The 131,070-nt window shown below is 32.1% G+C and overlaps 5 protein-coding genes across 13 annotated transcripts; 3 read left to right on the top strand and 2 right to left on the bottom strand.

Annotated features, from left to right (window-relative positions):
- Positions 1-13,810: 13,810 nt before the first annotated feature.
- Positions 13,811-32,476, top strand: LOC143052804 (AP-3 complex subunit sigma-2-like). 4 transcript variants are annotated; one of them, XM_076225903.1, is made up of 7 exons: positions 13,811-13,969; positions 17,733-17,824; positions 22,061-22,172; positions 23,723-23,794; positions 24,720-24,827; positions 25,940-25,963; positions 31,662-32,476. In XM_076225903.1, the coding sequence occupies exons 1-7, from the start codon at positions 13,901-13,903 to the stop codon at positions 31,773-31,775; spliced, it is 591 nt and encodes a 196-aa protein (XP_076082018.1). In that variant the 5' UTR covers positions 13,811-13,900; the 3' UTR covers positions 31,776-32,476. The 4 variants fall into 4 exon arrangements, with proteins under 4 accessions (XP_076082018.1, XP_076082021.1, XP_076082019.1 ...); XM_076225906.1 differs by lacking the exon at positions 25,940-25,963 and adding an exon at positions 27,936-27,976; XM_076225904.1 differs by lacking the exon at positions 25,940-25,963 and adding an exon at positions 27,936-27,947.
- A 1,842-nt stretch (positions 32,477-34,318) lies between these two features.
- On the bottom strand, positions 34,319-51,518 carry LOC143052803 (cysteine dioxygenase type 1-like). Of its 2 annotated transcripts, none has more exons than XM_076225901.1 (5): positions 51,406-51,518; positions 43,832-44,207; positions 40,077-40,312; positions 39,338-39,507; positions 34,319-37,130 (listed from the first exon to the last, which is right to left on the bottom strand). In XM_076225901.1, exons 2-5 carry the CDS (start codon positions 44,074-44,076, stop codon positions 37,104-37,106), a joined length of 678 nt encoding a protein of 225 aa, XP_076082016.1. In that variant the 5' UTR covers positions 44,077-44,207; positions 51,406-51,518; the 3' UTR covers positions 34,319-37,103. The 2 variants fall into 2 exon arrangements, with proteins under 2 accessions (XP_076082016.1, XP_076082017.1); XM_076225902.1 differs by having other exon boundaries at positions 51,479-51,502.
- Positions 51,519-58,807: 7,289 nt separating this feature from the next.
- Positions 58,808-97,473, top strand: LOC143052805 (uncharacterized). 2 transcript variants are annotated; one of them, XM_076225907.1, is made up of 9 exons: positions 58,808-59,120; positions 64,406-64,519; positions 75,269-79,385; positions 80,449-80,565; positions 81,055-81,131; positions 86,979-87,156; positions 88,675-88,780; positions 90,510-92,222; positions 96,580-97,473. In XM_076225907.1, exons 2-9 carry the CDS (start codon positions 64,466-64,468, stop codon positions 96,785-96,787), a joined length of 6,570 nt encoding a protein of 2,189 aa, XP_076082022.1. In that variant the 5' UTR covers positions 58,808-59,120; positions 64,406-64,465; the 3' UTR covers positions 96,788-97,473. The 2 variants fall into 2 exon arrangements, with proteins under 2 accessions (XP_076082022.1, XP_076082023.1); XM_076225908.1 differs by lacking the exons at positions 58,808-59,120; positions 64,406-64,519 and adding an exon at positions 71,690-72,370.
- A 5,805-nt stretch (positions 97,474-103,278) lies between these two features.
- On the bottom strand, positions 103,279-109,864 carry LOC143052808 (uncharacterized). Of its 4 annotated transcripts, none has more exons than XM_076225914.1 (3): positions 109,783-109,864; positions 104,357-104,595; positions 103,279-103,742 (listed from the first exon to the last, which is right to left on the bottom strand). In XM_076225914.1, exons 2-3 carry the CDS (start codon positions 104,551-104,553, stop codon positions 103,436-103,438), a joined length of 504 nt encoding a protein of 167 aa, XP_076082029.1. In that variant the 5' UTR covers positions 104,554-104,595; positions 109,783-109,864; the 3' UTR covers positions 103,279-103,435. The 4 variants fall into 4 exon arrangements, with proteins under 4 accessions (XP_076082029.1, XP_076082028.1, XP_076082025.1 ...); XM_076225913.1 differs by having other exon boundaries at positions 103,279-103,745; XM_076225910.1 differs by having other exon boundaries at positions 103,279-103,748.
- A 4-nt stretch (positions 109,865-109,868) lies between these two features.
- On the top strand, positions 109,869-129,777 carry LOC143052807 (interleukin enhancer-binding factor 2 homolog). Its single transcript, XM_076225909.1, has 13 exons — positions 109,869-109,974; positions 111,746-111,811; positions 112,561-112,603; positions 114,664-114,720; positions 117,654-117,782; positions 118,518-118,620; positions 120,586-120,651; positions 122,253-122,369; positions 123,927-124,005; positions 124,629-124,716; positions 125,256-125,317; positions 125,830-126,032; positions 129,374-129,777. The coding sequence occupies exons 1-13, from the start codon at positions 109,970-109,972 to the stop codon at positions 129,508-129,510; spliced, it is 1,155 nt and encodes a 384-aa protein (XP_076082024.1). The 5' UTR covers positions 109,869-109,969; the 3' UTR covers positions 129,511-129,777.
- Positions 129,778-131,070: the final 1,293 nt, after the last annotated feature.

Raw genomic sequence — 131,070 nt, forward strand, 5'->3', positions numbered from 1 at the left:
CTTCGGACAGTGTCTTGTGTGTGATGGTATTGTATGAAGCCATTCGTACGTTTCAAAGTACTTAGTCCATAGCAGTATAACTTTATTTGTTTTATCGGGTCCGAACTGTCGATCTGGAAATATTTTTACATACGGGTGATATGTGTTGGATATTAGTCCATGGTGAGGAATAGGCCATAGAGATTTGTCGTTATCCCTATAGTACATTGTCACTAGAATTGTCATGGTAAACGATAATATAATGTAATACACATACTTCCACCTTGTTTTGTATCTTCTCTTTAAAAGAGGACATGGCATTCTGTAACAGAAAAAAAGACATCACTGTGACCTACTTTCATTTGTGCTCTTTTTTACTATTCATTGTGTTTTCTCTCATATTTCTCCAATTTTCATTTACACTATATAATGAAAAACCTAAGCATAAACTTGATGTCTCTTGTAAAAGTATCTATATATTTTATATGTATATTTATTAAAAACAAATAATTAGTTAATATACCCAACGAGATTAAAGTGAACTAAAAAGGGAAAGTTATTTTTGAAAATAAAAAATGGCTATGGTCGATTTTCACTTAGTTTGTATACATTATTTTCCTCTTAACTTACTTTATCAAAACAGTGTTAATAAAAAAAAAAAGTAAGTACATGCTAGATGTTGCTTTTGTACAGTATTTATGGTTCAGTGGTTACAGAAAGGTTTTTGTGTTTTCAACGGTTTTTCTTATACTGTATGTAATAGGTCTACTAAACTTGGTGTATGGGAATATTTTATGATGTACATGACTGTCTCGCAGCTTTTATTAAATTTGACCTTGACCCATTTTCACTGTTCATTGCTCAGTGTTAAGTTTGTGTGTTTTGATCTGTTTTTCTTAAACTATAAGCAATAGGTCAACTATTTTTGTTGTATTGAAGGATTGTAAGCTGTACAAGTTGTCTGGTATGGTTCTTACCTCATTTGCATGGTTCATTGGTCAATGTTTAGGTGGGTTTTTTTGTTAAGTTTGTTTCTTAGAAACTATAAGGTCAACTATATTTAGTGTATCAAATGATTGTAAAGTGTACATGTATTTCTCGTTTGGTTTATATGACCTTGACCTCATTTTTTTGGATCATGTTAAGTTTATGCAATAGTAAAGATATTATGTTAATAGTCCTTATTACAAAGCTTTACTATTGCATAAACTTAACATGATCCAAAAAAATGGATAAAACAAGAATAGGTTCATATCATTTATTTTTCAGATGCAGTCACACTTTCAAGCTGATTTTACAGGTGTGAATTTGGAATGAAATCTTAGTAAAGTTAAGTTCGTGTAGCTTTCTGTCAATTAATAGATACCTCATCACTACTTATCAAGACGAGAGGGAAAATTTCACATAATGACATTGTTAATATTATACCATGTTTTTGTAATTTAGATAATTTTGATAAATTTGAATATTTCATGAACTGTTCGGAGACTGATATTCTCACCAGATTTCTTATATATATATATACCCAAATGTATTTTGAATAGACATTCATCAGTGGGAATAATTGCATAATATTGAAGTGGGAGTTTTGTCTATTGCTTTTTATAAGTGTCACAATTGTTGTCTGTTATGTTTTATTTTTGTTTTGTCTTGTATATGTTTTTTTATATGTGTTCATGTGTTTCGGCGATGATCCTTTTGTACTGAATTTTATACTGAATAAAATCAAAAGTTAGTTAGTTAGTTTATATATGTCGTTTCCGGTTTATTTGTCAAAATCTGTCTTATAAATGATAACACTTCTACTTAAATACGTAAATTATTTGAATAGCTAGAAATCAAGCTGATGGGTTTATATCAAGTGTAAACTATATTTCTTGGTAGGTGTATGTATAAGATACACATAGAGTGTGTTAGGCTTAATGGGTGTATCCAATTTACATTAAAACACGGGTTAATCCAGACGCCCCCCCCCCCCTTTTCGTGGGAGAAATTTGGCTTGATTATATGTGGAATCACTGAAGCTTGACTGTAGCGTTCCTTAACTGACAATGGGTACCCCACACTATTATAAAAAAAAATCTGGATCCGCCAAGTGCTGCACTTTATTATTTTCAAAGCAGAATGGTAGTTTTTTAAATAATTCATGACGGGGGTCGTAATATTTCATCGATTTAATCATATGTCAGTAAAAAAGCATGATATATGTAGCGTATCCAATTTCATTGGTGTAAATCAATAATTGTTTCTTTATCAGTTTCTGTTTCGTTCATAGAACATGAACAATGCAAAACCAATAGTGATTTATAAACAATTAGTTATCATACCTGATTTATTAATTCACAGCTTATATTCCATTTGTTTCATCTGACAGCTAAGCACTATCATTCATATTATAAATCCAACTTTTTCAATTTGTTTTGTATCTAATCTGATATCCAATATTTTCATATTTAATAATTTACACTATTTCAATTTGAATCGATTTGAGAAATTTAAATCGTCCTCCATAAAGTTTAAAATCCACTTTAGAGATAACAGAAGTCAAGGTTATCCGTTATGGTCATAAATTTCTAATTTTAGATAAAAATAAATCTCCAAAGGAAGAAAAAGAAATAGCCACACCTATAAATTAGAAATATTTTACCATAATAATATCAATAATCATGTTTAAGGGTATATGCTTGGTCAGTTTTCTTACAAATAATGGTTTGGTTGATGTTTGCCTAACGTCTAGTGGCAAATATTTCATGCATAAACATGATGATTCTCACAATTTTGATAGCAGTTAATAATCATATTTTACAAGCATATTCTAATTTTAAATCATACTAATTTTAAAAGATCTTATATATTATTTATGGGTTATTATGTTAACATGGTGCTCTGACTTATGGGTCAATATGATTCAATAATTACCTTAGTAAATTTAGATATTTATTTATAAATTTGAGGAATTTATGAGTTCCGATATACTCTTTTTTTTATTACTGTCTAAAATATACAAACCATATGACGTTTAACATGTTTAATGCTTATATATCCCCCACCCCGTGTTATATGATCAAAATAGCATTTACAGTATTTATAAGACAAGTACTTACCTATCTAGTACCAGATCTTTGTTTTATAGATATTTCCTCATATTTACAAGTTTATCAGTATTGATTTTCTCCGTCACGGGTCAAAGCATAGATGCATGGGTTATACATCTATGATCAAAGTAAACATTTCTATCTCGCTGATAACGTCTTATGTATACATAAAATAGGTGGGAAACATTTATTTAAAACCGCGAACTTGATATAAAATTGTGTGAAAATTATAGATCGATGAATTTCTTTTTAAAAATACAAATGAAAGAATGATATTATCATGATTAATCAATATCGTATTACGAAATATACCATTCCTCTGTTGTAATAATGGGTAGAGGGGTACCTGTTTGTTTACTCGAACGCTATTTTCTTCTCGATAACATGATGTTATGCTATTGTTTCAGAAAAAGGTAGACGGTTTGAATCCATTAAAACGTTTAATCCAGCTGCAAATGTTTGCAGCACCTCATGTCCTGTCCTAAGTCAGGAATCTGATGTACAGTACATGCAGTAGTTGTCGTTTGTTTATGTAATTTATACGTGTTTCTCGTTTCTCGTTTTTTTTTTTTATAGCTTGTTGTTCGGTGTGAGCCAAGACTCCGTGTTGAAGGCCGTACATTGACTTATAATGGTTTACTTTTTTTAAAATTGTTATTTGGTTGGAGAGTTGGCATTCACACCACATCTTCCTATATCTATGTCTGATTATGAGACCTGATATACTGAACTCTTTAATCTTAAGCTTATTTTCCTCTTTTCTCTAACCCTTTGTATCTTTTTTCTTATATCTTAGGACCTCGTTGCCCTCTCTCTCTAACCCTTCTCGCGTAACTTTTCCTTATATTCAAGCACCTCGTTGCTCTCTTTATTCTTTACTTGCCTTTTTCCCTATTTTTGTTTATCCATTATTTTGTATTCTGTATAAATCCAACCCAGATCAGGAGGTGTAGCCCCTCATTGTAAGACCCGGAGGTGTAGCCCCTCATAGTAAGACCCGGAGGTGTAGCCCCTCATTGTAAGACCCGGAGGTGTAGCCCCTCATAGTAAGACCCGGAGGTGTAGCCCCTCATAGTAAGACCCGGAGGTGTAGCTCCTCATTGTAAGACCCGGAGGTGTAGCCCCTCATTGTAAGACCCGGAGGTGTAGCCCCTTCATAGCATTGACATTGAGGTCCAATAGTATGTGTATGGTCTAAGTCTATAGGATATAAAATTGGGAATAGAAATGGGGAATACTGATGTCAAAGAGTCAATAACCCGAACAAAGAGCAGACAACAGGCCAAGACAAAAAATGGGTCTTCAACGCAGCGAGAAAATCCCACACCCGGAGGTGATCCTCAGCTGGCCCCTATATTATATTGTGTACTAGTTTAAAGAAAATGTTTACTTGCCTAAACTTTCTTTATATTTCAATAGTTAATTGTTTTCCAATACGTCCAGTATCATATATCTCAAGAACTTTTATACGAGATGCTAGATGTAATAAGATATTTATAATTGTTGCATTGCGTTCACTAACAAATATTACATGCACTTTAGGAGAATACATCGGACATATAAACACATCCGGGGACTTCCTATAATCAAGCTTATTAATATCTATAGATATTGACTATTAGGAAGAACAACAATTATGTATTGTTCATAGATTTTCCTTTGTAACTATAATAAGTTGAAAACACAATATATATAAACCTGATACATATTTATCCGACTGACTTGTTAGAATCGGATACTATATCAACTCATAGATTTATATCCGGAATCAATATAAATTTGCCTTTGAGCTTTGGACGCTGAAATATAGATTATTATTTGTTTTGAGGTATTTTAATTAATATTAAGTTTCCGGTTGATCTATACTAGTATATTGATACAGCTATTTAAAAAACTGAGTCTCATCAAGTTTGTAGACGAAACACGCGTCTAGCGCGTAAATACTAAATTTAATCCTTATATCTATGATGAGTTTATTTACAACCACTGTTGTCGATGCCTCTGCTGGTGGAGTTGATAAGTTTTAATCCGAAGGATTCAGACATCCAGTAGCTCAATGTCTCTAGTAGCTTTTTTAGATTCGAGCGTCACTGATGAGTCTTTTGTAGACGAAACACGCGTCCAGCGTAAATACTATATTTAATCCTGGTATCTATGATGAGTTTATTTACAACCACTGGGTCGATGCCACTGCTGGTGGAGTTTTAATTCCTTAAGGGTATCACCAGCCCAGTAGTCAGCACTTGACTGACATGAATTAACATTGATATAGTCATATTTATAAATTAACTGTTTACAAAACTTTTGAATTTTTGAAATACTAAGGCGTTTCTACCCCAGGAATAGATTACCGTAGCTGTATTTTGCAAAATTTTTAGGTATTTTGGTGCTAGTTTAATAGTTTAATAATTGACAACACTATATTTGGGACTCAGTGTGTTGATATGGTTTCTATGGACATCAACAGGTATCATTTAATTTTTTTTATTCTTCATAAATTCGACAATAGTACTAAGATAACTCAAACAGTAAGTACTATTGAATGACTATGGGTTTGCAAACTTTTTAGCATTATATGACCTTCAATTCAACCCAAGTTCAACGGTCATTAATGGCCTAAACCGTGCTTTTGCGAATATAAATTTTATTTTGTAAGAAAATATGTAAAAAGAAGCTACCAATACGTGAGAAAAATGTGCAGGATGAATAGAGCAATAATAGTAGTAATAAATGAAAAGCGGATTAATGATAAATCCAAGTGGTCTATTTGAGACCCAGTACAACAAATCGGGAAGTTTTTAACGACCTTGACTTGCTATACAGCCTTTGCACGGTCGGCCCTGGCTTGTGCCTTTTTGGGCATTAAATAATTTAATTTTTGGAAAAATGACGCTTTCAGCGGCATGATTCCGATACCATTGACCTGAACTTCAATTACATTTCTCTGCCTTCCGCGCTTGTTTCGTATTTACTTTCCATTACATTTCTCCGCCTACCGCGCTTTGTTTCGTATTTACTATTTTACATACAAACTGGATTCGTCTTGTGTTATCATTATTACAGTCTTCCAACTAAGCCCTTCAGAGTGAAATTTTCATATCTTCTCTCAATTATAAAATGGTTAAGTAGAGGTATAAATATGTCATCCACTACTGATTAGGGGACAGATGATATTACATAAAACAGATGTTTAAAACTAAAAACTGAGTGTGTAAATTTTTGATAAACCCTCAAGTAAAGAAATTACAAAGTAAAAAGTAAATATTCTGATTTAGTTTTACATCTACACATTACCTCATCAGATATTAAAAAGAAGAAGCATGAGTTTTGAATAATGTATTATTTTTCATAGTTTTATATGTTATATTTAAGCTTTGAATCTTTAATATGGTAAATTTCAGTAAATTTAAACAGCTTAATTAAGTTTCATTAACATATACATTAATTTGTTGTTACTAAAATACTATGAGAGCTCAGCCACACCCTCTTATTGCATGTATTGATAGATTGTCAAAAGATGTCTAAAAGAAGAAAAAAAAAGAATATAAGAAGAACAATTAGGTCTTTTCTCATCTATGAGATATATTTATAGATCCCATAGATACTAAATGATACCTCAATATTTTTATGGTAGGGGTGTGCCATTCTGGCCTAAAAAATGTATCAATTTTAATACATGTAACATAACGTTCAGCACCTATAGTCAGGAGCAGATCCAGAACTTTTTGTAAAATGGGGGGGGGGAGCTCTGACTGACCTAATAGGAGGCCACTCTAGTCATCAGTGATTCCCTAAATAATGAACCAAATTTTTCCCACGAAAAAAGGGGGGGGGGGGGGAATTTTGAACTTATTCTGAAGGTGAACATATTAATTCATATATTAGTTTAATTTAGTATATTATAATTTTAAGATTCTGAATAGCATATTCTTATATGAAATAAAGATCATACATACCCCAAATCAATATATAGTTATCAAACGTAATTGCATTTTTATATAGTATGTTATAAAAAGGAGGGTCATTTTTATATAAAACCTCTCAAAAAAGGGGGAGGCAGTGTCGTGTATTTTTACTTTTAATCCATTTACTAGTATGCAACAATTACCACTTGTGGATCAGGATAAAATAACATGTGCTTCCTGTCATCTAACAAATTTTAATTGGAGTGACAGTTTAATTTGAAATTATGGTGTTTTTCTAAGTTGTGCAGATAATAAGCCCAACATCATTTTGATGTGATTTCTCGGGCTTAGTTGTAAGACTGATTATGTAGTAATCAACAGGGAAACAGCTTACATAATTTATTTACAGAATAAAACATTTTGACCTGTTCATATGTTTATTGCTACCACAATGGTATTTTCCCTTTGTTATATTTTTCATAAGCTTTCCGTTTTGACATGGTTCTGGACTTTTCACACACCAATGATCAGCAATCGTTAGACAAAAAAGTTCTCCTAAATAATGTCAGCCTTTCTTACCATTTTAACTTAACAACCATTAAAAAGTACTAATCGGAATCACCTTGACATCCATTGGATAGATACTGGTCTTTACCCAGATTTACGAAGTTTTGAATAATCGGAAATTAATACAAATGCGTATGAATCGTCTGATTATACATGGTCTCCGTACCTTCTTATTACCAAAAAGATCGAAGTGTACGAACACGATGTTGTTAAGAAACTCATAAATCTAACTTTATTGATTATTTGAAATAAAACTAAAACATTGTTAAAACATTAAAGATATATAATTAATCGGGGGAAAACTTGATAGTCTTTTCGTTTTACAAACAACTGCCTTTATTATAAGAAAATATAATGTGTCCGTGTTGGTCCACTTTCTACTGGTTATAAGACAGATCGAAGTACCGAAAATATTAATTGCGATTGGTTTACGTTTCTGTTTCATTTTTAAGGATAAATGTATAAATATCGATCTCGATAGTTTAGACTTTGTTACGTCCGTACACATTTTTTTGACGATCTTTTCTGCATTACTTGTCAATCTAAACTTCAAATATGTTCGAATAACATAGAAAGGACGTTATATTTCTTACTAGTCCGGTCGGGCTAGCGATAATTAAAATTTACTAGTCCGAGCTGAAAATTTAATACTAGCCTAGTCTGGGGCATCGGGCTAGTGGTTAACGACGCAGACTCGTTACTGGGCCGGTCCGACTCAATCTTTGTCTACAAAGTTACAGCAGCAGAGTCTGCAACAGAACGTATCTGTATGACATGTGAATAAATTGTCAGGCGATGTTGATGCTGGCTTTAATACAACGGTTTGAGAGATCGCCGCCGATTTATTGGCGGGGTGTGAGAACAGATTTGAAGCTCTCTTCGTTTGATGCGTGCACAACAGTGTCGTCTAGATGATTCGACGCGATCACTGTCTTACAAATACAAATTAATATTGTACGGTGTTTTACTTGGTGGAATGTCAATACACTCACAGTTAGAGTTATTCTTCAGTTGCTTTTCCACAATAATTGTTGCGTGGTATTCTTTGAATTTCTCAGAGTTATATGGTTCTCTTCGGACATGCTAGTTTAGGAATTCGTCTGGTTCAATAGCGTGAACAGCTCCTCAACTACTTTTTACATAAATAATATTGGCTGCAACGCTTTGTTCGTCCTGGTCTGTAGATCTTGTAGTAAGTTCCAGTTTGGCAAGCATTTTGGAGACATATTCTCTTGACTTGTAATCTCTGGTGATAAATTTTGCCGCTTGACATGTATCTTTCAAGCTTGTTTATTTTTGTTACCAGACAGGGGGCGTATACTATGGCTCAGCCTCCATATTAAATTTTGAGATCAATTCCAAAAGGTCTAGTTCATCGTTCTAATCTGACACAATTTTCAATAACTGGAATGCCACCCAAGTTGAATATATGGTGACCCATTATAACAGCATAATTACTTGAAATTGTGTTTAATATCATGATGGTTCAATGCAATGGCTGGCATAAACTTAAATGGAAACAGAAATTTGACATGAAAGATGGTGGGTTAGTGCAACATAAAAAAAAACTAGCTAACTATGATATATGGTTAAAGAATGAATATCAATTATATGAGTTATGGGCAGAGTTGTTATGATATATCAATATGGCAGAGAAGTGACCTGACTGACATGAAATAGAAAATCAAAGGAGTATCCCTATTTGTCTAATCTTCAAGGTGAAATAAAACTAGTATAACAATATTATGCTATTGTGTAAATCTACAGAAATCGAATTTACTTTAAGTAAAAGAATAACTATGTCAATAGTAACTTATGTAATGAGTATGTGGGTAATTAGTCCTATAACATATGACCTCGGGAGCATTATTTACTATTTCTATTTACTGTTCTGATAAAAAAAATACTATCATTATAAACACGTTAAAATTGTACAAAAGAACAGCCAGTAGTCATTGGATATTGTAGATCATTTAAATAGTATTGATCTATTTATTAGTACAAAAACAGCTAGTAGTCATTGGATATTGTAGATCATGCAAGTATTCTTGACCTATTTATTTGTACAAAAAAAAACAGATCTTGCGAAGTACCATTTTTAAGTCTTAGATTTGACTTGCGGCTTAATGACATGAACAAAATTAAATAAGGACCAAAAGTAGAAACAAAAATGATTTGGGTGCCGCGAATTTGGAAAATAAAAAGCCAAAGGTTATTGTGAGTTCTTGTTTAGTTAGCATACTTTCAATAGTTTAATTACCTTATTCCTACATATATTTGTAGGACTCGGAACCGCGATGGTACTCCGAACCGCGATGGTCACGTTGAAGTGCGATGGTGTACGCTGAAATGCGTTGGTTAACACGCTGAAGTGCGATGGTAACATTGTGACGTTTTAAAACTTGTTGATATCTACGCTGAAGTGCGATGGTGGTTACGCTGAAGTGCGATGGCGGCTCTGTCAGAGATGGTCTAACTATAAAGTTGACTTTAATGAAACTGTGTGATGGTTTATTTCAGCTAAATGCGATAGTCTGAAGTAAGAACTCTATTGAATGAGGTGTGGTGTAGTATAGTTAGCGTTCTAGCTTCACATTTGGGAGATCGGTTTCAATTTTTAGTCAGGTCTAATAAAAAATACATACAATTCTAATTTGCTAATCATCCGCTTAGCACGGAGAAGTATGGAGTCAGAAAAAATGGGCTAGATGGCATTAATTTAATATACGCGATTCGAGTTGGAGGAAATGTCAAGTGCGCCAAAAAAAAAAAAGGTTCAGCGTGTCGGTCTATATAGTGCTACGCAGGGTCCATATCATTTTATCAAATATAACTTGTTCTCGTCATATCATAGCCGAGAAATTGCTCATAAGACACTCATTCATCCATTTATATAATATCGTAACAGTTTTTAACAAATAAAAGACATCAAGTACATGTATATATGCTTGACTTATATAGCGAAACGTGACACGAGTTCTGTGAAAACTTTAGAATAAGCTGATTTTCCACTATTCCGCAGACTAAAATTGAGAATGGAAATGGGGAATGTGCCAACGAGACAGCAACCCGACCAGAGAGCAGACAACAGCAGAAGGTCACCAACAGGTCTTCAATGCAACGAGAAATTCTCGCACCCGGAGGCGTCCCTCAGCTGGCCCCTAAACAAAAATATACTGGTTCAGTGATAATGAACACCATACTAAACTCCAAATTGTACACAAGAAACTAAAAGTTAAAATTATACAAGACTAACAAAGGCCAGAGGCTCCTGACTTGGGACAGGCGCAAAAATGCGGCGGGGTTAAACATGTTTGTGAGATCTCAACCCTCCCCCTGTACCTCTAGCCGATGCAGAAAAGTAAACGCATAACAATACGCACATTAAAATTCAGTTCAATAGAAGTCCGAGTCTGATGTCAGAAGATGTAACGAAAGAAAATAAACAAAATGACAATAATACATAAATAACATCAGACTACTAGCAGTTAACTGACATACCAGCTCCGGACTTCAATTAAACTGATTGAAAAATTATGTCTTCATCATATGAATATCAGGCACAATCCTTCCCGTGAGGGGTTTAGTATCATACCATCATAACATATATGAGAAGAACATAACCCGTGTCATGCCAACAACTGGTTTATTAATAATAAATATGTTTTGTTCCGATGCAAAGACCCTATAAGTGAATCAATATTAACGCCAAAATATGCAATCTTTAATGACCTGACAACAGTATCGTAACTATATCCCTTCGAAATAAGTCTATTTAAAGGTTTTGTTAGCTTCTGGGGTGAATACTGACATTTTTGTGCTTTATAAAGAATATTTCCATAAAATATTGGATGTGAAATACCTGAACGTATAAGAAGTCTGCATGTTGAGCTATATTTACGAATGATGTCCTTATGCCGATGATAAAATTTAGTAAATGTTTTGACTAGTTTGTGATATCGAAAACCCTGGTGTAATAATTTTTCAGTAATACATAAATTTCTCTCGTTAAAATCTAAAACATTGTTACATACACGAGCGAATCGTACAAGTTGAGATATATAAACACCATAAGATGGTGACAAGGGAACGTCACTATCTAAAAATGGATAATTAACTATAGGAAATGAGAAATCATCTCTTTTATCATAAATTTTAGTATTAAGCTTTCCGTTAATGAAATATATATCAAGATCGAGGAAAGGGTAGTGGTCATTGTTAGTATTAGCTTTATTTAAAGTAAGTTCAACAGGATAAATTTCTTTAGTATACATACTGAAGTCGTCATTATTGAGAGCTAAAATATCATCCAAATATCTAAAAGTATTATTAAACTTGTGTATCAGATGTTGTTTCGATGGGTCTTTGCTGATTTTTATCATAAATTGTAACTCATAGCAATACAAAAACAGGTCCGCAATAAGTGGTGCACAGTTAGTCCCCATTGGAATTCCGATAACCTGACGATATACGGAATCTAACCTGTTGCAGAAGATTTATACTGTAAGAACAATAAAATTAGATTTATATGTAGTGTGAGTTTTCTTACAAAGCAGAATTTATCTCAATAGTAAAGCAAAATTATATCGACTCGATAAATATGATTGCTTTTAATAAATTTTATTTTATTTTTAAAAAAATCACATATAATTTAGTGAAACATACTTGAAGCAAAGACCCAGACATTTTATTGGTCGTACAAAATGTTTGCGGCATAACACCGAACGCTAGATAACCAATCTGCAGACTAAGATCATCTTTTAGCTTATGATTTGTAGCATGACTTAGTTATAAATTATTTTGTAACCTCAACCTCTAATGCTCAAAACTGTTCTGGACTTGAATTGTTCGTTCTTTTTTTTTCAGCGTCCCCATCGCACCTCCGAGTCCTACATATTTTAATTTGTCTTAAAGACCTAGCTGAACTGCCGGTTACGGCCTGACTCCAATTCTGAGTTACTGACCGGGATAACTCTTGCAGTATTTGAATTTGTTGATCTTCTAAACGATGTTTCCAAGTGTTGAGCCGTCTTGAAGAGCCTTCTGTTATGCCGGTTATGGCATGACACCATTTCTGAGTCACTGACCCCGGATAACTCTTGCAGTGTAGTTGGTCTTCTTAACGATCTTTTCTTTAGTACGTACTGTTTTTGTAGTAAAAATTTTATTTTTACTGCCGGTTACGGCCTGACTCCAATTCTGAGTCACTGACCCGGATAACTCTTGTAGTGTGTTTTTTCTATTTAATGATGTATTGTTAAGTCGTCTTGAAGAGCCTTCTGTACTGCCGGTTATGGCCTGACTCCATTTCTGAGTCTCTGACCCCGGATAACTCTTGCAGTGTAGTTGGTCTTCTTAACGATCTTTTCTTTGGTACGTACTGTTTTTGTAGCAGAAATTGAATTATAACTGCCGGTTACGGCCTGACTCCAATTCTGAGTCACTGACCCGGATAACTCTTGCAGTGTATTTTAATTATTTTATTTCTATTATTGTTTTATTTGTATACATACTTATATAAATTTCTGATAATCAATTTCTGTTAAATATTGTACCAAACACGACCAGACATATTGTTGTTTATCTTTAGGAGGATCAAGTAATATTTTGGTATAAATATTTTGAATTTGAACATTATCCAAGTTTGATTAATACAGTTTACTATTACGTGTTCTATATCCTCTTTAATGCCGCATGTATTGCATATTGGAGAGACATTGCGTATGTGCTGGCCTAGTTGCCTAGGTAATAAAGTAGTGCCCAACCTAAGTCTAGTTATTAATTTTGCATGATATCGATCACCTTGATAAAAATTTGTTTTTTTATTTACTGTGTATTATTTACCAGTACCAAATGTTTCTTTAATAAGTCTATACTTTTCACAGGTCCATTTAAGAAGGTATAATTCCTCCATGAGAATGGCAAAATCTTCTCTTAAATATCCAGTAAGTTGGACGAAACGTCTACCAAATCATTACCATATAATTTATCTAAATATACACTTTGTTATTCCTTTCAGTCTGACAGTGAAATAGTTCATTTTGCGGTCATTCCGTGTTTAGCAAAGGGAGATCATAACACAGCTGCGCATCTCCGTTATAATCGAATATACAGTATTGATTATTAATTAATCAAATAATCATATTTAATATAGTAATCAAATAATCACTTGAAAATCTCCAAGTAATCACATAATCAAAACCCCATATGATATGCGTGCCGGAAATTCACAACAGAACGGAACCAAGGACAGGGTGTTAGAATATCTAAGTGACTTCCGCTTCGTCGACAACTCCTCCTCCTCACTCTCCTCACAAATGTGATTTTTACTGAAGAATCCCTGTTATTTATACAATGATTAAAGCCATTCTAGTATTTAATAATCATGGGAAACCAAGAATGTCCAAATTCTACCAGTTTTATGTAAGTCAAAGCGAAATTGAACCGGCGTCATAGGCGAAATTCCAACAACTTATCTTCCGTCATCGTCACTTACATTTACATTTTGCCCTTTTGTCTAACTGTCTAATATAACTTGATACTCGAAAATACTAGGAAATGACATCATGTATCATTCCATCCTGACTTCATCAGCTTGCCATAGGCATAGTGCTAGTAGGGTACATGGTATCATGTCTGTTCGCTCTGAGTTCGTTCACCCATAGAGTTCATAAGACATAATAAGACATTAAGCTTTATTTAGAGTCGGTATAAGCAAACAATTACAAACATAAGCTCTGAAGAGCTTTTAAAACCGACATAACAACAAGTAAAACAAAACATACATATCGAGTCATGCACACAACTTCGTTTGTCCCGGTCTCAATAATTAGCGACAAGAAGAATAATATTAGCGACAAGAAGCGACAAGAAACTATTTAGCGGCAAGAAAACATTTTTTTTTATATTAAAATTACTTATTCCAAATGAATATTAAAAGAATATGCAAAAGAAAACAATTTAACGACAGGAAAGTTAATATTGATAAAAAAAAAATGAAACTTAGATCTAATTCAGTCGCTACATTTATTTACATGATATTTTATTATGTATAACAGCGGGTATTACGTTTACCCTGTCGTATTATGGTGTAACAGTAGGGTCGGGTGGCTATACGTCACCGTTTCCTCTTGTCGATAAATGGTTCGTTCTGCTTTGACTGAGCTCTGGCAAATGAGACCAAATACAGATGTTCAGATACTTTATTATAGTATTCCACATAATTTACATGTGAACAGTGAAACCGAAACATGAATTTGGTAAAGTAAAGCAAAAATTCATTGGTCGGATTAATGATAAATCCATGTAGTGATAAATGTAAGGCGGATTAATGATAAATCCAAGTGGTCTATTTGAGACCCAGTACAAAATATTACTTTAATGTTGACTGTTTTTTTACTGTATATGTTGACAATAAAGCATAAGTTGTTGTTTTGATTATTTATTCTATAAAATTTGCATTAAATTAATAGATGTAAATATGGAATTATCATTTCAAGCTGACTAATTATCAAAACAAAACGTTATTTATATTATTTATCCAACAAAGACAAGTATTAAAAACAAGCAGTGCCAGTGAGAATTATTATTATATCATTAAACCATTAATGCTCCAAAATTAAGCCATCAACTTTTGAATATTTCCATGTTTTTTACATGAATGTCAAGAATTTATACCATACAAATATCTGAATAAGGCCAACCTTAAAAATATGTTTGTTTGCAGTTTTCCGACTGTACCTTCAGACTGAAGGATCGGTAGGTAGGAAAAATATTTTATTTTATCAGCCAAAATACAGTTTAAACAAGCAGTTACACTAAACCAAGTTTCTTGTGAAGAAAAAAAAAACATTTTAAAACAACAAACACTGGACATGCTGAAAACCAACATCAAATGAACAGGCATTTTCAGATAAAAAACTTTTTAACCAAACCTGAAACTTTAACATAGTGTCATTATCCAATTTATGACATAAAATATGGTATAATTATTAAACACTGGCACTGGAACACTTATAAACAAGGAATGTCATTATGACTAGAACTGTTTTAAAGAAATATATTCAGACATGTATGCTTTTTGACTAGAATGTTTTCATGAGTAGAGTATTTTCATCAAAAAAATATAGATATTAAAGATTTATAAGACAATGTATTAAAGAGTGTATTTTTAATAAAAAAAAAAAATAACCATTGAATCTTCCTCAATTGAAAAAAAGGCAACTTGAAAAAAAGTATTAAGACATTCGACTGTTTTCATATGTCTAACAATATTTAATTATATGTGATAAGGTTATATTTTTGCCAGGCTTTAATGAAAACCAAAGAAATCTAAAGTTTGGGGTGAAATTCATAGCACCCCATTAAAAGTAAATGGTCTGTACTGAAATGTTTTTAATGCATAAAAAAAATTGGCAGCATAGCTCCTAAGGACATGTTTTAATTGAATTCACACAGGCCACACAGTTTGGGTATATTTAATATTGTAAGAAAGAGAATTATTGCAATGAGTGGGGCAGCCCCCTTATCCTAAAGGAGCATACTCATTGCAATCGAAGATAGATTTAATATAGAGAGAGTATATTTATTTTTCGAGCTAACCATTCATTTTCTCTACATCTTTGTGTAGTTAGGGTTGCTTCTTATTGATTTGGCATGATCTATATCCATTAACATTTCAAATGAGCCCTTCCTCCGTACAGGCGTGTTTACAGATATCCATGAAGATTTAAGTCACGGAGGAGTGGTTTCATCTTTGTCGTCTTCACAACGATTTGTAGAAAATATGCCATACTTCAAGCTGCTGTCGAATTATTTAACCACTGAAATTGGTTCCATAAAGTCAGGCTCCACAGATTCTGTACCCGATTTGTTTGAGACAGAATGGTTATCGTGTCAGTTAGGAATATCCACTGCATCATCGTCAATAATATCATCACACATCATTACATGTGCCTGAATCTGTATAAACAGTTTACTAATAAACTTTTTTGTTTGTTATTTGTCTTAAAATTGACACGAGACGACAGCGTAAAGTACTCCCCCGTGACTTCATGGATACCTGTAAACAATTTCCATGTGCTTTATCATTAAATGGCCACATGAACGCTTGACGGGAAGCTAAGAAAAACCGAACTTGAAATGCATAATTGACCCAGACTTTAAATCATTTCCGGAAAGGACCCAAAGTTCCGGATTGCGTCAATAGAAGTATTAAAAAAAAATTCTTCAAATTTAAAGCAATAAAATTTTCACAGTCGTGAGGATTTTCAAGGGTCGGTCTGTAAACTGCAAACAAACAATATTTTAATTTAAGCCTAAGTTTTATTAAACTTTTATGCAAAGGGAGATCATAACACAGCTGCGCAACTCCTCTTTGTACAATATATAATAAACTTGCAAAATGCATTATTTGTGCATCATTGTCCAGAAAATACATACACAAATTGTGAAATCAAACAAGAGGACAACATAATTAAAATGTGAATAGTTTTCATTATTTTATTTAGTGTATTGCCTTGAGCATTTAACGATATTTATCATGTTTATGCACATTGATTGGAGATTAAAGGAAATTAATGACAATCTTGAGTTTTCAACAGGTGTTCACTATTTACAATGAATACATGTATATATTCTGGCGCTTGTAATTGTATAGTCTGACACGTGTACAAAGTTGAAGGTGTTAATTGGGTGTTATTGTAGCAATAAAACAAGGGACACACGCCTCGTTAATCTCATTTGATGTTCTATCATTGTGTATTACCTTAGGGTGAAACCAAAGCTAACGTTGGTCCTATCAGCAATGATCAGGAAAAATCAATTGTATCGCTAGAAAGGAAATAATATTTCATGTTTGTGTATTTTTTTGTTTATCGGTAAGCTTGAAAATCATCCAGAGCAGAAATCAACACAAATTGGTATCCAACAAATAAAAATGAATCCTCAGTATGCTAGTATTTACTATAGTATCCTGTACTTTTTATGGTGTCTACTGAAGTAAAAGTACTCTAAAGTTTGTTTTGATAAGGAATATTATATTATTAACAAAAACTCATATAAAGTTTTTTTTTAAAGAATTGCTGGTCATTCATGTCATTGCAAGTGTCTAACTAACCAACAAAGTAATTAACAAAATTGTAGTTCTAATTTTTGTACTTATTTTTTTTCCAACATTGTCCAACAGCCAGAAGATTTACAACAACAGATAATTCGTGAAACATTCCATCTGGTATCTAAAAGAGACGATAATGTGTGTAACTTTCTAGAAGGTGGAACGTAAGTATTTAATATGAAAATAAGATGTGGTATGATTCCCAGTGAGACAGCTCTCAACCAAACGTTTCATCTGGTACAAATGTATCTAAAAGAGATCATAACGTGTGTAACTTTCTAGAAGGTGCAACGTGAGTAATAAATATCAAAATAAGATGTGGAATGGATTCCTAATGAGGCCAGTTCTAGTTACGGTACATTTTTTAAAAAGTTGGGGTCGGTTGGGTAGGGTTTTTTTTTTTTTTTTGACATTGAGTCTTTGGGAGCAACATTCTGACTTTAACAGTGCTTAATGAAAAATGCCAAAAACACTTTAGGGTTGGCTATTATTAAGACTAAAAAGTAGGGTAGGTAGGGTAACTGGAACCACACATATATTTTTTTATTTGGCCTGAGACAGCTCTCCATATTAGACCAAATTACATAGAAGTTAACTCTATATACAGATATATGCCATTGTAGTAGTACTGTTTTCAACATTATATTTAAGCAAAACCCATATTATAAACAATAAAAGGTCAAGAAATGATAAACATAAAACAATTCAAACAGTAAGAGCTTGATTTATTCACAAAACAATAAACGAAAAACAAACATAATATACAGCAACAAAGAACAACCACTGCATTACAGGCTACTGACATTGAACATGATTGATAGACCAGTCTACATGTACAAGTTAATACTGTCAATTCAGAAGTTTTCTATTAATGTTACTACTTGAGTATTTCCATTATAAGAACTCACATTATAATATCAAATACATTATCTGTGTGTAGCTTTTCTTAAAACTGTAATAATTAAACTCTACGTTTTGTTCATTGAAAAAAAAATCACAATTTTAAATGAATGCAATATTTTTTGTTGGTTTAATTTGTGCATTATAAAGTATTCAGACATTTTGCATGCTATATTTTATTTTCATTCCAGGTTAATCATGTTAATTGGAGGGTCAGACTATAAATTAATATACAGACATTATGCTACGTTATATTTTAATTGCAGGTTAATTGGAGGGTCAGACTATAAATTAATAAACAGACATTATGCTACCTTATATTTTAATTGCAGGTTGATTGGAGGGTCAGACTATAAATTGATGTACAGACATTATGCTACGTTATATTTTAATTGCAGGTTAATTGGAGGGTCAGACTATAAATTGATGTACAGACATTATGCTACGTTATATTTTAATTGCAGGTTAATTGGAGGGTCAGACTATAAATTGATGTACAGACATTATGCTACGTTATATTTTAATTGCAGGTTAATTGGAGGGTCAGACTATAAATTGATGTACAGACATTATGCTACGTTATATTTTAATTGCAGGTTAATTGGAGGGTCAGACTATAAATTAATATACAGACATTATGCTACGTTATATTTTAATTGCAGGTTAATTGGAGGGTCAGACTATAAATTAATATACAGACATTATGCTACGTTATATTTTAATTGCAGGTTAATTGGAGGGTCAGACTATAAATTAATATACAGACATTATGCTACGTTATATTTTAATTGCAGGTTAATTGGAGGGTCAGACTATAAATTGATGTACAGACATTATGCTACGTTATATTTTAATTGCAGGTTAATTGGAGGGTCAGACTATAAATTAATATACAGACATTATGCTACGTTATATTTTAATTGCAGGTTAATTGGAGGGTCAGACTATAAATTAATATACAGACATTATGCTACGTTATATTTTAATTGCAGGTTAATTGGAGGGTCAGCCTATAAATTGATGTACAGACATTATGCTACGTTATATTTTAATTGCAGGTTAATTGGAGGGTCAGACTATAAATTAATATACAGACATTATGCTACGTTATATTTTAATTGCAGGTTAATTGGAGGGTCAGACTATAAATTGATGTACAGACATTATGCTACGTTATATTTTAATTGCAGGTTAATTGGAGGGTCAGACTATAAATTGATGTACAGACATTATGCTACGTTATATTTTAATTGCAGGTTAATTGGAGGGTCAGACTATAAATTAATATACAGACATTATGCTACGTTATATTTTAATTGCAGGTTAATTGGAGGGTCAGACTATAAATTAATATACAGACATTATGCTACGTTATATTTTAATTGCAGGTTAATTGGAGGGTCAGACTATAAATTAATATACAGACATTATGCTACGTTATATTTTAATTGCAGGTTAATTGGAGGGTCAGACTATAAATTAATATACAGACATTATGCTACGTTATATTTTAATTGCAGGTTAATTGGAGGGTCAGACTATAAATTGATGTACAGACATTATGCTACGTTATATTTTAATTGCAGGTTAATTGGAGGGTCAGACTATAAATTGATGTACAGACATTATGCTACGTTATATTTTAATTGCAGGTTAATTGGAGGGTCAGACTATAAATTGATGTACAGACATTATGCTACATTATATTTTAATTGCAGGTTAATTGGAGGGTCAGACTATAAATTAATATACAGACATTATGCTACGTTATATTTTAATTGCAGGTTAATTGGAGGGTCAGACTATAAATTAATATACAGACATTATGCTACGTTATATTTTAATTGCAGGTTAATTGGAGGGTCAGACTATAAATTAATATACAGACATTATGCTACGTTATATTTTAATTGCAGGTTAATTGGAGGGTCAGACTATAAATTAATATACAGACATTATGCTACGTTATATTTTAATTGCAGGTTAATTGGAGGGTCAGACTATAAATTAATATACAGACATTATGCTACGTTATATTTTAATTGCAGGTTAATTGGAGGGTCAGACTATAAATTGATGTACAGACATTATGCTACGTTATATTTTAATTGCAGGTTAATTGGAGGGTCAGACTATAAATTGATGTACAGACATTATGCTACATTATATTTTAATTGCAGGTTAATTGGAGGGTCAGACTATAAATTAATATACAGACATTATGCTACGTTATATTTTAATTGCAGGTTAATTGGAGGGTCAGACTATAAATTAATATACAGACATTATGCTACGTTATATTTTAATTGCAGGTTAATTGGAGGGTCAGACTATAAATTGATGTACAGACATTATGCTACGTTATATTTTAATTGCAGGTTAATTGGAGGGTCAGACTATAAATTAATATACAGACATTATGCTACGTTATATTTTAATTGCAGGTTAATTGGAGGGTCAGACTATAAATTAATATACAGACATTATGCTACGTTATATTTTAATTGCAGGTTAATTGGAGGGTCAGACTATAAATTAATATACAGACATTATGCTACGTTATATTTTAATTGCAGGTTAATTGGAGGGTCAGACTATAAATTGATGTACAGACATTATGCTACGTTATATTTTAATTGCAGGTTAATTGGAGGGTCAGCCTATAAATTAATATACAGACATTATGCTACGTTATATTTTAATTGCAGGTTAATTGGAGGGTCAGACTATAAATTAATATACAGACATTATGCTACGTTATATTTTAATTGCAGGTTAATTGGAGGGTCAGACTATAAATTGATGTACAGACATTATGCTACGTTATATTTTAATTGCAGGTTAATTGGAGGGTCAGACTATAAATTGATGTACAGACATTATGCTACGTTATATTTTAATTGCAGGTTAATTGGAGGGTCAGACTATAAATTGATGTACAGACATTATGCTACGTTATATTTTAATTGCAGGTTAATTGGAGGGTCAGACTATAAATTGATGTACAGACATTATGCTACATTATATTTTAATTGCAGGTTAATTGGAGGGTCAGACTATAAATTGATGTACAGACATTATGCTAAGTTATATTTTAATTGCAGGTTAATTGGAGGGTCAGACTATAAATTAATATACAGACATTATGCTACGTTATATTTTAATTGCAGGTTAATTGGAGGGTCAGACTATAAATTGATGTACAGACATTATGCTACGTTATATTTTAATTGCAGGTTAATTGGAGGGTCAGACTATAAATTGATGTACAGACATTATGCTATATTTTATTTTCATTCCAGGTTAATTGGAGGGTCAGACTATAAATTAATATACAGACATTATGCTATATTTTATTTTCATTCCAGGTTAATTGGAGGGTCAGACTATAAATTAATATACAGACATTATGCTATATTTTATTTTCATTCCAGGTTAATTGGAGGGTCAGACTATAAATTGATGTACAGACATTATGCTATATTTTATTTTCATTCCAGGTTAATTGGAGGGTCAGACTATAAATTGATATACAGACATTATGCTACATTATATTTCGTTTTCTGTGTTGACTCATCAGAAAGTGAGCTTGGTATCTTAGATTTGATACAGGTTGGTTGATTTTCTAAATAGTTAACTTTAAGCATTGAATAACAATTGATTGTATTTCAATAAAAATTTGAAGATGTGGTATGATCATGGTGATTGCTAATGAGACAAGTCTCCAAAAGAGACCAGGTGGCATACAAATGGACCACTAACGGTCACTGTATGGCCTTTAACAATGAGCAAAGCCCATACAGCATTGTTAGCTATAAAAGGTCCAGATACATGTATGACTAATCAAAGGAGAAAACTAACAGCTTAATTTATGTACGAAAAAATATAAACAGAAAACAAATATGTTTTACTGGATCACAGGCACCTGACTTGGGACAGGTAAATACAACATACAGAACTTTTACTGGATCTTTGGCACCTGACTTGGGACAGGTAAATACAACATACAGAACTTTTCTGCTGATACTTGGCAATTATAGAAACTACATGTAGCTATTGACCCACACCTTTATTTTTCATAATATTGGTTTAATAGGTACGCATGTCATGCATGTACACAAACAAGACATAAAAATAATACCAATGATTTAAGAGAGAAAATATGAACATGATGAGTAGGTTTTCTAATATATTTATAGTACTACCATGATTATTGCTGTTTTCCATATACCTTTATATATACCTGCTATTTTTGGAAAGAAATACAACTTTGTGACTATATTTCAGAGTAAAATTTGTATTAATTGTGCAAAACTTTGGTGATCTTTAAAAAAGAAAATTGCAGGAATTTGCAGTTTTGCGGTGACATGTCAACTACTGCTAGGGGGAGATAACTAGAGATACATTAATACATCTGCTTGAATTATGACCTTCATCTGACTTCTAATAGGTTGTCATGTAACAGGTCATTGACAAGACCATCTTTTAAGAAGAAAATATGTGCATTTGAAACAAAGTTAATATGTTACACATTAGGATATATTTGTTGAAGAAAGTATTATATAGGAAATGATAAAAACAACAATGGTAGCATGTCATTTATTAAGTTTTCATAGGTACAATGTACGTTAGAAAATTATTCTTTGTAAATATTGCTTAACAGCTGAAATTATATGAACCCTTCAACTGAAGATCAAACTATAAACATTAAAGCAAATAACATTAAAAAAAACCAATGCAACAGATGCATATTTTATTCAAAGTAAAAAAAAATGATATTTTTGCCTCGCCTACGATAGTAGAGGGGCATTATATTTTCTGGTCTGGAGGTCCGTTCATCCGTCCATTTGTCTGTCCCTTTTGTCCTGCTTCAAGTTACAGTTTTGGTTAAAGTTTTTGGTCAAGGTAGTTCTTGATGAAGTTGAAGTCCAATCAACTTGAAACTTAGTACGCATGTTCCCTATGATATGATCTTTCTAATTTTAATGTAAAATTAAGAGTTCTGACCCCATTTTCATGGTCCACTCGACATAGAAAATGATAGTGTGAGTGGGGCATCCGTGTACTGGGGAAACGTTCTTGTTTCACTACAGTTTGATTTGTATAATTATATTTGCATAGCAAACAATATGAAATCTGTTTATATTGATCTCTTTATACAGGTGTTTGTAGAAACATTAGATAAATGCTTTGAAAATGTATGTGAGCTGGACCTTATATTTCATGTTGATAAGGTAAGCATGTTGTAGGTATAACAAAAAAACAGTTTATCAGGAGCATATCTAAAGACCATTGTGTGATCTTTGCTAGATAAACTGGATGTCGTTGTCCTAATTGAAGGTCTTCTTGTCATGTACTCTACTTTGTAAAATGTTATACAGATAATTTAAAAAAAAAAACTTTAATTGCTAAGAATGGCTATACACACACTTGCCAATCTAAAATCAAAAGAGCAGTTCATGTATTGCTATTCTTCATTTCAAGGTCCAAATGAAGCCTTTCATATGACACGAAAGCACACTGCATTACAATAGGATTCGTCTGTAAGATGTCAAAACTTTCCATTTTCTGAACTATCATGACTATTATTGACTGTATTCCATATCACTTAAAAAAACTGAATAAGAGTGAAAATATACAACATATGTTCAAAAAATGAAAAGCTTGTCTAAATATATATTCACCTGACTTTTTTTTAAGATACTATTTTGCTTTATGACATATCTTACAGTTAATTGTGTTGGGTTGCTGTTTTCAATCAGGTATATCCCACATCAATTTTTGTTCATATTAATGTTTTTAAGTTCATACATCAAATATCAAATTGCCTATTTAAGCTGATAGATATAAGAAGATGTGATATGAGTGCCAATGAGACAACTCCCCATTCAAGTCACGATTAGTAGAAAAGTAAACCAAATTAAGGTCTTCAACACGAAGCCTTGGCTCACCCTGAACAGCAAGCTATAAAAAAGGGCCCAAAATATGACAAGTGTAAAACAATTCAACTGGGTAAACCAACGGTCTAATTTACATAAAAAAAAGAAACAAGAAACACTTTTGAACCACATCATATACAACAACTACTGAACATCAGATTCCTGACTTAAGCAGGTGACCTCATCTAAATGAAAAAAGTTTCTTTTTTCCTGGTTTTAGGTTCATTACATTCTTGGAGAGCTTGTAATGGGAGGAATGGTTCTTGAAACAAATATGACAGAAATTATGACCAGAATAGAGGAACAAAATAAGTTGGAAAAATCAGAGGTACGATCAAGTCTTATCTTCTTATTTATACATTACCACCTTTGTTTAAATACTGTACATGTGTTATACCAGGCCTGGTTTTGCTTAAGTGAAAATAAAGTTGAAATTGCACTTCTATTTAGATACCATTTAATAAAGAAACACAGCTGAAGAGTCCAAACTGAAAATTGAAAATGTTAAATTTCTCTGAAAGCAATCAGGTCTGGTAAAACAGTTTTAGACTTTTAAAGGCAGTTCTAATTTACTATGTTTGGGAATAGTCTATTACTGAGGTAGTTCTAGTCAACTCAAGCCAAACAAAAAATATTTCTGTGTAAGTTTTCCTCATTTAAATAAGTAGGGTAAGGTATGTAGAATTTAGGTTAGGTATATTGGAACAATTTAAAAGTTGTCTGGGGTCAAAACGTTGGGTTTTTTTTTATCGAATTTTGTACCATAACATAAAGTAACAATTGATAGTGTATTAAATTAAATTGATAATGGAAAAAAAGTGTTTAAAATTTTTCTGAAATTTTTGTACCCTCGAGTCTCCTTAAGGTTTTTAAGCACAATTTAACAAATCTTTTGGTGGAATTCAAATTTGAACTTTCAGAAATGGAAGTAGGGTTCAAGTCTTTAGGTGGTAAGGTAAGGTCTTGTTTTGGTTGTTTCGCTTCTTCCCACAGTGTGTATTGCTTTCTGATTGGAATTGAATATTTTTAGACACAAAACTAACATGATGCATACAATATTTAAATGACCTTAGTATTAATACTATTTCAAGTTTTATATTTTAGCATGAATTGAATGAAATGTTCTATGCTGTGTCTAGGAAATTAGGATTATTATATGATAAAGGGGCTTATCTGGACCAAATAATCTCCTTATTAGCAAATATTTCTTTGTGAAGAATTTTTCTGGTCATTCCTTTTTGGTAGTGTGAATAGAAAAACAAGAGGCTCTTTTTAAAATGGGAAGTTATACTCAAGTGATCATGCCTTATACAAATTTTGTTTCTCTAATCCTTTTTGGGGAAATTTGTCACTGTATTATTATACTCATAAATATTATGATGACTACTGTTTGAATAATTTGTAGGTGCACACATTGTATAAAGTTTACACTATTTTTAGGTTACGTTCCAAAAGGCTGCATTGGTAGGTTTTTATTTTTGGCTTTTTTCAGATCTAAGCCTATGGGAAGACAAATTACAAGATTTATATACATGTAATTTTATATGTGTTCGTGGAAACTGAAGTCCTAAGTGTAGTTAGTTATTCTGATCCCAACTGTTTCACAGATACATATTGCATATATGTAATCTTTAATTTTAAGTTTATGAGTGGGGTTTTTTAAAGTTTGAAATAAATTTTATAACTGTTTTCCTGCACTTGACCTAAAGCAAGTTTGCTTAATTATAGATTTTATGCTCCCGCTGTAGTGAAGGGGGCATTAAGTTTTAATCTTGTCGGTCTGTCCAAAAATGGTTCCAATCTTATGAAATTTTGGGTAGCATCACTTTTACCGTTCTAGAGCTATTCCCATTTACAAATGGAAAAATTGCCAGGAATTTTTGTTTCTGGTCTATAACTTTAGTTTGCCTCAAACAAACATTATGAAACTTGCAGATGGAGATTTAAGTTATTGATTCATCCCTCTGTCATTTAAAAAAAATATCAGTTCTCTAGACTTTTCCTCTTTTACTTGCAATATTTAATTGACTTCTATCATATAAAATTACTACTTTAAATATAAATGACTGTTATCTTGTCTTCCCATACGTATATGATTCTGGATATTGCTATAGCATGCAGCCTTTTTATTATTTATAGTTAATATTGTATGTCATTAGCACTTTTTACTTAATTTTGTTCCCCTTATATCATACTGTTTTTAACTAGCTAGGAGGGTTCATTTGTATAACAATCTGTATGAGGGACAGAATTTTTACATCAAACCAGAAATATATATTAAAGGGGGGATGGATTGTTTGGTCTCAAAAATGGTAATTATTTGCTGAAAAAGATGAATTTTTTTTGGAAAATTAGGAATTGGAATTATTAAAAAATGTTTTATGTTAAAGCTTTTGGGATATCACAGATTTCTGAAAATTAATGAAAATATGATTTAAAAAATCTTCATTGAATTTTGAATTTTTATTTATTTTTGAATAAAGCATGCTAGAAACTTATATTTGGCCATCACTGCCATGACTGCACAGCATGCACGCAGATAGTGGAGATGTAATGGAACAAAACAATTTACTCAGATGGAACATATTGCTTATTTTTTAGTATTAATTTATATACATATTTGCATGTAAATCAGGTATAGAGAAATTCCTGCAACAGAGATTTGCATGTATATTTAAATAGGTGTAGAGAAATTCCTATAACATACATGTACATTTGCATGCCTTATTGTTAGTTTTATACTGTTATATATTCATGTGTCTATCCACAGTCAGAAACTTTGTCAGTGACTGTCTGTCTGTCTGTTATATGTTATTGTTTTTGTTGTTTAACTAATTTTATTTTTAATAGCAGGTCTTGGCAGTTTCTGTTTGATATATTCACATTTTTTTAGGATTTAAGAGCTGGACATATTGGTATAGACACCTATCTATTAGTCTTGACCAGTTGATGTCAATTGTTTGGTTTGTGTTGTTGGGTTGCTGGAGTCTCTTGATCCACATTTATATAGATATAAACCATATTTGGTCGTGTATAGTCCCCACTTTTTAACCAAAATAATGTTGTTGGAATTTTAAAAAATTGCAAAGCTTGATATTTGTTTCCACAGACACATTCTTTTTTTTTAAATAGGGCAATAAGTTATTTACTTAGTTATAGTTATGCCTTGTTATTACTAATTTCAATTTTTTTTAATTCCTGTCCACTCTTAATTAAAGATTTCCCCGCCACAAGTTTATGAAACTTCAACACAATACTACAAACCAAAACTTGTAGACTGAGCTTGAACCTGGACAATGACTGGCATACCCTTTTAGACTTAAGCTCCTTTATAACTTGAAAAATAGCAAGCTTAAATGGTGGCATTTGTGTCCTCAGAGAGATTCTTCTTTTTATCAATATCTCTCAATAAATATATATACCTTATATATTGTAGGGTAGAATGGGTGTAAGTTCAAACTTTTTAATTTAGAAGAAGTTAGTATTATCAACATGAACTAACAGTGGTTGCTACTGCCTGTACTAAAACTTTGTGAAATTTCTGTTATGCAGAATTTTTTGATATCATGCGGATATCTTGTCTTGTATATAATTATTGTGAGCATTAAACATAGATTGCTTAGAAATGTGCAGTACTGTTAATGTACAAAATCATAAAAGTTTTGAATCCAAAAAACAATTGAAAAACTTCATACAGAACTTTAATACCATCAATGTTTTATATGTAAACACTAATCATCTGATATCACAAAGAATTCTGAATTAACAGTATTTAATTTGCATTTGAAATTAAAATTGGCATAGTGTGTCTTTTTTTATGCCCCATTTATGGGCATTGTGTTTTCTGGACTGTGTGTTCATCTGTTTGACTCTCCATCTGTCAGGCTTCAGGTTAAAATTTTTGGTCAAGGTAGTTTTAATGAAGTTGATGTCCAATCAACTTGAAACTTAGTAAACATGTTGCCTATGATATGATCTTTCTTATTTTTATGCCAAATTAGAGATTTTATCCCATTTTCACAGTCCACTGATCATAAAAAATTATAGTGCAGATGGGGCATCCATGTACAGGGGAATCATACTTGTTTCTCTATGTTTACTATATAGTTCTAAGTTTTTCATAAGCCAAACATGTTTTTCATCTGATGCAGGACAATTACTTTTAAAAAAGAGTATCTATAGTTAAAAGCTTCCAAAAAAGTTATAACTAAAATTTCAATATTAGACCTTTATTTTGGCTAGAATTCTGAATTGGGCTTTTATTTTCACAATTATATAGGATTATTTAGGATTTACCCTTATTGGGACTTGGGATTAATATTTGATGATCTGATCTTTATCTTTAAAGGAAATCAGGATGACAGCCCTCCTACAATGTAGTACTTAAGTTTTACTGTGTATACTGGTATAATTTAAAACATGAATTAAAAGAGAATTCATATCAATATTAATGACACAGCAACTCATCAATGCAATCAAACAAATCATTGAGACTCCCATATCTCATCAACGCAAAAAAACAAATCATTGAGACTTCCATATCTCATCAACGCAATAAAACAAATCATTGAGACTCCCATATCTCATCAACGCAATAAAACAAATCATTGAGACTCCCATATCTCATCAACGCAATAAAACAAATCATTGAGACTCCCATATCTCATCAACGCAATAAAACAAATCATTGAGACTCCCATATCTCATCAACGCAATAAAACAAATCATTGAGACTCCCATATCTCATCAACGCAATAAAACAAACCATTGAGACTCCCATATCTCATCAATGCAATAAAACAAATCATTGAGACCCCCATATCTCATCAACGCAATAAAACAAATCATTGAGACCCCCATATCTCATCAACGCAATAAAACAAATCATTGAGACCCCCATATCTCATCAACGCAATAAAACAAATCATTGAGACTCCCATATCTCATCAACACAATAAAACAAATCATTGAGACTCCCATATCTCATCAAATCATTAAAACAAATCATTGAGACCCCCATATCTCATCAAATCATTAAAACAAATCATTGAGACTCCCATATCTCACCAACGCAATAAAACAAATCATTGAGACTCCCATATCTCATCAACACAATAAAACAAATCATTGAGACTCCCATATCTCATCAACACAATAAAACAAATCATTGAGACTCCAATATCTCATCAACGCAATAAAACAAATCATTGAGACCCCCATATCTCATCAACACAATAAAACAAATCATTGAGACCCCCATATCTCATCAACCCAATAAAACACATCATTGAGACTCCCATATCTCATCAACGCAATAAAACACATCATTGAGACTCCCATATCTCATCAACACAATAAAACACATCATTGAGACTCCCATATATCATCAACGCAACAAAACAAATCATTGAGACTCCCATATCTCATCAACGCAATAAAACAAATCATTGAGACTCCCATATCTCATCAACGCAATAAAACAAGTCATTGAGACCCCCATATCTCTTTAACACAATAAAACAAATCATTCAGACTCCAATATCTCATCAACGCAAAAAAACAAATCATTCAGACTCCCATATCTCTTTAACACAATAAAACAAATCATTCAGACTCCCATATCTCATCAACACAATAAAACAAATCATTGAGACCCCCATATCTCATCAAAGCAATAAAACAAGTCATTGAGACTCCCATATCTCATCAACCCAATAAAACAAATCATTGAGACCCCCATATCTCAGCTTATATATATATAACAGTTCTCAGAATCCACTTTCAACCAGGACCATTGTTTTCCTCTCTACTCTTGGTCATAAGTTCAGTTTTGGGAAATTACGTTTAAGACAGCTTATAAAACTAAAACTTGTATGAAAATTCATTTTCGCTGGACTGGTGTATATTTGTTTGGGGGCCAGCTGAGGGACGCCTCCGGGTGCGGGAATTGCTCGCTACATTGAAGACCTGTTGGTGACCCTCTGCTGTTGTTTTTTATTTGGTCGAGTTGTTGTCTCTTGGACACATTCCCCATTTCCATTCTCAATTTTATGAACACAAAAAATAAAAAGATTCTAGGAAGTATTTCCAACTAAGTAGATTTTTAAAGTTCTGTCCTCAGTTATTAGATAAATATTGATACAACAACAATATAGAGTTGTCAGATACTATGCAACCACATGGTTGTGTTTCTATTCCTGGAGTTACTAGAAGTCACAAATATGGTGTTTGCACCTGTCCTAAGTCAGGAATCTGATGTAAAGTAGTTGTCATTTGTTTATGTTATTTATACGTGTTTCTCGTTTGTTTATATAGATTAGACCGTTGGTTTACCCGTTTGAATGGTTTTACACTAGTTATTTTGGGGCCCTTTATAGCTTGTTGTTCGCTGTGAGCCAAGGCTTCGTGTTGAAGGCAGTACATTGACCTATAATGGTTTACTTTTATAAATTGTTATTTGGATGGAGAGTTGCCTCATTGGCACTCACACCACATCTTCCTATATCTATTTGATTAATTAGAATAATCATCAATGTTTAGCTAGAAGCTGTTGTTCTTTGATTTATTAAGATTTTACGCATGACTTGGATTGATACCTGCTTGTGATAGTTGTGTATTTTATTATATACTTACATATTATAACTAGTCATATTTTTTGTATTTATAAAAAAAGCCAAGGAAAGTCTGCCTGTAAAGTGTTTGTTTGCTGTGAATAAGTATTGTCACACTTCATTTTTTTTTAGCGAATGTGTAAAAAAATAATTTGATCCTGAATTTCATGAAATTCAGTTTATCTGTATATTCAAAAATGATTTGTTTTAATATTGTATAAAAGAAAAAAATGTATTATTTTCCTAATACATTATTCACATATTCATTCTTTACTTTTCATTCACCTTATTGAAAGTTTACTTCTTCTTTCTATTGCTGCATAATGCTATAGGACACATTGCAGCTTTTGTGATCCTTTAAGGATTTCTTTCTATCTTATAAAAACATTAAATCAATAATTAATTTTACTGCTTTTCTTGCAGAATATTTTTCATTTTGTGCTCAGTATTCACTTATTTCACTCATGGCTATCATTCATTGGTTAAAATTTTATAATTATTTTTTTTGAATGTTCATCAGTTCAACTTTTCATGAATATTTATGATTTCAGGCTGGTATATCTGCTGCTCCTGCTAGAGCTGTTAGTGCTGTCAAGGATATGAATATTCCACAGAAGTTCAAAGACATGAAGTTACCTGACCTTCCTAATTTCAAACTGTCATGAATATTCAACATTCAGCTCATGAATATTTAAAAAAATCATGTTGTCATTTTCATATCACATCTTATATTGTTTAAATATTTTATCTTTATTGTGTGAAAATTGTACTAATTCTCAGTTACATGAACATATATAGGAAAAGTTGACATTTGCTACTACATTCTTTAAATTAATTCGGGAATTTATTTTTTATTTTCAAAACTAAAGCTGCCAAGTGATACAGTTGTATTTTAATTAAGAGTGGACAGGAATTAAAAAAATTAGAAATTACACTTTCACTACAAACCTAAATTTAAAATTGACACACAATTACATTATCTTTTTTTTTAAATTGCATAAATATTGTGAAAAGATAACATATTTTTTCTATGAATTGTTGTTTTTGGCATGTACAAGAGCATACAATATTAAGCTATTTGGTAGATGTGCAGAAAATCCTTCTTTATATCAATAAATAAATATTAAAAAGTACTAAGTAAAAGTTGGACTGTTGGCAAAAATTCTATTATCAAAAGATTAATAAAGATATTATAATATAGAGTTATCTCCCTTTACAAGACAAATATAAAACCATGATATGATCATTTGGTTACTTTTAGGGTATACAGGCAATATATATATGTAGAGGTTTAGAAAATGTATGTTATTTATGATTGTTGTTGTTGAGATGAAAATACACTAATGAATAAATGACCTTAAATGTTGTGTTTTTTTCTGTTTTGCTTATTGGAACATATGGTTTATTGGATCCTTGCAAGGTCTACATGAAAGAAAAAAACAGATACTAGATAGCCATCCATGACACAAAACCATTTCATGCACAGCAATAACGATACAAAGAAAAGTCTGTCAGGCAGGGTTCACCCAACCTCTCCCTTATTCCATTGATCAGTGATCAAGGTTAAATTCAAGTGGTCAAGTCGATACCTCAAATCTTAGCAGGAGGTCATTAAGAAGCCACCCACACCATCTTAGATAATATGATCCAAGTACAGAATTAGTATCCATTGATTTTCATTGTCCACAAATATACTGTAAACCAACTTATTTTCGCGGATACCTTATTTCGTGTTTAGCCCTGACTGACTATTTCGCGGCGATTTATTTTCGCGATTCTCATCTTTGTTCGATGTAGTTAAATGAAAATAGATCCAAGTTTTACATATTCGCGACAATTTATATTTGCGATATATTTCTACCCGCGAAAGTCGCGAAAATAAGTTGGTTTACAGTGTGTTACTAGCCAATTTTTTTAGTACCCCTTCCAGATGTATTTCTTCATGTTTTATGCCTCAATAGCAAGGAGGGGGATGAAATTACACTTCAAAACATTTGGGTCATGAATTTAAGTGAAGCTGAGATGGGTAAAAAATTAGCACCCGGAAGCTGTCAAAAGATTTCAAGACCCCCATAACATTGATTTGTCCATATTTTGAGTTAGAGCGGATGAAGCTTTCTATAGTTTTGATATAACTTGTCCCAAAAGTAGAACAACAGACTGTAAGAATAATATTGAGAAAGCGCAGGTGTGATTTTTTTTCTTTTTATTTATTGTCTAAAACAAATGCACTATGAAATAACTGTGTACATGGACCTAAGCCATAGCTGAACTATATTTGATGTATGGAATGCTCTCAAGACATTATATATGTCAATCTGAAGGGGTACATCTGATCTTTTCCTTATTTTGAATTATAAAAAGTTTTTTAAGCAGTTAAAATTTGTTGTAAACAACAGATGCCCATATGCATTCTCTGACCAGATATTTTAATCTATCAATCATTCTCAGGTTCATCAATGTTTGACTGACTGGTGAGATCTAGGTCATGGCTTTTGATACCATATACACCCAGTGAGATCTAGGTCATGGCTTTAGATACCATGTACACCCGTTATGGTAAATTGTTGTTGAAACTAGTTTTAGTTTTTTAGCCTGAAAACATGTTCAACCTGATTTTATTCTGTATGTACCATCCATATATAATTCAGTGATTGTTGCTGCATATCATATTTGTTTTAAGTTTGTTTTGTACACAAGTAGGCTCTTGGTTCTGTAATGTTTTATGCAGTTTACTTTGCAGTATGTGTTTTGCTCATAGTTGTCAGCTGTACCATGACATTGTTGTCAGCTGTACCATGACATTGTTGTCAGCTGTACCATGACATTGTTGCTTACTTCTACATTATTAGCTCTAGTTGATATTTGTCTCATTAGCAATCATACCATATCTCCCTATTCTATAATAGTTATTAGACTCTGGGTAATCTAAAGCTTGAAATACTGTAAATTCAGAATTTATTGCAAGGTTTTTATTATTGCGAAAAATGCAACAGAGTTGAAAACGCAATATTTTAAACTCGCATATTTGAATAATCAATTAAACAGGATTTTTTCTCAAAATTGTAAAAATTAAAATCGCATTTAAGTCTAAAATGACAATATTGCAGTAATAAATGCACGCAAGAATTTCTGAATTTACAGTATTTGAAATAAATATGTTTCAAACTAAACTAAACTTTTAAATAAAGTTAAAGAAGATAATGCATTAAAGATATATATATGTTTTAATATTTAACTGACATTAACAAAATAAACAGTATACATGAAATCTTGAATATTTTATTGTTATATATTAAGTTTCCCTGTTGTTTCCTATTTGCATATCCACTAAATTATGGTAAAAATGTATAACCAAACACTGTTAGAGTTCAGGATAGGTGTTTAGATCCCTGCTCTATAAGTTACATGCTAGTGTAGGTGTTCATTGAAGGAACAAAATCACTTGTCAAGTGAAACTTGAATCATATTTGTGATCCAATATCATCCCCATGTTTGAAATTGCATTGTGGGATTGCAGTAGATCATTGTTTGCATATATCATCATAACTGAAGAAAGTCAAGAGTACATAGCCAGGATCTGCTATAAATTGCAAGGCTCTCAACAACAAAAAAGGATGGTAAAGAGCAACAAAATAAAAGCAGTACTTCAGAGATAAACACAACCAAAGTTTCAATTTTTCAGAGGTAAGGAGGTTTAGCAAACAGGGAAATCATTTGGAGCTGTAAAACCCTCTACATGTTATATTTATATTTATAACAACAATGCATTAACAATAAATGTAAACATATAAAACATAATTTGCACCAATCTGCCCTAATATATTGTGAAAAGCAACAATTTAAAAGACTTAACTTCAACTGTGTGCTCCATTTTATGCCAGCTGGCTAAATGGTCTTTGACAAATGGTCACTTTTTGGTCTATAATGTCAATTGTTACCAGTTGTGAGACTGAATACTAGTAATTACATCAAAATGTTGCATTTCATTCAATGTTCAACAATTTGAAAGTATAAATTTGTTAATAGATTAATAGATGTAAAAGAGGCTAAGACTAAAAATTGAGCATAGTAATGTTTACAAAACCAACAACTATAATTGAGCATGCACATAAAATAGTTGAAAACAAATAACAAATAAAAATTCATAACTCTATACACTTACAAGGCAAGATACTAAATCTTAAAATAGAGACAAGTTTGTGTTAAAATTTTATTAGAAGTTCACAATGTTTTATTTTCTAGAAGAGTGCACCAGGTGAGTGGAATCGGTGGGCGTACAAATTAGAGATTAATAGGCATCAACTACCGTAAAAAAAGTAAAAAATAAGCCAAATATAAGAAATAATAGAAATAAGGGGGTGCTAAACTAATGAATTATGATCTAGTATAGTAAATAAAGAATAGAGTATAATTGGTCTAAAAAAAATAAAGATTAAAGAAATGGATGACCCATTTCCTCTTCCAGACCGTCATAACTCAATATATAGACAAGGCAAGATACTGAATTTGAAATAGAGACAAAATAAATCCATAATTGCTGGTGAGAGCATATCCATTAAAATGCATGTCAGAAGACAGGGAGGGCAGTTTTATTTTTAAACATGGGATGTGGTTCATTTATAGTTGTAAAACTACATGATAGCAGACAAGACAACCACCAATGAAAAGAACAAATGATGTAATTGAATAGGTCTAGGCATCTAAGTATATATACATCAACTTTTAAGGTGGTAGACCTAGGTTAAGGGAAATAACTCTTAAAATCATCAGTACGTTTGTGTCAACCATTTTCAAAAACATATTCTAAGCTTCTAGGTTACATAGATTATTTTCAATCTGTTTCAGGTAAATGCTTAAAATACATTGGTGAACTTGACTTTTACAAACGCTTGACTGATTTAAAGAGTTATCTCCCTTAACTTAGGTCTACCTCCTTAAAACAATGAAGCAAAGGGGAGGGGGAAGCAGAGAGAGGTTTATATGTTAACAGTTGACACCTATCATTTTCTGAGATTTGATATATCTGTAATACATTACCACAACCATATATAAGACATGTTTACAAACTTGTATGCATTTCAAATATAAAATATGGTCAATTAAAATACAACTCATAATTAGAATCTGGAACTTTTATATGCATAACAAAATATGGGCATCATCATACCAAAAAGGTGGTCAAATTTTCTTTTGGAATGACAAAAGGGTGGTCAATAATATCTTTAAGCTACTATATCACTGCACGATAAATTCCCAATAAAAAAGCAAATATCTCCAAAAATAATCCCCCTCTAAATAAATAATTATAACCAGACAGGCAAAAGTTTTGTAATGAAATATCACATTTCATGGAAGAACATATAATATTCTAGTTTAAAATGAGGACAAATGGGTGAACTTAAATATTTTAAATAAGTTGTCATTAATAACATATGGTACACTTTTTTTATAATATTAATTTTCATTGTGTCTTTAAAAAATGCAAATATTTAACAGTAATGAATATTCACAATAACAAAATATAAATCTCTATACATATAATCTATACTGTGGATCCTTTTGTCGAGGGTACCAATTTTGGGGATTTGGAAAAACTGTATTTTTATGGATATTTGATATCATGACTTTACGAAAGTCTGCATAAAACCCTACAGTAAATATATACTTCTATGATTATTGAAACTCTTGGTTCCCCTTCACCTAAGAAAATTGGTATCCCACAAATAGTAATGAATCCGCAGTATAAATGAAGAAAATACTAAAAACATATTTTTTTATAATTCATCACAACTTTCTTATAATATCCCATAAGTGTTAGGTCAGGTTATTATCCTCCCAGTCAATCAGATGATTTAAATACAGGAGAATTTTCAGTTATCTACCAAGCATGTTATCGATGTAGAGATTCTTTAAGTAGTTCGTGCTCTCCAATGGATGATTAGTTCGTGGTCTCCAATAGATGATTAGTTCCTGCTCTCCAATGGACCATTTTACTTCTTTTTACTTTGTTCTTTCCCCTGAAAAATAATAGAAAATATCATCACCACAATTAAAAGATCAGATCTGTATTTCATAAAATTTAGAATGGAAATGGGGAATGTGTCAAAGAGACAACAACCCGACAAAAAAGCTGAAAACAGCTAAAGACTACACTTTAATACAGCAAGAATTAAAAAACAACATAATTAACTGTTTGAAAATTGAGTTGATATGAGAAACCTACAAACCGACAAAAATTCATCATGTTGATATTTTTATTTAATTTTTGAATGTTACCATGGTTACAAAATTAATCAAAGTCTGATGCAGCTACATGTATATGTGCACTTGCATAAGGTTTATTTAAATCTGATGCAGCTCATGTATTAACTATTATTAATTGTAGTCCAGTCAAACTAAGTTTGAACATCAAACTAATTGCAACAGAAAATGTTTTTGTTCTAATCTAAAGCATTAAGCCCCAAATATACACAAAAAAGTCCAATAAAATCTAACTTGAGGAAAACTCAACATCAGCATTTTTAATTTGTTATGGAAATTAACATTGGAAAGGGAGATAACTCCGCAACAATGAGTCTTTTTTTGCACAGTTTTTGGTTGATTTTCTTAAAACTCATGTAAAGTATGATACTTTGATGGGTTTATAAGTTCGATTTGACAATATTATATAATCTTCTGCTCACAAAATGTACAAAACCAAAGTGTTATAGGTATTTTTAATTATTTTTGCATATTTTTTATTAAAAGTATTGCAAATTTATGGCTTTGTGACCATTTTGAAAAAATAATGTGAATATTGGTATTGTTTATATCTGTAATTTATATTTGTTCAGCATCTACCGTGCTTAAAGAAACTTTAAACCAAAAAAAAATAGAATAAATTATGCTTTTCGTTTTATTCTATTTGAGATTCTTGACATGATGAAAAATCTAATAAATGGTCAACTAATGAATTATGAAAATCTAGATTGTAGCTTGATAAAAGATATGGAAACATCTTTAGAGTTGTTTGTTATACTCCAAAGACAGCTAAAATATCAAGAATAAATACACTCTGTTGAATAGAAGCAGATAAGTTATAATTTTGTATCAATTTTTATAGATATTTCTGCCTTTTTTTGCAGAGTTATCTCCCATATCAATGCAAAACTCCATAGGAATTTTAAAACCATGATTTTTAAGTTTTCCTCAAGTTAGATTTTATGGGACTTTTTTCTGTGTATATTTGAGGTATGGTTCTAAAGATTAAAACTTAAAAATCTTCTGTTGAAATTACTTCAAGGTTCAAATTTATGCTAGATTAACTGCACTATTGATACATGTATATACCTAAATTCAGAAATTATTGAGAAAATTTTATTAATGAGAAAAATGGGACAGTTTCAGATGGACAGTTTCACAGTTGCAATAATAAACACTCCTGTTCATAATTTCAGTAAGGATATTTTCCTTCCGAAATTTTTTGCAATTGCATGATTTTTTAAAATTAAAAATACTAAACAACAGAAAAATGTTAACTATGAATATCTTGGTTAAGGTGAATTATCTATTTAGTATCACAAATGTATCTGTCTTACTTGAAAATTAAAGTGCAATAATCAGTTATTACCTCCCTTGTCCTATATATTTGGCCTTGATTAATTTAACCTTAACGTACTAATATAGAATTGGATCAAATATCTGAGATCTAACGATGTTTTATCTTTATAAGCTATTTTTAGACATTTAATCTAATTCAGTAATTTTTTTTTTGGACATAATATAGAACTTAACTTACTTTAAATAATATCTTTGCTTCAAATCTTTTATCTAAATACATTTCTAACCTATATCTATTTTCACACAGCCTACCATATTTACAGAACTATGCTCTTAGTAAAGGGGTCATACTGATCCATATATATATAACATCCCAGTATTTTAGAAGCAGTATACAATCCTGACCTCAGTTACCCCCTGAATTGATGAATTTATTTTTACATGTATATGGAAAATGTATGAAAAATTATGAAAGTCCAGATCTACATGTACCATTATAGACAACAAGAGATATGTATGATAAAATATTTTAAAATGAGTAAGGTCCAGTCTCTACCCCCCCCCCCCCCCCCCAAAAAAAAAACCCAACAACAAACAAAGAAAAACAACCCTACAGTAGGGGACAGGCTGTATATGCTAATGCTGTAATACAATTCATTCATGTAAGTTTAAATAAAACACATACAAAGGGCGTCCTTTTTCCAAACTTGCTCCAAAAGGTGACTTCAGCACTTCTTTTATGACCTGTAAACTGGTCAAATGTTTGGCACTCGTCGAATGGTGGACAATAGAGATGTAAAGACACAGCATTATCTGTATGGCTTGGGTTCTCTATACGATGTATACCTAATTCATCTGAAAAGAAATCATACCATCAAATATAATTGCACTGTTGCATACATAAAATCATGAGAGTCATGAATTGTAAAACATTATCATATATCTTCTTATACATGTAATAACATATCAGTTACATTTCATAACATCTTGAAATCCTCTGGCTAATTTACTTAGAAAATGGTATATATAGATATACATGTAGTTCACAGCTAATGTCAAAACAAATAAAGTTTTTGAGGTTTAATATCATAATCATTTTTGCTCTTATGTCAAATTGTTGACATAATTTATTCTTATAGCATGTATAAAGGTGATTTTAAGAATATATAATAAATTCATTAAAAATCGCTTTGTGAGATTTTTGTCTTATTGTCTGATGGGATTGTCCACCAGTAAATGTGGCCTCCATAGTTTAGTCAGTGATTCAATCAATCAAGACATTGACAAACAGAAATGTCATGGATGTGTGATCTAATCACCATAATCACAAACTTAAATATTTGTTGAAACCTTCTGAAGCCAGGAAAGTATGTCCAAGTCTCTCTCCCTCAATCCTCTCTCAAGGGTGAGACAATAAAACCTACCAGACATATATCCTACTTCATTCAGATCTAGTCTGGACTTCTTAATAGGTTCCATTTGGTGTATTTCTTCATTTTCTGGCCAATCAAATAACTCTTCGTTCAAATGTCCCTCAATGACCTTCAGGAAGCAGTGAGAATTAGCATGGTCATGTATACTGCTGGCTTGAGCTGTATTCCAACATAATATCATCAGATTAAACTTTCCATTACCTTCATCAACCAAATTTCTTGTATATCTGTGTGAAAAAGAAAACAAATTTAAATTCAATTATACAAGTCTGCAACCTTTAACCACTAGTCTGATGTCTAAGAAAAGTTCATTTTATTTTTCTGACTAGTTATATATATGAGAGCCCAGGTGGTCGTGTGGTCTAGCGGGACGGCTGCAGTGCAGGCGATTTGGTGTCACGATATCACAGTAGCATGGGTTCGAATCCCGGCGAGGGAAGAACCAAAAATTTGCGAAAGCAAATTTACAGATCTAACATTGTTGGGTTGATGTTTAGACGAGTTGTATATATATATATATGATGGTGAATAAGTTATACAATTGATTTTTCCATACACATACATTATGTGTCTAATTTCTTAAACTTTCCATTTCAAACTCATATTTATTTCAGCTTATATTTCATATGTAAACAAACTATACCAGGGGTTAAAAAATTTTGTTACAGCTAACTAGCCCAGGACTTATTGGCAGCAGGATTTTACTAGCCCTGTTGGAAGAACTGCTAGTCCATCAAAACTGACCTGCTAGCCCTAGTATGCCGTAACAATCAAGAGTTTGCTGCATAATACAAAGTGGATGTCCTTTGTTTTGAAGGAGACATTATACACTGTATTTAATATTTTTTGTTGTTCTGTTATTTATTCTTTTGGTGCTTAACACAACTTAGTTGTTCCCACATTCAAAGCAGACTTTTTATTGGCGTGCTTTGGGCAAATAACGGCAATATTCACAGAGCATTGTCTGGTTTTTTTTTCATCAGCAACAGCCAACCTTGCCAGGGGAATCATTGTGTCCCAGTTCTGCCAACTTTTCAGGAAGTGAATTCGTGATTTTTTGGCACAATTGTAAAGATCAAAGAGAAAAAAACAATAGATTAAAGGAAAATGCCGCCAAATAAGCATGAACATGTGTGAGTCTCGCGCTAAAGACTTGACAGCCCTGCTGTCCTGGACACTATTATTTTTTTTTCCGCGGCTTTTCAGTGTTGACTCGTATTTAGTATTTTGGGGGGATGAATTTTCAGCCTCGTTACTCCCTTCATCTACCGTTTTTCGTTTTGAAACTGACTAAGTTCCTGGGGTTCCCTTACTAAAATATTGAAGAAATATTTTGTTGCATGGTTTCGTGCTCAAGAGCTGTGCAACAAGACAGGTCAATACCAATCAATACAGTGTACATCATACCCCCAAATACCGTTTATTGAAAATCTCGGCACGATAAGCAATGTACAATACCCCAATCCATGGTATGAGAATTGCAATCAACACATGATACCAGGCCACCCAGACATGCCAGAGTTATTTGTTCTATTTTTAAAATATATATATATATATATATATGAACAACAGGACCTGTACAAACCAATTCAAATTATTGGAATCCCGGATGACTTAATTGAATCGAAATGGCTAACATAGAATAGTGATGAAGGGATTTTTCACTTTCTATTTTGGAAACGTCAAGAATTTTTTGTTACTAGTCCGTCGGGCATATCGGATTACACATTTTAATTGCCCGAGGCGTAAATGATCTAGTCCCGGGCGTCGGGCTAGTGGATTTTTTAACCCCTGTATACATGTACATGTATTATTGATCATTATGATACGAAAAATCTTTTTAAATTGTAAATGAAAGGGAAATGATAAGTAACTTATACTAAGAAACTTCTTAAATTTGCTTAAATATGACAAAATCTAATTTGATCCAATATTGCAATAGCAATAAAAATGTTAAGCTAATGAAATAGACTATAAAGGTGTGTAGGCATAGACCATTCTGATTGGCTAAGAGAAAAACCGCAATACAACTAAATGTCAAGGTTAGATTAGCTGAATGTGTTGTCAACAATACTTCAACACTTGGATGTATAACTTTGCCAATTTATTGAATTACGTTTTTTTCCTGAATGAATTAACATTGTTAGGATTAGGATTTGTATAATCATGATCATGATGATCAGATAATACAAATGTACATATAAACAATAACATTTCTACATCACAATCATAATAAATTTTATACAAGAATATTTTGGTTTGAAATGCAATAAACCATCAATCACATCTCCAGAGGCAGATTTAGAGCCTTAATTGAGGAATTTAAAAAAAAATAAACATATTATGGAGATTCACTTGAGCATGACTGGAGCAGGCCCCTCTTAGGTAAAATGGGGGTCCAAACTTTTGAAAATTTCTAGATCCGCCACTGATCTCCTTATTTTAATAAACATGATAAAGTATTTAATTTTCAGCTCTTGGCACAGAAGTATATTGTCATGAATGTACATGTAAACAAACATAATGTTTTACATGACATTAATCTGGTAATTGATATGTAAGTAAAACGTAATTGTTCAGACTGCAATGTCATGGACAAAATAGTATTGATCAACATAACTTACAGACTTATTTATATACAGTATGTGTAAGATGTACATGTACATGTAGGCTTCTCATCTAACTGAGGAACTTACTACATTTTTCTTATGTTATCAAAAATAGGTGACTGCATCTTACCTATGTTATCAAATCTAGGTTACTGCATCTTACCTATGTTATCAAAACTAGGTTACTGCATCTTACCTATGTAATCTAAACTAGGTTACTGCATCTTACCTATGTTCTCTGAACTAGGTTACTGCATCTTACCTATGTTATCTGAACTAGGTTACTGCATCTTACCTATGTTATCTAAACTAGGTTACTGCATCTTACCTATGTTCTCTAAACTAGCCTTACTAGGTTACAGCATCTTACCTATGTTATCTATACTAGGTTACTGCATCTTACCTATGTTCTATGAACTAGGTTACTGCATCTTACCTATGTTATCTATACTAGGTTACTGCATCTTACCTATGTTCTCTGAACTAGGTTACTGCATCTTACCTATGTTCTCTGAACTAGGTCACTGCATCTTACCTATGTTATCTAAACTAGGTTACTGCATCTTACCTATGTTATCTAAACTAGGTTACTGCATCTTACCTATGTTATCTAAACTAGGTTACTGCATCTTACCTATGTTGTCTAAACAAGGTTACTGCATCTTACCTATGTTATCAAAAATAGGTTACTGCATCCATATCTTACCTAAGTAAAGTTATAACAAAACCAGGTTACTGCATCTTACCTACACAACAGCCCATGTGGATTTTGCTTTTTTCCTACTTCCCTGTGGGCAGCCCACCCCATGCCCACTCTACATGTAGCTACATGTATTATCTCTCTTTTTTTTAATATTGAATACATATGCTTATCACTTTTTTTCAATTGATTGTACTTGCAAGTCTTTTGATTCATCAAAAGAAAATGCATGCCCACTCCTATGGGTGGGCAGAGTGGACAAGCTAGGAATTTTGACCATCAGGTGCTACTCCAACTGTGGGCAAGTGGACAAAGCAAAGTCCACCCGAGCTGTAGTGAATGTTAAGTTATAACAAAAGAAGGTTACTGTATCTTACATGTATCTACATCATATATGAATATTTTTTTTTGTAAAAAAACTGGTATCTGCATCTTACCTATGAGGATCAAACTTGGCAAACTTTTTCCAATCTTTAGGATTACTTTTGTACATATTCATTAATGCGCTCACATATTCTATATTCACTTTGTCTGATGCAAACACCTTGTGTAATTCCTTAATTAAATCATCCAATGTTTTTGGCGGTACAATTTTATCAGTGTCATGGTATTCCTCCATCTCAGTCTCGTTACAATCGGAAATCTTCACATCTTCATTTTGTACACAAGTATCAACTTCCATTTTGAGATTTTTTTTCAAAACTTTACAGTAAGTCCGTTTTCTAACAAATTAAAATAGTCCTCTATTCTTGTCAGTCGCAATGTGCCTTTCCTTTTTATGATGTCACTATATAATTATCTGTCCTTGATATTCTGAAAAAGAAAAGAAATTTTAACTTCAACTAAAATGAATAATTTTTCAATAGCTTCTCTTCCAATTCTCAAGGTTTGAATCTTTGCATGGTAAAAATTGATAACTTGAACAGTGGACACAAACAGCTTACGCTTACTACCACTTTAACAGCATTTGCAAGTAGACCTTAATTCCAGCTTAAGCTTAATTACTACCACTGGCTAAAGTCCACTATATAGAGGCAGATACCATTAAAAATCAACACTTGAATAGTTAATATTTACAATGCAAAGCACATAATTTGAACTGGGTCCATACTTATAGATACTTTTCTGTGCAGATAATAGGCTTTCTGCATGGTTGCAACTTTTGTCAAGGTCGTCACACATATAACATGCTGAGTAGTCATGATGTAATTATCAATATTTAAAAATGTTCAGAGAACAAAATTGATAAAGAAAATCTATTTACTAAATATAAAGGAAAACATATCATAAATGACAACTTTATCATTATACTAAGTAGTACATGAGCATGTTTTTATCAATTTTACAGACAGCCTATTTATTCAACTTGCTTTAAATAAATATTTTTGCTTCAATAAGCACGAAATAGACCTTATCAAAAGCAATTTGTCCTAGTTTTGTTTTAAGGTCTTTTAACATTCATGATCAAGTAATGTTATTTTGGTAACTGATTAAATGAAGGCTTTTCAACAGAGACTTCTGTTTTTGGCACCAAGAGCAAAAAGCATTTCAACAATTATTTACTAAATCATTATCATTATCTATTTCAGGAAAGGTTAAATTTTTATCTTTCTCATGTTTACCATCAATTAATTACTCAAGAAAATGTTATAATATATATAAATATATAAAATAAATGTATTTAATATTTAATTCTTCAACACATGAAAAGTTTGGTTTTTTTTTTAAAGTCAAAGTCAATGGCTAGAATGTACAGACATGTATATTAGATTAATTAGTCTCCCAAAAAAATAAATTTGAAGACTTTATTTTTGGGAAAATACAAGATTATGCAAATCATAATTCAAATTTTCACAAATTATTGAAATACTTAGAATTTGATACATATATATATAGAAAGTATAACTGCACTTTTTAAGCTGAGACTTCAACAGTTCTTAATAAAATCTAAGAATTTAGACTATAGATAGGCTTTTTTCTATTTTGGCTCACATCATTTTTATCTTTTTACATTTTTGCAAATAGAGAAAAACATAGAAGAACTTTGTCTAAAAGAGAGAAAAATGTAAAAGGTCCAAGAAAAATAGGAGACTTGACTAGACAGCATTTGACATAAAATGTTACTTATTTTGGTATTCACCCTGTCCCCTAAAGACCTATAAATATGTAATCAGATTGCAATCAGGTGAACCATAACATAATAATATTTTTTTTATTTCTAAAAACTCTAAAATAGATAGAGGAGTGGACCATTTCCAAGTATATAGCTTTTTTCTCTAATTCAGGATGTTAATTGTGGACAAGTTAATAGCATGCACAACATAGTAAAATCATGACAGATTAAATTTTCCTGTTTTAAAGGAAGTTTTAAAATATAAAATATGTAACATTTATGTTATTTAAATTTTAATGTCATAACTTTATAAATCATTCACATAGCTTGTTTCATTCTATTCTTTTCCAGAAATCTGTCACTTAATTTTCCAAAATATATATTTGCCCCTTCTAACAGGTGTTCTCTTAGAAACATTGTTACATGTATAAATAAAGCTACAATAATAATAATATCTCTTAGAATTGGAACAAAATTTCTATTTATTCTATTCTGTCAAACAATCTATACAATATTCTTCTTTGAGACTCCTTCCCTTGTAAACTTTGGCAATACTGCTAAACATTTACCATGTTTATTAACCAATAATATTTGGCACTAAAATTGAAGGATACCACTGGGTTTTTATACACCCGTCGTCTTTTAGACAGGACGTATTATGGTATACCGTTGTCCGTCCGTCCGTCTGTCCGTCGTCCACACTTCGGACAATAACTCAAAAACACTTTCGCCAATTTCCATGAAACTTAAATGAATTGTTTATATCTATTGACGTAAGCTCCCTTTTGTTTTTTTTTAATTTCAGATTTTAAATTTTGGATTTATGGGGCTTTATTCATAAAAAAGGGGGGATTTTCAACACTTCGGACAATTACTCAAAAAGGCTTTCACCAATGTCCATGAAACTTTGGTGAATTGTTTATATCTATTGATGTAAGCTCCCTTTCAATTTTTATAAATTTCAAATTTTAAGTTTTGGATTTATGGGGCTTTATTCATAAAAAAAAGGGGGGATTTTCAACACTTCGGACAATTACTCAAAAAGGCTTTCACCAATGTCCATGAAACTTTGGTGAATTGTTTATATCTATTGATGTAAGCTCCCTTTCAATTTTTATAAATTTCAAATTTTAAGTTTTGGATTTATGGGGCTTTATTCATAAAAAAAGGGGGATTTTCAACACTTCCGACAATAACTCAAAAAGGCTTTCACCAATGTCCATTAAACTTTGGTGAATTGTTTATATCTATTGATGTAAGCTCCCTTTCAATTTTTATAAATTTCAGATTTTAAGTTTTGGATTTATGGGGCTTTATTCATAAAAAAAAAGGGGGGATTTTCAACACTTCGGACAATAACTCAAAAAGGCTTTCACCAATGTCCATGAAACTTTGGTGAATTGTTTATATCTATTGATGTAAGCTCCCTTTCAATTTTTATAAATTTCAGATTTTACATTTCCGTGTTATGAATTTTTATGCTAAAAAAGGGGGGATTTTCCAATTTTGGGACAATAACTAACACTTTCACAAAATTTTATGCAACTTTGATAAATTGTTTATATCTATTGACATAAGCTCCCTTTCCATTTTTATAAATTTTAGATTTTACGTTTTCTTAAGTAATGAATTTTTATACCTAAAAAGGGGGATTTTATGAAACTTTGGTGAATATATTAATGTAACATCCCTTTTGATTTGTATATATATTTCTAGTTGATCATACAAATTCATTTAAAGCATAAAAGACAAGTTAAAAGAGCAACGGGCGTATCATGCGCTAAAGCGCAGACCTTTATTTAAGTGTTCTCCGAAACTTGTGATTACACATTTCAGTCCTAGTTTATCACCAAACAACACGTCTGCCAGCTTAGAAATAGTGGTGATCATGATGTCCAACTTAAATAGTATGGTTGTTTTGTAGGTTCCCCCCTGTCTGGTATTAAGTATAGTTGCTGATTACAATGTATTGGATCCATAAAATTACCTGTATTATGCAAATTTGACTATTAAACCTTATTCATACCTATAGCTACAATACTCCACTTTTTTTGCCTATGAAAGCTAGTATTATAATCTATAAACTCAGGGTTCTCACTAAGGCGAGTCCATGAGTCCTAGACTCATCAAAATCTGTCTGGACTCACCATTTTCAAAACTGGTGAGTCCACAGATGCATCAATATTTAAATATTTTGTATAAACTGAACACAGCAAAAACACAAATACCATCATTTTATAGCAAAAGTTTAAAAAGTAATCTGAATTTAATGTCATTTCATTGCTCTGTTAGGCCATGGAGGATAAAATATTACATTATATTGTAATAAAATATATTCTTCTTGCTGTTAGACTCACCATGGCCAAAAATGACGAGCCCCTGGACTCGCCTTCAAAACTCCTTAACGAGAACCCTGAAACTGTTCTGCTTTATATGCATGTCCATTATATTATACTATTATTGTAATTTTATATAGTATAATGGAGAAGATTTCATAAGTATGATTTACTTGTGTCTAATCCAATTTTGCTTTAATTCAGCAAATCAAATACTGTATAGAGGGTTATTTCGTGGGTGTAAAATTTCGCAATTTTCATTGAATAAGGTATACGAAATATCTGGCGCTCATTATTTTGGAGGATTCAAAACTTTTATCAATACCTTTGCATGTGCCGTTTTAAATTGGCGGAATTTATTTTGGCGATTTTGTTCTATCTGCTAAAAAAATAAGAGAAAATTTGCACCACACGAAAATAACCCACTATACCATGTATACGGTATGTTTAAACTAAACTAAACAAAGGATGTGCTAGATATGATTGCCAATGAGACAAGTTCAGACAACTCTTATAAAGTCTCCACAAGAGACTAGACGACATTGAGACATTTACATATAATGAGAAAGATTTTGAGAACTAATTTAGGTAAGTTTTACTGTATTGCAAAAAGCAAGCAACATTAAGCATGCTGTATTTAAATTATTCATAAAAGGAAATGATTCAAGCTGTGAAGATATATTTTCAAAAGGTAATTATTAAAACATATCTATCAGTTCATCAATTAATCAATTAGAAAACATATTTCATTCAAAATCAAAATTAATCAATAAAAAGATATTGAACATGTTAAAATTGTCCTCAATGTTCACTACATATATCTATATAAACTAAAGTATGGTTGTTGATTAACTAGGTAAATCACCTTGAAAACTAATGATCAAAATCTCTCATCCTTACAGTGTTCAACATTAATGGCATCCAGTGGAAAATTCCATTACCTTCACATATATATGTTTATCACTGAATCCAGCAACCAAAAGACTAATAAAAACTATTTTTATATAGTCTATACATGATAAATAGACTTAAAATAGCAATGAAATGGATAGTACATCTCAAGTGAGAATAATAGCTACTGTACATGTAGTTTAATGTTATTCAAATTATAGTTTGGTATAAAAGTTTATTGCAATTTCAAATTAATAGTATAATGATGACTACAGTGGCCTAAAAATAAAATTAATTGCTAAAATCTATGTCATGTTGGACTCTTTTGAATAGTTATCTAATTGGCAAACATTTCATCACATCTCCTAATTATCTATAGAAGAATATCTGCTGACAATGTACATTCTTAACAGTCTAGTTATTACATGATTTCTAATCTGCTTCTTGTTATCTGGTGGATTGACTTGTGTAAATTAAGAACCAGAAGTCAACAGCAGATTTATAGAGTCACTGTGATCAATTTCTACAACATTTACTGTACAATTGTCCTCATCATATATCAGGATTGAAATTTAATATATTTGCGCCCAATGGGCTCTAGTCTACAAAGGTCTCATCACTGATCAGTGAATGAAAAAATGTTAAAAAGGCCAAATAAAGTACGAAGTTGAAGAGCATTTAGGACCAAAAATTCCTAAAAGTTCCAATACAGCGAAGGTTATCTATTCCTCAGATAGAAAAGCCTTAAGTATTTCAAATATTCAAAGTTTTTTATACAGTTTTAAAATACATGCATTGACTTTCATGTTGCAACAAACAAATTTTGACCAGAAAATAATTACTGAATTGCAAACTTTTTTAACGCAAGTTTTCTCTTTGCATGAAATTTATGAACAACTTCTATAATTTTCAAATAATATACAATATTTTTTTTTATTTCAGAACTTTTGATTTTGACTTTGTGGTTAGCTTTTTCTTCGACGTATTCTTGAAAAAACATGCACCATGAAAAAAGTATATTGAATTAATCAACATGAATTTGAAATACATTGGAAATAAAGTCAACTAGATTTATACTGGATAACACAGAAAATCCTGAATAATATGGAGTGATTTTTCAATATCTCATGAAAATTTGTGAATTTAATACTTTTAAAAAAAATAAACATTCTTTCAAAAGTTGAAAACTAGTTTTTAAAATTGTCATTTACAAATGTTAGACCAAATAATTATGAAGTCTGGCAAGGCTATTTTAATTTTTTTTCTGGGGCACCTACGAAGAGCTACAGAAGACAAATAAAATAGCCTTGCCAGTTGTCATAACTATTTGGACTAGTGTAACTGGAGATATAAAAAAGAAGATGTGGTATGATTGCCAATGAGACAACTATCCACAAAAGACAGAGCATGATTGTACTTGCAAAATCTCAGGTCTCCACCGGGACTCAAACCTGGGACCTCTGTGTTACAAGGCAGAGTGTTAACCTACTGAACTTAAGAAATACTTCCTTAACCGCTTACAGCTGACTATAAGTATCTACTAAGTTTTCTAAGGGAAGCAATCCCGTCACACTAGTACAAATGTGTAATATATGGGGTCTGACCAGTCAGGGGACTTACTGAAATAAGTGATTTTTAAATCACTTATTTGAGTAGCAAATTCGAGGTTTTGTCACAAATTGGGATTTTGTAGTTTTTTCAAAATTTTAAACACATAGGTTTAAATAATATTTTTTAATTAATAGTAAAATTTAAAAAAATGAACTTTTTGCTTCTTTTAAGTAGCAAGGTTTATGCCTATGAGGCTATCATTTATCTGCAAATTCTATTTTAGTTGAAAAAATGCTATAATAATGGCTTTACATAATGAACTGATACTTTCTTAAAAGATTTTTCCCAGCAGTGGGAGTATTTTTCCTGTGAAGTTCAAGGTTTCATCTTTCAGATTATGTAATAAAATTCTACTGTTCGCGATAAAAATTTCACTGTTCGGGGGTGTTGAAATTAGTGGGGGTTATTAAAAGAATGATACTTAAAGAAGTGATTTTTGGGAAGGAAATTGAGGTCTGATACTTAAACAAGTGATTTTTATGTCATTATCCTAGATTCAGTACAAGGTCATCACCTGAAATGACCTGGTCATCCTAGACAACACAGATGTTGGTTCTGATAAGTTTAGAAACATAATTAGTCCCTGGATCATTAGTATTCTATATTTAAATTAAAGCTACAATAAAATTAAATCACTTCTTCTAGTGATTAATTTGTACTATAGGTGATTATTAAAGAAAGGCAACTCTAACTTCCAACCTTTATGGAAATAATGTTACTTGAATCAGTGATTTAGAAAATCACTTATTTAAGTAAGTCCCCTGACTGCTGACCTGGCAGGTTAAGCACTCTATGTTTCATCAAGGACAGCAATCATTTATACACTGTTGTTGCCAACAGTTGTTTTTTTTTTTTTTAATTTTAATTTCAGAGTTTATAAACAACCTCAAACTCTCCTTCCACAAACATCAAAGTGAAACTTAAGTGTTGCTTTGTCAATATTGACAATAATGTCACTATTTGTGGTTATTTCATAAATCTAAAGACAAGGATTTGTAAAGCTTGAAAAAAACTAACGTTAGATGAAAAATACAGACAAAATAAATACTAGATAACTTACCAAAACTAATTGAATTTATATCACTCGACTTTACTTCAGTTACAGTAGATATGACCGCTGGAAAAATACTTACCACGTTTTAAAATACCAATGTCAACAAATCGATCTATAGTCTGTTTCTCTCTATTTAGCCGGGTTGTTAAAAAATGAGGAATAAAACAGAAACGAAGCGAAACGAAGCAAAACGAAAATAAGAAATGAAATTAAAAAAAACGAAACGAAACAAAAATATGACTTTTGATAAACTTACCACAAAAGATCGCAAATGGTCTCAACAGTCAACGGATCCCGAAAAGGGAGGCGGGATTGGCACCCCGTCTTTTTTTAAACGATCAATGCATTGCAAAACTTGTCGGAAATTTTATTTATATAACAGATGCTCAATTTTCTAGAATTTAACTAAACAGTCTTATTTTACTAGGAGTTACGATGATCTGAATTATAATTCTATAAATGTCGCCCACGGATTAGAGTGTAACCTTTGCGGATTGGTCTACGTCGGTAAAACGAAAGGAAGGCTAAACTAACATATGTGAGGCCATAGATTAGATATCAACCTCACTGCAAATGACATTCTGTATCAGAATTTTTTCAGCCTGACCTTTCCATCGTTTCTATGACAGTTTGTATAATCGAAAAAATATACCACAGGACTAACAATCCTCAACTTGGAACGCTTCTCCGTATACAAAAAGAGAACTGCTGGATTCGACAATTGGGAACTGCGACACCATATGGTTGCAATGACACAATGGATGGTAAAGGTATTCTATCTAGACCTTCCTGTAGTTCAGTCGAAAATACCTCCATATTTTAAAGATCAGTCTGTACCATTAATTTCTTATACCTGATATCAAACCAATTGCAACTATAATTTTCAATTACAAACACGTTTTGCAGGATCTCCATATTAACGACTTCAAGTCTAAACCTCCTGGTTGCACCTGTGCTAGTTCCTAATTCACAGCCGGTCACATATTATCCGGCTGACCATGTTATCACCGGAGACCTCAACATTGTCAATAACACTTCCCTGCGAAATTTGTTATCCAAAGGTCCGAAATATCGTGAGCCTTTTAAATCCATCAATTGGAAATACAACTTCAAAATACTGATGGATTCAGTCGAAGTTTATGTCAGGCAATGCCATGGGCCAAACTCGACAAAGAAGACGTATATACCCTTCCGAATGGATTATGGCTATGAGGTCGTTGATACAAATCCGAATTCAGAAACTAATTGGGCCTATCAATACCCACGCTACGTCAATTTTCAAAGACCCAAATGTTGCAAAACACTTGTCCTACCTCCATGACAAATATATTGTTTTCCCCGCAGACAAAGCACCAAACAACATCGTTTTTGTGTGTAAATATCATTACATAAACTGCTTGATAAACGAATTAGGTATTGTCAATACACTTGGAAACTCAACATATACCCTTACGACACTTACCAAAGAGGAAATCCTGAATAATCATAGGTCTGTTCTATGTTCCTTTGGAATTTAAACAAAGATGAAGAACTGGATCTTCCAGCATGCACTGTATTGGATACCTAAACTACGTAAGTGTCCTTACAAACAACGGTATATTGCTGGGTCATCCAAGTGCTCCACGAAACCTCTTTCAAAATTATTAACATCTTTTTTATCAGCAATCAAAGCCGGGCTCCAAAGTTATTGTGAAACTCGCGGCCTATTCTAGAGGTGGCGTGAATCAGATGTTGATACTAAAAAAATCTAATATCTTTTAGAGTACATAATTACAATCTAAGACTCTCTCTCATCTTGCAATGGTATTACAGCGGATTCCATTGAGTGTGTAGCAAAAGATAATATCTTTGGTTAGCTTGCTTGTTAGCTGAACCGTGAAGTCATTATTAGGTCAGGTATACCACCCTCCTTTTGAAGTAGCATAGTCCAACAGACAGATAGACTGGTTTTCTGTCGGACTAGTCTATTCTTAAAGTAGGGTAGTTTACCTAAGCTAATAATGACTTCACGGTTCAGCTAACAAGCAAGCTAACCAAAGATATTACCTTTGGCTACACACTCAGTAGAATCCGCTGTAAAAAATTAAAACATTTGACATTTCTACACTTTACACTAGGTTTCCCCATTCAAAACTAAACTGAGACAAATTGAAAGAGTTGGTATAAGTACTTTGTCTCATTAAAAAGAATAGCGAACATAAATACACGTATCTTGTCTTGGGGAGGGATATATAAATCCGATTTTGTAAAGAATCACTCTGATTCAAACAATAACAAATCTGAAACTGACACTATCAAGATGCATGCTTGATTTATTGTTTGACAACATATTTGTTAAGTTTGGAGGACGTGTTTTTTAACAGACTGACGACATTCCAATGAGAACCAATTGTGCCCATCTTCTTGCCGACTTGTTTCTTTATATTATGAGGCTGACTTCATACAGGAACTTCTTAGAAAGAAGAATAAGAAGTAAGCAACATCTTTTAACTTTACATTCCGCTATATATAAATACTAGTCAACAAAAGAAACGATACACGACTTTGAAATAAAATTTATCAAAAAGTATTAAAAATATAAAACAAAATGAGATTCACTATTTTAAAAAGTTTTCATTTTCAATGTATGCATATGTGATAATGAAAATCAAAACTTGTCGAAAGTATCTAAATTCCGTGTAAACGACCGTAGGGTGCACATTAGTTTTGCGGGATGTTGAATAAAAATCGACACATAATTTTCTAAGTACTAAATTAAATTTCAAATTTGTTTAAAACTATTCCATATGCCAATCAAGTCATGTTCATGTTGTAACTAATGGGTTGAAATATTGTTTTTTCAATTTTTTGGGGAAAAAATGCAAAAAATTTATTTTTTTTATTTTCGTCTCAAATCAATGCTTTAGATATGAAAACAACACACAGTAAATTTGGAACCTTTCGGATTAGTTTTAAGATTGTTATCGCTCTTTGAATATAACTTTACACATACTGACTATGGTAAATCAGTTAATAATGTATACATTTTAACGATTTCTCGTTGTACCGAACTTTGCTTAACAAATTAACGAAGAAACTGTATGATTTTTAAAAACAAATTGATGGCAAACATTGTCTTTACCTTTAAATGAGAGGTTGGCATCATTAGTCTGTTTTTAAAATTGTCGTTTAAGTAGATTTTGTCAAAACAAAAAAAAATCGCGAAAAAACGTCACGAAAGCAAAAAAAAAACTTTTTTTTTAAACGGATTTATATTTCTATAATGATTAAGTATTACTACCTTCAATATTGGTCTAATGAACGGAAAACTTTATCTTTAATTTGAAAAAAAAGTCTTGTATCGTTTCTTTTGTTTACTAGTATAGATGATGTTCTCTCACTAAATAATACAAAATTTGGTGACTATTCCATATTATATATACTTGTATTTCCTATAATGATGATAGAGGATTGCTGCTCACAAGAAAGCTATTCAACCAAGAGTTCCAAGTGAAGTTGAAATCATCCTTTCGTAAATCTTACGGACGCCAATCCCATAACGAGTGGGACGTTTCGTCCCCGAGGGTATCACCAGCCCAGTAGTCAACACCGAATAGTCAACACTTCGGTGTTGACATGAATATCAATAATGAGGTCATTTTTTTTATAAATTTCCTGTTAACAAAAGTTTAAATTTTTCGAAAAACTAAGGATTTTCTTATTCCAGGCATATATTTCCTTAGCCGTATTTGGCACAACTTTTTGGAATTTTGGATCCTCAATGCTCTTCAACTTTGTAATTGTTTGGCTTTATAAATATTTTGATATGAGCGTCACTGATGAGTCTTATATAGACGAAACGCGCGTCTAGCGTACTAAATTATAATCCTGGTACCTTTGATAACTATTGACCGTTATGCCGGAATAACCGTTTCACAGATGATATCGTATATTGGTTCCTTAATTATATATGTCGTAACTATAATATCCTTCCCTTTTCACGAGATTGACCTACCGAACAAGACTTTTACCGGGTTGAATTAACATAGGCAACACGACGGGTGCCACATGTGGAGCAGGATCTGCTTACCCTTCCGGAGCACATGAGATCACCCCTTGTTTTTGGTGGGGTTCGTGTTGCTTAGTCTTTAGTAATTGCCGGGTTTTACTATCCATACGAACCCCTAAAAATCTGGTTTTTAGGGGTTCGTATGCATAGTCAACCCGGCAATTGTAACAAACCCCTGTGGTTTGTCTTTTTATTTTTAGCCATGGCGTAGTCAGTTTATTTTCAATCTATGAGTTTGACTATCCCTCTGGTATCTTTCGTCCCCCGGCCTTGATTGGGGACATATATACACATGGAAAAAAGTATTGCAACACCTTGATTTTTCAAAACTTGAAAAATCAGCCTCATATTTTCGAATCGATGGAATATGATAAAATATTTGTAAAATAATATTGAAACGTAGTTAATGATAACATTGGCATTAAAACGAACAAAAAATGAATGAAAAAAAAATGTTTTATCTAACCAAAATTTTATTTAAGAATTGAATGCTTCTTTTTGTAACTTCATTGGGGTGTAAAAGCGTTGACCGAAGTATATTTTGTATGAAGCGCGAAAGCGCTTCATACTAAAAATGTACGCACGGTCAACGCTTTTACAACCCTATGAAGTTACAAAAAGAAGCATTCAATACTTATAATTACATTTTTTTTAGCAATGATCATGAAAACACGAATTTTATTATTGTTTTATTTAATTCACCTGTGCACTTTATTGTGGGATCACGTATTATCATGAATGAAAAGTTTTATTGAGCAATGCAATTGCTTACGGAATAAACGTGATGTACAGTTAGCCAATCAGAATAAAGTGTCATAATGAAACATACATCTTATGTAATTATAGCAAAATAAAGTGTTTTTTTGTACAAAAAAATGCATTTTACAACTTTTACTGTAGTCGAACTATATTCACATCATGGTTGATCGTTATACGCCAAAGAATTAGTACTTTGTGCGCAGCCTCCATTCAAACAGATAACTGCATCTTAACGTCTTCTGATTCCTGCCATAAGTCGACTTATTTGTTGCTAAGATATCAGCAAACATTTCTGAAGAAGGGTATTGTTTATTTCATTATATATATATATATGTTTGTTGATCTGGGGTGTCCTTTCGTGCACTTTACGCCCAATAGTGTCCCATATATGCTCGATATGGTTCAAAGTCGGGCTACGATCGGGCCAAGGAACATTAACCGAATTCCATTGGAACAATGGATCTTCCTCCACGATGCTAATTTCCAACCTTGGCGAGCTCAAGATACGGGCAACTGTGTGTCTGTTCGTAGGCAAAGGTCCCGAAATGGTCTTATCGCAAGATAACCAGTAGCGATGAGCCGATCTCGAACTGAGTTCTTGTTTAAAGGCTCCTGTATGGTCATCACTCTCTTTTTATAGGAGTGTATTGTTTGCAATGGTTTTCCTTCTGACCAACCTTCATTATGCCTGATTTTCCCTAGCAGATGTTATAGGGGTAGGAGCGGATCCAGGATTTTGGAAAGGGGGGGGGGGGCAAAGTTTTTAAATTCGCCGATCATTGCGAGGCGAAAAATTTTGGGACCTTTTTTTGGCTAAAAAAACATGAAATAAGTGCAATATGCACTTTTAAAAAGATTCCTGGCGTGGGGCATATATATTTTGTAGTTCCTGAAAAGTGTAAGGGTTGGACATTTTCGATGCTGTATTCTCCCTATTAATTGTCAATCATAGAAGGATCATGAGTACGGATTTAAAGCTATTTACTGATAAAGATGTGGGACTTTTCAGTAAAAAAAGACATTGGAAATTCTCGCTGTTTTGTTGTAAGTTAAGTTATCATAACCTCAAAGATTTCTTGTTGTAAACAAGAAATAAGTCGGTGAGTCGGGCTATTCAATGAAATTTACAATACGACGGACACGAGTTAAAAAAGACAAACAAGCAATATTTATTCAAATGTTTGGTTGATATGTTACATCCAACAAAATTAAGGGATGTGAGGGATTCAAAATCAACCAAAAGCTACGAATGAGTCTGAAATCATCGGACAACGAATATATGAATGACGGTCGAAAAATGTAGACATAAAGGCTACTTCCAGCAGGCAGGTTGCAGTCTGATCTTGAAACAATGTATTCAATGTATTAGTTCGGCGAAACAGACATTCCGGTAAGACATGCAAACCCCGGTAAAAAAAAATACGCCCGTTTTTATTCATCATGTTCATTTAATGCTTAATTATTCTGTTGGATATTCGTTTCTACTAGCAAAAAAAATGGACAAGATTATTGTTTTCAATCCAGATACGGCCAGAATTTTAGTTTAATGCAAAAATCGGAGTCAATTTATTATCTCTCAAATATCTCAGACTGCCTCCTCAAATCAAATGGTTCGTACCTTAGACTTTAAATCTATCTAGAGCTTATACTGACTGGGGATAATTATTCAGTTGTTATTTTATATAGGATGCCGATCTTGGGGCGTTACTAGTTAAACATGTTTTCGTAGGTAAATAATATTGCTGAGGAACTTTTTTTCATGAGTGTGTACTAATATAGAGTATTACTGTTTGGTGGACTAATGAAATAGAAGTCAATACGTTCTTGCTCAATCCTGTGTCGCCTTGTAGTACTGCAACCAGAGTTCATTTTTTAAAACTTTAATGGTCCGGAAGAACACACACCTAAATTATATATCGATGGAAAGAGGAAAACGTGTATAATAAGAAAAGTTGGGTCGTAAAAATCCAGAGTGGTCACAATTTTGTGAAATTGAGGTCAAAGGTCAGAACGTAAAATATCAACATTTCAACCACAAGGACAAAAAGGAGAAATAATCTGATATTTATTCAATAGAATGCTACAAAAACGATTCAATCATAAGCATATGGTATAAACGATGTTAAAACAACAAATTTGACTTCTTATATGAAAAGCTGCCATTACAAAATGGCGTTGATTTGGAACCTTCTGATTTTTTTCCATTTAAGACATAGCAAAGAAGAAGTGGCCTTGACCTTTTCACATCCATAAACTTTCATATTGTGTATAGTATTTCACTATAGTATATTACAGAATTATTTTCTAAAGAATAAAACACCAGTTTATCAAATTATTTCTGACAATATTTTTTCTATCTTTGAAAAAAACAAAATTCAAGCGCTGAAACAGTGTTTTTAATTTTGCATTTTAAAGGTTGTGTATTTTGTGAAAATTAGTATCTAGTTATAGATTAACACATATTGTGTATTTGCAAAGTCTAGACAGGGCAGTTATAACACAAAATATACTTAAATAAGAATAGTCCGTGTTCGAAATTCGCGCCTCTCCGACTTGTATTAAATTATAAAATCATAACTTCCGGTTTCAACAGCAACAAGATTCTTCAATACTATGCCAAAATGCTAAAAGTTGCATTATTATGACAGTTATTAATGCTATAGCATAGACAATTATTTGAGGGTCCAATCAATAACCTAATTAACAGAACTGTCATCAATTAATTAAGAAAAAAATGCCCCAACTGATTATCTTATCGATTTGATTGATTTCCCCATCCTCACTCAGTTTCCAATTATTTATGTTAATGATAAACAATATGTCGGACAGGAATCGAAATCAACATGTTATTTTGATGAAATGAGGATGATTTAACAAGAGATTCAAATAAAATGTAGTCTAAACTACAATAATGGTAAGAGGAAATGGAGTTGGATTTGTTTTGTCTAAATGAAGCTGATTATGTTTCTAGTAAAAAAATATGGGGTTGATTCTGAATTCACAATTTTTAACATATTCATCATTTTCATTTATACAATTTAACTTATGAGTGAACTCAGAACAAACATATATATGGGTCTGCTTAAAAGATCTTAAAATACTGAAGATATAAACATAAATTTGGGTTGAACTTCAATATTTTTTTCATAAGTTTTTTAGTTTTTCCTATCTATAATTTGGATATGTCTGAATCAATAGAAAACAATGTTGTCAATACATATTCATTCATAATGATTTTTTTCACAGTTATGGGCTGTCTGTTCAGCAATTTCAGCTTTGATTTAAATATATGTATGTTAAAAGTGACAAAATCTTGAATTTCAGAAATTGTTAACATGGTTAAAAAACTTTTGAATTTAAGTTCTTCAATATACTATAACCATTTCATATAATGATGGGGGATAGGACCTTTATCGGGACTCCGGGATCGGGTGTTTTTAAGCTTGGGATTTCGGGATTGACCCTTTCGGGATCCGGGAATTCTTTATTCGAATTTTGAGTCCTCGGGATGTCGTGTTTTTAAGTCCAGGATTTCGGGATTTCATGTTTTCAAGCCCGGGATTTCGGGATCAGGACCCCTCCTATCCCCCCTCTATAATGATTCATTTACTATACACCATAACAAATTTCATTTCTACTTTATTATGTTTATACATACAACATTGTACAATGTACATTTACAAATGATTTATGTCATTTGCTATGTTATGGGCTTCCTGCAATAATCATGATAATGTCTAGGGGCAGGTTGTCAACGTATATTTGTTCCACCTAACAGAAGTTCCAATGGAAACTTTGTTATAAACAATGTCATAATATCTGTTCCTGTTGGAACAAATATTCTATACCATATATAACTTCAAAAGTTCAAATCTGTAAAAAAATTCCTTAAATCTATCGAAATCGTTGATCGACGCTTCAACTCGAAAATAGATACAATTTATATATATAAAAGAACTAAGTGTTTACCGTGTGAAAACCAATCTTGAAGTGAAAATTGCAGGTATGTAATTTAACAGGTCAATGCAAGTGAGTAGATTTCAACTGATTTAAATCATAAAATATTTAACTGAACTTTGGTAAACAATTTCGAAACAGTGAAGTAGAATAAATCTTGCAAGAAATTAAATTCTTTCTCAGTAATTAATCATTTTTATTAAAATAAAAATTTCCAAATGATGAAGGAACTTCTATTCCATGACAAATCTAGGATAATACACATATTGGCAGGCCAATAAAATGAATTATTTTGAAAGTTTAGTCATTTTAAAACTTTTTCATCTGGACCAAATTACAACTGTGCTTTAAAATTCATGACCCAATTATTTTACAGTGTAATTTTATATGGCATAAGACATCACGAAATAATTTTGCAAGGTGTTTCAAAGAACATTGCAAGTAATACTCTGTCCATACTAGTATGCCTAAGGACTACACAAGTTTGACAAGGTTTGAAGACAACAAAAATCACAAAGTTTTACAAGACTTGAAAAATGTTGAAATTTTGAAGTTTAGTTTAAACATATTTATTTATAGTGGATTGGGAAACAAGTTTTGCAACGTATATTAATCCCTTTCCACGTTGCAGTTTGAAGTAGCATTTTCTGAAATGAAAAAGTTCATCCTTGAATTGACAGAAATATAAATGCGTTCAGTTTTATAAATAATCTGTATCATTTGCTACATTAATATCTCATAAACATGCTGATGACTGGCATTCCTTCTTATCTTTTATCAGTAAAGGTTCAAATTTTATGATAAGACCAAGATATTTCACAAGCCTTGAGATGAATGATCAACAGGTTTTTTTCAATGTTTTCAGTTCTTTTACATCATGTATATCCTTGGCTTTTAAAAAGTTGGCTTTGAATGTTCCTGATTAAGGTTAATCCAGAAAATCACTTCGGAGGCATGAAATTTATAATACATGTATGTTGTTTTCATTTTTGTCTAGTTTCTTGTAAAGCACAGATGTCATCTTATTGTCGAGCCTGCAACTTTTGTTGCAGAAAGCTCGACATAGGGATAGTGATCCGGCAGCGGCGGCGGCTATGGCGGCGGCTTTAGCTAACTTTCTAAAAGCTTTATATTTTAGAAGGTGGAAGACCTGGATGCTTCATACTTTGTATATAGATGCCTCATGTTACGAAGTTTCAGTCAGTCACATGTCCAATGTCCTTGACCTCATTTTCATGGTTATGTGACCACTTGAAAAAAAAGTTCAGATTTTTTGTGTTGTTGAATTCTCTCTTATTATAAGTAATAGTAATAGGTCCTCATGTCTGTCAGACAGTTTTCACTTGACCTCGACCTCATTTCATGGATCAGTGAACAAGGTTAAGTTTTGGTGGTCAAGTCCATATCTCAGATACTATAAGCAATAGGGCTAGTATATTTGGTATATGGAAGGACTGTAAGGTGTACATGCCCAACTGGCAGATGTCATCTGACCTTGACCTCATTTTCATGGTTCAGTGGTTATAGTTAAATTTTTGTGTTTTGGTCTGTTTTGTTTATACTGTATGCAATAGGTCTACTATATTTGTTGTATGGAATGATTGTAAGGTGTACATGTCTAGCGGGCAGATGTCATGTGACCTTGACCTCATTTTCATGGTTCAGTGGTTAAAGTTAAGTTTTTGAGTTTTGGTCTTTTTATCTAATACTATATGCCATATGTCAACTATATTTGGTGTATGGAAATAATTTATGATCTTTATGTCAGTCGCGCAGGTTTTATTTGACCTTGACATCATTTTCACGGTTCATTGCACAGTGTTAAGTTTTTATACGACCGCAAAAATTTTAATTTTTCGTCATATATTGCTATCACGTTGGCGTCTTCGTCCTGCGTCATCTTGCGTCGTCGTCGTCCGAATACTTTTAGTTTTCGCACTCTAACTTTAGTAAAAGTGAATAGAAATCTATGAAATTTTAACACAAGGTTTATAACCACAAAAAGAAGGTTGGGATTGATTTTGGGAGTTTTGGTCCCAAAATTTTAGGAATTAGGGGCCAAAAAGGGCCCAAATAAGCATTTTCTTGGTTTTCGCACTATAACTTTAGTTTTAGTAAATAGAAATCTATGAAATTTTGACACAAGGTTTATGACCACAAAAGGAAGGTTGGGATTGATTTTGGGAGTTTTAGTTCAAACAGTTTAGGAATAAGGGGCCAAAAAAGGCCCCAAATAAGCATTATTCTTGGTTTTCGCACAATAACTTTAGTATAAGTAAATAGAAATCAATGAAATTTAAACACAAGGTTTATGACCACAAAAGGAAGGTTGTGATTGATTTTGGGAGTTGAGGTCTGAACAGTTTAGGAATTAGGGGCCAAAAAGGGACCCAAGTAAGCATTATTCTTGGTTTTCGCACCATAACTTTAGTATAAGTAAATAGAAATCTTTGAAATTTAAACACAAGGTTTATGACCATAAAAGGAAGGTTGGGTTTGATTTTGGGAGTTTTGGTCCAAACAGGTTTTTAGGAATAAGGGGCCCAAAGGGTCCAAAATTGAACTTTGTTTGATTTCATCAAAAATTGAATAATTGGGGTTCTTTGATATGCCAAATCTAACTGTGTATGTAGATTCTTAATTTTTAGTCCCGTTTTCAAATTGGTCTACATTAAATACCAAAGGGTCCAAAATTAAACTAAGTTTGATTTTAATAAAAATTGAATTCTTTGGCTTTTTTGATATGCTGAATTTAATCATGTTCTTAGATTTTTTATTATGGGCCCAGTTTTCAAGTTGGTTCAAATCAGGATCCAAAATTATTATATTAAGTATTGTGCAATAGCAAGAAATTTTCAATTGCAGAGTATTGAGCAATAGCAAGAAATCTTCAATTGCACAGTATTGTGCAATAGCAAAAAATGTTCAATTGCACAGTATTGTGCAATAGCAAGAAATCTTCAATTGCACAGTATTGTGCAATAGCAAATATTTTCAATTGCACAGTATTGCGCAATAGCAAGAAATATCTAATTGCACAATATTGTGCAATAGCAAGAAATATTCAATTGATTGGAGTTATCTTTCTTTGTCCAGAATAGTAGTTGAATCAACTTAAATCATTGTTTTATACAATGCACAATGTATATTCACTTTTACTACCAACTGATAAATTAAAACACTCTTTACCTTTCAGTGATAACAAGCACTTTTTGTTACATTTTAATATTTTATGATGTATTTAAATGAGTAGTTATTGTTGCAAACTCCATTAGAAATTTGAATTGAGATCAGTTTTGAAAAAAGGGAAAGGGGGATGTGAAAAAAAAATGGTGGGGGGGGGGGGGGGGTTTAATTTTTCTCATTTCAGATTTCATAAATAAAAAGAAAATTTCTTCAAACATTTTTTTGAGAGGATTAATATTCAACAGCATAGTGATTGCTCAAAGACAAAAAAATTATTTTAAGTTCATTAGACCACATTCATTCTGTGTCCAAAACCTATGCTGTGTCAACTATTTAATCACAATCCAAATTTAGAGCTGAATCCAGCTTGAATGTTGTGTCCATACTTGCCCCAACCGTTCAGGGTTCAACCTATGCGGTCGTATAAAGCTGCGCCCTGCGAAGCATCTGGTTGTGTTTTGGTCTATTTTCTCAAACTATAAGTAATAGGTCAACTATATATGTTGTATAGAAGCATTGTTAGCTGTACATGTCTGCCTGGCATGGTTCATCTGCCCATGACCTCATTTTCAAGGTTCATTGGTCTTTGTTTAGTTATCTTGGTTAATGTTAAGTTTATGTGACAGTTGTAATAAAGCTTTATACTTAGGACTATCAACATAATATCAATGATTAGTATAGAAGGCGAGACATTTCAGCGTGTGCACTCTTGTTGTTCAAAGTACAAATCTGTCTGTGCTTTAAAAGGATCTGACAACCTTCTACTTTCTGTTAATTAAGGTAATTATTGCAACCAACAAAATTCAGTTTACAAATTCTTGAATGTTAGTATCATTCAGACAAAATCAGAGGATCTGGAAAGGATTTTAAAAAGAAAGTAGAACATAGTTTTTTTTCAAATCCTTGTACATATATATATGTGCATATTAATCGTGGTAGAAGTGACAGAATAAAAGTTGTTTATGTCTAATTTTATGATTTTATGTTTATATCATTTGTGGAACAAAAAATAGTCTTGAACTGTGTTTTAAAAATATCTTTCAATATTTATTGTAGGTTTGCTACCAGAAAGTGGGCGTGGCCTACTAGGTGTTTTTCTGGTTCCTGGTAGCAGAAATGGATTACAATGATAACAGAGAATGTACTGATGTCATTTCTACAATAAACCAGGTAAATACAAACAATAATAGATATGTTGTATATTATAAACATGTCAGAGTTCTCAAAATGTTTGTTTTTGTGGTGGTCCTTGAAAAAAATCTGATGGTCCTTGAAAAATTATGATGGTCAAAACCTTTAAAATGTTGTCGGTGAAATGAGTCTTTTTTATGTTTCATATATATATCAAAAAGTTAAAATTTCACCAAGTGATATATGTTAATGAGTCATTTATCATGTTAAGGTGGTACCTAACACTACAGGGAGATAACTCTGTAAAATCAGCTGAACGTTTTAATTACGTAGTGTTGTTCAGGGAATATTAAGCTTTTCAATGATCAAAGTAAGTGTTTGTCAAACTGCTATATAACCAGTGTAATTTTTCTGATAAAACGGTTGGTTCAAATTTTTTGAAATTTTGATATTTTTGTAAAAGGGTCAAAGTAAATTAATTAATTAATTTAATGCACAGATCCCTTACTTTGCCTTCTAATACCATACGTGTTACAAGTAAATTACAGAATCCATACAGACGAGAAATAGTGGTCACTGACTCACCATTAACCTTCAGGTCAAGATGGTCAGATTTGTGATTGATTTGATTAATTATTAATATAACCAAGTAAAAATAATTAAATAGATAATGAACTTAGGGTTAATTGATGTCTGACCTGGGATAGAGAATGTATTTAATGATTGGGATTATGAAAAAGAAAGGTTCTGTAGGAATAGAAGAAGATTCAGGGTTAAAGCCAGATATTATCTTTAGAGGTAAATTTCATCTTGTACATGTTTAAGGATGTTTACTACTCTACGACAACACCAATGTGATACCAATATACGACCAATCATACCACATCTTTTTTTTGTGTATATAAAAAAAAAAAAAAAAAAAAGTACAGACAAAAATGAAGGATCCCATATGCATGTTCAAGAATTTCGTACATTTAACATTGGCAACTTTTTTCTTATATAAAGAATGGAAAATTGCAAGGATTTTAATATAAAGATTTCAAAGATAACTAACATAGTAGTCTATATGTAATCAAATTATTGAAAGAAAATTAGGGGTTAGTGGGCAAAATTTTGAATGACACGTACTATATGGATAAAACCAAAGGATTCCCAATACAGATCTGGCAAAAAGTCATAAACAAGAGGAGCGAACATCCTTATTGTTCAATCTGTGCCAGCGGTTACTTTTGTCAAAATCTATAAATAGAATTTGTCTTACACTAATATGACGTGCTTCTTTCCCTTTATAAACAACACCGTGTGAAAATTCTTGATATATCTATACTTAGCGCAGACTCAGAGATACATAATAATGGATGTTACAATATATACCTCCCACGTAAATCCACATGTATTTGAACCTATTTGCAAACGCAATGCCGATTTTATTGTATTAGAAATTGTAATAAAACAAAAGACACAATAACTTTTATTCTTATTCGGATGCATAATAAAAAGAATTAATATACTGCAACAAGTTGTGTTTATTTCCTAAGTATAGTAATACAGCTATATTTTGTGCAATGTCAATTTCATCATGGAACACTGTCTCCACAATTAGGGGTTCATTAAGGGGTGAAAATAAGCTTGATATTTATGTTAAGATTTTATGTCACAAAAATATAAACTATTTTGTAAGCATCAAAGTTCGTATAATATTGTATTAAAATGGAATTCTGAGGTAGGTTTTATTTTAATTTTATTTTCTATTGCATTATTGGCATATTAACTGATTTCAGCGAGTCAACATGGCAGCTCCTTCCTTCTGAAATGTCAATTTTGGATTTGACAGTAGCTTACGAGAAAACATGTAAATTAAAAACCGCAAATATTGGGTTTGAGAATTAAATATATTTTTTTCTAGGGGTTATTAATGAAATAACTAATGCAAGCTAAAGATTTATGAGAATATTTGAGCTTTATCTAACAAGAAGTAAAAAAGAACAGCTACACACATGTCATACCCACCCTCGCTTCAGTATTTGAATGAACTTATTTGTCCTATAAGAATCGAAATAATTCATGGAAGCCATAGATTTGTTGTCAATTTGCACATGGCCTGGGCCGTGATATTCGTTAATTTTACCCCTCGCTAACGTTCAGGATAAAATTTGAATATCACAGCCCAGGCCATGTGTAAATTTCCAACAAATCTATGGCTTCCATGAATTATTTCTTGATTTTCAAGTATGTTTTGTTTATTATTTTTTGGGTAGTTAACTTTCAATAATGTTTGAGATCAATTTTGTAGTGTAAAAATACTTAACTTTAGTGTCATGAATGCTGACTTCTGTCAATGCTGAGGTCATTGGAATTTTATTTAATTGTAATTAAAAGAAGGTGTTGTCTAAAAATGAAACATAATGCATACCAGTATACCTGTCTGATTAACAATGATTAATAGATTGAATCATTGACAATAATTTAAAAGACTTTCTAATTCAGTTTATAATTTATTTAAAAAAAAAATGACTGATTTAAATGAATCATACAATGTATATGATTCCGCTCAAAAGACCATTTCATTTTCTGGTCCATAAAGTTTGAGATTAATTAGTAGATCCATTATCAGACAATAACATATTGACACATTGATATAATCATGATCAATATAAATAGACATACACACAACAGTTATACACAATCAATAAAACATTAAAGTGACCTGACTAAAACTCTGCAAGTTTTCCAATATTCCAACTTAAGGAGATCAATAATGCTCTAGTACCATACAAATATTGATGGAGAGAATTCTGGAGCCGAGGAATGGAGGCCTGGAGGGGGAATTTAAGTAGATCAATAAAATAATAATCATCAGACTGTCTAAGATTTTAACTGGTCATTTGGTCAAGGAAATTTGCAGCTTGAATTCGACCATTCACTATTTTATTTGAGCCTCCCTGATTTGTTATTAAGGTCTTCTTATATGAAGCATTTTTTTTTCAAGAAACTAAATTTTACAGGAAATTTGATTGCTGGATTGCTGGTGTTTAAACGCCACTTTTCGGACTATTTCGTCATCGTGGCGGTCTATTTTTATGGTTGGAGGAAGCTTAGAGTGCCTAGAGAAAACCATCAACCTTAGTTAGGAAAACTGACAATTTAAGTCAATTAAGATTGGAGTCTAATGCACATGCACGTGCAGTGTTTGAACTCACAACCTCTGTGTTGACTGGCTAGTGACTACTGTGGTAGAACTACTTAGACCACTTGGCCATCGAGGCCCTTTTAATAAGTCATGTGACCTTCTCAGAATGCTCTCATTTATGTTTAGACAGTCAAATTGTCCCCACAATTAAAAAAAATACAGAATTTTAATTCTTCTTTAAGTACATTTATACTTTGGTCATGTGGGTAGTATGGCGGTATAAACTAAAATTAACAATATTTTTATGCCCCACCTACGATAGTAGAGGGACATTATGTTTTCTGGTCTGTGCATCCGTCTGTCCGTCCTTCCGTCCTTCCGTCCATCCGTTCGTTCAGGTTAAAGTTTTTGGTCAAGGTAGTTTTTGATGAAGTTGAAGTCCAATCAACTTCAAACTTAGTACACATGCTCCTTATGATATGATCGTTCTAATTTAATTAGACTTTTGACCCCAATTTCACGGTCCACTGAACATAGAAAATGATAGTGCGAGTGGGGCATCCGTGTACTGGGGACACATTCTTGTTACGTACTACAATATATACATCACTCTTTATTTGTTAACATCTATGTCATTTGGTCTCTGGAAACATTTTGTATTGGCAGTCATACCACATGTCCTTATATTATATGTAGTTAATATACATGATATATAGTGCTGTTTTCTAAAATCAAATGCAAAGTACTGGTCATTCTTCTTGTTTTCTTTCCTCAAAACTGAGGAGATAAAATATACATTGCAGTGTTATTTCTTTATAAATTATCAGAATTATCTCCCCTTTGATAATAATGATAATTCCTTCTTTCAAGGATTACACAAGCAGAAAACAGGCGGAGACTTCAAATGGGTCTTTAACACAGGGTGAAAAATCTTGCACCAAGAGGCATGCTTCAGCTGTCCCCTATAAAGAAATATGTACTATATCAGTGATAATGGATAATATTTTCACAGTAAGCTATTAAAAATAATCTTCTCTGTTCAAAGCATCCTTGTAATACATGGAAATATAATAAGCAAAGTATTACATAATAGTCAAACAAACAGGCACATAAGAAAAATCAAATGAAAAATTGTGGAGGGTAGGTTTGGTCAAGCAGAAGCACAGTTAATTATTTTAAGTCTAGGGCGATCACTGTAAAATAAGTTTAAACATGTTAAAGGGAAGCGGTATGAATGAAGTAATTTTGAAGTTTTGCATGGAGAGAAATGAGAATAGATGTAGCATATATAGTGTCTAAATGACCCAATGTATTCTGGGTTTCCCACTGAACCATATGGCCTTTATAATGAGTATCATCTGACCTGTAATTATATAATTCTATGTAATCTAGTGCATGTATTGATTAGAAGCAGTATTTTTAGATATCTAACATCTACAATTTTGCTGAATCAGATAAATTGAATGATATTTTTACACTTATCACATTGTTCCAAAATGGATAATGAAGTCTAAATTTAGACCAGTTTAGATATCTGCCTCAGTGGACCATGTGGACCATGTTAATAGTTTATAGAATTAGATATGGTTAGCACCAATTGTGATATTATTGATAAGACTGGTTCCTGGTATTCCCCATCAGACCAGTAGATTGATTATGTCTGCATGTTTAGTTAGATTGCTTGGATTTACAATTCTACATTTAAGGTATAAATAATTCTTTTTATGCAAATTAGGTTTCACAATTTAAGTAGTCTGCTCTGATGTTTACATTTACATTTATTAGTTTCAGTTTTATTTTAATTATCCATTTAAATTTTGTAAAACTTCTTTGATTATTAAGGTTGCCTGATTTAATTTGTATTTTATCAACTTTGTTTATTGCAATTGGTGTACATGTATATAGCCTAACTTGTATACTTTCTGTAAAATCTAATCTTAACATCAATTCATCAATTAATGATTTCAAATCACCCACATGTTTAATTTGTGAATTTATGTATAAATGGAAACAAATAATTAAGCACTGACTTACAGTGCTCTTTGAAGTCTAATATTAAACACTTTCTACCTCAGCTTTCAGAGGGAGTTTTAAGGCATCTGAATTCACCCAACTTTTAGTATTGGACTGCAGGAGCCAGTTTTTGGATGCAAAGGGCTTCTAAATAATCTGATCTAAATTAAAAAGTAAATGTTGACCTTGACTGATGTGATACAACCTTGAACAATTAAGTCATGCCATATGATGAGATATCTTCATTACTAACAATATTATGACTGTACAAGTGTCAAACAGTTATTGGCAATGCTTGGTTTAAACTGCTGGTATATATTACACTGATTTTCTAAAAGCAAACGAGGAAAAATGTTAAAATTTGTCAAAAATCATTCCATCATTTAGAGCAAAAACTACATTACAAGGCACGTGAAATTGTATATTTGGATATATCCTGTATTGTTTATTATTTTTGCCGATTTCACTTAAATTTTTGATGCCTGTTGCAAGGCCTAATTTCTGTCCTGGTCCACTTTATCTGTATCCTAATTTTTCAGTGGCAGTCCATATAGTTTCTCTGACCTTCATTCCAGACAGTGTCTTGATAAAAAATTGAATTGAATTACAGGACCTAAACTTATGTACTCATTTTCAATTTGTTCTTGTCCTGAAAAAGTATGAAATATAAGTCATATAATAAAGAAAATTATGATTTATTGTTATGCCCCTCTGTAGCAGTGCGCATTATCAACATGATTTTTTTTAAAGTTCAATATGAAGTTGACCTTTGTTTGAGTTGATGAGTTATATTAAGTCTTTCAGTTTGAGCTTAGAATTCTGGTGATATTTTGTTTGACCAGTGACAATATGGGGGTGTTGATATGTGATACTAAAATTGAGAATGGAAATGGTGAATGTGTCAAAGAGTCAACAACCTGACAAAAGAACAGACAACAGCCGAAGGCCACCAATGTGTCTTCAATGTAGCAAGAACTCTAGAACCCAGAGGAGTGCTTCAGCTGGCCCCTAAACAAAAATATATTGTAGTTCAGTGATAATAGATGTCATACTAAACTTCCAAAATATACTTAAGAAACTGAAATTAAAAATCATACAAGACTAACAAATGCCAGAGGCTTCTGACTTGGGACAGGCGCAAAAATTTGGCTGGGTTAAACATGTTTTTTTTTAGATCTTAACCCTTCCCCTATACCTCTAGCTAAACACACAACAATACTATGAATACGCACAGTGAAACTCAGTTCAAAAGACGTCCGCCTGACTCCGAGTCCAATGTCAGAATAGATAACAAAAGAAACTTAACAAAATGACAATGATGCATAAAATTAAAAAGGACTACTAGCAGTTACTCAGAGGCGGATTTAGGGGGGGGGGCAGGGGGCCCGCTCCCCCCCCCTTTTTGAGAAAAAAAAATGGTTGCTTATATAGGGAATCACTGAAGTGGGACGAAATTGGGCCCCCTCTTAGGCAGCCAGTGGGCCCCACCTATGAAAATTTCTGGATCCGCCACTGTTACTGACATACTATCTCCAAAGCCTGCTTACAAAGGTTCTATAAATTAAAGTTTCTTTTTATTCATAGTTAAAAGCCTGTAGATCTTCAGCACTGTATGCTGTCCTTGCTGTTTATATATATGTGACTTTTTTATATAAGGAAACAGTTTTGAGTCCAATCTGAAATGTGAAAAATATCCTTATCATACCGGTAGTAGCCAGTGGTCAGTTTTAACAGACATTTTCTCCTCCAGACAAAATATCAATAAATCTTTTGTATATATATATCTCAGCAGACAATTTGACCTTTACTTATAAGTTATTGGTTCTTACTACAAATTTGATTCCAGAATTTACTGTAAATTAGATTCCAGAATTTACGTCCACATTAACTTATTTCATTCTCTTGTTTCCCTAATATTCCGAACAGAATGTAATTAACCAGCATTACATTGGCTTGTCCTGATAAACTGTGGTTGGCTCTTTCCCAATCTACATTGCTGATAATTAGTCAGACCCTATGAATATTCCCATACTGTATATTACAGTAGATAAAACTAGCGCTTCAATTAAGATTCATTATATTTGTTTAATGCTTAACTTTACACTGCAGTGTTTAAACCTGCTGGAAATATTTACATTTGAAATTGTGTTAAAGATTGATTGTTTAAAAATATTCTATATTGGTACAGAAGGAATTTTAAAAATGGGTTGACTCATAAGAATTCAGGATATTGTGTTGTACTTCCTCCAGAAAAATACAATATATTATGTCATAAACTGTTTTCAGTTTGATGTGAATATTTGATTCTGGAATTTGAAAAAGAAGTGACATGAAGATTTGTATATATTTATCAAGTTTATATCTGTTTTACATACATGTAACTTAAAACAAAGTAGACGTGTTTAAAGATGAAAGATGTGAAAAGTATTCGGATTAGAAAAAATCAAATGACTACAGAATTTCTAGACAACATTATATGTTCTATATTTGGAGAATTTTGTGTAGGTAAATGTGATGGAAGAATTTTCCCACAGAAAAGTCTCTAATTCGATATATCGGAAAGGAAGCTGTGTAAAAAAATCAATGTGCCTATATCTCAGCCTGTATGGTTTATCGACTGTCTTTTTACAGCCATTAATAGACAACCTATAAATGTTGACTAAACTATTGAAGTATTATATTATTTGTTTATAATTGCTGACGTCAGAGAAAAAATTATTGTGGAAATGAAATTCTTTGATTTCAAGGTGAGTTATAAGTTGGCCAAGGGGAGATAATTTGGGGATATAAGTCAGGCCCCTAATGGGGTGTCGAAGTCATCACATAATCACAAATTTAATGCCAATATATATTCACATAATCATTAATTATGTTTTTAAACAAGATTATCAAATAATCAAATAATCATGAAACATTTGATCTGGTAGTCAAACAATCACTAAAAAAAAGGCCAATTAAGTAATCACAAAATCAAAAAATCCATGAGGAGGCTCATTAGTTAAGTTTTACAAAGAAACAGAAATGGCCATACGGAAAGATGAAACAGAGGATATATAACAAATTAGTTTTATGTGAACATGGTCTTTAATTAATTGTACATGTACAAGTATTAAGGTTTTAGATTTTGTTTTGATTTTTTGCAAATTAGGTACACAAATTTTAGATACAGTAAGAAATGACACTTAAAATATGATTATTGAATGTGTCAGTCATCAGATTCCCCTCCTTGAGAATGGATAGTAACCCTTGGGTGGAGAGGAGGGGAATGGATAGTAACCCTTGGCTGCAGAGGAGGGGAATGGATAGTAACCCTTGGGTGAAGAGGAGGGGAATGGATAGTAACCCTTGGGTGAAGAGGAGGGTAATGGATAGTAACCCTTGGCGCAAGAGAAGGGGAATGGATAGTAACCCTTGGGTGAAGAGGAGGGGAATGGATAGTAACCCTTGGGTGAAGAGGAGGGTAATGGATAGTAACCCTTGGCGCAAGAGAAGGGGAATGGATAGTAACCCTTGGCTGCAGAGAAGGGGAATGGATAGTATATATAACCCTTGGCTGCAGAGGAGGAGAATAGATAGTATATATAACCCTTGGCTGCAGAGGAGGGGAATGGATAGTATATATAACCCTTGGCTGCAGAGGAGGAGAATAGATAGTATATATAACCCTTGGCTGCAGAGAAGGGGAATGGATAGTATATATAACCCTTGGCTGCAGAGGAGGAGAATAGATAGTATATATAACCCTTGGCTGCAGAGGAGGGGAATGGATAGTAACCCTTGGCTGCAGAGAAGGGGAATGGATAGTATATATAACCCTTGGCTGCAGAGGAGGAGAATAGATAGTATATATAACCCTTGGCTGCAGAGGAGGGGAATGGATAGTAACCCTTGGCTGCAGAGAAGGGGAATGGATAGTAACCCTTGGGTGAAGAGGAGGGGAATGGATAGTAACCCTTGGGTGGAGAGGAGGGGAATGGATAGTAACCCTTGGGTGAAGAGGAGGGAAATGAATAGTAACCCATGGGTGAAGAGGAGGGGAATGGATAGTAACCCTTGGCTGCAGAGGAGGGGAATGGATAGTATATATAACCCTTGGCTGCAGAGAAGGGGAATGGATAGTATATATAACCCTTGGCTGCAGAGAAGGGGAATGGATAGTATATATAACCCTTGGCTGCAGAGAAGGGGAATGGATAGTATATATAACCCTTGGCTAGCGAAGAATGTCATCAGTTTTAAGTCATCTAGATCTAAGTTCCACAGTTAAAAAAAAAAAGATCCCAGAAAAATGATATTCAATAATGTTTGCCTACATTTAATTTATTGCAGTTATGAACAATTGACATAACAGAGAGACAACATATTGTGAATTTTAGGAACAGCTACATTTATATCAAGTTTTTTAAAAATAAAATGTGAGGCTTTAAACTATTTTTGCAAAAACGATCCTGTCACATTTTCGAAATAGAAATATCATTATAAAACTATTTCATTTAAACCATTTATTTAAATTTACTAAAAGCAAAGAGAGAAAAAAAATTGAACAAGTAATTTACATGAAAACTTAAGATTCATACATGCACGGTACATCTTGATTTAATAAGAATTGTTGGCTGTGTTTCAAATACTGCTGCAGATGGTAACATGTGATTATAAAAGCATTATGATGTTTAATTATTGTCTTATATAACTCACCACGGTACATACTGTATCATCATTACTAATGTAACTGGGGTATAATTAGGGGGTGTCGTAATTGCATATTTAGGGGTAATCAAAGGGGGGTGTTATTTTTGTCAGACAATTAACTACAGAAAATTGTTTATCTTAGTATAATTATCACAAATATTTAAACTGGATACACAGAATCTATGGAGGCAGTTACTCTTAATTATTATCATGATAAATATTTGAAGGGCTTCAGTTTTATCATTAATGTATTTGAACTAGCAACATGAAGCAAGTATGCATATGGTTATCAGACGATCAGGATGATATATCTTATGAGTGGAAAACTGAATAAATATATTTCCATTAGTTAATGGGCAGTAGTTGGAAGGCAAATTTTCTTTCTAGTTCAAACATATCCTTATTTTCCAGTAGCAGTCCAACATGTCCAAATGTCCAGTCCTAATTAATCCTGATTTACCCCGACCTTGCAAAACCTATACACATTGTATCCACTGTCAATTTGTTCTCCTCATGAACATGTATGATTATTTGACACAACCTAACAATCAATCATTCAGAATAAGTTATGAACTTAAAGTTGATTTTTGCATTGATAATAATATTTCTTTAACTAAAACCTGGGAAAAGTATACCTAACAATATATATGTTCCTGCTAAAACATAGGTTAGAATTTACAGAAAAAGAGGGGCAAAAGACACCAGAGTGATATTCAAATACACAGATCAAATTAAAATGACAACACCATGACTAAAAAAGTAAATAACAAACAAATAAAGTACACAAGACACTAGTGACAAAATTCTTAGTGCCAATATACATGGACATATAGCATAGATTAAGCATGAGTGAAAATTTTCACAATACCACGTACATGATTTAATTTTAAACTACAGGCAGACAAGTAAGTTTAAGTATTTTTACTGTATTTGACCAAGCTTGCTCTCTTTTTCAGGGATTGGTTGGCAAAGCCTGGGCAGGTGGAACCCATGTGATAACAGGAAATATTAACCAGCCAATCAAATTTAATTTAACAAACATGGAAGAAAAGATCTGTGATAATCAAGTGACAAATGAACAGAAAAGTGATGCTGAAAACGAACAGGCTCAAGTGGACAATACAAAACAAATAACCAATAAGATTCTTAACAAGCCGGAGTTGAAATTTGTGTCCAATCCTGTCACTTGGCAACAAATGTCACCTAAAAAGGAAAAGAAAGGGTCCTCGAGCGGGAGCAGTGATTGTTCCTCATCAGGTGAATCACATGCTAGTGGACTTAAAACTTGGGCAAGCGTCAAAAAGACTAGTGTGGAAAACATGGAAATGAAATCGAATTCTAATTCTGGACATAGTAGTTCTACATCATCGTCTTCCTCCGGTGGGAGTCCAACACGGACATGGTCCTCAATCAAACAGGAGGCTAATAAAAATAATGTTGCAAATTGGAAAGAGGGTTCGCTTACGAAAAAGTGTTTGTCATGTGATTCTCAGGATAATGAGGTCATAATGAAAAATTTACAAAATAGTCCTGATCATACTACTACAGGAAAATTGGATGAAAATAGTGGTTTGGACAATTTTTCATTCAGTTCAAAAACATCTCCAAATCATAGTGATAAAAAAATTCTAAGAAAAACTGATTCTAATGATTGTGATAATAGTAGTACAAGTTTACCACCAGGTGGAGCTTCACAAGAAGAGGGATTTAATAATGACTACTTCTATGATGAAGATTTTACAGTGCAATTTGACACAAACTTACGTGAATCTTCACCGCCAAATTGTACATGTCCTGATACTTCAGACGAAGTTGAATTTCCTAACATGGTGACAGGAAGTTATTTAAGCTTTAAAAATGTGAAATCGTCTGGAATAGTTAATCAAGATGGACATGAACTGTTTTGTCCAGAAGAATCAGAAATATCGGTCAGTCATCATTCTCATATGGACGTATCAACAAGTGAACGAGAAATGATGTGCTCGAGTGATATGTTAGAATTTAGTGACAATCCACTGTTCACCCCTCCATTGTCAGGGGATGTCCATATGGCATCGCAGGAAGATTCAACAGATAGTCTGGACAAAGCTGGCAAAGAGAAAATCAATCAAGATATAAATGGAAGTCAGACTTCTAGTGATGGCAATTTAAATTTAGACTGCTTTCCACGAAAAGAAGAGTACTTTTTGTCATTTGATGGTTCACAAGGTCACACAGAGTCATATTCTGAGCAAAGTAACTCAATGAACTCAAACTGCTCAAGTCAAGGTCAGAACAGTTACAGTCAGAATCATATAAATGCTTGTTCGAATGAAGATGTAGGTGATGAATCATCAGAAAGCTTTCACATATGTATGGCAGGCAATGCGTACCATAAAAAGCCACCTGTTGGAAGTAGACTTGCTAAATTCCAAACTCTCACAGCGCTACAAGAACAAACAAGTGAACTGTCTGGATCTAGTGAATATTCTGATGAGAAACCTTGTAGTGAACCAGTTACCTCCCCTACAAAGAGAACATTCAGAAGGTTGTCACCATCAAAGGGGAGACAATTCAGAATAGGTCAGAAAATTTGTTTTGCTTGTCATCTTAATAATTCCTGTGGAGATGATCACAGTTCTCCCACAAGGTCAAGGTCAAAACAAAAGACTGTTACCTCATGGAAGCAAGTAAAAAGTTTGAAAAAGTTAGGTAAACTAGACAATATCTTAGATCCATCGCGGAGTAGGAGTATGCCAGATATATGTTTACGTACTTGGGGTTCAGGATCATCTCTAAGTTGTCACGGACATGATGTTCAGAAAATTGCTGAAAGTTTTCATTGTAAGCGACATTCTGCATACCTGTTGGATTTATACCAGAGAGTTAGGAACCAGTCTAATCCAGTTTCTCCTGAATGTATGGCAAATATTGAACAAATTCTGTTCCATAATGTGATCTGTAAAGAACAGAAGTTAGGGAACAGCTCACATATTTGTGTGTTCTGTGGTGCTGGTTCTGATAACACGTTGACAGGAAGTCATCAGGTACATGTAAGCAAGGAAGGAAAGCTGGGATACTATACAAACAAGAGAATCCTTGATTGGCTAGATAAAGACAAGTTAGAAAATAAAAGTCACAAGAGTTGTCAAACTGAAAGTTTAACACAAAGTAAAGATACAGCAGTGTCTCCTACGACGGTAACGCTATGGTGTGGAACTAAAAACTTTGGAACTCAGTTTCCACCTTGTGCAAAAGATTGTTCAATTCAAACAAATGTTCATGAGTTGGATGACAATATGAAGGATTACAGTCAGCAGACGACACCAACATTGGAGGGAAAACCAATGATACAGGAGATACATATTAAACATGTCAAAAAAGATAAAATATTGGCACCATCTAGACCAATGAATAACATGAATTATGAGGATGGAAAATCTTTGGATAAAAGTGACTTACTTAAACTTATTTCTCATGATTTTAAAGAAATTGATAAACTTTTGCCACAGCAAGAATTTGTTAAAACAAAACATGGACCAATTCCTAGATCAAAAAGTGCTGACTCTACAAATAGAAAACAAATCCCTGTCCCAGGTATGGGATCTAAATCATTGTTTTATTCACACAAATCTCTACCAGACTTGAGTTTTATAAACTTGAAACATCTGGAAGAAAAACAGGATGATGGTTCATTAATGTCTCTGTTTGATCCGTTACCAATAGCGATGCCAGTTCCTGTTTTTATTCCAGCTGTTGTCAATAATAGCAACAAGGTGACGAAAAGTCTCAGTACTAAGAATTCTTTTGATAATTTATCTCATTCTTGTAGAAGTAATTCAAAAACTAGAGGCAAAGGTCATAGGTCACATTCTGCCCCAGCTAGATCACACAATTCTAATTTGATTCGCAATTGTCATGAATCTGAGACCAGTAGTAGTGGGTTCACAAGTTCAACATCATCAGGGATTGACCCTGGATACAGTGATAGATGTATGCACAACAGTAGTCCAACAACGGACATTGAAAGATTGATTTTCTACCCTCCTCATGTGGAGAATACATGTAAGGGAGACAACTTGAGTCAGAACTTAAGTGATAGTGGCAATACCAGTTTACATCAAAATCCAGAACGACAACGGCAGCAATGGAAATCCTCAAAACCGACTGACAAAAAAGTTAATCGCTATGCTAATGAAATACATCCTGGAAACATTGAAACAAAGAATAAAACAAAAACTGTCAAAAGTCCGGGAACAAATAGCAATACAAGTCATTCTTCTTCTAACAGTTCGTTACATTTGGAACATCTCTATTCTTTACAAGAGGAACAAACACCTGTCTCATCTCCAGAACGAGACTTATGCCACCATGAAAATGACTATCTCTATGGAAACGCATATTGTGTGAACTGTTGTAAAGGTCGTGAGCAAGGTCATTGGGAGGATGAGGAAGTTGTTGTTCGCAGACGTAAATTTGATTACCACATTCAGTTATCCAGTGAATCTGGGTCATCTGGTAGTGGCAGTTTCTTCCCGAATTTTGACAAGAAACCATTGAAATCTTGTCTTCGTAAAAGACAGTTTTTACGTACAAGGTCATTATCAGATCATTTTGACCTTGGCATACAAGATGAACAAACAAAGGAGGATCGTAAAAAGAATAGACACTCATATGCATGTGAGGAAATAATACTTCTTCAGGACGAAACAGGGGAATATTTTGTCTGTAAGAACAATGAAGATGAAGCTGAACCAGTTGTTTTCTATCTTGAAGAAAAACCAGAGGACAACAATGAGAAAACTGTGGTTAAAATGCGTCCTAAAAAAGTGGAAGAAAAACTAAAAGATGCAGAAACTGATTCTTGTGAGAAGGAATTAAATGGTAAAAGAAAGAGTGTCAGTTTTGCATCAGAAGTATCATTCCATGCAATAAGTCCACACATGACATTAAAACGACAACAAAATAGTGGTGGCAGTGAACAGGAAGTGATGTCATCAGAACAAGAGCAAGTCATGTCATCAGAGAAACAGGAAGTAAAATCTTCTGATGAGGGAGTTAACTCCATAAAGAATCCAAAAGAAACTGAAAATGGTAAGTTTATGAATCGTATTTTACATTCACTCATCAATTGACCTAGATCCAGGTTAGGTTTATGGATTGAGAATCATTAATTTGGACATCAAGATCTAACTAAGAAATTGTTCCTTAAAGAAATAGTTCCTTATTAGATTATTTTGTGTTTATTGTCAAGTTTAAGTTTGTTGCGCCTGGTAGGAATGATAATGAGCAGCCTGACCATGAGGAGTTGTAAAGTGAAGGACGTTTTCAATCGTATCTAATTTCAGACTTTCTGTTTTCTAAAGTTATGAATTGCAAGTGGGGGTATGCTTATCTATGACATCCTGACAATTTTTTTTATCAGTTACATCACTGCCGTACTTTATGTAAATAAATACATCTAATTGGACGATTAACATGATTAATCATGTTAATGTGATAGTTTTATTGATATGAAAATATTACAAGGCTGCAGCTTGTGAATGTCACAACAATTTATAAGACTAAACATTATATAACTTTTAATGTACATTTATATTGATGTTTTTTAAAAATGTAAAACATCATTACTAGAATTATATTGATCAATCGCACGCAATATATAAAAAACTAAAGGATATTGAGAAGCAAATGCCAAGTGGGAAGATGTAATTTTAATTTGATCAGTTGATGTACTGGTACAATATTGTAAAATTGAGAAAGAAAATGGGGATCGTGTCAAAGCGACAACAACCCGACCATAGAGCAGACAACAGTCGAAAGTCACCAATGTAGTGAGAAACTCCCGCACCCGGAGGCGTCCTTCAGCTGGCCCATAAACAAATATGTATATTAGTTCAATGATAATGGACGTCATACTAAACTCCGAATTATACACAAGAAACTAAAATTAAAAATCATACAAGACTAACATTTTATGTAGAATGAACTAATAAATGTACATATACAATACGTAAAATTAAAAATATATACTTACCACATGAACAATTTGTTTATTTCACATTAATTGATACATTAAAATTTTAATATTTGTATACATTTATTATTGATGAACATAGTCAGAGAGTGGGCTTCATAAATTTGCATTCTTTTACAGAGAAATCAAGTTCAGACTCAGATGAGGCTCCTCCTGCAGAATTCCAGGTTTCTCCAACAGGGGAGGCTACTCCTACAAATGATAATGTGGAGAAGACAGATCAAGATACAAAAAAAGGTTTGTTTTCTCTACAATTATGAAATTTAATTTATAAAAACAGATTTTGATATATAAGTCATTGTAAGAAGAATATATGTTCATATCAGTCAAACTTTGTGGTTTTCTTTGAAATTACATTCAGTAGTGACAGTAGTACAGCTGCAATCAAAAATGAGTACCACTGATAAAATTATAGTTTTTAATATATTGGCAATACCAGTACATTAAAAAGCTCTTAAACTGTTATTTATCTTAATACAAATCAAATGTCTACTAGCTTCAATATAATAATCCTGTAGGATGGTAGGTGTCAAATATCAGTTAATCCACACCTCTAATACAGTGTTAAGAAAATTATACACAATGCTTATTGGTGAAATTTTTACCATAATACTCTGATCAAGATTAAAATTGAGTGGAGTTATTTATACCGTTCTTGAGTTTATGTCCCTTTATGATCAACTGTATCCCTTTATTATTTTATGAGTTATATTATTTTTATTTCAGTTTTATTGTCAGACATTAGCAGTGCTGCTGAATCCCTAGTCGAACATTTCGCTTCGGCCAAAAATCCTTTTGACAAGGTAAGTTATATGATCATAAAATTAATCATTATTTGTCATTACCCTCCTTTACCAAAAAAAAACTTGAAAAAAATGAAAACAACAAATTTCATGAGTCACATGTGCTTTTTCTGGATTAAAACCTTCATTAAGAAGAAGGCTCAAAGCTGAATATTTAAAAGGCAAGGATATACAACAGTCAACAACCTAAAAATTAAATGAGCTATTACCAAAAAGGACCTTAAAATAGTAAAATCCATCTAATGTACACTTTGTCTGAGGGAGTTGAAACCTATTCTTAAACCTCTTTTAAAGATCCATTAGTTTAATTCACAAATTCTTCAACTTAGAGATTTTTCAAGTCATCACAAGGGACACAAATAAAAAAGAAGATGTGGTATGATTGCCAATGAGACAACTATCCACAAAAGACCAAAATGACCCAGACATATTAACAACTATAGGTCACTATATGGCCTTCAACAATGAGCAAAGCCCATGCCGCATAGTCAGCTATAATAGGCCCTGATAAGACAATGTAAAACAATTCAAATGAGAAAACTAACGGCCTTATTTATGTAAAAAAATGAACGAAAAACAAAGATGTAACACATAAACAAACGACAACCACTGAAATACAGGCTCCTGAAAACAAAAACAATAATAAATTAGGGAAGACCGAAGTTTATGCCTATTGTTACAAATTTCTTATGACAATTTCCAACACGCAATTGTCATGATGAATGATTGTAACCATTTAGAAGATAGGAAACATCTCAGTCTAAAGAAATTGATCCATACTTGTTGTACAGATGTGCCTATTCCTTAGTGGCCTGATGTAAATAGACGTGTTGCATAATATCAATGATTTCTTTACAAAATTACTGCTTAGTTTACTGGAGAAAAATCAATGTTGATTCAATGAAAAACTAAATGATATTGTAGTTAATGAATTCTGACACTTGATATTAAATTTATTGAATTATTACATGTTTTATTCATACATAACTAGATTTAATGGTACTATCAAAACTGTGTTATTCATCATTAATTCAGGTTGTAACCATTTTCTTTCTTAAGGGTTGGGGGTAAATGAAGTAAATGCAAATGCCTTAATGTAATTATACTGGAAAATTACACCCTTATTTAAAAAAAGAATTTGCATCTCAGGATTATATCATGTATATAGATATTCATTTGGAAACATACATACTACTAGGCCATTGGTTTTCTGTTTGGGGCCTTTATACAAATGTAGCTTGCTGTTTGGTGTGAGCCTAGGCTCTAGGCTGAAGACCGTACCTTGACCTATAATGGTTTACTTTTATAAATTGTTACTTGGATGGAGAGTTGTCTCATTGGCACTCATACCATAAATTGATTTTTATTAAATCTCTTGAAACACAGCATTTGTCTTTGCCATGCAGTACAGGACTTTTGATGTAAAGTTGCTTTATCTTCAGCCTTTACTATACAATTGTCCATTTAATCAGCCAATAGTGACATGCAAGAATATAATATTTCCCTTCAGATGTTCTAATTAAAGGTAATATTTACTTGTGAATGAATTGACTGGTTTAGATGACAATCATGACTCACTATCGGAGAGATTAGTCATGGCACATTTAATATGACGTGAGCATCATAAGCTGTAGGTGTTCTCAGAGATGAGGTCAAACTGAAAATTCACCCTATGAAACTTAGGAACACATGGGTCTGTGCCCTCTGTGCAAATTTCATTAGGGATCCTGGTACACCCATAACACAATTAAAGCAATATAAAATTTAATTAATTTCAGATAGCACCTTAGATTGATCATTTTCAAACAAATTACTGTAATGCAAAAAGGCCCTTGGGAGGACACTGCTTTGCATGGTCACCCAATTGCACAATTTGACAAAAATATTTTTCCTGCACAAAGTACAATAGGAAATACAGTCGTGATTGTATTAAACAGACTACAAAATCAGATATTGGTAAAAACTACAAAATGTATAAGAATATGCTTCAATAACAGACTATGTTTATAGTAAATCAATAGGTCTTATTGCCATTTAACTGGTTAGAGAGATTTCCAATGTTAAGATTTTCTAGCCTTACTTTTGTATGTTTTGATTGATCAATTCTGTCAGAAGTGCAAGGATAGCAGTAATACGATGTTTATGTGATTAATTGATTATTTCTTGATGAACTTCTGAGGTTGTGAGTTCGAACCCTGCTCTTGCTGTAGGTACATTCAACTCAAATCTTGATTGACTAGGATGTTCAGTTTTCCTATTGAAGGACATGGTTTCTCTGGGCAATCTGACTTCCTCCAACAATGAAAAATGGCCAGCCACCAAATGGTCTAAAAGCGGTGCTTGAAAGTAGAATTAAAACATAGAAAATCAAAATCAAATCAATCTAACTGAACTTTCAGTGGCAAATATTTCACTCCTATTTGGGATGAAAACAAATTAACAAATCAATTGAGTAGGTTTCCTTCACTCATTAAAACTGATAGCCGGCATATACTGTGGATTCATTTTTATTCGTTGGATACAAATTTTCGTGGGTTTCGTGGGAAGAGGTGAACCATGAATTCAAATATTCAACGAATATCATATTTTCAATAGGCTTTGCATACAGAGATTGACTAAACCACGAAATCAAATATCCACGAAAACGCAAGTTTTCCTCAATCCACGAAAATTGATACCCACGAAAATAAATGAATCCACAGTATCCAAAATATGCATAAAATAATGTTATACACCAAAAATCAATCAATAATATATACCCCTTAACATTTTCTTGCAAGGGTTGGTTAATAGGTAGAGACATTTTTTGTCAACAATTGAGATAAAGATTGATGTAACTTTTATTGCTTTTGTAGGACTGGAATATATTTTCCATTTATACCAATTATAACTGACTGTTAGTGACATTTCAAATGAAATAAAAGTGTTTATTATATAATCAGTGGGGAAATGTGGAATGATATAAAATCAATGTCAATTTATTGGGGGTAAATTGGGATATCTGTTTGTCAATTTATTTGGGGTGCAAATTAAATATGAAAGAATAACTCCGATCCACTGCTTATGTTCTAAACAGAAATAAAAAACAGAAAACACATTTTACTAAGAAAATAGAAATAGGTGAAGGAATAATTTAAGTAATGATTTAAAAATTAGAAATTGATATGAGACTTAAAATTATATATATACTTTACAGTTGAGGTTAACATTACATTTTACTTTGGTTTGTACCTTCGCTTTCATCAGATGAGAAAATTATAGAAATATATAAACAACACCAGAATGCACAGCTAGTAGGATGACTCAGTATATTTACTTTTGATTTTCATGATTATTGAAAAGATAATCTATTAAGAGCATCATTTAGCTTTCAAAGATCATTTCAACACCTGCTTATATTACTGCTACTGATCTGAATGAAAATAAATACATGAAATATGACATGAAAATACTTATACAGAAAACTCAATGTCAATATCTGAGTACTGTAGGTTAAGCTTAAAGCTTCCATATTTTAAAATTTGGTTAAAACTGATGATAAAGAAAAGGTCATGATAATTGTGACTTAAAGACAATACAGAATAAGTCCATGGTCCTCAGTGAATCATTTATTGTAGAAGTAGTAAATTGTCATTCAATTTGTTTGATCTTTTTTTGTCCTAGAAAAAAATCAAAAAACTTTTGAAAAAAATGTAAAATTAGAAAAAATTAATGCTTAGTATTCCTGTTTCAATTACGTTCTTCCTATTCACATTCTCAAAATCTTCTATGATGAATAAAAATAGGTTTTTGGGATTGGTACTGTCATACCAGAGGCAAGATAAAAGTTCTCAAAGAACTTTTTGTAGATGTGTCAATTCAGCATTCAACTTTGTGGTTTTGTTTTCAAAGAAAAAATTAAAAAACCTTGAAAATATCTAAAATTAGAAAAAATGCATAGAATTTCTGCCTTTCTTTTCATTTCAATTTCGATTTAGAACCATTATATAAGATGATTTTGTACAGACATGTTTTCTTGAGAAGAGATATAAGACACTCCTACCTACTGTAGATCTAATGCCTTCAAGATGTGTTGGCATACCACTGTAACATCTACTGCTTTATTGATCTGGTGTCTCCTGTTCTATAAATAGATCTTTATTGAATTTTTCTGCCAGTGAGGACAAAGCTATTGCATAATATGTTTAACAAAATAATTGTCTTGGGTTATGAAAAAAGTTCTTTCATATTATTGAATTTCTCTATTAGTAAGGACAGAGTTATTCAGCTTAATATGTATACCAAAAAAAATGTCTTGGTTATGAAAAAAGTTCTCTTTATTATTGAATTTAATCTTGGCCATTTAGGACAGGGCTAATGCACAATACGTTTAACAAAATGATTGTTATTGGTTGTTTTTATTTCACAAGAAACAAGTTCTCTCATATTATTGAATTTCTCTGCCAGCTAGTATGGACAAGATTATTGCATTATATGTTTAACAAATCATGATGTATTGTTTTATGATGTATATTATGTTATGCTGCCCATCAAGGGCCCTTGATTGGAATAATAAATATTCTTATTCTTATATTCTAATTTTATTATAATGTAATTTCTCTGCCATTATCTACAGAGTGTATTGCATAAATGTCAAACAAAATAATTATTTTTGGTTGTTTATTTTTCACACAAAAAAAGTTATCTCATATACAATATAAGTAATAATATTACTGATTTTCTCTGCCATTAAGGACAGAGCATCGTATTGCATAATATATGTTAAACAAAGTAATTGTTTTCTTGCTTGTTTTGATTTCTCCCAAAAAAGTTTTCTGTTATATTTGAGATATTTTACAAAGATAATTGATGTGATTTAATCAGTTCTAAGTCAGACAAATGTTTATACTTACACTAGCATGTGTTTATGTTTCAAACAAGATTGATATGACATAACACTTCTATTTTCTTCCAAGTTTTTTTTTAATACAGGAATTTTTCGTAGCCAGGAATTTTGTTTTCTGAAGAAATTCTTCAGACATATTTTATATGTTGCTATGTAATCTAAGATTTATATGGAGTTTAAATCTACTGCATGATCTTAATATTAAAAAAGTTAATTAAGCACTTGCTCAATATTTAGATTTTTGAAAGACGTCTTGTAGTCTTCTATTTTTACATGGCGGAATCTTTCTTCTTGTACTTATTTGTTCATTGGTTTCTTCTTCCTCTTTAAGGAAAGCCAATAATGATCCCTCAGTGGCCGATAATGCACCATGGTTGAGATTAAAGGTTCAGTTGTTAAAACATAAGATATGATTGCAGGTTACATTAATGGTAGTTAGCATAACGGTATAAAAACAGGGCCGATTTGATATCGGATATCGGATATGTTCCTTACGTCGTAACTACTATCCCCTTCCCTTTCATGAATATGACCTACCGAATTAAGACTATTTACCGGATTTGTAATCACATAAGCAACACGACGGGTGCCACATGTGGAGCAGGATCTCCTTACCCTTCCGGAGCACCTGAGATCACCCCTAGTTTTTGGTGGGGTTCGTGTTGTTTATTCTTTAGTTTTCTATGTTGTGTTGTGTGTAGTATTGTTTTTCTGTTTATCTTTTTCATTTTTAGCCATGGCATTGTCAGTTTGTTTTAGATTTATGAGTTTGACTGTCCCTTTGGTATCTTTCGTCCCCCTTTTTGTAGATCACACCTTTAGTTTAAGCTTTTTCTTAAATTTTCAATATTATTTTAGCTTTAATTATTATTAGATTTCTGCAAGTTGAATAGACCTAGGAGAGATACATTTGTAGTAACATGGCTTTTACGATTAAATGTTATATTTATGATTAATTTCAGCTTCGACTGGGGAGTTCTGCTGACACTCCGGACATTGGTGACCTTGCTCTGTCAAGGTTGTGTCCTGCTATATATAGAGTGATAAACGACGGCCTAAAACCACACCTCACGGGAGTTCAGGTGTTTGGACGAGTACAAGTGACTGCTTGGAAACTTGCAGAGGCCTCGGTTGAACAAGGTATCATTATATTGTACATTTTAATAAGTTATTTTGATCATATCAAATTGAATGATTATCTTTTTTCATATCCATCTGTTATGCAGAAATTACCCCCCCAAAAAAAATTAACACCTCCCCCACTATCACCACTCTATGGCGTGGTCAAATAGCTAAGCTGTTTGTTCTATCATTCTGTAAATCTGTGTTTCCAAAAGCTAACATTTTTTTAAAAACTTTTCTTATTATGCCTTAGTTCTATGATAGATGACTTTGGACTTTTATCATTTATATTCAACGTTTTTTATTGGATTTTTTTGGTTTCAACATTGATAGTAAAAAAAATATCTGATAAAAAACATTGAATGTAAATTATATATGAAACTCCAAAGCAGTGGCGGATCTAGTGGGGTGGGGGTGGTGTTCTGCGGGTTGTAGTTGGAACCCCCCCACCCTTTTTAAAATGGCTGGATCCGCCCCTGCAAAGTCGTATATTATAGGACTAATTATGCCTGTGACTTATGGTGATTAGGCTTCCAATGACATCCTTTATACAGAAATACAACAATGTACTGTCGTGAACTTTTTGGTTTCTGTGGATTCAATATTATTTGTCGGATACCAATTTTTGTGGGTTTCATAGAAACGTGTGAATCACAAAGTCAAATGATCAAGGAATTACAAACATTCTATAGAAATTGTATGTTGGGATTGACAAAAACCATGAAATAAAATATCCATTAAAATGAAAGTTTTCCTGAATCCATTAAAAATGATACCCACAAAATTTAATGAATCCACAGCATTTTGTACTTTTGTTATTTGATTTCAAGTTGAAAAAAAAACCAAGATTGATTTAACCGAAATAAGAAATGTAAAAATCCCATAACAGTCAAGGTCAAGTTTGATTTGATGTGAAAATGTTTTTATGTTGTAAATCCTTTTAGCATGCTGGCTTTTATGTGATATAATGAGTTTAAAATCAAATCATCTCTGTTTTTAATTAAGAACAAAAAATCTATAAGCATTGAAATTCTGTTGATAAACTACTGATATATTGTATATATAAATATTGTGCTTTAGTTATGAATTTATTTACATCTCAATGCACATGTCATTTAACATAGATTTCCTTTACATGTTAAATAACTGATAAAAACTGAATGATAGGCTGTTGAAATATATACTAAATATATTGACTGTAAAATCCAAGGACATTTTCTCAAATATTACAACATTAAAAAGCTTTTTAAGTTTTTTTTTTATAAAAAGCAAATAAACTGAAAGTTTTTAAATTCAAGGTCATTAAGAAACATTACCACTTTCAATATTTACCACTATTAATGTATTAAAATGATATATAAGCTATGAAATCATTGACTGATTTCTTTAGGGTTTTTCAGATTTACTAGACTAGAAATTAAAATATATGGAAAATCCTTGTGGAAAATTACAGACTGACAGTTACTGCATGCATGCAGTTATAGTCTGTTCTATCAAAAGACTTCAATTTAATTATGAATATTCATTTTTTTTCAGGTCCATACACCAGAGCTATTCATGACCTTGTCCAGCAGCTTAAAGGTCACACAGGCCTTGTATCTCATAGCAACAAGTTTGATGCATTTATTTTTGGTCTTCTAAAGTAAGTTTATTGGTGAACATTAGAAATTATTATTTGTAATGCTTTCTTAGGAATATAATGTTTCTTTTATTTACTTGATAGTAGTCGAAATTTATCTTGTAATTTTAAATAAAAATCATCCAAAAGGAAAGACACAATGTATGTGAATGATTGATTGATAGATTATTTAGTGTTTTTAACGCTTCTTTCAGTACTTTAATAAGCAATTCTTTTTGGTGGCTTTGAGAGAACCACTGACCTAAAGCAGTGAACAGCAACAAGTTCACCTGCCACATGCTAGGTTACAACCTGATGTTGACAGGCTTGTGATATTATAAATGAACTACTCAGACCACTTGGTCACCTAGGCCCTGAATAGTACATAAATGTGGAATGTTTATAATTTGAATTGGTCTTTAATCTTTAAAGTAGTTCTTTTTCTATAAGTTGTATAGAGATTATGATTCAACTGAGCTTCAGACATAAGCAGTCATATCAATACACACCAAATTTCACTGGTATTTTAAAGATCAAGAGCAGGATGAAATTTAAAATGGTGCTCAGGAGTAGTATTTATATCTAGTTAGTATTTTGAGCTGCTTCGGATATAAATTGACCTTATGCGAATGAATACCAATATATCTTTTAAATTTTTTTAGGATTGAAAAAAATCTATAACAAATTCTGTAACTTTTTCAAAATTGAGTTGTTATAAGAAGCCTACACAATACACCTGTTGTAAGAAGCCTACACAATACACCTGTTATAAGAAGCCTACACAATGGGCCATTCCAGTTAATTCTGACAGGTGGGGATGGATGGGGTGATTTTTTTCATACCTATCAGAAAAAACATCATGAAAAACTACCTATCAGATCTATAAATTAAGACCTATCAGATGTAGAGTTTCTGTTCATATTGGGTGGATGGGCTTTCATGGGAAAAAATGACTTATCAGAATGTTTTACTGCAATGATTGTACCCATCAGAATTTTAAATACAATACCAGATGATGCATGATACGAAACTGTCTACATTCCAAAGCACCCCTAAGATCTGAAATAGGTATTTTTTGTAACCCCTAAAATGTAATTATTTTTTATAATTTACTGCTGCAAGACCCTCAGAAATTTTTGCGTATAAGTGTACTTGTCAGATGAAAAAACCCAAAATTTCACCCCTAAGATGTATAAATTTTACACCCCTCAGAAAGGACCATCCATCCTCCTTTAGCAGATATTAACTGGAATGGCCCAATATACCTGGTAGAAGAAGCCTACACAATACACCTGTTATGAGAACCCTACACAATACACCTGTTATAAGAACCCTACACAATACACCTGTTATAAGAAGCCTACACAACACACCAACATTGGTCTTTTATTCTATATTTAAATGTTCCAAAATCAATCAAAGTCTGAAACATGAATATGTATTCGTGCAATTGCATAAGGTCTATCTGGCTCAGCTCATATATTAAAGTGAAGTACATCAGAAAAAGAAGGAGATATTGTATGATTGCCAACGAGACAAAAATCCACCAAAGTCTATCCATGCCTATTACTTTTTGTTTGTTAATCGTAAAAAATCACTTTCTCTGTTTCCAATTTTATGTTTTTATCTGTTGAACTTTCAAGAATACAATGAAAAATATAATCCAAATATGTTTTCAGAATTTTCGCAAGGTATAATTTTTTTTATTTTTAATCATCTTATATTATTGTAACAATTATGTATTATTTTTCAGTTTGAGATTAGTGGATTACTGGATGGGGTATTTAAGACACAACAGTTCAATCGTTGAAAAGTATTACAATCAGGATTCAGTTATGTCCCTTAGTGGAACTCTTTATGAAAGGAAGTACAGTGAGGTACTGATATCACTACAACCACTAGCAGTATTACCATTTCAACTAAGCATTGAATTCATCGCATCTCGTATCAGTTTGCAGGGATCAGAAACTACCTCCATTGAAAAAGGTTCAAGTCCCAAGAAAGATAACTCTTCTTCTGAGCATTGCATGAACGACTCGTTCTCGAAAGAGAAGGCAATTATAGGAGTCGCTGCTTCTAAAGCTTGGGATTGGTTGAAAAATGGTGCTGCAGCTAAAAGTCCCAGTGATGAAATCCCTAGTCCACCAGTTCTGATGGGAAATGTTATGATATCAAGTATAACTGGAATTCTGGGTAAATTATCTGGTACTTTAAAATCTGACGACAAAAAATGTATACAGACTGAAAAAGAAATTGTGGAAACTGCAAAAACTAATGATGTGGAAAGACCTATCATGGCTACAGGATTAGTTAATAACCTACAGACTGAAAGTCCTCCTGCCAAACCACCCAGGACTTCTCTTAAATTAGAACTAACAAAGGATGAATCTACTGTGGAAGCAGCAGCAGCAGACATCACTGAGACAGGGAACCAGGACAGGAGACTAAGTGGAGATAACTCTGTTCAATCTTTACCTAGTGATAGTACTGCTATGATGAGTTCATTTAGTGGTATCGCTGGGAAACTCTTAGGAATCAATACAGACATGCCTAAGAAACGTGATCCTACAAAGCCACTTCCTGTTAAGAAAGAAAAATCAGATAGTACCGATGTTGATCTTGAGAAAACAAAATCAGGATTAATTAGACTCTTTGATAAATTACTTTTGCCAAGAGATTCTAGTAAAAAGGAGCAGAAGTTAAAATCAAGATGGAGTTGGGGTTATGGCCAAGGTCAACAGGTTAAACCACTATCAGTAGCGACTAAAACTGTTCCAGAAAAGAGTGAATTAAAGTCACCAGGGCAGTCAACACAAAGTAAGTTACCAGCATATACAGGGAAGGGAAGTAACTCACAGACAAAAAGTGCCACAGCAGCTGCCCCATCAAAACTGGTACCTAGAACAACAAAATTAAGTAGGTCCAGTATGAAAAGTTCTGACAACAGCTTAAAGATATCAAATAATAGTCTGGAAAAGCATAAGGAAAGCTCTGGGAAAACAGTAAGGGAAAAAACTGTCATGAAGAGCAAGGTACCAGTCAGAAAATCAGCCAGTCAAAAACCAGTCAAGGAAAAGTCAAAACCAGTGGAGCAAAAAAGTGATAAAGTGCCAAAAGAAAATAAATGGCAAGGGGCAATAACTCTGAGTGCATCATTGGAAGAAGGACCAACTCTTAAAGCACCACCATCAGTGACACAAATGGTGGCCAAATTTGAGAATAAAATTGACAGAATAAGTGTTGAAAAGGATGAAGAAAATGGTGAACAGGAAGCGCCTCAAGGGAATTCTGATAGTATTGTCAAGGAAACATACAAAGACGCAGTGACTTCAGACAGTACAGAAAATACATTACACCTCAGTGATGAAATCAATTGTAACTCGCCAAATGTAGCAACGATTTTAGAACTGGATGCAGAAAATCATCTAAAAACTGCTGATTTAGGCTTTAAAAAACCAAACTTCAGGTAAAATGAATATTATTGAATGCATGAACTTAGTTATAGATAAAATTGTTGTATATTTCATAAAATTTCTTCTTGATTTATACCGGTACAGTAAAACCTAAGTCTTAACCTCCATAAACTGGACACCTGTCAAAATTGAACTATTAACATAGTTTACAATGATTATATCCTTAGTATTTAAGCTGGATACCAGTCTAATCATAACTATACATTCTGTCTTTACAGATATTTCATTTTATCTGATCAATTATATTAGAGTTTGCAGACAGATAGTGTCAGACATTCAATCAAACACCTAAATCACTACATGTCATGTGATCAACTAATCTAAATATCTATTTGGCGGATTCAGGGACTTTCTATACTGACAGGACTGCTCACTTATAATGATGTCTATACAAATTATCAGACTGGTCTCGGCCATAGCTGATGTCATGTGACTTTATAGCAAATCATTTCACATTTTAATACGAAGTGTTCTTCATAACTATATGTTCAAGTTTAACAAAAAATGGTTTTTAATTTTTTTTTTTTATACATTATGTCATTACAGCATGCTGTTTTTCAAAAGATTTCTCAAATTGTTTATTAAATATTGATCTTTGAACTTTGAGGTATTTGTTCTTTGAATTTTGAGTAGCCATCATCTTGTTTGATATATATGTAAACCATTTTACACAACTGGGATGTTCTTCAAAATGATACATCTATTAAGGAATGACTGTAATATTTTTTCTGTCTATGAAGAAATAACATAAAAAATTTGGTGCACACTGAATAACGTGCGTAGCGGGTTATTTAACAGTGTGCACCACATTTTTTATGTTATTTCGACATGTTCGAATAGACAGAAAAAATATTAGTCATTTCTTATAATTTAATTCTAAATTCCATTTTAAACCGTAGAAAACCATGAAAAACGTTGATGACGTCACGATCACATGACTATAACTGGGCTCATAACAAAATAACGTCAGCCAATCAGAAGACGCGTTACATCCAAAATTAAATTATAGTTTAATAATTCATCATTCTTTCAAAATCTTATAGTTTTGTCATCGTAAATGGCTATTAATCAGATTTTATGTGAACAACTTATAATAATTATATGATTACAATATATACTGTGAAATATGCAAATAACTACTAGCATCGTATATCAGAGATACGAAACTAAGTTTATTGCTTGGTGGTAGCTTTAAACAGGCGGCTTAGTAATCAGTAAAAATCAATAGAGATGAGTATAGAAAGTCCCTGGCAGATTTGAGATACATTTGTACAGGCAATTAAAAATCCTGTCTGAATGAATTACTATTGGCTAACATGTCATGGTAAAGATAGAACCAAAATACAGTAAGCATTGAAAATTATGTGATACAAGTAAAAAAAAGATTTTAAGTGAACCAAATACTTTTATCAGGAATTTTTTTGCATGTGTCAAATGTTTGGTATTTTTACGATGGACATTTTACAGGCAAAATCGAGGTTAAGATTTCACTGTCACCTGTATGAACTGTGATGCCCGTATATGACACGGAAACCAGGTGTAAAAATCATACTTTATCCTGGCGGCATTGCAGTTTTTACAAAATGCATGTCCAGGGGTCAACCAGGCGTAAACCAGGCGTAAACCAAGCGTAACTGAGGCATAAACCAGGCGTAAAATTAGGCGTTATATTTAAATGAGTACGCCTGGTTCACAAAAAAAATAGGCGTAATATGCAAATGAGTACGCCTGGTCAATAAATAAAACAGGCCAAATATCCTTACAAAATACTACACTTAATTTAGTTCAGTGTATTAACCTAGCTGTGTACTTTTGTGTATTTGACACAAACTTCTGTACTGTTGCTTTTATTTCTTATTGTTTGACAAAAAACTTGAAATATTAACCATTGAAGAAGCTAATATAGAAATAAATACATTTTAGGCAGACACTGGCTCAAAAAAGTTTAAGTTTAAATAAGAATTAGGACAATTATTTTTTCTTGAAATAAAAGTAGCATTTTAACTAAGTTGATTTTGAAAATTATTGTCTTTTGAACTAAAATATAAATGATAATTACTACTGCAATTTAACATAAAGTAAAAGATTTTAATGTTATTATCCAAGGATAAAGGTTTTGGGATTTCAAAAATTCTGATAGAACATAATACTTAATAACTTAGTTATACTCACATTATTATTTACCATGTATTACTATTTTCCTTTTATTTCACAATTTTCATTAATTTATTTGATTCAGTATTTCCAATTTCAGATTCTTCCCAAGGCCGTAACTACCCTTGAGGCAAGTGAGGCAATTGCCTCACTAAAATTTCGACACTGATGTTTTTTTTATACATATATATAAATTTAATAGTCATTTGTTGTTCTGTCTCAACCTTGATTGCTATAACTTGTCATCATTCCTTTTAAACTATTCTTCCTGGATATAACTCAGCATCTCAGCGGGTGATGTTTCTCGATTACATTAACCTAGTAACGATAATCATCATGGATCTTTAGTTAAAAACAGGCTCTTGCAGAAAAAGGAAAAGCGACACTGAAGGCAAAGATGGAATAATTCTAGTAAACTAGTTTTTTTTTAAACAGAGTCTGAGTATTGCATATAACTTCATTAGAACAATCCAAAAACGATAAGTAGACTGACAAATCAAGTACTGGTCTTCGGAAGGGACAGTCCTGTCTGCGTATTCATTTCTCCGTTTCACCAACTTTTGACAAATCAAGTACTGGGCATCACAAGAGGCAGTCCTATCTGCGTATTCATTTCACGAACTTTAATCTTTCTCTTTACAGATAAATAAAATATAAATAATATGAAACATGAATGCATGGATTAGTTTTTATCCATGTTTCTTTAACCTTAAAAGTTGAAAGAATATTCCAGATTCCAATTTGATATTATTGCGAAATGGTAAAACCTTTAACACAGTATTTTGTCTTTACTTATTCGGGACTACTGAATTTCGTTTCTTTATGTTCGGGGTTTCGGAATCGGACACCCCAAACCCCTAACCCCTAAATTTATAGATTCTGAAATTAAAATACCACCAACTATTTCCAGAAATAATTTGAAATTACGGTACTACATGTAAACGTCAAAAAATCCATTCCAATTTTCCTGTACCCATATCATATATACTTACTCTATAGATAGAATCATATCACATGTATGTTATCTCATTCTATCCCTAGCTTGTCTACTCTTTGTCAGCATAAAAGCGAGTTTAATATTTTGTAACTGCGACTGTATGATGGTGCTTACAGGAAAGCTTAATTCCCTTTTGCAAACAAAAGCTGCTACCGAATTGCTGATGGAGAAGGAATGGAAGAAGACATTGATCATTGTGTTGATGATAATGTGCTACCTTTAGAAACACAGACTGCCCTGAAACGACTGAAAACTTGGAAAAGAGCATGCATGAGTGGCGAAAGATTGTTCGGTCTTGCCATGCTCCATGTTCATCGTGATAAGGATATCAGCAGACCAAATTATGATTCTGAAACGATTTGACTGAACCGGCCATAGAAAAATTTGGCAAACTCTTCTGAATCGATGTTTGTTAGACTCAAATCAGTGATATTTGAATGATTGTCTTACATATAAATTTAAATAAAGTTGTTAAAAATTTGGTGTTAGTAAAAGTCTTAAAATATTAAAAATTTATATAAAAAGTGTCCAAATTCAAAACATTATCAAACTCTCGAAAAATGCCTAGAATGCAGGATTTTGCACCATTCATTTCATACCCTAAAAAAAAAAATTCGCCTCGCTTCGCTCGGCTCAATTATTTTGCCTCACTAAAATAAGATGCCTAGTTACGGCCTTGCTTCCAAAAAACACTAAACAAGCTAATTATCCCTGAATATATGAAGCTGCCATGTGTCCAACTCTTGCAAACTAAAACCAAAGAGCCAAATTTTGAAAAAAAATCCCATGATCCTTTAAACAAAGCATTATGGGTATTTCTATTTACGCCACACCAACAGTTTTACGCCCGTAAGAAAATTTACGCCTTGCTTATTTCAATTTACACCCTTAAGAAAACTTACGCCCTTGCTTATTGCAATTTATGCCAGGTTAACTACTTTTTTCTACGCACGTAAGGACTACAAATTTACGTTTCCTGCTTCCTTATGCTCGATCTATACACGTAACTACCACTTACGCCTGGTTTAAGCCTTATTTCCAGGCGTAATATGCCTTATAATTTCGTAAGGGTGCACATTTAAATGCTTTAAACAAAGCCATGGAAGGTGAAAAAAAAACCACACATAACTAAACTGCTCCAAATTGTGACAAAAACCAATATGAAAATAAACAGTAACAGATATATTTTATTGTTTTAGGTATGTACAATCAACCAAAGACAGTGACCAATCAGGAGGAGATTTTTCATACCATGCTGGCGACCATTTTGAAGTTTTGGCACAGCTGGATTCTGATTGGTTGTATTGTATAAATGGGAAGAAAGAAGGTTTAATCAGACAAGAACATGTTCGGCCAATCACAGACGAGGAAGAATTTAAAAAACTCCATGGTGAATTTTACAGTTAAATTTTTCTTTGGTTGTATGATCATCTTTGTTTACATGCATTAATTATTATATATAATGTCATTTATTTAAAAAAACACTTTGAAGCATTGAGAATGTAAGGATAAAATATGTGAAGTGAACAGGGAGGTATTTAACACCCACAACTGTGCACAACTGTGTGACACTGTATTTTAGACAAACATGTTTTCATTTTTAAAGCATATTCATATATTAGCTAAATAGGTACTGTTGTCATTATGTTACTGCAGACTGCAGTAAATTAAGAATTTTTTATTGTTAGATTATAGGATTTGATAGATATGTCTAAAAAATCCTTTCCCATATGATAACAATATTAAAGTAAATTCTGATAGTTTGTTTTCTCATTTTTCGAAAGCCTAGCTTGAGAAAAGCATGCATCATCAACATGTAGCAAGAATGTTCCTGAACTGGCCAAAGCTAATCAAGAAGTAATGCATATTTATGCAAGATGTATAAAAAAAAGTTTTTTAAGAAGAAATTGAAAACCAAAAATGAATAAATAGTGTGCCGCCATTTTGTGGCAACAGTTCATGGTAACATTTGACCTGTCAGAGTAATTTACTGTAAAAAATTAGTATTAAGAGTTAGCTAATTATTAACTAAAGTGTTGTTTTTAAAAACTCATCAATAGAAGGGGAACAACTCTCATTGTAAAATAATATGGCAATCCAGAAATACATGTACATTATGTAGCTCCCTTAAAGGGTAACCATACTTTCGTATGTCGAACAGTTTCACCACCAAAAAAATGTTATTTGCTCAAATTTTCCAGTAGGCATTGATACCTTTTTTAGTTTTATTTAAGTTACAGTTCATCCTTTTTTCATCTGAATAATGTATATGTAACAGGGGGTAGCGAGGCTTGTATGATATCTTTTTGTGCATAGCATTTAAAATCAATTAATAACTTAAAAAACCAATCCCGCCATTCAAATGTACTAATAATGTCTTACTACCCCGTCTTTTCAGCCTATAATAGAAACCCCTAGTTACAGACCTGTTCACTTCACATGCATAATTTGTAAATGACTAAAATTTCATTTAATGTGTTCATCTTCACTTTATCAAGAGAATTATAATTGTATGTGTCAAACATTAACCATATAACTGTCAGTTAGATCTATTGCAGTCATGTATTGGCAGTTTCAGTTAATGTCAGAGGAACTGTATTAGGGGAGAACTTATTGAAGATTTTATACTGTAAATTCAAAAATTATTGCGATGTTTTTATTATGGCAAAAATGTGACAGGGTTATATTCGCAATAATTTAAACTCGCATTTTAAAATGTTGTATATGAGTTGAACAGGAATTTTTGTCCACATCGCAAAAATTAAAATCACAATAATAAATGCTCACAATAATTTCTGAATTTACAGTACATGATCAAATACAATACATTAAGATTTGATGTTCCTTTCACTTTTAGAGTTTAATGTAAGTAAAACAATGTTCTCTCCTGACGTTAACTGGAAATGCTACTTATTTACATAATAAATCATGATTGTTATTTTTAACATTGATGACCTGTAACTAGTCTATTTAACCACAATTGTTGTTTTATGATTGATGATCTATAACTAGTCTATTTAATCATGATTATGGTTTTTATGATTGATGATCTATAACTAGTCTATTGAATCATGAAATTCATTTTAAATGCTTACAGTAACTGCAAGTCTAGTCTGTTAATTATTTATTGGAGCATTTACAGCAGTTCTTGTGGCTTCATAGCTCTTTTTGTGGTATAATAGCCTTTTTTGTGGCTTCATAGTGATCTTACTGCAGTGATGTATTTATTTTGTTTACTTTATTTAAGATAAGGATAGGGGAATAAAGAGAAAAATAATACTTGGTCTATTTTCAACACTGGATATAAAGCAAACAAAATTCTATTCAATTGATTTATGTATAGCATTTTTTTTTTTTTGATTTTCCAAAAAATTCATATCAACATTTTAACCTTTACAAATGTTTAATATTCAGATCTTCTTTTGAAGTGAGATGGACATACATGGAGTTTTTTTCTTTCTTTTATTGGATCTTCATTGTAATTTTTTGTCAGTTTGATTTTTTTCTAGCCTTAAGAGGCAAGTTCTTATTGAAGGCATCATTAAAAAGGAGATAGATGTTTTGATATGTAAGATTTTTTTTAAATTTCTGAATAAAATATTTGGAGGTTCCCTCCCACAGCTGGAGGGTTATACAGGCGGTATATGAAATATGACATTTTTATTATTTTAACAAATGTTCTTGAATGCTGCTTTAATATGTTCGAAAAGTGTGTTCTTTTATAAAATTTTGATTGCTATATTAATATTTATAAAACCATGCTTTATGCACTTTGTTATGTAATGTTTATTTAATTAATTTATTTATTTATTATACACAATGTACACGATGTGCAATATAAAGGTTTGAATTGTGCTTTTTAGGTTGTTATTTTACATGTGCAATATTGTTTTTACTGAGCAATCTTCACTTTATATTTACACCTTATACAAACTGTTTATTTATTTAATTGCAATAGCAGGTAGATAACTCTATGTTTTGTTATAGCAGGGAGACAACTCTGTGTCTTGTTCAAACAGGGAGATAACTCTATGTCTTGTTCTAAGAGGGAGATAACTCTATATCTTGTTCCAACAGGGAGATAACTCTTTTTCTTGATCTTGCTATATAAGTATTTGTTAGTTGATGCCCTTACTTTGAATCATTACAATTTTTAAATCAAGAGTTTGAAAAAGTTTCTGAACATGGAATAATGTTTAATGAGTTATTTAACTGTATTATAAGTAGATATAGAAGGCATATTTATCAATACTTTCAATTTTAGAAAGGTAAAAAAAAGACAAGAAGTGGTCTTTGCTGGTTATAAATACAAAATAAGGTACTTATTTAAAGTCACCCATCAATTTTAAAACTAACATAAAATTGCCTATAGATTGATACCAATGATTTTTTTTAGTCTCTGTAACTGGAGAATTTATAGTCATAATGACATTGCTGCATAAAGTTTGCGAGTTATCATTTCAACTATAAACAATATATATCTAATCTGTCCTTTTTTATTTTTAGAATTTACAAAATTCTACTGTTGTTATGTCTGAATCAAAGTCTATTTATATATGTTGATATATTCATGGTTATGTATATGTTTTGGAGTAATATCTTGCTCTCTACTTAATCAAAGCTTCCTAAGCTTTTGATGTATTTACTTTATCCCACCATTGTGTCTCATCAAAGTATTGTCATTGCTTTAAGAAGACTGTGATGTATGCTACCTGCCTCAGAATTCTGTCTGTATCTTGGAAATTACGAGAAATAAAGATAAAACATCTGAAATATTTAAAAACGAATTAAGGGGGTGTTCCATAATTTTGGGAAATGATGGATGGTTGAGGCTAAAGGAACCCTGATATTAAATTATCAGTAATTCTTGAAGATTACTTGGGGAAATACTGATCAACCTACCAATAAGTATTATATTGCATGGTGCCTCTAGAAGAACATTTTGAAAGCAAAGTTAAAAACATGTACCAAGTATTGATATGGTAGGGTTCAATAATGTTTCAGTAATGGTTGAAACTGACCTTATATCATAATATTTAACTTTAGTAAATTCAATCAGTAAAGTGAAGAAAAAAATAGTCTGTTTAGGAATGAAACTTGTTCATTCATAATGCAATATTGGTAAATTATAATAATAAAAATGTAGGTCAAAAGTTAAGAAATGCAAAATCAGCAAGCTTTCCATTTTTTTAAAGTTTTATTTATTGTCTATACATTGCAAACATTCATTCATGTCACTGTGACCTAATTATATTAATTTAACACCTTATTTTAATTGCTCAGAATTTCTAAAGTACAAGACAGAATGGGAGAATAAAACATCAAAACTGTATTTATTATTATTATTTGTTATTTATTTTTGTGATCATCTGTGATTTTTGTTTTGTTTTCTGTGTGAAATTTTTCTTTTAGAAAATAAAATTAGATCTGTCAAATATTGTTACGGTATATTTTATATTAAAGTAAATGGAAGGATTGTATGTCAATGAGACAACAACTAAGTGGTACAATTAGGCAAATAACATCTAAAGACAACATAAAATTGACAGTTGGACTCCTGATGATGGCAGATCTGTCATAATAACTAGATCTATTAAAGAGGAATTAAAATATAGGCATATCAATATAAACATGAATAATTTTCATATTTGATTATATTCAAATAATGCATCTTAAAATGACCATCCCAAGCTTAACTGCTGAAACACGTAATTAGTAGTGTCAGGTCCTATCATGCAATATGGGATGCATGGTTGCATGGGTGTTGTATTATAACAAAATACAAAATCACCAACCATAAAGTGGATTTCCACCTAAAGTATAGAATTTTAGTGAACACTTTTACACCTCTGTAAAATTGTTTTCTGTGTTCTTAAGCAGACATATTGCAACAAATTATTATGGATACCAGATCAAACCTATCAGAAGTATTAATCCTTTTTTACCTTTTTCTCAATCATGAATATCATATGCCATTTCATCATCATCAGCTATAACCTTGTAGATGTATATGGAATTTGTTACCAGAAACCCAGACAACATTAACTTTATATATAAAAAAGAAGATGTGGTATGATTGCCAATGAGACAACTATCCACAAAAGACAAAAATGAAACAGACATTTACAACTATAGGTAACCATACAGCCTTCAACAATGAGCAAAGCCCATACCACATAGTCAGCTATAAAGGCCCCGATAAGACAATGTAAAACAATTCAAACGAGAAAACCTAAGGGCCTTAGTTTGTCCATGTACCAAACAAGAGTGAACATGCTGAAATGTCTCACCTTATTTACTGACAATTAATTTTATATTGATAGTCCTAAATATGAAGCTTGACTACATGGTTGACATATACTTAAAATTATCAAAATTAAAGAAAATGAGGTCTTGGTTAGATATACCAAACTGGAAATACACCTTCACTTTACAATCATTCCATGCACCAAATATGGTTGACCAAACCCACAAAAACAACACTTAGCAATAAACTGTGTAAATGAGGCCAGACTGTCACATATATTGTAAAATATTTTCATACACTGTCATTTTCTCATTGGTTTAAAGTAGTTTCATTGGCAATTATCATGATTATAGACAATAGACAATATTTATTAGCACAAACACATTTACATTAAATGGTTATGGCAAACAAAATTAAGACAATAAACTGACAATAGTTAAATTGATTATAATTATATTAGAGTGACAGTGGTATTCACAGCAATGAAAAAAACTATATTATCACATTATCGTTTTTTATATTGACCATGGCCTATTGCTTATATATTTGGTAAATTGACAAAATTACAGTATCTCAAGATCTGACAGTGACCAATGATCCATGAAAATGATGTCACCTTCATATGAAATCTGCCAAACAGACATGATCACCATATAATCTTTCCATAAGCCAAATATAGCGGTTCTATGCTTAAAGCAACAGAGAAATGGACCCAACTACAAAAACTCAACATTGTCCAAAAACCATGAAATTGAGTTCAAGGTCAGACATAAACACATGACAATCATTCCATACACTAAATATAGTTTACCTTATACTTATAGTATGTTAGGTAGGTAACTTTAACCTTGTTCACTGATCCATAAAATGAGGTGGAGATTAGATGAACCCTACCTGACGGACATGTAGATGTTGCCGAAAACAGTTGTCCTATTACTCATAAGTGTGTATTCCACTTGACAAAAAACTACTGTAAACCATCTAATTTTTGTGAGCGATTTTAACACGAATATAAATCTCAGATTTCTACTAAAGTTATTTTGTGAAAGCCAAGAAAAATGCTTATTTGGGCCCCTTTTTTGCCCCTTATTCCAAAACAGTTGGGACCAAAACCCCTGAAATCAATCCCAACTTCCTTTAGTGGTTATAAACCTTGTGTTAAAATTTTAATAATTTCTATTTACTTATACTAAAATGATTATCCGGAAATCATCCGTCTTTGGACAACGCTGATGACGGCGACGTGATACCAATATATGACCAACATTTTTTTAATTTTGGTGGTCGTATAAAAAAAAAACATCATCATTTAAAGGCAATAACTCCAATGTATAATCATTGTACAATTTCTTCCAGATTGTCATAATTGTAGATCTTGTCTTGCTGATCATTTGTGCTAATTTAAGTTTCTATTTATCTATTATAATTTTTACAATACAAGACAAAAACACAAATAAAATGGTAAGAAATCTTTAAAAAAGTCAATATATATATATATATCAACCAAAGATTGGACAGGAGATTTCAGTAAAGTGACTCAATTGTAGCTCTCATGTTGCTGATTATTTTTGTATTTTAAAGTTTCTCTGCGTCTATTATAGATTTTTCCAGGGGAGTTAAAAAAAACCATACTTGGTCAATTAATAATATATTTAGAAAACATCAAATTTATTTCTTAAAAAATAAAACAACATATGACTATATGCATTTGAACTGAACACACAAGTTTTTTTTACGACAGGATGAGATGATAAACACTATTATTCAAAATGGTGGGTAAACATGAAATTCACATGGCAGACAACAAGTTAATAAGGATTATATCTCTGATCATGTCGCCCACGATTCCCATAATTATCATTTCTTTGATGGCGGCCACCTCTATGTGAATGATGGTCTTGTCCTTGGTTTCCATGGTAACCACCTCTGTTACCATGGTAATTGTCTCTATTTCTATCATCATAACGTCTGTCTCCTGAATTTCTGTTGCCATGGTAATTGTCTCTATTGCGATCATCATAACGTCTATCACCTGAATCTCTGTTACCATGGTAATTGCCTCTGTTACGATCATCATATCGTCTGTCTCCAGAACCCCTATATCCTCCTCCTCCTCCTCCTCTGAAAACAAAAAAAAACATTTAATTTTCAAAATCTGCATTCAACTTTTTTGCTTTAAATATCTCTTGGGAGCCTCTGTTTTTTTTTTGGTCAGATACACACCTTTAAAAATATGACTTCAAATACTATCATTACAATAGAATAAAGCAGAATGGAGTACTAGATGACTAGTGTTGTCAGATTATGCATGCTTTCTACACCAAGAAACTGTTACAGTAAGTGTGACAAGATCGACAGAGCTTCTTCACTTTTGTTTTTACATCAGTTTTATTTCTAATTCTAGGTGCCGATCATCAAGCATTTTCCAACTCATTTTTGCAGTTTGTTTATGTTGTGCTGTTACACAACTTTCCCAGGTTAGGAGAGGGTTAAATGTCTCAAACCTGTTTAACCCCAACACATTCTATATGTGCCTGTCATACATTTATGTCAGGAACCTGTACTTTTATCTTTGTTTCCAACAACTGTCAAATTCAAATACCGATTTTTGTATGCAACTGGACATGACATACTATGATTTGGTAGTGCATTGTTTTAAAGCTACGGTTGTCTCATTGGCAATCATACCACATCTCTTTGGTTGAATATAATGGAACCTAATCTGGTACCTGTTCCAGTTTCCTCTTTGCTGCCTGACAAACCAGTTTTTGATGCATGGTGGGTCAGGTAATGGGGTTGACACTGTCTTCATGTAATCCTCATCATTCTCTGTGTATCTGTCTTTAAACATTTCCTCCAGCTCCTGGACTTTCCTCTCTATTTCTGTCATACTTGGTGATGAATCCAGGGAAGGTTCTTCTGCCATTGTGTTTATATAAATGTTCTTTGGATCAATCTTACATGCTGTCTGGAATACATAAATTTAAAAAAAGTTCATTGTTTTTTTTAATTTAAATTCATAAATTAAATTTCATAACTTAAAAGTAATTAATTTATAACTTAAATCATCATTTATTGTTAATATTTTGTCATGTTCATAGATGTTTGTATCTGCATTTTCAGCTATTTTAGGTGGGAGTAAGACTGGTTAATGGCTTTCCATCCAGACAAATCATTTGCAAATGGACAGTCCTTATAGTATCTCAAAAGAAAAAAAAACAGTTTAAACATGACTATATCCTGCACAATCACAAACTTGAACTAGTCCCTTCAGCTAAATATCTGGGCATTACACCTCAAGCAAACTTAAAATGGTCAAAACATACAGACAACATCATAGCTAATGGTAACAAATCTTTGGGCTTCTTTAAATAAATTTTAAAACATCATGCCAGAACATCAAAACCCACGCATATATGGCACTAGTTCTTCTTAGCTTGAATTTTCCTGTTCAGTATGGGACACTCACACAGTTGAACAAACCTCTAAAATTGAGATGGTCCAAACATGAGCTGCAAGATATGCCTGTAACAGGTACCATAACATTAGTAGTCCTAAAGACATGATAAACTCAATAAACTGACCCACACTACAGGAAAGAAGATTACGCACAAGATTGTTCTACAAAATAGTACATCAAATCATAGCATTCCCATCTGCTATCCTCATACCATCAGACAGTAGAACCCGCAAAAATTATAGTTTCACTTTCAGACACATTTCTACCAAAAAAGATACATATAAATTTTCATTTTTTTCGTACACCATTACTCAGTGGAATTATCTACCAGTCCATACAGTGGTTGTATCCACAGTCGACACATTCAGAGTACAGCTTTCACCAACTGTTCTCCACAAATTTATTTAACTCATCATAAGCCATGTACATAGTTTTAATCACAATTTAAAATTATTTTTACGCACTCCAAATTCATTTTCAATTATTTTTGTGCTTTGTAAATATACATGTATATCATGTATATATAGGCCACGCAGCGCAAAACAGTATATAACCTTCAGATAATGAAGGACTAACGAAAATCTAAAGAAGAAGAAATATAGTAGACTTATTGCATACAGTATACATGGTATAAGAAAAACAGACCAAAAACAAAAACTTTACTGTAACCTATCAATGAAAATGAGGTCAAGGTCAGATGACACCTGCCAGTAATGGACATGTACCCCTAACAATCCTTCCATAAACCAAATGTACTATTGACCTATTGCTTAAAGTATCTGAGATATGGATTAGTCCAAATAATTATGACATCTTGCATGGCTTTTTTTTCATGAACGCCTTCCGTCTACAAGATAAGGACATGAACAGTCTGGGAATTCATGGCAAGCCATAACTCTACAATGTTATGGTAACCCATAACCTTCATAGTTATGGATATCCATAACTGTGCATTTTGAGGTTGGGAGAAATTATTTTTCATTTGTCTTGACAAGGTTATGGGCATCCATTACCTTTCTAGTTAGGGTTTACCATAACCTTCAGTCATAAAAAGGTTTTGGTAGTCCATACCATAAACAAAAGGCTATATTTCGTATCTTCCTGATCCATGCTGATCATGTCATCCATTTCAGAATACAATACAATTATTAGAGAAAATATAAATGTTAGACCTATAAAATTTGATTGGAGTATAAACCCAGCAAACACAAAACATCTTTAAAATGTTATTAAAATGTTGTGTCTAATGTCATGAAAATATCACAAAAAAACGTGAGAAAAACTTAAAAATGTATGGTTGGATATATATAGCTAAAACGTTTTCTAATAACTTTTTCTAAAATATTTGCATAATATAATTAAAATGTTGTCAAGAAATATCATGATAATGTGAAAACCAATGGCGGATAAAATGTTTTGATAATCTTTTAAAAAATGTTTTCTAGGAAAAAAATTCTGAACGTTTGAAAAACATCATGAATATCAAATGTTTTGTGATGTTTTCTTTCAAGTGAGACTGTGCCATAAAAATGTACTTTTGATTGAGTTTCCTGCTTTTTTAAATATCAACAAATTTTTACTAATCCAAAATGGCAGACACAACTCATCATGGTCAAGCCACTTACCAAATATTAAGTCATTCTGTTCAGCAGCATTACTAATAAAAGTAATGAAAAATTTGAGAATATTCAACATTTTGAAATGCAATGTATAAGCAAACAGGAAACAGGTGCCAGATACAAAAATGTTCACACATCACAGTTCATCACTATCAAGCAGCTTATCAAATATAAACTCATCTTGATCAGCAGTTTTGGGAAAAACAGTAATGAAAATATTTGTTGGACAAAATCGACAAATATAGGTGGACAGACAACAGACAGCGCAAGCAAGCCCACATTCCTACCACAATGGTATAATGTTTAGTTTTTAACTCTCAACTTTTATTACCTATCTTATACACATGCATATGTCAACATGAACATGCATGCCATATTTGCCATTGGACATTATGCAAACATTATACACATTATAAGTTGAAATTACATTGACTAAAACTTGTGTCCCAAATTCAGATTTTTCAATACAACTTCTCTTTCTAAACTAAAACGTTACACTTCTAAAAGGGGTAAATTTTAAGTCAATAATCATTGATAATAGACCACTTTCGAGTTCATCCGTCACTGGTAAAAACTCGTCAATTATACGCACCTTTATGACGTCATTTACCAGATTGAGGGGGTCGCCTGTATCCCTGCACTATTTACGTTCATCAAGCGTCTTAGTGATCGTCATTGTGCAGGATAAACTAGAAATAATGGTTGCTTTGTAGGTACTTAATGAAAATTCCCTAATGACAGCAGTGCCGATTTTCAATTTTGAGAATTCAATTTGCCGAATAATTTGTACAATATAGAATTATAAAATTCCAACCACTCCTTCAACATTGGAACGGATGTGACGACGCCCCTAAACGCACAAATAACGTTCACTAAAACTAGAGTTTTTGACGGAAATGCATCGAACTCGAAAGTTGTCTATTGGCTTAAGAGATGAGAACAAAACACCATTTTACATCTATAATTTGATTTATTTAAGAATACATTTGAAAAAGTCAATCAATTGTCTTATTCAAAATCACTTGGAATGTCTTGTAGTGTCTTTATATCTTTTTCTTGCTGTAACATGCTTCTGAAAGAAAGAAAAATAATCTTATACATGTATTCATATATAAACTTCTTGCACATTCCTTTAATAGAGAACAATTCACGTTGCCTAAAGCATACATCCCCTCCTCTATAAAGTTTTAAAACAAATTATAACGATGATAGTCTGTCAGAAGGGGACGATAAATGACTGACCGTGTTAAGAGAGCAATATGTCATGCTGAATATGAAGATGTTTATCTTGGGCTAGTTTACTCTAAATTTCAGTTATCATAGGCGGATCCAGGGGGGCCCTTGGGGGCCCAGGCCCCCCCTGTCGTGGGAAAAATTTGGTTGATTATATAGGGAATCATTGAAGCATGACTGGAGTGCCCCCCCCCCCCCTTAGGTCAGTCAGCGGCCCCCCCCTTATGAAAAGTTATTGACTGGTTATATCACTGTTTGTTTATCTATGGTTTGCATGTTTTTGCATTTTGGCCAATACATTAATGTTACCTGTGACGGTTAATGTGCAAATATCGCAATTGCATAAGCTGACGGTTATCAGCTATATATATATATATATATATATATATGAAGATGTCTATCTAGGGCTATTTTATTCTAAAATTAACAGTATTAAATAAAATTAAAAATTAATAAAATATTATTAGTCTGAAATTTTTCTGTTATCCAGTATATCTTTGAAGTTTTACTCTTCTTCAAGATACCATGGATATATAACATGAGCTGTATTTCATTTTTATTACATGTTGGCAACCCCCCTTTTTTTCATTGCAAGAACTGCCTTTATCTGTTATGGGTATCAATCATTTTGTCAATTATTCGTTCAGCTTGTTCAATGAAATAAACAACTGCTCCCTATTAAAGTTACGGATATCTGTAACCTTTCTTTTGTTTTGGTAAACCGTAACCATTCAGGTGAAAAAAGTTAGGGTTAACCATAACTTTCGTATATATTTTGTTTTTTGAACGAGTTTGGAAAAGCGTAATTTCTTTAAATAAAAGCGTAATTGCGTATTTGAGTATTGCAAAATGTAAATTAATCATTTGTATAACACTACATGCAAGTTCATTCATGTGTAACATATAATATTGCCGCAGTCGGCGTATTTACGTACCCCTTGAATGCGATGTCGAAGGTTGTTGTTCGTCCATTTTTACACAGTGACCCGGATGTCAATGTAAACAAAATACCGACTTCGGTGAGGTAACGGTTTGAGATCCGGAATATATCGAAAGCGACAATGAAGACGTCACCGTAATAAAATGAAAGTGGATTAGGTATTGGTATCTCAAAACATTGAAAGGTTATGGGTTACCATAACATTGTAGAGTTATGGCTTGCCATGAATTCCCAGACTGATGAAGGATACCAAAACTTAACCTTGTTCACTGATCCATGAAATGAGGTCGAGGTCAAGTGAACTCTGGCCGACGGGCATGAGGAGTGACGGACCTTGCAAGGTACACACATGTATACCAAATATAGTTATCCTATTAAACATAATAAGAGAGAAATTAACATAACAAAAAATCAGAGCTTTTTTTTCTCAAGTAGTCACTAAACCATTAAAATGAGGTCAAGGACAATGGACATGTGACAGATAAAAACTTTGTAACGTACAAAAAAGTAAGGCATCTATATAGCTTATACAAAGTATGAAACATCAATGTCTTCCACCTCCTATAAATGAAATCTTTTTAAGAGTTAGCCAACGCCATGAATGCTGCCGCCTGATGACTATTACTATGTCGAGCTTTCAGGGACAATAGGACTGTTGCTAGTACAAGTCACCAGGAAGGCGGAACAGCAAAATCAAAAATAGCCTTTCTAGACAGCATGATTTATAAATTTGGACTAGACTGTTGCCGAAATTTTTTTATATCAGTGCCAAAACGTCCTGCATCGGTTTAACGGTTTGGTTGCTGTCACAATGACGCATATGCAATATCCCTTCTCTTCATGTTCGTGCTCTGATGGGTTTACTTGACTGTTTGTTTTTCTTCCATAATCACCTAAATTTACCTTTTCTGCTGTTTATTTTTTTTTAACCCACGAGTGAAAAACAACCGGAAATTGAATATGGTGTGTAAAATCGTGTTCGGACGGAGGAAGGAAGGTTTTCCGGGAAACATAGAAAAATGTTCTTTCACGCGTGCGTTGCATTCACCAACATCCGGACGTAAACAACGTGAGCCGGCATTCAAAAACAATGAGGTTTATGTCTTTTAGTATTTGATTAAGCTGATATTTATGTACAGAAAACATTACCAATATTCGTCAGTTCTTGAAAAAAACCTTTTGGCAACAGAACAAAATCGTCAATGAAACTGTACTGTTCTTTGCATTTTCCTTTCAACAACAACATAATATTTGCAAGTCTGAGACAATCACATTTATGATCATTTGTCATGTTTGTAATTGAGAACTAGATAATTTTACCTCCATTGTCACAGGGTAATATGGCCACTTAATCTTTGTAAATAGGGCGTTGAATATGTGACAAAATATAATGTTGCAAACCATTTATTTCACACTGAAAGTAGTGAAAAAGTTAGGTGTCCCTTATGTAGCGTGCATGCTAAAGTGTGTGAAACTCGCATTAGTACGAGTTCACCGTATATATAGTGCTAGAAAAAGTGGCGGGGTTGTATGCATAATAACTTTGTGCAGAGTAGTATATAGAATAAAGTCTTTTTCTAACTGTCCGTCAATGAATGAATGTATGAATGAACGTAGTAAATATATAGTACACACAACATATAGTGTAATACTAGTATATAACTGTACTCTAATAAATAGCTACGGTGACACTATAATTTTTTGTAATGCACAAATGGGATTCAATTTCAGAACACCTGACACAGTAAACAACAGTAAATTACTCTTGTCTCTGAAGCGAAGTGAAGAGTATGAACATGACTGTCATTAGTCTGAGATTACTCTGACGTCCAACGGCTGTTTTGCCAGACAAGCTGAGACCGTGGGACGTCAGAGCTTGTCCCATATCAAAAAGTGGATATTTGCCCACCCAAAATAGATGTGCTGCTTTGTCACTTCTGGTGCCGACTGACAGCCTTGGAATTATATAAATCGGGCATCATTCATTTTTCATTTATTTTTTCATTTATGTAAGTTTCACCTACCTGCCAACCTTTATTTTTCCATATATTTTAACAGTTTTCACAGAGACCTATCGATTTCTGAATTTTGACTAAGGTGTAACAGGGTTTCTTCAAATATATAACAACAAAAGACTATTGTTTTACCAAGATTTACACAAACTAAAATACAAATTTTTTGAAAATCTGTTTTTTTTGTTGATGAAAATCACATCATAAGCATTTGTGTTAAGGTTCATGTGGACCAGTCTGTTACCCAAACTATCAAAATTTTCTATTGATAAAATTCAAATGCATTGTATGTTTCGAAAATTAAAAATTCAACTTTTTTACAGTGCATTTTTATTCGTCCCTGCATCAGATGATAAAATTAACAAACTGTCAAGTTTCACTTGATCTGGTCCACTCATGTACACAGTTTAAATCACAAATTATTGTCAAGTATCTATTGGCTACATGTATCTCTTGTCCATGTCAATCAATTCAGTTCACTTCAATAATTACCTATGGAGAGATCTCAAAACCTCTTTCTGCCTTGTTCAAACATTTTGTTATGATAATTGACTCCTTTTAGCATGTTTAGACATATACTTGCAAGGAATACAGATTTTATGCACCTGTATTTAATTACGTACACAAATATGTTAAAGGATAATTTTTGATTAGTGGATCTAGTTTTTAATTATAAATTCAGATACATTCATTGACATTTGTATTCTAAAGTTGCACATGACAGAGTGCTGAATTTATGCAAGCAGTGTGTACATGGTGTATGTAGAAATACAAATTTTAGCAGGAAGTCTTTTTTATTAATGACGATGAAATTAAGATTGAACAATGTTACTTAAATTTGATATATATTTTAGACACATGAGAGGAAGAGGAGGACCAATGAGGGGAGGTATGATGAGGCCCATGGGACCAAGACCACCGTAAGTATACAATGGTCATTATTGAGGTACTTGTATGATACACTATATATATATATATAGCTAGATGTAAACTTTTTATGAAATTAATTTGAAGTACATGTGGTCCCATCTGTCAAAATCAGAATCTAAAGGTCCAGTACTTTCTACTCTAGTAAAAAGCCCTTGGAAGAAAACAAGGTACCAAAATATAAACTGAAATCCATCTTTGTTTGTTACAGAGCCAAAATACAATAAAATTTCACTTTTTTCACCACCTTGACTATGGAAAGCCCACACCAGAGGTGGATACTGGAAAATCTGTGACCTTTAAAAATTTGAAAGTTTTGTTTAAAGTGGGAAGAATTATAAAAAGTATTCACTAGTTTCATCAGGAATACAGATTGAAATTCTAGATACAGATCACATGCAGATAAAGGAGTTATATGTTATTTGTCAATGAATTTACCATTCAAGACAGCAACTGAAAATAACACTCAAAAAGTGAAACCTGTCTTGATGTCAACAATGATACATTCCTAAACAAAAGACAGATGTCTAACCAATAGTTTTGTTGTACATGTAAATATTTTTAAATACATAACTAAAACTCATGATGAAATTCAATTTTATAAGCTTACATAATTGTATGTTTCAGTTTGAAACAAGTGCACATATTTTTGAACATGTTTAGTTCTGAATGAATTCTTTTCAAATTAAAATATATTATTCATAAATTAACAAAGGGATAAAATATTTCTTTCTTTTTACAGATTCAGAGCCTTCATACCACATATTCCATTCGATCTAGTTCAGGTAAAGGCCCACACAATAATAAGTGACTGTTTATCATGTAGATCTATAAAAGGACTTATAAGAGAGCAAAATACAGTCTTATAGATTAACATATATATATGTCTATACAATATTTAAACTTAGTATTCTATGTAAAATGCCAATAAATTTCACAACAGACAGGGTAAAAAATATGCCAATAGAAAAACACTCTAGTATCAAAATAGCAGAAAGCTTTAAGATATGACAGACCACAACTTCTTATGAGGTTTTTTACTTTATAAGCACTTGAAAATTTGATAGTATATGTTTGTTCTAGGATGTTTTGGTTGATGTCCCTTGCTATGAGAAACTTCCTGGTTAATAATAACATAACTTAGAAATTGTTTCCATAAATGATTTTTTCGATTAAAAAACTATTGAAGCTTCATAACTGTTTCCAAATGTGTTTTGTTCTATGATACGGTAGATTCATTATTATTCTTGAGATACTAATTTTCATGCACAAATTTAAATGATCATCAAAATCAAATATCAATGAAAAATCAATTTTTACTCAAAATTTGTACATTGTACCACAAATCCACAATAACCAGTATGACACATGTATATATATGTTGTGTACAAGTTATCATTTTGTACAAATTATAATTTGTACAAAAATATTGTACAAATTATAATTTGTATTTTGACTTTGTACAAATTATAATTTGTACAAAACGTGCCTGTACAAATTACAATTTGTACAAAATTTGACCAAAATTCACTTATAACTTGTACAACAGTTATAAATATGAATTTTGGTGAAAAATGCATTGATTCACACGATAGAATTGCAATTAACTGACCACACACTAAACTTAATTAACAAAATACAAAAGGCAGATTGATCTTCGAAATTTTTGAGAGAAAAAAAGTAAACAAATAGGATTTTTTATATACAAATTTTTAATACATAAACTACTTTTTCTTTAAAAAAAAAAAAAAAAGGAGATCATTCAATAGTACTGCTTGATTAGTTCTTATCGTTATTTTGAGGATTTTTGTTTTATTTAGAAAGTTTGCAAAAACGATTATATTTGAAAAATTTGATATTTTGTATCGTGAAAGATCGTGTATAGCATTTTGATGATCGTGAAAAGGATCTCAAAAGATATGTTGCCACTTATTCGTTATTTCAAAAAATCCATGAAAACAATCAAATCTTTCTTTAAACAAGTTATAGTTTTTATTTGTAATTGGTACATCAAAAGATTGGATGTATATGACTTATTCAGCTTCACTTTTGTTTGTGAAAAGATTGATGGTTCAATGCCATTTGGATCTGATGATTTTATAATACTACACCAACTATAAAATAAAAGTCTGTCTGTCTGTTCTGCATACGTTTAATGTTGTTTTTTCAAGCTTAGATTGTCTCAACTGATTTCCGTTAAGTTTGATATTTATAAAACAAAGATCCTTGTTGAAAAAAAAACATTGATAAAAAAACGACAGAAAAACAACTGACATATTCCTGACTTTAGCATAGTCATATTCCTTAACCAAATGGGGTGTTTAATCTCGCTTTCTTTCTTGGATATTTATTTGTCTAAAAGTCCAACTGAAGCAGTGAAATACACATGTTTATTCACAGCAACGATTCTTGAGCTTCAACGTTCGCTATGTGAAGCAGTTAAAATGCCAGTAAAACAGGTCGTCATCAATTTGAGTGTCAAAAGATGGTTTGTAATACCTGATTCCATAAATCACTAGATCAACTGCTCAAACGAATGATAAAGAACTAATATTTGATTTTGTAACTTAGGTGTACTGTGTGGTCATTTAATAGCATTTCAATAATGTGTATCGATGCTTTTTTCACCAAAATCCATATGATAAATAATTGTACAAGTTATAAGTGAATTTTTGTCCATTTTTGTACAAATTGTAATTTGTACAAGCACTTTTTGTACAAATTACAATTTGTACAAAGTCAAAATACAAATTATAATTTGTACAATATTTTTGTACAAATTATAATTTGTACAAAATGATAACTTGTACACAACATATATATATATATATATTACTATTTACAGTGTGAGACTGTTTTTACCAGAGCTAAGCCAGCACCAGATGATAAAAGCTTCACAGATGTAAGTATGCCATCCATTCACAGTAGAAATGTGTAAAGAGACATCAACCCGACCAAAGAGCAGAAAAACAGCCGAAGACCACCAATGGGTCTTCAACACAGCGAGAAAAAACCCCACCTGGAGGCGGTTTCAGCTGGTCCCCAAGCAAACATGTGTCCTAGTTCAGTGATTATGGACATCATACTAAGCTCCAAAATATATAAATTAACTTAATTTAAAAATCATACAAGACTAACATCTACAGGCCAGAGGCTCCTGACTTTGGACATGCACAAAAATGCATTAAGTTAAACATGTTTTTTGAAATTTCAACCCTCAACTTATTTAACTGATTTTTTTCCCCCTTTTTTAGCTCACCTGTCCCGAAGGGACAAGTGAGCTTATGCCATCACTTGGCGTCCGTCGTCGTCCGTCGTCTGTCGTCCGTCGTCGTAAACTATTTCAAGAATCTTCTCCTCTAAAACTACTGGGCCAAATACTTTCAAACTTTAACTGAATGTTCCTTAGGGTATCTAATTTATAAATTGTATCCGAAGTTTTGATCTATCAACAAACATGGTCGCCATTGCTAAAAATAGAACATAGGGGTTAAATGCAGTTTTTGGCTTATAACTCAAAAACCAAAGCATTTAGAGCAAATCTGACATGGGGTAATATTGTTTATCAGGTCAAGATCTATCTGCCCTGAAATTTTCAGATGAATCAGACAACCCGTTGTTGGGTTGCTGCCCCTGAATTGGTAATTTTAAGGAAATTTTGCTGTTTTTGGTTATTATAGATAGAGATAAACTGTAAACAGGAATAATGTTCAGCAAAGTAAGATTTACAAATAAGTCAACATGACGGAAATGGTCAGTTGACCCCTTTAGGAGTTATTGCCCTTTATAGTCAATTTTTAACCATTTTTCGTAAATCTTAGTAATCTTTTACAAAAATCTTCTCCTCTGAAACTACTGGGCAAAATACTTCCAAACTTTAACTGAATGTTCCTTAGGGTATCTAGTTTGTAAATTGTATCCGAAGTTATGATCTATCAACAAACATGGTCGCCATTGCTAAAAATAGAACATAGGGGTCAAATGCAGTTTTTGGCTTATAACTCAAAAACCAAAGCATTTAGAGCAAATCTGACCGGGGTTATATTGTTTATCAGGTCAAGATCTATCTGCCCTGAAATTTTATGATGAATCAGACAACCTGTTGTTGGGTTGCTGCCCCTGAATTGATAATTTTAAGGAAATTTTGCTGTTTTTGGTTATTATCTTGAATATTATTATAGATAGAGATAAACTGTAAACAGCAATAATGTTCAGCAAAGTAAGATTTACAAATAAGTCAACATTACGGAAATGGTCAGTTGACCCCTTTAGGAGTTATTGCCCTTTATAGTCAATTTTTAACCATTTTTCGTAAATCTTAGAAATCTTTTACAAAATTCTTCTCCTATGAAACTACTGGGCCAAATACTTCCAAACTTTAACTGAATGTTCCTTAGGGTATCTAGTTTGTAAATTGTATCCGAAGTTATGATCTATCAACAAACATGGTCGCCATTGCTAAAAATAGAACATAGGGGTCAAATGCAGTTTTTGGCTTATAACTCAAAAACCAAAGCATTTAGAGCAAATCTGACATGGGTTATATTGTTTGCCAGGTCAACATCTATCTGCCCTGAAATTTTCAGATGAATCAGACAATCTGTTGTTGGGTTGCTGCCCCTGAATTGATAATTTTAAGGAAATTTTGCTGTTTTTGTTTATTATCTTGAATATAATTATAGATAGAAATAAACTGTAAACAGCAATAATGTTCAGCAAAGTAAGATCTTCAATTAAGTCAATTTGACCAAAATTGTCAATTGACCCCTTAAGGAGTTATAGCCCTTTAAAGACTTTTTTTCACAATTTGTTCATCATGTTGACTTACTTTAAAAAATCTTCTCCTTTGAAACTGCTGTATCAATTTCAGCCAAACTTAGGCTAAATGAGTTTCAGAGTATCTAGTATAAATTTTATATTTTATTTCCTTGTATGTCAAGAAACATAGCTACTATGGCTAAAATAGAACATAGGAGAAAATTATTATTTTTTTTGGCTTTTTAAGAAAATAGGACGATCCAAAAAACATTTAAATAAATTGATAAGCCAAAATAATCATTGATGAGAGATTTAACCAAAAGAATTAAGGTGAGCGATTCAGGCTCTTGAGAGCCTCTTGTTCTTATTTTTGATTATTTCTGACAATTCATTTTCATTACTATTCTTAATGCTTAATTTTTATATTCATGAAAGAGAGGATCAAAACTTGACACATTCTCAACCATTTATATTGCATTATCGAACTACTTCGGTAAGCTGCAAAATTAAGGTGCATTACTGACACGGCCCTGCACAATTGTTAAAGCTGATAAGTTTTTAGTAGTTAATTTTGTGAGTGCATGCACATTTTGATATATATGTATTTTATTGATAAAAGTAGTTATTTGCTTGTGATATTAAAATTTTTAAAGCATGATGTGACAAATGTGGTTTTGTGTTAATTGTGCACCATTAATATATATACAGTAACTTAATTAAAACAAATTATTTTGAACAATAAAATATCATCAGACCCCAAAAAATGTGTTTCCTATTATATCTTTGAAAAACATAGAGTAGGTCAGTAGGGATTTTTTTTTGCTTTACCTTTTTTTTTCACCTTGAGTCTATGGGAGGGACATTCTGACTTTAACAGTGCTTTTTGAAAAATTACAAAAAAACCTTTAGGGTAGGCTATTCTTCAGCTTAAAAAAAGGCTGGGTACCGTAATAGGAAACACACATTTATTTTTATTTTGCCTCATATGAACTGATAAATATAGTCATTCTATCTTTTCTTTGACCTTATTTGAATGTTACGGTGTTCTGTTTCAATGTTGAATATATCTAATTTCAGGCCCTGCTAAAAAGACATAATGACCTAACACCATCAGCAACAGAACAGTCCGCCATATTGTCCTTAGTAACAAAGATTCAGGGTGCATTAGATGCTTTAGTTCTAACACCAGCAACATTTGAACCTGCAGTATGTAAATATATGCACCTATATAACATGAATAAAAGGATTAGTGGGACAGAATCCCAAACAATGAAACAAACACATTTTAAAAGAACAAAAAAAATAATTTAATGATGGATGGTAGTTTTCTGTTTAAATTGTTTCATATTGTTCTTGTTCGAGTGTTGTATAGCAGGTGATACCATATTGTGTTTTGTAAGTATTGAAAGCTGTACTGTGTCCTATTATTCATTAAATCCATATCATTTGAACTCTGCTTGGTAGTTTGTCACATTGGCAATCATACCACATTTTATATTCCTATTTAGGTAATAATGCTGTCGTTGTATCTTCTACAAATGACAAGTGTCTATACCATACATCAACCTTCAAATTCAATTAAGTTCATATTTGTATAAAATATATTTTGTAAAGACTACCAAAGACTTTGCCATCATCACTGAATTCTTCCATAGAGACAGCTATTAAATCGTTCTGTAGGGAATTTGAGGATTTGTGAAATTGTGCAGAAAAAAAAATATGATTTTAAACAAAGCTTGATATTATATAGTAAAGTGCTTAAGGTAGTTTGCTGTTAGACATGTTAGAAGTACTGTATAATAAAACTGGCAATTTGTTTTTTAAGTTTAAAATTTTAATGACAAATGATATGATCTTGCAAAACACGAATCACATGTTTGTGTAACCAAACTATATTCAACTGCAGTTGCCATGTTTACTATATATATATTGACTTTTCAGCAAATAGAAGAGGTCCGACAGATTGGATCATTTAAGAAGGGAACAATGATGGCTGGACACAATGTAGCTGATATAGTTGTCATGTTAAAAACTTTACCTACCAGTAAGTATGGACAGGTTATATTTATTTACTAAAACATTACAGCTTTATTATAGGGGACTAACCGTCAAAATGGGAAAAAATATAATTCTTTGTCTTTGAACTAAAGTCCTTCAGATTTTTGGTAAGACAATTAAATATAATCACTTCGAGAGTTTTTTTTTAATAGTATATGAGGGGGAAACATTATAAGCGATCTCATGCCGAAAGTTGTTGTCAACTTTGTAATCTCTCATTTCTTTATATTGTGTAGGATATTTATGACGGAAGTTTTGATTAAATAAACTAATATAGTTTTTGAGTTATTTCCCTTAGACAGTTAAAGTATACAGTGCATTGGTGACTGACATTGGAATACTGTTCTTTTCTCTTATTTCACCTCTTGAGATAGAAGTCAATTTAATGAGTATTTAAACAAATTATAAGGGTTTTTCATATCCTACCATTGATAACTTTAGAAACCAAGATAATCCTGAGAGCTCAACTAGATCAATTAGATTGGTTGAATAAAATGTATGATATGGTAAAACCCATATATCATGTTTAATGCCCCTTTATAGCTTGTTGTTTGGTGTGAGCCAAGTCTCCATGTTGAAGATGGTACTTTGAACTATAATGGTTTACTTTTACATATTGTGACTTGGATGCAGAGTTATCTCATTTGCACTCATATCACATCTTCTTATATCTACATTATAATATACACTATTATAAAGCTTTTAAACTGACTTACATCTTCTGACATGATGCATTAAAGATTTTTGGGGGTTAAGATAGCCCTTGCAATCTTGACTGATATAGATGTCATCACTGTCAATTCACCATTGGTTGAAACCATTTACCAAACAATTGTCATTGGTTGTATTACACATCAAATTTACTTGCATTGAGTTCTTTGTATAATAACAACTTGTAGACAATATTTATTAATTCAAAATATAGGATATAGATTAAAAAGTTATTACATGTATAGAATGTGCTAATACATGTATCGATATCATTTGATATCTGCCTCTGGTGGAGATTTGTCTCTTTTGGCAATCATACTACATCTTCTTATTCTATTTTATTCGAGCTTTTCTACTTGTTGTTAAAAAGATATAACTGCATAACAGAAATATATGATAAACAGAACAATTAAGTGTAGGATGTTATTATTAGAAACATGTTGTAAATATGCATGTCTTTATTATGTCAAGAATATAAAATTAGTAAGTAGACCTACAAGTTTTGTTCAGTTAATAGTGTTGAAAAGTTCAATATTTAAAGGTGAAGCAACATGCATATTTAACCCTAAAGCATTCTTTGAAATATCTTTAAAAACTAGTATGGTTTTAGATGCAAGTTGAAATAAATGAAAACTTTCTGAGTCCTCAAGAATGTCTAAAAATTACCTAAATGTGAGAGAAAAAGTATGTCCGATAATCAGAAATAATTGAGTTGCAGATTTCGTTTTACATGCAGTAATTTGTTCAAAATTATATTGTTTCAAGCTTTGAAAATTTTAGGATGGATGTTGTTGCTTCATTTTAATATATTTTGAGTTTTGATCTTGGGATAGAGTTCAGTCTTTAGTTTTTTGCTTTTATTGTTCTTTTATATTATGCTTTTTAAGTTAAATGCAGATATGACAGAATTTTTTGTCTGATTAAAAATTTAGGAGATGTGGCCAGGGGGGATGGACTTGTGATTAAATAAGAAAAACGTTGCTTACAATTTTTTGAGACTATTTCAAAATTCTATTATCTTCCTCCACCAATAAAACTTGACTGCCATGAAATAGCACAATAGTGTTGAAAGTGGCTTTAAAAACCAATCAAACAATCAATATTAGCTATAGTTTATACATATAAATCTTGGATGGTCTATGTTTATAAGTAAATTTTCTTTTTTCCTTTTTTGCTGTCTTATAGACATTTGTTTTGGTGAAAATGTTGAACTAATATTGGATCTTTTTTGTTTTTGCAGAAGAAGCTGTGGCTGCACTAGGAAATAAAATAGTTGAAGATATGAAATTAACAGATCCACAGGAAGGTTTGTGTTATTAGTAAAAGAGAAATATATAGTATAAATTAATCTATTGGTTATTTTACATGGAGAAAATCAAATTGGTTAGATGTACAATCAAGTCAAAATAACCTGAGGTATGAAACAGTGTCACTACACAAATTGATTAAGAGCTTAATTACTTACTTACTTACTTACTTACTTACTTAATTTTGGCTACACATTTTTTTAAATCATAAAACCGTGAAACCCATGTTTCGATAATTCTCCAAATGTTAAATGATTTCCTACCATACTAATAAATATATTTGATTATGAAAAGAAAACTATTGTAGGAACAATTATGTTAATGTTACATTAATTGTGGAGTTGACAAAATATTAGTGTTGTCGAATCGTTCACTTTTGCCCAACCGGTTACTCCGATAATAGTTCGACCGATTAACTGGTAGTTTAAGTTGATGTTGATCTATAGTACCCTACACATAGATATAAGAAGATGTGGTATGAGTGTCAATGTGAAAACCTTCCATCCAAGTCAAACATTCACGTTTTTTATAATACGATGAATTTAAGTTTGTCCTTTAGTATAATAAGGCTTTTCTGTGAAGATTCCTGGAGAAGTTTGATGTTTAATAATGAAATACACCAAAACAACTACGGCCTTTGTACTATCTTTAGATTGAAAAAAAATTTAAAAACTTCTTGATCCGCAGAATTTAATGTGTCTGAAACCGATGATTCTTTCATTTTCTCTTATTGTTTCCGAAAATGATGAGGAGTGTTTCAATTTGAAATAATTAAGCCAAAGCTTGTTACTCGTACTTTCAAGTATACATTGATTACATTCACCATATCAACTTTGGCGCTTGTACCTACTTAAGATTGAACAATACAAAATAAACTTCTAGGTCTCGTAGAATTTAATATGTCTGAAACCGATGATTCTTTCATTTTCTCTTGATGTCTCCGTAAATAATGTGGAGTGTATCAATTTGAAATGATTAAGCCAAAGCTTGTTAATCGTACAATCAAGTATACATTGATTACATTCACATTGGTTTGCATTGCACAATTTTTGAGTTAGCATTTCGTTTAAAGTATGACAAAGCCTTGCACGACAGCGATTGCACATTCAGATGTAGGTCTACACAAAATAAGAACAAAAGGGAAATAATGAAGTAAATAGTCAAATTTAATCGTATTACTGATTTAAAGTTACTTTTAAAAAAACATGTATACTAATTATATTTCCTTAAGATCTTGCCTGGAGCGGAGAGACAAGTTCTAATTAATTTTATATTTCTGAATAAACAATAGCAACCAATATACTGGACAATTGATCAGTCAATTTAATTAACACAACGACAAAAGAAAACATAACTATTTAATGATTCAATACAAATTTATATCAAATCTAAAATCTGAGGTTTGGAGTCACCCAACTGTGCAGTTATCTTATAAGAGAATAATCCTGTGTCTGTTGTGTGCATTGGGAGCCATTTATGACATTAGGTGGTGATTGTTGATATATGTATTTAAAATAGGTCAAATTCCTTTTTACCTTTGCAGATATGATACAAGAGCAGACTGAAGTAATTGAAATATTTTTTCGTAATTGTTTTTCAGTATTGAGTATGTTGACCAATGATACAGGATTTGAGATAAGTTCAGCAGACGCCACAGTAAAATGTCTTATCACAACTATACCACCTAATCTAAAGAAATTAGAACAAGATTTACACTGTAAGTGTTTGGAGCTTTTCCCGCATCAAGTTACATGCCAGTCATGGCAGTCACTTATTTTGAGAAAAACCTCAAAAATATCATATGTTCATACCATAAACAGTCCGTTATGTCCAATAGACATTCAGATTTTTTTTAGAGTGAAAAGTCTAATGGAATTTTAATAGTCCTTATAATGTTTGAATAGTCTCCCCTTAATTTTCTTAAAAATTTACTTGTATTAGTAAATTTAATTACAATCCCTATAATTCTCAAGCTTTACTATTTTGTTAGAGTTCAATGTTTCATCTCATTAGTTCAGCAGATAAGCTAATTGCGCAAAGACTTCAAAATTTGAAGACGTTCAACAATTTCTTAGACCCTTGCAAACTTAGTTTCTTTGTCAAATTAATGTGATGAAATGTTAAATTCTAATATAAAAATTATGAGCTAACTAGAGAAAATTTTAATGCCTCCACTGAGCCGCGGGGGCATTAAGTTTTATCCTTGTCCGTCTGTCCGTCCATTCGTACGTCCTAAAGTTAGTATCCGTTCTCTAACATTAGTTAGCTTCAACCAAATGTTAAGAAACTTATACTAAATGGTTATTATCACAAAACACAAAACAATGTTGAATTTTGGTGGTGTCACTGTAACCGTTCCAGAGTTATGCCCCTTTACAAATGGAAAATTTGCTGAATTTTTTGTTTGTTTTCTAACTTTAGTTTGCCTCAACCAAATATTATGAAACTTATACACAATGCTTATTACCACAAAATACAGATCAAGATTGAATTTTTAACTTTATCCATACAAAAGTGACGCCCCTTTACAAATGTAAAAATTGCTGAATATTTTGTTTCCGTTCTCTAAATTTAGTTTGCCTCAATCAAATGTTTTGAAACTTAAGAAAAATGCCTATAACCACAAATCACAGATAAAGTATGAATTCTGGTGGTGTCACTTAACCATTCTCAAGTTATGCCCTTTACTAAAGGAAAAAATGCAGATTTTTTCATTTTGGTTCTGGTAACTTTAGTTTGCCTCAACCAAATGTTATGAAACTTATACACAATTACTAATTTACATAGAACTCTGATCATGTATACATTTGGGTAGCATCACATTTAATATATAACATGTTTTTACATTTTTAAACTTGAATTTTAAGGATTGTAAAAAAAAATACTAATACAAGGATTTTTTTTCAGAAAATTAAGGGGAGATTATTCAAACCTGATAAGAAAATATGAATATAACAAATTTACTTACATTTTTTACTTCTTCAAATGACTTCCAAATAACCTCTAAAATACTTTTTCTTCAATATCCAGATTAATGCATCTGAGAACAGAATTTAATCATTTATACCCCTATCAACAAAGTTACAGATATACTAGGTAACCTATTTTTTCTTAACCCTCACAACAGAGGACGAGCTACATCATCATACAAAAGTTGAAATAAGGACATGTCTCATGTGGGAATATGTAAAAATATGCCATCATAATTTTTTAGGATGTTGTGTTTTTGAGCTTGCTCATTAGATGTTCTTTATCTTTTTGTTAATTGTTTCAGTGGATGGTAAATTAATGCAGGCACACTTAGCAGGTATCCGACATGCCAGATGGGTGGAGGAAAATGCTTGTCATTCTAGGTAAAATTGAAATAAGTACACTTATGAATGTTATATAAGTACAACATTTGAAATCAAATGATGTGATGACAAAGAAAAAAAGAACTTTTCATAAATATAAGTTAAATTTAACAACCCTATATATTTTCTCTATGCATGCATGATGAAGTCAATACTTTGCCTATTATTGTTTATTTTTACATGTTGTGACTTGGATGGAGAATTGTCACATTGGCACTCATGCTTTATCTTCTTATCACTATGATGTGTTTTGACTTGATAAAATGATTTTTTTTTAGCAGACAATCTTAAAACATGTAAAAAGATTATAAAAAGGAATTTCCTATGTTATCCAAGTTTATCATCTCTTCCCCTAATTAGTGATCAACACAAAAAACAGTGTTTAGTTTATTTTATAAATAATAAAACAGAGACATTTTGGTGTCATCATTGGACAAAACAAATTCACAAAAATGCTGAAATCTGAGGAAAATTCAAACACGGAAAATCCCTAATCAAATGACAAAATCAAAAGCTTGTCATGCATGATACAACTGTCTGAATCAACTGTCATATTCCTGACTTGGTACAAGCATTTTGTAAAGTAAATACCATATTTTAAAAGTTTTCTTTTTTTTTTTCAGTATAAAAGTATTAATACGGTTATTGCGAGATTTGAAGAACAGATTCAAAGGATTTGAACCTCTAACGCCATGGATTATAGATCTCCTGGTAATCTTTTGTGTATAGAACAGATTTGTAGTCTGATGTATTATTTTTTTCAGAAATACTAGAAACTCATTTATGGCTATTCCATTAAAACATAGAAATAAGAAGATGTGGTATGAGTGCCAATGTGACAATTCTCCATCAAAGTCACATTGTGTTAAAAGTAAACCATTAAAGATCAAAGTATGGCCTTCAACAAAAGCCTTATCTCACACCTAACAGCAATCTATATACACACCTCCAGGTGCTGGATTTTTTCGCTGTGTTTCTGCTCTTTGACACATTCCCCATTTCCATTCTTATTTTATACATTATACCCATGGAAGACTGAAAAAGAGCTACCTCCTGTAGAAACTGAATTGGAGACCTGACTGAGTTTTAAACTCTTACAGCATGATAATTCTCACTTATCTATATTCCCATGCATGTTTTTGGAGAATTTTGATGTAAATATTTGTACAAAAAGAAAAAGTTATCTGTGTTTTCATCTTGCAGTAACTCTTGCTTTAATTAGGTATTTATTGTTGTTTTCTGTTTTTCAGGCTCACTACTCAATAATGAACAATCCAGCAAGACAACCAATCTCAATCAACATAGCTTTTAAGTAAGTTTTATTGTTATCATACATAATACTGCTCATTTAAAGAAATCACAGAATGCCCTTCTCATGCCAGAAAGAAAACAAATATTGTGAATATGGTGTTGAATGTTGATAACCAACTTTGAGAGAAAGGGCATTATGTGTCTGATTTCCAAAGGTATCGGATGTCAATTGTTACTTACTTTCACTACTTGGAGATCTCATGGTCTTGTTGGTGCTTGAAGTTCAGGTTCTATCACTGACTTGGTCAAGCCAACATCTTAAAAACTGTGTTTTTTGCAGCTCATCTCTCTATGCATACAGCATTTAGGAGTTGAAAAGAATGATTCAACAATTACACAAAACAATCTATTTCAGCTTGTTGGTAAAGTACAAAACCAGTTTCGTTTTAGTAGGACAAATGTTCTTGGACATTAAACCATCATTGTCGGCCTTGGGAATGATTCAGACTCCTGGTATTGCCAGTGTTTAGAATGGGTAAACAAATTTGTATTACTTTGATTATATAATTACAGGAGATGTTTACAGTTAATGTCAGCAGGATTCTTCCTACCTGGTTCTGTGGGAATTACAGATCCCTGTGAACAAGGAGCGGTCCGAGTTCACACAGTGATGACTCTAGAACAACAAGATCAAGTATGCTTTACATCACAGACATTGTTACGTGTCCTCACTCATGGTGGATATAAACAGGTTCTAGGATTAGAGGGAAATGCTAGTAAGTTGTTGTAGATACTGAAAAAAACATTACTCAGTTATATTTCTATAATCATTAGGATGAGAAGTAAAAAGTAGTGTTGTCAACCGGTTAACCAGTTAATCGGTCGAATGACCGAATACTGAATACCAAAAACGCTAACCCGTTAATCGGACTTTTTTCAATTTCGATAGATTTGATATAAATTTGTGTTGAAAATCAAATCATTAAATAGTTGTTTTATTTAAATATTGTTGTCGTGGTAATTAGTTTGACAGATCAATTGTCCAGTATATTGATTGCTATTGTTAATCCTAAAAACATAAAATTAATTAGAGTTCGGGGCAGGATCTTTAAGAAAAATAATTAGTAAACATGTTTTTTTAACAGTAACTTTAAATCAGTAATGAGATTTAATTTTACTAATTACTTCATTATTTCGTTTTCGATCTAATATTGTGGAAACCTACATTTAAATGTGCAACCTCTGTAGTGCAAGGGTAAGTCTTACTTTAAGTTCAAAAATTGTGAAATGCAAACCAATGTGAACGTACTCAATGTAAACATGAAAGTACGAGTAACATGCTTAAAGAAAAAGCAAACACAGTTAAGAAACAGGTCGTACAGCATGTACAATGACCTATAGTTGTTAATTTCTGTGTCATTTTGGTCTCTTGTGAAGAATTGTCTCATTGGCAATCATACCACATCTTCTTTTTTATAATTAATCATTTCAAATTGAAACACAACCCATTATTTTCGGAGACAACAAGAGAAAAGGAAAGAATAATCGGTTTCAGACATATGACATATTCAATTCTACGAGATTAAGATTTTGTTTTTGGATTTTTAAATCTGAAGTTGGTACAAACGCTAAAGTTGATACGTTGTATTTGATTATTAAAAGTCAAACTTCGTCAGGAATCCTCACAGACAAGCCTTTTAATGCTAAGGAAAAACTTCAATTCTAAAAGCGTATTTTTGACTTGTTGTCAAATTGACACTCATACCACATCTTATATCTATGTGTAGGGTTCTATTGATAAGGCTTTCAAACACCAACTAAAATTACCGGTTAACCGGTTAATCGGTCGAACAATTATTCGAGTAACCGGTTAGGCAAAAGTGTACGATTTAGTAAAAAGTAACACTAGTAAAAAGTAAATATTTTGGAATTTTTTCCTGTAAGATTAAAACATTCCTTTTGATACCTAGCAACTTTTGATGGTACAATTTTACAATTCTAGTTCATTCTTTGCCATGAGTGCAGGTTTCCCTCTCAGTCAATTTTCTTTTTTGCCACCTCTTTCATCAAATCCATATATTTTTTAGGCGCTTTCAATTATTTTTCGCCAACTAACTAACATAAACATATTTTTCTTACAAATTTCCTTTCTAACAAAAAAAAATCAGATAGCCAATTGCTGTATATGATAATTCATTTTTTAAAAATTTTGGTCTACATTGTAATAAATAATCACTAAACATTTAATTTTCAAAAGATACTATAAAATTGGAATAGAAATCATGACATCATAATTCTTTTGCAAATAATGAATTTTAATCACCACAATTTAAATTTTTTCGCAAAATGCGTAAATGGAAAAGCCAGCTGAAACCCTGTATGAGTATTTTTAAGTTAGACTTAGTTGTGTACATTTTCCCCCAAAAATAATTCACTTAATAAAAGTGTAGTGAAGTTCTGTTGGGACATTTATCAATTTGTCTTTTATTAATAGAGATGTTTAGATTTTTAGTTTTACCTGTTTGATGGCATAGCTAGACTTTAGTGTTTGAGGATTGTCATCACATGGTATGATAAATACTACATGTAAGGGTAAAATGTATTAACCAAATAAATTTACAAAAATACAACACAATCCACCAACATTCTACTAAACCTCAGTGATTTTGCTATTGCTCCTCACTTATCGTAATTTACGAAACAGTTTTTGCATTGACAGGGGCGGATCCAGCCATTTAAAAAAAGGGGGGGTTCCAACTATATGTCCCCATTCAAATGCATTGATCGTCCAAAAAAAGGGGGGTTCCAACCCCCGGAACCCCCCCTCTGGATCCGCGCCTGATTGACTAAAGTATTTCAAATCAATTTTGTCACTTAAATTTTGAAAGTGTAATAATATTTTTGCATTAAAATGTTTTTAACAAGTTTATGACCCCCAGGTAATTAACATTTGTAACAGGTGTTACAAGTTGTGATGACAACTAATCTGCTTATCGCCATTCTATAGGTCATTAATCCGTTAATTATAAATCAACCTCATAATTGACCATCATAATTATTTTCCCCAGGAAAATCAGTCGTCTGCATTTCAACATCCAGGGGTATAGTTTCGTCATTTGATCAAAATTGTTTCCCCCCGGAAGCATTTGAATTGCAGTATTTCTCAAACGATCACAATTTGAAGTTCATTTGTCGTAGATTCGTCATTCAAACGCATTTTCGTCATATTTAATATAAATTTTCATAAAAAAATATTGACAATTTCCAATTAAAATATAGAACTTTATTCAAAACGTTCAGAAATGTTTTTTTTCCAGAGGCAAACAGGTGCTTCCTGTACTGTGTGCTACACATGCATGAAAGTATTCCTATGACTATTTATAGACACCAAAAACGTAAAATACAAAATCATTTAGTATCAATTAAACAAGAGAGACAATATATATCTTACTAAAGGACTTTAAATCTAAAAATGATAATCTCCTAATGAATGAATCTGCACTCGTTTTGAATTTGTTATCCATGTGTCACTTCCCATTTTCACTTCATTTTAAAACCGAAAGTAGAAAACATGTTCTATTGACTATTCTTGATTTGTTTACAACCTCCTTACAGTCATTATAATCGTTCAAAAAAGGATTTTATACAGTTCCAACTTAATAGAAATGATATCCCAATATCGATTTAGACGTTTTATAAGGATAATGATTATGCAGTGAGATAATTGTTGCAAGTTAATTTCTGCTGTAATTCCTTGTTTAAAAAAAATGGAATCCAACTTTTGTTGATCAGACATGTCTCCTGGAACAAATTGACGAGAAATTGTGAACTAAATTTTCGGATCCCATGTCAAAATCTTTCATATTAAGGGCCAATACAGTCTAATCATACAATAACTGCCAATCATGCCTAAGTTCTTAAAAATCTGACAAAGTTAGGTTGAATTTAATAGCGTGCAAAAGTGACTGAAGCCCTCAAATTCCTAGATTAAACTCTGCTTAACCTGAGAAATAAATATACTGACAACATTAAATAATGCATAAATAGGCATAGAACAAGGAAGATAGAGCTATATGTAGACCATATTAGGTAAAATTTGATATTATTATTTTTACAGGCATAGCTACAGATATGAGTGTATGGGAAGGAGTAGTTGTTACACCCTCAGATAAAGCTTATGAGAAACCAGAGAAGAAAGAAGGAGAAGAAGAGGAGGATGAGGAGGATGAAGAAGGAATGGAAACACAAGAATAAACTATGAGAATTGTGTCACAAAACAATAATGAAATAGAACTTATGTAAATGGATTGACGAACATAAAACTAAGATGAAAGCAAGGATTCTAGAAGTTGAATTTAAGATTTCTAGTCCTACAATAATAGTGGGCAATCTCATTACACTTACTGTTTTATTATGACATGTTTTAATTTACTATTTTTGTATGGATATTGTTCAAGTCATTTGTTCATCTATCATGTGTTTAATTTGTTAAGTCAGTAAAATAAATGTAATCTTTTTGTATTTTCTTTTTGTTTTTTTAATTTATTTAATATGAGATTTCAAAATATTAGCTGTTAAGACATAGCAAACACTCAACACTACTGATTACATGGTTTGCATGTTGTGGAAATGTCTGTAGAGTTCAGGATGTTGAGAATATCTACATGTATAAGATACAATACAAAAGTAACAGAAAAAGGGCAAAAGAACTAAAAATACAGCAGTTTGTTTCTGGCCTTTTTTTAATTGGTACCTGTAATATGGATCTGACTTGTACGACTTTTTACCCAAAAAAGTAGTAAATTATGCATTTAAAAGAAGTAGCAAAATAAACAGCTTAAAATTATAAACTTAAATGACCACATAGATATAGGAAATACATAGTTAATGTAAGTTATAGTTTAAACAAATATGTTTTCCACTCCCTTCAGCTGAGAGTTTTTTACTTCAGAAATTCAAGAATCTAATAAATTTATGAAAAATAACCTTGTCAAGTAAAAGATGAATGTTGTACACATTTGGAACTTTTTAAAATGCAACTTAAGTAGTTAGTAATATATGAAAAAGATTTCAGAGGTAAGCAAGCTAACATTTTATTTTTATTTCTGGAAGAAAAAAAAGAGGTGTGGGTGTGTGTGTTAAAATATGTTAAAAATAAACAGGCTTGATCTGTTTTATATGACTTCAAAATTAATTTTTAGATTTTATAATGGTACGATGTCCTCGTCGTCGTCCAAAGACACATTTGGTTTCCGAACAATTACTTCAATTTAAGTGAATGGATCTCTATGAAATTTCAGAAGAAGGTTCATTATACCACAAAAGGAAGGTTGGGATTGATTTTGAGGATGATGGTCCCGAATGTTTAGGTATTAGGGGCCCAAAAGGTTTCCAAAACAAGTATTTTTCTAATTTCAGGATAATAACTTGTGTTTAAGTATTTCAATTGCTCTGAAACTGTACCAGAATGTTTAATACCACAAGAAGAAGGTTTGGATTCACTTTGGGGTTTATGGGGCCAACAATTTAGGAATAAAAGGCCAAAAAGGAGCCACAAACAACCATTTTTGTTGTTTCTGAACATTATCTTGTGTGTAATTGTACTGGTTACAGTTTTGAATGTAGCTCTTTTATTCAAGCTTTCTAAGTACAAACACCAACATATAATCTTCAATCTTCTAACATTACTTACTTTAAAAAAAAACACATTGACAACTAAACACTGAACAGCCAATTTAAAATTTCAGAAAAGTTCATTTTAATATATATATACAACAAGAATATGGATGCTCCACTCGTACTCTAATTTTCTAT

The sequence above is a fragment of the Mytilus galloprovincialis genome, chromosome 11 (genome assembly GCF_965363235.1).
Source record: "Mytilus galloprovincialis chromosome 11, xbMytGall1.hap1.1, whole genome shotgun sequence".
Lineage (NCBI taxonomy): Eukaryota > Metazoa > Mollusca > Bivalvia > Mytilida > Mytilidae > Mytilus > Mytilus galloprovincialis.

Bases quoted from the DNA above. Each gene is read 5' to 3' on its own strand.
- LOC143052804 (XM_076225903.1), top strand. From the start codon at position 13,901: ATGATTAAAGCCATTCTAGTATTTAATAATCATGGGAAACCAAGAATG. The intron at 22,173-23,722 runs GTTGGTTGATTT...CTCTTTATACAG, and splicing joins GTATCTTAGATTTGATACAG to GTGTTTGTAGAAACATTAGA. The intron at 23,795-24,719 runs GTAAGCATGTTG...TCCTGGTTTTAG, and splicing joins TTATATTTCATGTTGATAAG to GTTCATTACATTCTTGGAGA.
- LOC143052803 (XM_076225901.1), bottom strand. From the start codon at position 44,076: ATGGAAGTTGATACTTGTGTACAAAATGAAGATGTGAAGATTTCCGAT. The intron at 40,313-43,831 runs GTAAGATGCAGA...TTTTTCACACAG, and splicing joins GCCAAGTTTGATCCTCATAG to ATATACAAGAAATTTGGTTG. The intron at 39,508-40,076 runs GTAGGTTTTATT...ATTTCTTTTCAG, and splicing joins TGAAGTAGGATATATGTCTG to ATGAATTAGGTATACATCGT.
- LOC143052805 (XM_076225907.1), top strand. From the start codon at position 64,466: ATGGATTACAATGATAACAGAGAATGTACTGATGTCATTTCTACAATA. The intron at 79,386-80,448 runs GTAAGTTTATGA...ATTCTTTTACAG, and splicing joins TCCAAAAGAAACTGAAAATG to AGAAATCAAGTTCAGACTCA. The intron at 80,566-81,054 runs GTTTGTTTTCTC...TTTTTATTTCAG, and splicing joins AGATCAAGATACAAAAAAAG to TTTTATTGTCAGACATTAGC.
- LOC143052808 (XM_076225910.1), bottom strand. From the start codon at position 104,553: ATGGCAGAAGAACCTTCCCTGGATTCATCACCAAGTATGACAGAAATA. The intron at 103,749-104,356 runs GTACCAGATTAG...TTTTGTTTTCAG, and splicing joins CAAAGAGGAAACTGGAACAG to AGGAGGAGGAGGAGGAGGAT.
- LOC143052807 (XM_076225909.1), top strand. The intron at 125,318-125,829 runs GTAAGTTTTATT...ATATAATTACAG, and splicing joins TCAATCAACATAGCTTTTAA to GAGATGTTTACAGTTAATGT. The intron at 126,033-129,373 runs GTAAGTTGTTGT...TTATTTTTACAG, and splicing joins AGGATTAGAGGGAAATGCTA to GCATAGCTACAGATATGAGT.